Source organism: Malaya genurostris, chromosome 1 (genome assembly GCF_030247185.1).
Source record: "Malaya genurostris strain Urasoe2022 chromosome 1, Malgen_1.1, whole genome shotgun sequence".
Classification (NCBI taxonomy): domain Eukaryota; kingdom Metazoa; phylum Arthropoda; class Insecta; order Diptera; family Culicidae; genus Malaya; species Malaya genurostris.
Window position 1 is genome coordinate 62,652,548 of NC_080570.1, and position 144,179 is coordinate 62,796,726.

Below are 144,179 nucleotides of genomic sequence, written 5' to 3' on the forward strand. Positions count from 1 at the left end.
TGTCTATTTATGTGCCCAATTCTCGCCATTTGCGGGAAGTTTTACTTTTCTGTTACCATTCGAAAAAAAAAATGCAACTGAAGCGCATCGAATGCATCGAACTTACGGTGATGCTGCTCTGAGTAAAAGAACGTGTCGGGAGTGGTTTCAACATTCTAAAAATGGTGATTTCGATGTCGAAGACAAACATGGTGGTGGAAGAGAAAAAACCTTCAAAGATGAACAACTAGAAGCATTGCTTGATGAAAATTCGTGCCAAACCCAAGAAGAGCTTGCCGTATCGTTGGGAGTCAAGTCATTTCAAAACGTCTCAAGGCCCTGGGCATGATTCAGAAAGAAGGAAACTGGGTGCCGTACGAGTTGAAACCGAGAAACATTGAGCGCCGTCTAATCATAAACCGAATATTCACGGCGCCAAGGTTATGATTTGTATTTGGTGGGATCAGCTCGGTGTGATTTACTACCGGCTCTTAAAACCGGGTGAAACCATCACAGGAGATCGCTACCGCACGCAACTGATGCGCCTTAGTCGCGCGCTTAAAGAAAAACGGCCACAATATCAAGAGCGACATGACAAAGTCATCCTCCAACACGACAATTCTCGGCCTCACGTCGCAAAAGTGGTAAAAAAGTACGTGGAAACGCTGAAATGGGAAGTCTTGCCCCACCCGCCGTATTCTCCAGATGTCGCTCCTTCTGACTTCCACCTATTCCGTTCGATGGCAAACGACCTGGCAGATCAACATTTTCAATCCTTCGAAGAGTTGGAAAAATGGATTGCTTCATGGATAGCGCAAAAGAGAACTCCTTTTTTCGAACCGGGATCCGAAAATTACCGGAAAGATGGGAGAAAGTTGTCGCACGCGACAGACAATACTTTGAATAATACATCTGTAAGCACTTTTTCGCAATAAAGCTTTTAATTTTGGAAAAAACGGCAGAAGCAAAGCATTACTTCTCCGATAAAGTTGGGTTTTTATTTTTATTTTTGACATAGTTAGGTCAAGATGAATACAAACTTGATTATAGTGACGAATAATTCGATTGACTGAAATATTATTTGCATAACTTGTTCTATTTTGTTTTCCAAAAATAATCTCCGTGCTCGTGATGGACGGCAAGGTACATAAAAATTTAATTGCGATAGTAATGAAGTAATGTCATTAATAAAAAAAAACTTGTTTTTATCCACCTAGTGGTGTAATGATGCCTTTCTCATATCAATCATACTATCCTATATTCTTCAAAATAATTTTCTTCGATTATCAAAACAATAACCGAAATCGGTTTGTTCGACCGTCTACTGATACAAACTATCAATTGGAAAAGTTTTGAGGTCGATTTAGAAAACTTTTTATGGTTTTTCGCCCTTTTCAGTGATGGTATACAATTTTTAACACACTTTACCCTATATGAAATTCAGGAATTGCGTATGGGACCACAGGATCTTTCATTTGAACCTAAGTTTGTGAAAATCGGTAGCGCCATCTAAGAGAAAAGTTGGAACGCACAACATTTTTTTGCACATTTTACCCTATAACTCCGGAACCGGAAGTCGGATCCAGATAATATTCAGGAATTTTGTATGGGACTACAAGACCTTTCATTTAAATCTAAGTTTTTGAAAATCGGTTCAGCCATCTCCGAGAAAAGTTATTGCAAAAGTGCAAAAAAACAGCCGGTGTCAGTAGCATATTGTGGTGAAGAACTACACTTGTTACACGACCATACTTGGGGACTCGAATTTAGTGTTCGACCCCCTGAAGTAGAAGGTAAAATAGAATTCATTTCTTTCTTCTGATCATGCCTATATGAGCCTGCCTAGTTTAGCTTTTCCGTTCTAAATTTATAACTGATTCAATCTAGAATACCTATCCGTCTTTTCATTTCATATCTTTCGTCTCTCTCAGTTAATGCTTGCCGAAAAGAACCAATTAAAATCAATATATTACTTGTACACGTTTCGATAAATATTATTCGAGCCATTGAATTAGATTGTGTTCTATGCCATATCTGTACAGTTTGTATATTAAAGATGGTATGTCGATACGGTCGAAAGTTTTACTACAGTCAGTGTATAGAGTTTCTACGTGGTTGCCAGAATCCATGGCATCCAGAGTGAAAGTGATAAATATTCTAGAAAATTTGTTGTGGTTGACTAACCTTTAAAAAATCTATTGCTGTTTGGTTGTTATTGCATTTTTTAGTTGTTACAAGAAAAGATGATTTACATGTTTTAGAACAAATACATTTTGATGTGGAACACATCTTTATTTTTTATATAGGGGTGCAAATCAGAAAATCAAGGAAAAACACACGTAGAAATGTGGTCAGGTTTCAAACACTTACAGCTCAGTCTATTTTGTCAATTATTAATATTCTTTCATCATTTGATTGGAAATATTTCAAATCTCCGGCATATCGGATTTCCCTGCCATAGACGACGGTTTTGAAGAAGTAAGCAATATATCAAAGGGAAAGCATCGCTCTGATTATTCAATCGATGCAAAAGCGAAGCTGTTGGAAGCACGCGAATTGACAACTACCCCAGGGTAAATTTTGAGTACTTAAGATTAATTTCTAATTTATATAAGATGAACTCGATTGATAATGAGAAAAAGTTGATCGCTTCAACCGAAATCGCAGAATGGTAGAGAAACTTAACGCTATAAAAATAACCGCTTGCATTCAAAACTTGAACACAAGCTTGGCGAAGATAAGCTTAAATAGCGAAATTCGTCTCGCAAGTATGTAAAAAAATTATATTGCATACATTTGGGATATTGATGTAATTTTGTCGGCTACAAAACAAATACAAATTAAGACAAATAGAGTCTATATTCTGAGTTCACGTGTTCGATGTTAGTTCCTAATAAAGATCAATCTAAGCAGACTCTTTTGCAATTGCGGATTCAAAAGTGTGACGAGTGATTAAAAATGTCGATCATTAGAAATATTGGTTGCCTTGTTCCACATCAATGGCCCGAACAACCCTATGGGGCTGATCCTTGTAGTTTTTTAGTGATAAATTGAAAAGTTGTAGAAGTGGTTGTGAGTGGTTTTTTAGGAATAGAATTCAGGTTACCATTCCAGTAAGGAGTGTATCAAAAATAAGCTATCCACATACATTTGTATTGTACGCATGTATTTGTGATGGTTTTTTTATGATCAGATCACAGCATGCTGTGCGGTTTGACTGGCAGCTTTCGTTTGTTTACTTGTTTGTGCGGTTGAAATTCTGCGTTTTCAAAACGTCGCGTATTGAAAGGAGGTGAAAATTAAGGTTCTGGACACATGGCTAAGTGAGAAGGGTATTACTATGCGAAAATTGGTTTGGAATTCATCATGCCAGTGTTAATACCATTATTAATAAGTTTGGGGATCACTATTCTTTGGATGAGCTACCAGGAAGAGGCAGAAAACCCGGTTCTTCCAACCCGAAACTGGACCAGAAAGTGATATCTATTATCATGAAGAACAAATCAATGTCAACACGTGATTTGGCCAAAAAAGTAGGAACGAGTGTCTGAATGATCCAGCGTATCAAGAGGCGAAATCACCTGAAGACCTTCAAGAAGCAGAAAATCTCGAAACAAAGTGTAGAACAGAAGAAGTGAGCAGCAACAAGGGCCCGGACATTGTATTCGCGTCTTTTGTAGAGTCCGGATGCATGCGTTTTGATGGACGATGAGACTTATATAAAGAAGGACTCAAAAACCCTTCCAGGTCCACAATACTTTACTGTCGTTGTTGAGGAGGATGTGAGCGATGCGGACAGGTCGATTCAAGTGGAGAAATTCGGTCGAAAGGTACTGGTATGGCAAGTAATATGTTCCTGTGGTTTGAAGTGAGCCATTTTTATACTCTACCAGAACTATAGATGCAGAAATCTATCGAGTGTCTCCAGAAGAGATTGCTGCCTTTATAGAAGCATAGTACATCTCCACTGTTTTGGGCGGATTTAGCGTCGGCTCACTATGCCAAAACCACTCTCAATTGGCTTTCGGAAAAGGTTATAAATTTCGTTGAGAAAAATATCAAACCACCAAATTGCGCTCAGTTTCGACCCATCGAACGTTACTGGTCAATTGTAAAGAGGGTCTTCAAGAAGACCGGCAAGGCAGCTGGGAACATGCAGGAGTTCAAAAAAAAATGGGCTCAAGCGTCCAAGAAATGCGATGCAACACTTGTCCGGAACTTGATGAAGAGCGTTCGATCAAAAGTTCGAAAATTCGTGAAGGAATAACTTAAATTTCATCCGGTTTTCATTATGCTCAAGTTTAACCTCGTACAATAAAGGATCAATTTTTAGTTTGAATAAAATATCGTTTTTTATCATAATTTGAGAGAAAAAATTGTGGATAGCTTATTTTCGATACACTCCTTATGTTAAAAAATTATGATTATTATTTTTTAGGAATCAGTAATACGAAAATTCTGATATTCAATATAATGAAGTTTGCAAAAACACAGTAAGTGTATTTATTATCAGAAAGTTTCAACATTGTCCGATTTAAAATGAGTTTTTGGTGATCATTTTTGTCGGTTGCATTGTGGCATTTTCACCAGACAGACAGTATACTATTCAAAGAACTCGGAAGCTATTCATATCAATTGAATTTTAAATTAACAGAATTTGATACGGTAAAACTTCGCAAACTTTTAGTAAACTAATTTTCATCTGAAAAAAATGGTTGATTATCTAACGACAGTTTTCGTCAAAAAAATAATCGTACTAAGAAATCCGATCAGGCATCTGGCTTTTTTTTGGTTATGTCTGTGATGTGTTTTTCCCAAATCTTCAGAATAGTTTAGTAGTTCAGCTGTTCGAGTCCTGACTACGAGAGATACTTTTCTGTTGAACTCCGTTAACTATCTTTTTCAATTAGTTTCTTGTTATAAAGCATGTATGAACATAAAACGATTTTTTCTCTAGTATGCATTTAGTGAAACTTAAATTAACAAGATATTTTGTATTATATTATGATTATTTCATTATTCTATTTGAAACTATTCCAATTCAAAAAGTTTTAAATACGTTCCATTCACTCAGAGCATTCAAACAGCGAAACCTCATCTCATCAATCATCGAAGTAGACAGTTTCATCGTTTGAACTTCCACTTGTCTGCTTCCCTTCGGCAACAGATTTTCGCAGCTTATGTTCTCGTGTGTTGAGTAACCTCCAATAACTTGATCCAGCTTGTGTGCGATTTCCACCTGATTCAGTTGAAAAGGTAGGAAACCTTTCGTCAATCGCCTCGTGTCTGTTGGCGGCATTGTATCCACCAACCATTCCATCCGGTTTCAATAATGATACATCTTCAATATCCTTCCGACGGGTGGCTCCGGCTGTCATTACCATGACCTTTGAAAAACTGCACGTTGAAACAGGACTTACTTTAAACTAGTATCATAGTACAGAATACTTACAGTCGGATTCATAGTGTCCATATGTTCCTTTAGGCAATTTTGCAGCATGTTTAAAAAATACAAAAATGCAAGCAGAGTTAGTGCCGAAAGAGCAGCTCCTTTTCCTTTCTTCGCTTTCGGACGTGGAATGTGGAATGGCGGTGGTCGCGGATGAATTGGTGCAGGATGATGATGATGAATCTCGTAAGACGAGTCATGGCCGGTGCTGGCCCCACCATAACCGGATCCAGTTGGTAGTCCGAATTTGGAACTGTAACCCTGGGACATGTCGGCCGCCGGGTACAGTGAATACAACGGTCTTCCGGCCGCTCCCGGGTGCTGCGGACTGTAAGGCAGGTATGGATTGTATCCTGGGTTGTACATTTCGTAGAAAAATGGGTACGGCCGGATAAACGAATACTGACGATCTATAGAACCGGAATCAATTGGTTGATCGCCCGGCCTGTTTGCGGGTGCGCTACGGACTGAGTTGACTACCATTGTTGGTGAATTCTCCTGAAGATGAAGCTCGAGCTCTTGTACCGTTAGTAGGTCTCGATGAACTGATTACGGTGTTGGAAAAATTGCATCTTTACCGAAGGGTAATTATATTTGGCACAATGCGCCAACGACATGAAGTGCAGAGTAACGCAACTGTAACCGACATGAGCCATGACATTGAAATGCAAGCAGCGTGACTTTCTCGAATGGGAAGAAGAAAGTGCTCAGGGGTTTAGAACTGCCACTGTTTAAAGTAAGGAGATTTGAAATATCAAGTAAAGGTTTGAACGTTTGACGTTTGAGCAGATAACGATAAAATACATCCGGTACGAAATTGTCTTATATTTTATTTTTTGTCACGACGGAGACATTTTACGACCTAATTACAGATGAACCATTATCAGACGATAACTGTGATAAAATATGCCACTATATTTCTTTAGCAAGCATAACCAATCTCTACCGAAATTGTGAATCCGTACCGATGCCAAGGGTTCGCCACGAACATTCACACACATAATGAAGATAAATGTGATTTACTATTGTAGCGTGAGCAATGCTGTTTTAATATATCTTGAGTTTGTTTTATCATCCGGGTGTCGCCACCGGCGTGTTGTCAAGTCGCGCTCTGCTGATGTGCATTTGCAAAAGTTGATTTTGGGAAACACTCGCTCCACCACTATGATGACGACGACGACGATGACGACGATGGTGGGTGCCAAAAACGTGTCACGACTGTGGTGAAATTACCTCGCAAATCTATGAGCTGTACATGTTTCGAGCTAAGCAACCGATTAAAGTACGTCAATGAAGAAGACTTAACAAACTGCAATAATTGGAATAAAAATGACTCCACCGGATTCGGGTCCAGTTATTTCACTCGGCTAAGTAAGCTTCCACAGTGTTCGGCGGTTGCCATAAACGAGATGAATGACAACGAAAAAATAATGAAGGTATTATGGTAGTATTTGCATACGCCGTGACCGCCATCATGAGCATCGATAAGGAAGAATTCACACATTGATATGATGAGTGGGCTTAACGCTATCATTCACGACCACGACACGGCTTTGCTTTCTCAGTTCCAGTACGTTAGAGGAATTGAAGCGCTTTTATGGTGATAACTTTTATTACGTAGCAATTTCGTAAGCTATTTAGGAAGCAATTTGACAATAATTTAAAAGTCGGTCTGGACTTATTTTGGTGAAGTTTTGCCTGGCTATGCAAGCATGTGTTTCTTGAAGTAAAGGTTTTAAAATAAGCCAATTTCTTAAAATTAGCCTGTAAATTGTTTTTTATTACTGGTCTTGATAGTTGAAGATCACATAAACTTATTTTGGCTATACCAGCCTTCAATTTACGGTTACGGAAGTGGTGTTCAAAAAACACCGGAATAAAGCTTTCATCGTTTTCTCAGCGATAGTTGAACTGATTTTTGCAATATAAGATTCAAATAACAGGTCTTACACTGCTATTAAGTTTTTTTTTCGGATTTGGCTTTCGGTTCCGTAAATACAAAGTGGTAAATGTTAAACATTTTAATCCATCACATGAAAGACTGAATGCCAAAATCGGATAAGTGCAACGATGTTTCATTGTATTGAGATATTTTTTCCCGATTTTTCAAAGGTCGAGAACCCAAAATAAGCAATTGTTTATAAGAAATGTATGAAATCGTATACGAAAACCATCTCAGTTAGAGTGATTTCTGTTGTCTCTGTTCGATTTTAAGAGTAACATTAAAATAGGTGCATTAGCTTCGAGTTTTCGCGACGCTATAACAATTTTCGAACTATTCTTTTAGCAGGGTGGCAAGTGAATTGCCGATTTCAATTTCCCGGTTTTTGGAATCCATTATAAAAATCGCCACACGAAAATTTTTCAACTTCTTTGTATAGACGCCAAACAAAACTAATCGTACGATATGCGTCAAAATTTGACAGAATGTGTATAAAAGTGTTGCCAACGTTGAGAGAATAAAAGTTTACCGATTGGACAAGCGCGGAAATTTTAAAATGAAAATTCCGGTTCTTTTTTGATCATAAGGTATTCTACCAGTTTAGAACTAATCGACTAGAATACTATCGAAACCCTGAAATTGTTTTGGGAAATATAGATATAGCCGTAAATAATTTAAATCATTACTTCATTGAAGTTCCAAAAGCTCAAACTAAATTCAATTCACCTTCATCTACATCAATATCAACGTTCTTGTGATCCTACTATGGAATAGTTGAGGACCTTTAAAAAAAAAATTAAACATAGATTCTCTGAACAAATCAATTTATTTTCTAAATCTTTCTAAGATTCTATACTGGTTCTCAGAAATCAGTTTCAACTCTTCAAACTTTGCGAGTCCTTTTGACATCTCACAAAAATATAAGCATAACACAAGTTGTCTTAAGATAACCTTACTGAGACAAATTATTATGAAACAAGGGTAATTATCAGCAAACTTAAAAATTTTCCTTATGTTACCTTGAGATTATGCCATAAATTCTGCAGATGTTTTGAATACTTATTTGAAAGTTTAATAAAAATCCAACTGAAGCATCCAAATTATCCTTATTTTTCAAAATGAGCTTTCATTATGCTATTATTCATAACAAGTTAAAAAAACTCTGATGCTTCCTGTTTGATTTAAAACTACCTGCAAGCCTCTAAAAATCGATGGACGAGACATGGGGTGTTGGCCCAATTTCCAATAGACAATGAGTTATTTTATTGGGTATTGTCTCTTACTTTTCGATTGTTGAAAAAAATCATTATGCTAATAACTGTTACTCATAGGTGAGCTAGTAATATTTTTCCCGGGTGTTCACTAAAATTCCCGACTTTTTCCCGGTTTTTCCCGCTGAAATCAAATTCCCGACTTTTTCCCGGTTTTCCCGGTCACTTGCCACCCTGTTTTAGTGGTATTACCTCTTAGAGCCAAAGCAAATGTATATGAGAAAAATGTGCCTAATCCACCTAGTAGTGCGATGATACTTAAAATTATCTCACTCTTTACTATACGGGGCCGGGTGTCAATTAAAAGTTTCAAAAATAGCCGCGTTACCTTTTTCTGTCATAATTTTGAAAGTTAATAACTCAGGCATTTGTTGAGGGATTGAAATAATTTAATAACCAATCTATTCGGAAACTTTTAACTTAAACATGCATGGCAACATCGATTCAGTATTTCAATAGCATACTATTGAAAAAAAAAATGGCTAGAATCGACCAATGTTTTCTTCCACCAATCCCAGTTATCCAAAATGATGTCATTTTCTTGTTCGCCATAGGAGGCTTTGCGTCATGCATAAAAACACCGCATCGTTCTGCGTAGTATGAAGAGAAATCTATAAACATATTCTGCAAAATATTTGCCCTTATTCTGAATAACGTCATATCGATTTTACGATCGTATTTCATTCGTATTCCCAATAACGCTAGCAAAATCAAAGGTAGCTAGGACAAATACAAATAATAATACCCCTAAGTCCCATATAAACGATTCGCCTATGTTTGGTTCACAGCATGAACAAGTAAGCCTGGCAAATATCTCCCTTTCGCTGCGATAGTGTGAAAATGTGAAAGGAGATCGTTTCTGGCAACGCTTTATGCTAGTTGCTACGGTGCAAAACAAGCTTGTTTGTTTATCGTTGCTGTATTAAACTGCAACAATCTGTCTAAATATCGCCGGCTAATAAACCGAGAAGCTTTCGTAATGGTGAGAAGTTGCTTAGTAAAGGAATGTGACACACGAACAGGGTCGTCCGAAATTTCGCTCCATAGTTTTCCTAAGGATCAAAATATGTAAGTAATATGTTTACATATTTTTCACTATAATAAACAGTAACTATAGTGAACTTGTTCTTACCCTTCAGTGTTGCTAGTTTTATAGGAAATTCGTTAAAGTACATTGTCACTCTGACAGTGTATCATGACAATGTACCGCACGATGCAAAATGTGTCCTTGAAAATTTGTCGGAGTACTCCGTATTATAATTTGTATTTGGCTAGGATTCGACCGAACCATATTCGATCGAAAATCCAATACGCCGTTATTCAGAATAAGGGTGATTGCTTTGCCTAGTTGGTGCTTGCCTGTGAATGAAACAAGTAGCTCGTCCAGTGAGGTGATGACTGGATTGTATCGCTCGCTGGATTGTCGCTTTTGAAATTTCCTGCTGTCTGCGGCATACCGTGTTCGCTTGAGTATTTTATATATCATTCAGCTATTGAAGCACCGAATCAGCGTGGTTACCGGTTCTTTTGAAGTATCCCATGTATTTAGCAAATTTTTAGTCGATTTTTGGCATTAAAAATGCCTTACTCTTTGCAATACGAGGCTGGGTGTCAATTTAAAAAAAATAGTACGCTTATAACTCAATCTTATGTTGATGAATTTATATAGTTTAACAACCAATCGATTAGGACACTTTTAACTTAAACTTATGAGGTAACGTCGTTTAAGTATTTCAATTGCATGCCATTGAAAAATTGGTTTGAATTGACCTTTGTTTTCACGAGCCAAGTAGTAGTAACAGCGCGTGAATGATGTCATCCTCTCGTCCGATTTGCGAAGTATGAACCATCGCACAAAAGGGAATCTATGAATATATGCCCGAATACATTTCTGTATAAAATGTTCAAAACGACGAATGTAACAAAGAGAGATTCTCTTTGTGTACTTTCTCTTTCGATTATTGCGAAATGTTTCTGCTTTTTTCGGTAATTCCTTCAGTGCAGATTACAATATGATAGCTCTAGTTATTATTATCGGTAAATAATTGAAGAGAAGGATTGCTAAGAGTACCGAAATAATCGAAAGAGAAAGTAAACAAACCGAATCTCTAATTGTTACATTCGTCGTTTTGAACATTTTACACAAATTTCTGCTTTAGTTAACCCCTGCCTGTGAGCGAGTATTCCTCGTAGGCTGGTGAAGATGTTTGAGTAGTGAGTGGGTGAAAGTCTCATCCATTCGCTCGTTGAATAGTCGCTTTTGTATGCGTGCGGTGTGTTCAGTATAGTATAGAAAGATTTTATTTGGATTCTCCGGTAACTAGCAGGCCAATTTTCGGACCTAATTTGAGAACGTATCTTGGTGATTTGTTGATGGATTGCCTCATTTAACTTGATTCAAAAAAGTTTAATAATGTTTTAATTTATCAATGGGTAGTGTGCATACTGAAATCTCCATTTATATATGAACAACACTGTGGCGCGTGAATAAATTCAGTATGAAGTTGTGTTATGATGTTAATTATAGATTCTTTTTCATTAAATGTTACTAAACACAATGAACTATTATTGGTCCATCTAACAGAAGGCCTCCAAACCCTTGGTGGAACAAAGATTGCTCAGATGCTAAGCACGCGAAACAAAATGCCTTCAAGATGTTTTTAAAACGAGGAGGAGGAACTCCTCAGAATTTTGAAAAATTTTTGACTTCAGAAACCAAATACAAGAGCATACTTCGGGCCAAGAAATGTAGCTATTGAAGACATTTTGTCGAAGGTTTGTCAAGAGAAACCTCAATGAGCACTCTTTCGAATACGGTCAGACGAATGAGGAATCGTAACGTAGAAAATGAGAGTGAGGGATACTCGAACCGATGGATATTTAATTTTGCGAGGAAAGTTTGTCCATATTCTGTTCCAACGCATAGCATTATTAGGGAGTTCAAATAATAGTTTCATTAATAGCCCCTTTTCAATGATGGAATTTTCCATAGCAACCACGTCTTGTAACAATAACGCTCCTGGGTTGGACAGAATTTTAATTCAACTTGGTGCAGAATCTGCCCGACCTTGCAAAAAGAAGTTTGTTGGAATTGTTCAACAAGTTTCTTGAGCAAAATATTGTTCTACCTGACTGGAGGAGGCAAGTGAAAGTTATCGCCATTCAAAAGCCGGGGAAACCAGCTTCCAATCACAACTCATATAGACCAATTGCAATGTTGTCCTGCATCAGAAAATTGTTCGAACGGTTTGTTGTCAGGTATTCAGTTCGGCTTCCGTAGAAATGAAGGGTCGAATGATTGCCTTGCATTACTTTCGTCTGACATCCAAATTGCCTTCGCTCAAAAACAACAAATGGTATTTGTATTTCTAGACATTAAACGAGCATTTGATTCAGTTTCCATTGATGTTCTTTCAGACAAGCCATCAACATGGACTTTAAAGCGATTATATATAATTATTTGCACAACCTTTTGTCAGAGAAATGCATGTATTTTTGCGATTTGGCAACATTCAGAATTAGCTACATGGGTCTCCCGCAAGGCTCATGCCTCAGTCCGCTCCTGTATAAGTTCTATGTAAACGATATTGACAGCTGTCTAGTAACCCCATGTACGATAAGACAATTGGCAGATGATGGCGTGGTTTCAGTTACTGGAACCAAGCTATTGATCTGCAAAAACCATTGCAAGATACCTTAGATAAATTGTCCGTTTGGGCTGTTCATCTGGGTATCGAATTCTCTGCGGAGAAAACAGAACTGGACGTCTTTTCAAGAAAGCATGATCCTGCGCAGCTTCAGCTTCATATGATGGAAAAAATGATCCAACAGGTTTTGACTTTCAAATACCTTGGGGTGTGGTTTGATTCCAAATGCACGTGGGAAGGACACTTTAGGTATCTGATATCAATATGCCAACAAAGAGTAAATTTTCTTCGAACAATAACAGGATCTTGGTGGGGTGCTCATCCGGAAGATCTAATAAAGTTGTATCAGACAACGATACTTTCAGTGATGGAATATGGATGCGTTTGCTTTCGTTCCGCTGCAAACTCTCATATCATCAAACTTGAGCGAATTCAGTATCGTTGTTTGCGAGTTGCTTTTGGCAGCATGCACTCGACACATACAAGTCTTGAAGTTTTCCATTAATAGATCGTTTTTGGAATTTTTCATCGCGACTGCTAATAACTCACATCTTACTGAATCCTCTGGTTATGAATAACTTCGAAAGGCTAGTTGAGCTCCAATCTCAAACAAGATTTATGACAGTATATTTTAACCATATGTCACAGGAAATCAACCCTTCAAGATATATTCCTATCCGTGTCAGCTTCCTAAATGTCCCTGACCCAACTTGATTTTTCGACATATCCATGCAACGCGAAGTGCGTGGAATCCCGGATCACCTACGCTCGTTGGAAATCCCAAAAATATTTACAAGTAAGTTCAGGCATATTGACTTTGAGAAAATATTTTACACAGATGGATCACGAATTGAAGAGGCTACTGGGTTTGGTATATTCAACAATAATGTTTCGGTCTCATTTAGGATTCAAGAACCTGTATCTGTTTATATAGCCGAGTTAGCAGCAGTTCATTATAGCTTGAGTGTAATCGTCACATTATTTCCAAACCATTATTTTCTTTTCACAGATAGTCTGAGTGCAATTGAAGCCATTCACTCAAACGCTGCTGGCAAAAAGGAATCGTTTTTCTTGGACATAATCAAACAGTGCCAGAACGTCATATTGAATAATAATTATCAAATCACAATATATTGGGTCCCGGCTCATTGCTCCATTCCAGACAATGAAAGAGCCGATATTCTAGCCAAACGTGGTGCTTTTGAGGGTGGAATTTATGAGAGACCGATTGCTTTCAACGAATTCTATAGCGCGTCTCGCCAAAGAACACTGGCCAGCTGGCAAGCTTGGGGTAAAGATGATCTGGGTCGGTGGATGCACTCAATTATTCCTAAAATATCGACTAAGGCATGGTTCAGGGGACTGGATGTGAGTAGAGATTTCATTCGTGTGATGTCCAGACTCATGTCCAATCACTACACGTTAGACGCACATCTCCTTCGAATTGGGCTCTCCGAGACTAATCATTGTGCTTGTGGCGAAGGTTACCGCGATATTGATCATGTCGTTTGGACATGCGTGGAGTATTGTGATGTCAGATCTCAACTAATAAATTCTTTGCGTACCCAAGGTAGACTATCCAATGTCCCAGTTTGCGACATTCTTGCTTGTCGTGACCTTCCTTTCATGAAACTTCTTTATCATTTCATTAAGTCTATTGGAGTTCCAAATTAAATTTTATTTTATGTTAGACTGTTTTTTCTTCCATGAGTTCAACCAATAGCTATCTTATATTAAATAAAAATGATGAAGTGATACAAACAAACTTGAAATAGTTATAAGATCACGTACAAAATGAATGCAAATCGCTTGATTATAACAGCAAATCGCTTGATAAAAACTGTGTTTAGATTAACTAATGAATACCAACATCTTTGAATTGTCCGTACATTAATGGCAAAGAACACAAAACGATGGATGTTCAGTTGAAACAAAAATTTTCTCTAGTGAAAAAATGAATCCAGAGCGAAATCATATCGTGTTTGGTAATTTTTGTAAGTGATAATCCTGCCTTTTTTGTAAGCAATAGTCTGGTAGATTCAAAATAAAAATCTTCGCGCACTTTTCTTGTGTTTTCAATTGTGTATTCGTTCGAATGCGTTTTGGTGACTTCAGGATACGCAAGTGGTGCCAGATATTTCATTGTTCATCACACCATTCATTCATTAAATTGGAGGGTATTTTTCATATAACAGAGGAAATTATGTTAAAAACGTTTATAGGAAATTTTTCATACAATTCGCAAGAGGAACAGGCAGGTGCCTCCAACGAAACTCACAGAAGTCGAGCCAAATCGTCTTTTGAGATGAGTGCGTCAGGAAACAGTATTGTTCTACGGTAGCGAGTCGTTGAGTGTGGAAACGAGAATAATTTAATATCCGTTTTCGATTGGAAGCCGACCGAGTATGTTTGTACTGAATTTAAATCATATCTGTCATATTTTGACTACAGTTATTATGATTTAGAATGGTTCATCTACTGCGTACTTATCTTGAATATACTTCTGACGGTAATTTTGACGTGAACACGTCTTACTTTTATATGGGAAGCCTTTTAAAAAATGTTGCAGTACAAGAATGGGTAGAACTCAATCGTGATTATCTCTTGTTTTACTTTACATAACAATATAATTTTCGATCCATGTCATCGGAATTATGGTCAGTAATTTGTGATAAAATTTTCAGTAGTATGAAATAACCATAAATAACTCTATATTATATACAGGTTTGGTATCAACCAGTGTCATTTTCATATACTGGTTCAGTACTCACAAACTTAGTGGTGCAAAGTTCCAGAATCAGTGCAGCTTTTAGTTCCAGAATCCAGATCCAAAATTCTATTCCAGGTCCAGAACCCAGGCTCACAACCAATCAATTTATGAGAACGATTATCGATATTTGTTGGACATTCGGAAGTGTACATGAAACATGTCAGTTTTTTCTCGTATTCACGTCATCCAGGTATGCCTCTGACATTACCCACCCGTCTGTTTTAAAAGTCACTTTGTAAATATCGAACAAACATTTTTAATTGAACTGTATTACAATTTTTGGCGTTATAAATTGAATATTTATTATCAAATAATTGTGATAATATCATGCGATTCATGCTCGTCAAAATAAAATGAAATACTTTTCACCATGAATTTCGTTACAAGTTCGTTATTGTTATTATAGTTATCGTGCTTTAAAATAGCACAGTTTTAGTTTTAGATAGCCAATGTTATTCGTATTCTGGTTAATCCGGTTATATCTCTGACACTACTCATTCGTAACGCTCACATTCGTACTGTATTTAATAGTATTGTGCTGTATTTCTGATCCAAATACTGCGTACTGTTTACTACCTGCAAGGGCCTCGTCTGGCAGTTTTGGGTCTAGAAGTAGCCGGGCTAAAAAAAATCTTCCGGGCTGCAGAACGACCAGCGATTTTTAAAGATTCATATCGCTTTAACGATATGGATTTTCTGGAGCTGTTCTTTAAATTTTAGTATAATTGAACTAAAATACGGCATTTAAAATTGAGAACTTGATCCTCTTTATTTTATATTGCATCCAGGCTTATACTTGTTAGATTCGCATATTTTCTTCTGCCATTGATAGTTTTGGACAGTGTTGTTGATTGCCGAAAATTTGACAGAAGCTTCTATATTGCTATCTATATTGTACACAACATTTTCAATCCGGTAGAAGATGCTACAAGAACTCGAGTCTCTCAATGCATGAACCGTGAGAGAATTTTGCTACATTTCTTCGCTCCTCTTCATACTCTGAGTATTTCACGGTGCTGTGTGGAATTTCCCAAGAGAGAATCGCAAGTTGACAATTATCGCTGAAAATCGAATCAATGATTCAACTTGATGATTCTCGTACTAGGTTGCAATATTTCAAAACCCTTGTGTGGAGCATTCACAGACATTTTCATAGACACAACTTATACAAAGGTTATATGCACATAGTTAGAATAAGCGGCAATAGTAAAATGATTCTATCGCAATTATCAACTGCCTGTATAGAATCGCGAAACGAGAATAAGCGACTGTTTGTTGCTCCAGAGAGGATCCCCACAGCAGCGTGCTAACCATTGATTCTCAGAAATGTCAACGAGAGAAATTCGCTCTCACACTGGTGTCGATTCTATATTAAATGAGCTATGCCGGGTTTTTTTGCTGCGATGATATCCGTCTCTCCTTGATGGTACTGATTCAATCCTTGAAGAGTTGTCAGTGAGCGTTCTTTGATACGATAAAAGCCATCCTTGGTTTTTGGACAATGGTAAATATGCTTATCCAGAATTTTTTAACGATTTTTGATATATAATACGGTCTTGAGAAGGCATTTTCAAGCCTTTGAAATGATGTATTTGAGTCTATTTTTCAATCTATTCAGATGTGAATTTTCATCGAGTAAAACTACTGGAAGATTATCTATTTGTATATTTTAGTGATGAACAAATTGATTTATAGAAAAATTGCGGAAGTTCTGCTATTTTTCCGCACATGGTAAACATAGCCTAGCATGTGTATTAGGGTGATAATGAAAAAGGGTTTTCTCTAAATTGTGTCTAATTTAGCTCAAATTTTGCAATCTATAATTTTGATTTTAAACTTTATTAATGTTGCATTCGATTAAAATTTCATAAAATCAAATATTTCATGTTCACGTGCATGTACTTATTTCTTCTATTTTACTACACAGAAGCAACAATGTAAATTCGTCGTGATTTCAGTATATTTAGTGTGTAGTTATGCCGAAGCTTTTTGTACACTGTTATTAGTCGGTAATACATTATGCCCAGGGTCTTGCCAAATGGTCTTTTTGCCTATAATTTTAACAGCTGGTTGAATTGTTGGCCATAACTCACAAATTTTGGTTAACTTTCCTAAGCCGGATATAGAAATGAAATGGCTGAAGTTTAAAACGTCACCGAGTGGTTTAAATCAACTAAATTTCCCATTGCTATTGTAGTAAAGTCTCAAGGCGCTCGGAAACTGGCGGAAACCGATATATTTCGAGAATAGTCGAATATGATTCACATTTCACTACTAATCTTTTCAAAATAACGATGTTTCGCTGAGATTGACAATTCATGCTGAAAACGAGCCTTATTCTGAATATTATCAGCTCACATAGATAAAAAAATGCACATATCGTACACATTGTTAAATATCTAGTAATTAAATCTATAGATAGTTATATGCACACATACCAAAAAAAAGTATAATTACCACTCCAAAAAAATCTATTTCACAAAATAAAAACAATGTGAAGTTTTGTGCAAAAAATGTTTGATGATAAATTTGTTCTTTTTTTAGTTCTTGTTGAACTGTTGAGATTATCAAAATAAATCATCTGATAATTATTTGCTTTTGATTTTGAGCCACTCTTGTGAGAAAAAAGTCGTACTCTCTGTACAATTTTTCAAAGTCGATGTACTGTATTTTCTTTGTTTTTACGCAAAATGTACTGTTTTCCGTAAAAAAAACTAGCTTAATCCATCCGTAATGTTTTCGGATCGATACCCCTTTTCACATCAAGATTTTGGTAACTCTTTAAAATAACACTTGTCTTCAAACTTCTCTAAAGATTGAGAGGTATTTATTCTAACATTACCTGAATATATTAGTTGTACATCTGCAAATTGGGCTTATATATCGAAATATTTTAAATAAACTCAATGATCCTATTGGTCGAGATTGCCTGTAAGTAAGTTGCTGAAGCTACCGGTATACGAAAGTTCAAATGGTAAAGTGTTCTGACAATGTATACCATTTAAAACCATCAACTATGGCTTGCAGATGACAGGTTTGACGTATTGGAATCAGTGTTGCCATATATCAAAACTTATCCAGCAATCTTCGTATTCCAGGAATTATCTGGAATGTCGGAGAATTTGCTTTGGACACCTTAAGTAAACAAAAGTTTATGTCCAAGCAAAATATTTATTGAAATTGAAACGAGTTTCCAGAGCATCTTCATCAAAATGCAGTAAATAATCAACGACGGAATTGAATAATGGTCGATTAGAAATCGACGACCCGCCAGTTTCGGTGCGGAGGCCGAATCTGTCGTCATCTCGAGTTACGGATTAACTCTAAGCTAGCAGTTCCCGTCAACAAGGTGATAAATGCCAATCAGGAAACACTGACACCGCAAACGGACATCTCTGCCTCGGTTGCCGCGGGACACTGTTTTGACGATTTACCGCAAATAAAAAATGGCGTTTGCTTGTGTCGGTGTGTGTCTTTAATTTTCAAACCTGATAAGACTAGCTCCAGCTGAGGACGCTAAAACGACTGACTACTGGAGCCGGATCATTCGCATCTTGTTTCCCGTTTATAGTACTAACAAGATAATGCCCTAACTAAGACACAAGATCCATCACAAACTCTTTCACTCATCATACGGCACTAGTGCCGGTAGTTCAACGGCAGATACGGCCTAGCATCGGCACCGAACGGATGTTTTTCGCATCGGAACTGATCTCCAAGGTGGTCCAATCCGATCGAGATGATAGTAGTACCGTAGATGAGTCAATAGGCTGCGCAGTGAATAGTGTCTACTAAGTCTAGGTAGGTGGAAGTAACCCTTGTCGAATCTAACACTGCTAGTGAAGTGATTAGCCGGTTAACGGAAGGCGGTTAACCGTTTTGATGTGATTGCGTGATTGTGTTATTGTGGATTTGTGAATTGGATCGTAACGGGCAGAAAGAAAGAATAATGAATGGAGGCCCCCGGTGATAAGTCGTTCCTATTGCATTGATGATTGGATGCTGGAACTGTCAAAATTATCAAGAAAATATTGCACGTGCTACGACGCTACCAGATTACAGCTTACATGACTAACTCTTCAAGTTTAATTTCGTCTTTTGAAGATAATGTTTCCTTTTGAAATTCACGCTATAAAAACATTGAAAAGTTGCCAAAATAAAAATGAACAATGTGAGAGTGCGGTCTAGACTGTTATGAAATTATGCAGGAGAAATCATATTGAAAACCTATTGCATTTTCTAGTAACTGTACACACTTTGTAGTGAACGGTAGTGTTTATTGAAACTTGAAAAAAAACGTATCTTTATTTACGCGATTAACAAAAAAAAAACATCCGACTTTGGAATAATACCCGAATATCTCAACAGCTTCTTCGTCACATATGCGATATCTCAATCGTTCGTGTGTAAGTGTTGACTAACGAATTTTTGAATTTTTTGGTTTTGGGAAGTAAATAATTTACCGATATATAGCAAAGCCTTGGTATTACATTGACCTTCTGTTTCAACAGATTTCGCAGCCGATTCCACAGTGTACAGAACCATTGCATGGCTGGTGCTACGATTCTACTGACACTACGAATGCTTCCAGGTCAGGGCTCGAACATACGGCAACTAATTTGTAAGACCAGTGCCCTATGCATTGAACCGCCAACCCGGGACCGATACCGATATATGTGTTTCCTAAAACTATCAAAGTTCCACATCTGCAGTCGTTTTATTCGTGTTGAATAGAAAATCCGAGTTTATCAGACTAAAAACTTACAGAGTTGAACAGTCTCACGTGTAGCTTAACATTTTTTGTTTTCTTTAACAGTACAAATTGTTACAGCTGTCATGACTAATAAAAAATTTGAAAAAGTGCATTCTAACAGTTCGGCTGAAAAGTTCGTATTGTTTAATAGAAACACACATTTTTTTGCCAAAATTCGTTTTTATTATTCAACATAATTGCCATCAGAGGCGATACAGCGATTATAGCGATCTTCCAACTTTTCGATACCATTTTTGTAGTACGATTTGTCCTTTGCCTCAAAATAGGCCTCAGTTTCAGCGATGACCTCTCCATTGCTTCTAAATTTTTTACCAGCGAGCATTCTCTTGAGGTCTGAAAACAGGAAAAAGTCACTGGGGGCCAAATCTGGAGAATACGGTGGATGAGGGAGCAATTCGAAGCCCAATTTGTTCAATTTCAGCATGGTTTTTCGTTGTTGTTTTTGATCGATTGTGAGCTCACGCGGCACCCATTTTGCACAAAGCTTTCTCATATCCAAATATTAGTGAATAATATGTCCAACACGTTCCTTTGATATCTTTAGGGTGTCAACTATCTCGATCAACTTCACTTTACGGTCATTGAAAATCATTTTGTGGATTTTTTCACGTTTTCATTGGTAACAGCCTCTTTTGGACGTCCACTGCGTTCATCGTCTTCGGTGCTCATATGACCAGTACGAAATTTTGCAAACCACTTACGAATTGTTGCTTCGCCCAGTGCAGAGTCTGGATAACACTCATCAAGCCATTTTTTGGTATCGGCGGAACGTTTTTCATCAAAAAGTAGTGTATCATCTACACACGAAATTTTTTTCCATTTTTTTCACAATAACGAAAGTAGCTTCACTCAAAATGCAATATCTCACAAACTAATAATCAGACAGCTGTCAAATTTATACACGTATTTTTTGAAGGTTGGTTCTAACTGAAAATGGTATGGATTTAATTCTAGTGGCGCCCTCTCATAGAAACGATACTAACTTTTCAGCCGATCTGTTATGGAGTGAGATTATTTTGTGATTGTTGGGCCCAATTTAAACAACCTTTTGCTGATTATTATCTAATTTCGGCCAGAAGAATTAGGGACAGGAAGGTACTAAATCCAAAATATGTGTTTCACTATGTTCAGATACCTGTTCGGAGCACGGAATTTTTTCAAGTTTCTTAATTTTGCACAAATTTTTTCAAGTTTCTTAATTTTGCGATTTCTCTGCACAATCTGCGTCAGAAAAAAAACGTATGCGATTTTTCAAATCTTTGACTGTTTCACTCTGGTCTGGTTCAAATTGCGAACAAAACATCTGTGGTTCAAATAAATGCAATGGGAATGGCAGTGGTAGCCTGTTTAACCCGTTTTACCCCAATTTATTTCATAAGTCATATCATTGGTTTAATATTCTTTCCCAATCCGAAAAGAAGCTAATCGCGATTGATGAAAATCGATCGATATTATGAAGAAAGACCTAAAAATAAGATTATAAATGGATTCAATGACCGCACGAACCTTGTTATACCGTTTTACCCCAATTTATTCTATATCTGAGTCTTTTGATAAATATTATTCTGCAATCCAAAACCAGATCCAATACGAACTGTCAATATTGGTCAGCCTGTTTAACCTTTTTTTACCCTTCATTTTATAAATTGTATTGCTGGGTGAACTTTCTTTGGTTATTTTTAACCAGAAATACGAGTAATGAGTAACCTATCTGTGCTCTACTTTTTAGGTCTTCCTTCGTAACATCAATCGATTTTAATGAACTGCATTCAGCCTCCTTCCGGTATGCGAAAAAAAGTTTAACCAGAAATACGACTTATGAAATAAATTGGGGTAAAACGATATAACAATAGTCATTGAATCTATTTGTAATTGTATTTTCAGGTCTTTCTTTGTAACATCAATCGATTTTAATCAACCGCAATAAGTCTCCTATCGGAATGCGAAAGAAAGATACAACTTATAAAATAAATTGGGGTAAATGGGGTTCAACGGGCTAGTACTGTTATTCCCATTATGTGTGTTTGGATCACTGAAGTTTTCTACGTAATATAGACAAATATTGATAGGTCATATTTGATCTGCTTCAATATTGTAAATCTGAATTCAACATAAAATTATTTTCGTGAGAAAATTGCTGTAAAACGATTTAGCACGATTCAAACATCGATCAGTAGAACTATTTTTTCTATAAATTCATGGAAGAAGATGACTGGGGGTAAAACAGAATACAGTTTGTTTGCGGTCGTTCTGATTCTGGTGATGTCAGAAGTACCTTCCATTAATTTTTTCATAATAAATTTTCGAAGTGAAGTCAGGAAAAAGAGAAATTGGAGTAAAATGGGAATGGTAGTGCAAATCTCCTAACAATCATCAATCGATTCTACGGTAAATTAACATAAGAAATACTAACATTGAAAATATTCGCTTGGGTTTTTATAGAATTATTGAGCAGAGTCGCGTTTTTTCATCGTTCTTTCCCCCACCTGGCATTGTTTCACTACCATATTTAACAGTTCGCTAGGCAGTTAGTCTACTCCAGTACACTATAAGAAAAAATGAAACTTTCACTTGACGTAAATTCAAGCATGCCGTAATTTCTGGGTTGATGACAGAGTATTGCATCTTTTACCATCTAAAAATGAATATTTTGAAGTTCGTGATATGATTAATTTTTACTTACTCTGAGATGTAAGTTTACGTGAATTGCGACACTCCCTTTATGGGCATCTATAGAGACGTGAGTTTACACGATTTTTTCTAATTGTGCTAGATATATTATGAAATGAGCCATAGCTCGAAACTTGTGTTGATTTTAATTCAATTACTTTTTCGACAAACATTCAACACCAAATCGCCCAGAATTGGAAAAATTCTGGCACGAGCCCTTCTGATTTGCATGGAACTTTGCATGTGTGTCCGTTATAGCAAATGAAGTATTTTTCACTGGTCTAAGAATTTCTTTCACTCAGGACTAAACTTTTGAAAAGGGCGTATGTGTTTTAGCCACATTATTTTCGAACAATTATAACTAGACATCTATAACTTCTACAAAAAATATGTCTAAGAAAAAGTTGTAGCTAGTCAATCGCACTTTTTAAAAAAATATACATTGAAAAAATTTTGTCCAATCAAAGATAAAATTAATTTTTGAAATTCGCAAATCAATTTTCTCGATTTAGTTCCTCATATATCTCGAAAATGACTGTATTTAGGAAGAAGCTTCCTATGTGCTTTTTCATTGAACGTAGTTTGGAGAATGATACTTTCCTTGTAACTTGACGTTTTTTGTTATATAAAATTAAGAAAATCGTACGGTAAAATTGATGAGAATTTTGAAAATAAATTTATTTTTGATTTAACGAAAAATCTAAGTATATTTGTTTGAAAATAACGTAGCCAGAAACACATACGCTCTTTTCAAAAATTAGTGTTGAATGAAAAAAATCTCTAGACCAGTGAAAAATACTTCATTTGCTATAACGAACATACATGTAAAGTTTCATGAAAATCGAAGGGGGTCGTGCCAATTAGTCAGCCGATTGCGCATGGAATTGCTCCATAGCATTTAGTATTAGTATTAGAGACTGCCCGTGTGTTGCTACTTATTGATCAGAACCAATTAAGCTTGCAAAATGTTTTTTTTTCTGAACCAACTTGCTTGGGAATAGCACGTAGTTTCACATTATGTAAACTGCATTGATCCCTGCATGCTGATCAATACCGACACTGGCCACGTCCGAATGTAGATCTACTTGGGAAGGAAGGATTGTTAGTTCAATGCATGTTGCTACTAGAAACCGAGGAATCCTCTGCGTTTCCACATGCATCACAGGAAGGGGTTGTTCGATAGTAAATTTTCGAATAATATATGCTTATTGCTCTGGGTAACCGACTACCGAGAATACGTTGCAATTTTATCGTGTTTTGTTTTAATATGTGCTTCCTACTAAAATACACAATTTCTTTCGAAACTCGAGAAACTCCGGTCGGGAGGTTCGATATCAGTTCATACATTTATTCTGTTTTTTTTCAACAGCCGTAAAACTAGCAAGATGTCACTCGATTATCAATTATCAATCGAACGAAAAAATCTTACGCGATACGAAATAATGTCGCTCCCTAACCAAAATAATAAAATACCAAATAGATCCTTTTCGCAGTATAAACTACACGGAAAGACCGAATTCAGCATTTTGGCGAAAAAACTTGTTGATTTTCTGATTTTAGTTAGTTATTTTTTGAGACAACTAAAAAATCTTACTTTTGCTAATTTAGATTTTTTAATTCAAATTCTCTTAATAATAATAACATATTTGTTGAAATGGGTATTTTTTAGTTGAATCCACCAATTAAACGTGCTGTCATTTCTTAGCTAAGGCACACTTAATATCCATTAAACTAATTTTTTAGTTGAATTAGAGAAATAAAACGTTGTTTTCAATCAACATAAATGGTTGAATTGGTTGAATTGCAGCTATATGGCGTTCTGTCACCGAAAAAACGTTAACACCGTAATGACTACTAGCCACTAGATGGTACACTACTACCGAAAAAAATTTCAGTCGCGGTTATCTTTTCTATATTGGCAGGTATAAATACGATGTTGTATTGAAGAAAAAGCAATAAGCGAAACATAAACTTCTTTTTGAAAATTTTTCTTCTAAATCGCTTTTTTTTCATTCGACTTCGCGAAATCGACTCTCTAACTGATAAATTTGAGCACTCAGAAAACAAAAACCGAATATAAGTAGTACATTGGAAGGTTGGAAGATACAGGAATCATCATTTAGCATGTACAATTAGTGTGCAACATTCGATACTCACTTCGCTGTTCCGCGTAAAAACATTACTACACACAATCGCTTCAAATGCGCACAAATTCTGAATAAATACACTTTCCACTAAGAGTTTACGGCATTTTTGTACATCGGTTTAGAAATTTAAATATGGCTATATCGTAACACGTGCGTAAAACATCTAAACAATTTGCAAGCAGTTTCTACAAGACTGTCCTTTTTAGCTTTTTAAGGTGAAATGTAGCGTTATAAAATGCGCGCAAAATTTTATCCGCTTCAGTTGAACGAACCGTCGCACAAAGCATAACGAGAAAAACCGACACATAGAAACCAGAACTTTTCTCAGTGATTGAGCGCAGTGGGCTTATTTCTCGTTATGTTAACTTGTAAATAAGACTGGACGTAATGGATTTTTGAATCCTTCACACTTTGAATATATGCTAATTCAATCGTTATTGTTAGTGATTACTATTACACTAGAGCTATGAATCACGAGTAATTATGAATGACTAACATGAGGTTATATGTATATGTATTAACTAACTTGCTGTATATGCCTGAGTTTAGTAGCAAGCATGGATTCTTCTTCAAAAGAACGATTGAAGACAAGAGAACATTCAAGTATTCTTGATATTTTTGCCAGTAGTTCACAAACAGTAGTTATATAAAAGTTATATTTTCAAATATTCTACATGAACGATAATACTAGGCTTGTATGTATTCCATTCAGTAGCCTGTCAAAGTTAAAGTTTTAGTTTTGGTATAAAAATTGCTACAGTGTAAAATAATACCTATTCAATGATATTACACAGCCAAACATTATTGCTTCAGCAACATCAATGCATTGAGCTCAACAGAGTTGGACATTTTTAGCATTATAAATGACAGTTACTTAGAAAATAGACGACTTCTTACAATACCCATTTTATTGTATTCAACTCGTTTTCATTTCAACACAAAACCCAATGCTGCATAAATTCGCGTCATTATTTGATGTGTAATTTTTGCTCACGATATAATGCCACCTTGCCCACCGTGTATTTCTCACACCACCGCGATACGAAACAGCAGCGCGTAAGCAATAAAAAAATGCGGGAAAGTTGATGTAAACTTTTTCAAATTTCGGTTGTTTCAGCTAAAATTTTATAACAACGGAACGGAACAGTTACCGTTTATAGATTTCAAAAACCAATTACGGCTCGGCAAAGCAAAATTTCAAAATTATAGGAATACTTAGTTGTAATAAATTTGATTTCGAAAATTTAAGTGTTTTTGGTTTTTCGAAAATTAGTTTTTGAATAATTGATCAAAAACGCGATTCGCGCATTCCGCTACATTTCACCTTAGTGGATCGTTTGGTTTGACACTTCTCATGAGTTTTTGGCTAATAAACTTGTTAATAAAACCAATTTCATTTTTGTTTTCTTTGTGCTGTCCTTCAGTAATAATGGTGATAAATAAATAGAAACAAATTTTCTGATTTTAATAACAAAATTAGTTGTCAATGAGAATTTCGTGTTGGATTGAAATATTGCTGGTTTGTGTCCAGAATATTCGCCAACTAAACACATTCTCTAAATATATAAGTTTTTTCAGCAAAGTAAATTCTCAATTTTAACTAATTTTATAGATATTTTGAAAATATTGTTGTTAAAATCAACTAATTCATAAACAGTAATACGAATTAGGCGCAGAGCTAATTTCGGTCGTTCCGTGATATATTTACATACGCCCTAGTTAAGCGCGGTCGCAAAAAATATCTGCATGATCATAAACTTCACGCGCGCGTCTTTAACTTAGCATTTAATCCGAAGAAGAATAGATCAAACGTTCTCCAAAAATCGACGGAATTTAGTCTAGTCCGATTTTTAGTAGCGAGAAATATAATAAGATATTGTAAATTAGAAAAAATGTGAAATATCTCTAAGAAACGATCTCACCAGTATCCTGCTTCTCGCATTCGCATTGCTGTAAACAACGCGAGATGACACACCACTACTAAATAAACAAAATAAAATAAACACTCGCGGGTGGGTTTGCTGCAAAACAATATTAGATTTTCAGCTTAAATCACACGATTGACTTGTAAATTCTCACACATTCCATATTAATCTGATGACACCGACAGTGATATGCAGATGGCGCTTCGATTGGTTGTGGTAAATTCGCCTCGCTAGACGCCGTTTAATGTTGTGCGGTAAATTCGCAGTTTCCGTCGCTGGGACATTTTTCAGTTTCGCGAATCAGCAATATTCGATAAAAAACATTTTTCAATAATCAATCAACACTTGCCAAAGCTGCACTATCACTCAAGATAACTGTTTTGATCAAATACTTCACTATGCGTTGTTTGATACACATTGAAATTAGACTTTTATGGGGGCAACACTCTCCCAGTGATACAAACTCTCTATCCGAACTAGTTCATACTATACATACAATATTTGAAACAAAATTCAGATTTTAATTTACGTTAGGAAAGTGAAATGTGAAATCAGAAATAGTACACACATTATTTTACCGAAAAATTTCAATGACAGCAATGCTTGCTCTGCGTCGGCTTCCTTGGATTTGTTACAAGTCCTTCGCAATGTCAGCAAGGCTATTTATGTGGCAGATCTCCTCCAATCAAAAATAGACTGCTCCAAGCTTTTACAGCTTTTACAAATAGATATCCATCGCCGATATCTTAGAAACAATTCTTTTCTTAGGATTCCTTACGCTGGAACTAATTATGGGTATAACGATCCTTTTGCCAACATGTACCGAATATTCAACCACTGTTCCAATTCATCCGACTTTAATCTATCACGAAATTAGTTTTAGTTTTAGTTAGTTTAGAAATACTATGTTTAAGTGAAATGTATCATTTGGATGATTGTAATCTGTTGATTCAAAAGATGAGGAGGTTTTATGCCTGTTGGAGAGCAAGTTTGACAGAAACTAACTCCACCGGGCTTTTCCCTGCTCCAAATAAACAAATAAACAAATACTATGTATTGTGGATGCTAGGGTGAAGAAAAACATATGTAGATTGCCTTAATGCTGACGAATCGCCATTTAAAAAATTAACAATAAAGGACGGGGGCGAATTGAGCTTACCACCACCCACCTTGAATACCGAAATATACTTGCATCGATAAAAAGTCAAACATGTCGTTCATAAGCTATCACTAAGAAAAACAAACTTTTTAATGAGGCCCGGCATTCATTTTGGTTGCTAATAGATTTTATATGAATCCGTGTTCCGGTTCCAAAGCGATGGATTGATTAGCGTGGTTGCACAGAGTTCTGACACAGAACGGGGTAAAATAGAAACAATAGTTTGAAACTCAAACAGGCCAATTTACACCAGATTGAAATGAATCTGTGACATTTTTCCTGATATCATTTTCCCAATACCGACTATCGATTTCGGGATTACGGTTTTTGCAGTTTATTAAATTGAAAGATCCCTAACACTTGAAATCACATTAGGAATGAAAACACCTGAAATCATCTTCAGACTTTGACTTCAGTAGGAAAAGTTCGTCTAAATTGTATGAACATTTTTATTTGTGGGATTTTTAGTAGGGAGCGAGATTAATACAGTTAATTCAATGAATGAGTTAACAGCATAGAGTATCAAAATGGATAAATGATGGTCCGTCCTTTCGGTAGCTTTGTATGTTGAAATCAATATCACTGATATAACGTCGCTGTGCAGCTGAAGCTGGTTGAAAAAAGAAAAACTACAGATTAAAAGCTAGCAAAGCTTCGGAATGCTGCACATTTGCAAGACGTAGAAATTTGTTTCATGTCACTGTAGAATTTGTCATCAGACGAAGAGCACTCTACAGTAATACTTTTTGTGAAAGCAGAAAAATCTCAACTTAAGCTTTATTTACCCCCTCCCTCAACGGTGAATGATAATGTCCGCAATTCCGTAGCTCAGAAAAATAAACCAGAGAATCTCATTTCTTCATAAGTATTTCGCTTCCTTCGCTGTGCAACAGCTTTCAGTTTTCCTAAGATTTAAAAATAATTCAAATGGCTTACACTTTCATGACGACGGAATGCATTTCAATGGTTCTCTTTCGTGCCGCTGTAGAACACACCGCCCTCGGAACCAACTGACACCCGGTGAGACGGACTGACGTTCTTCGCGGTTCGCCAGAGCGTGAAATCCCCGTGCAAACCTGCAAGCTTACAACGTGCGACGGCCAGAAACCGCAAACCGGATCACGCGATGGCCGACGCAGACGCGGACGATGCCATTTTCGATGGAATTCTCGAGAAGGTCGGCAACGATGGCAAGTTCCAGCATCGGTTCAACCTAATCTTCAACGTGGGAGCCATCATGTTCGCGTCGATGTCCTACATGAGCATCATCCTGGCACTAAACAAACCCCCGCACAACTGCCACGTGCCCGGCATGGAGCAGTACAACATCTCCGACGTTGAGATCTGGAAGAACCTGACGTTGCCGAGGTGAGTTAATTTCGTTTTATGGTGGGGTATTGTTTATTTATTGTGGGTGTTAGTTCAGATGTTCATACATCCGTGGCTTTTATTTCGTTTGCACACTGCAACTGCCAAGCGGACTGAGATTTAGGCTGCCAGAAGACGTCGTTGTCGTGTGGTTGGGGTTGCAACACGGGACGTTTGCGATTCTGCTTGCCACACAAGAAATGTGCAAAAATTACTTCATCACAAAACATAATTTGTTTTTTTTTTGCAGGGAAGAGGACAACAAAGGTCTTCTCAGTTACAGCAAATGTCAGATGTATAACGTAACCGAGGAACACTTGCGGGTGCACTACAGCGAATGGCACTTTCAGGAGTCGGACATCATTAGTAAGTATGCTTTAAATTTGATCCATCAAACTTCTAACACTAGCGAAGGGTGCTTGGCCTCGTGTATTTCCGGCAACTATTATTATTATTATTATTATTATTGTTATCCTACATTTGATTTGCATACACATTGTTGAAGGCTCATCTTCAGGTTGAAACGACCAACCTCCGGAAGATCGTGTTTTCCTCAACGAGCATGTCTGAAGAACCAAGCCGTTATTTTTATTTCAAGTTTCCAGCAAGCAGAAACAGCAAAAAAAAAAGGCTCGACATCCGATGGTAGAACAGTTTTCATCTTGAGATTCAAGATAGAGCATTATGGGAAAGGATTTTCGCTCGATTACGAAATGTTCACTGTTTCCTCGCTTCCTTTGCTGCCGCCGCTGTTGATGATGATGATTGAGGAAAGGATTATCGTGAAACTACCATCCGGTTTGAGAGGCTTCGTGTGTGTGTGTTTTTGCTTCCGATTGTTTTGATTACGAATACGTTGATAATCACTTTATGGAACAATTTAAAGCAACACTTAAGCAAATTGAATCTATAAAAGTCGAACTCTCAAGCAATTCTGTGTATCTAATTTATTTTGATGCTTTTTGAGAGAAAAAAGTATCCATTTCATATTACTGCCTGCTACGAATTGGCGTAATTTCATTCAACAAACATTTCTGAATTGTTTTTAATGGAAGCACAGGGTGAAAGTTTCATTAGAAACAATAACCAAAATGGTTTGGTTCCTCATTCGCAAATCGCTGATGGGTGATTTGGACTCCTGTGGAAGTACATTTTCATAACATTTGCATAAACCTCGTTTAAGGTCGTTCATCGCTTACATTAGCCATTACCGTTCAACACATTAATAAATTTAAATACCATCTCCGTTCCTGATCACCATGATTTCGGTTGTAATCCGATACGTGTCTAATAATGCTTACTGTTTCAGATTGCGCCTACGGTTACGACTATGATCGGACATATTACGATCGTACGCCCATCACCGAACACGACTGGATCTGTGACAAGGGCTTTCGAGAGACGAACATTTTCGTGTACAATCGCTTCGGGGAGCTGGTCGGGACCTTCATATTTGGGCAGCTTGGTGACACGTAAGTATTTTCTGTATCACGGAAATTTTCCCATAGTAAAATTTATGAAATTGCTCACCGGGTTCCTAATGGCTGCTAGGCTTAAGTAGAGTCTGGTTCTTCGAATCCTGCCACAAAAAATGTGTGGGGTTTTCAGGTTTTAATGAAGAAAAATGCCCAAGTAACAGTTTCTAATTTGAATAAATACTTGTAGTAGTCTTTAGTAAAACTTCACAAATCTTGCATTGAAGCTATAAACTCAAGTAAAAAACGTGATTAATCCACCTAGCAGTGAGATGATACCTTTTTTTATCAATCCGCATGTGTTTTTTGCATGGATATTCTTAGGTGTTTTAGTTCACAGTACATTATTTTAATTATCGTCGTTTTAAACGGCAAATTGAGATTTTAATCACTCATTACCGTGTACGGTCAAAACTGCAAATCGTATAGAATTTAAATCTTAACGTGTGACAATCATTGAACATTCTATGAGATGTCGAAGTAAATTGCACTTTAAAGTTTTTCGTCATAATTTATGGTACTTCCAGAGCCGGTATTCAGGAAATAGCATAATCCAAAATGATTCTGGATGCCACGGCGAAGAAAAACTTATGTATATTGCCTATGAAATAAACGTATTTATGAAAAAAAAAAAAAAAAAAAATGATTCGAATGGCCATAAATTAATACGCCAAACAATTTACATTTTCTATACCGGTATGAATTTTAAAAACTCATCATCTGTAATTCCAGAATCGGATAAAATTCATCAATTTTGTATGGGACCTTAAGTCTTTTAATTTGATTTTTTGTTTTTGAAGTTCGATTTGGCCTTTTTGAGAAAATGATTGAGCTTTGAGAAACGATTCGATACTGGAACCGGAATTCTAAAATCAGTGTAGCCGAAATCAGTTAAATTCACCTGAGGAGCGTGCAGACATCTTTGAGAAATTGTAGTGCGTATTAAAATTTGGGGGTACATTCCGAATCTAAAAACACCGACCGGATTCGTAACGACACAATATATAATGAGTTAAGTGACCACTCTCTAACTTCAAATTATTTGTTGAGAGAGAACCAATGACCTTAACGAAAAAAATTGTTACACGGAACGACCGAAATTAGCTCTGCGCCTAATTCGTATTACTGTTTTTGAATTAGTTGATTTTAACAACAAAATATCCAAAATAACTATAAAATTAGTTAAAATTGAGAATTTACCTTGCTGAAAAAACTCTTATTTTTAGAGAATGTGTTTAGTTGGTGAATATCCTGGACACAAACCAGCAATATTTCAATCCAACACGAAATTCTCATTGACAACTAATTTTGATATTAAAATCAGAAAATTTGCTTCTATTTATCTATCACCATCATTACTGAAGGACAGCACAAAGAAAACAAAACTGAAATGGGTATTATTAACAAGTTTATTAGCCAAAAACTCATGAGAAGTGTCAAAGCAAAACAATCCATTAAAAAGCTAAAAAGGACAGTCTTATTGAAACTGCTTGAAAATTGTTTTGATGTTTTTCGCATGTGTTCGATATATCTTTATTTAAATTTCTAAACCGATATGTAAAAATGTCGTAAACTGTTAGTGGAAATCGTATTTATTCAGAATTTGTGCGCACTTGAAGCGATTGTGCGTAATAATGTTTTTACGCGGAACAGTGAAGTGAATTTCGAATGTTTCACTCTAACTGTGACGAAGTTTTTTTGTATCTTCAAACCTTCCGAGCTGCGCCGTCCGGTGTACTACTTGTATTCGGTTTTTGTTTTCCGAGTGCTCAAAGTTTTCAGTGAGAATGAAGAAAACAGTGATTTAGAAGAAAAAAAATTCAAAAAGATGTTTATGTTTCGTTTATGTCTTTTTCTCCAATACAACATCGTTTTTATACCTGCCAATATAGAAAAGACAACCGCGTCTGATTTTTTTTTCGGCAGTAGTGTGCCATCTAGTGGCTAGTAGTCATTACGGTGTTACCGTTTCGGTGACAGGGCGCCATATAGCTGCAGATTGCAGAAGCCAATTCAACCATTCATATTGGTTGAAAATAACATTTTATTTCTTTAATTCAACTAAAAAATTAGATGAATGGAAATGAAATGTGCCGCAGCTAAGAAATGACAGCACGTTTAATTTGGGAATTTAACTAAAAAAAATAGTCATTTCAACAAATATTTTGTTATTATCAAGGGAATGAGAATAAAAAATCTAAATTAGCAAAAGTAAGATTTTTGTAGTTGTCTCAAAAAATAACTAACGAAAATCAGCAAATCAACTAAATTTTTCGCGAAAATGCTGATTCCGGTCGTTCCGTGTAACAATCGTCAATTGAATCAAGAGTTCTTCAATTTCATTAATAGTATTGATGTCATAGACGACGTTGAAACTGTTCTACAAAATATAGTGCATGTGCTCCCTACTTGAAAAACATACAAGAATAATTTCAAAACAGTTAAAATGAAAGGCTCTCATTGTCCATGGATGAATTTGGGTCTATGGACACTGGTAAAAATTAAACGCAATTATCTCCATCGTGTTAAAGCAAACCCACAGGATCAGCACCTTGAACAAATGCTATTACATGTATCTAAAAAGGTCATTATCATGAAAAGGAATAGCAAGAAAGCATATTATGAAAACCTTCTTACAAAGACACCTCATTGAAAATTCTGGAGAATTATTAAAAATATATTCGGAATAACAAAAAAAAAAGTGACAAGATTCACAATGGTAAAAAAATTAATGTAAACTCTAAAGTTTGTGAGATATTCAACAAATTTTTCTCCAATGTCGGCCAAGAATTAGCTGAAAATATTCGTATAAACCCAACTGTTTGTCCCACTGATAATGTTCGTCGTGTTAGTGAATCTATATTCCTACGTCCGTCATTTTCTAGCGAAGTCATTCTACTGATACAAAATTTGGACAAAAGAAAGAGCAGTGGCCCCGACAACATCTCTGCAAGTGTGCTAAAAAGTAACCCTGTTATATTTTCTAGAATTCTCTCTCAATGTTTCAATGTAATTGTTCAGACTGGTTATTACCCTGACTGCCTCAAAGTGGCTAAAGTTATTCCTATTTACAAGTCTGGTGATTGTTGTGATTGTAATAATTATCGTCCTATATCGACTCTGTCTGTCTTCAACAAAATCTTCGGAAAACTATTGGTTAATAGTGGTCTCGATTTTTTAAACAAACATAGTGTCCTTTATAAATTTCAGTATGGCTTCAGGCAATGTTCTAGAACACATACCGCTATCATAGAATTAGTAGACAATATAATGAACAAGATTGACTAAAAAAACATGAATGGTGCATTATTGTTAGATCTCAAAAATGCATTTGACACTTTGGATCACAGTATTCTCTTAGACAAACTTCAGTGCTACGGCATCAGGGGCATCGCGAACTCTATTATCAGTAGCTACTTGACAAACAGAAAACAATTCGTGTCCATCGCCCTGATTGTAGCAATCTTACTGCCATAAACATTGGAGTGCCACAGGGTAGCAATATAGGACCACTATTATTACTTTTGTATATTAATGATGTAGGTAACCTGCAACTCACAGGGATTCCGCGGATATTTGTCGACGACACAGCTCTATTTTATGACATCAATGCAATTATAAACTCAATGGAGAGCGATTTAAGTATTTTAGATCAATATTTTAGTGCAAATTTATTGTCCTTATATCTTATAAAAACTAAATATATGATTTTCCGGTCCATAAGGAAAATAATACCAATCCATCGTCATCCTAAATTGGGACATTATATTATTGAAAAAGTGGACTGTTTCAAATATTTGAGTGGTTTTTTACCCCACGTTAACCTGGACTCACCATATTAAATCTAGTGAAAAACATGTGGCATCCTACTGCGGAATTTTGTGGAGGGTCAAGTCATTCACAGCTCATTTATTTGGTATCGGTGTTGGGTCGCGCCGCTAGCTCCCATCTAAAACAAATTCAAACTCTACAAAACAGGTGTTTCAAAATCATCTTCAATAAACCCCTACTGTTTCCAAGCTTATTGTTATACTCCGATAATACCCATAACATCTTACCTCTAGCATACTTATGTGATGTTCAAACATTACTGTTCGTTCATGATATCCTACACAACACCTCAACTCATCATAATTTACAGTTTCCAACTTTAACTCACTCTCGAACTACACGTCGTAGTAACAACCTGCTTCGCGTTCGAACAATCACAAACATTGGCCAAAGAAGAATTCTTTTTGTTGGTCCAATAAAATATAACGCACTTCCATCTGACATTCAAAGAACATCCAGCCGTGCCTTATTCGGGGCTAGACTGAAGTATCATTTTAAGCATAGACTGAACGAGATATTTAATTAATGTAGTTCCTTAATGTATTGATGTATTCCTTGTTTTACAAACTGTCAACAGTAATTCATTCTTGTATAATTTTTTTAGTTAGCCTGTATCATTGTGGATCCCTTAAAAGGAAATCAATTCCACTGGGATTCCGCAATATTCAATAATAATGTTAAATTGCATATCATGAATCACGAATACCGCTTAAACTGAAATAAATTTATTTGGTAATCGACTATACAAATCTGCCAACCCGATAAACCTGATTAATTTATGTGAAATGGTCATTTTTATACTAATCACCCTGTATCTCCTAAACCAGAAGTCGGATCTGACTAAAAATTAAGATGTTTTATAGGATTTTAAGACCTCTCATTTGAATCATAAATGGTTTTTAGATTTCATTTGAATCTTAGATCGGCTCAGCCATCTACGAGAAAAATTAATTGCATTATTTTAATTTCGTTTCACATATCATCCAGTGGTTCCGCAATCAGAATCCGGATCCAAACGTAATTGTTTGGGAGTATACTACTTTTCATATGAATCTGAGTTTGTAGAAAACGGTTTAACCATCTCCGAGGAAATTGAGTGAAATTATTTATCACACACGTATTTGCTGATCTCGACGAACTGAGTTGTATGGTATATGGAAGTTATGTTCTTCCAGCATTTATTGCTGTAAGTAGTGTAAATAGTGTTTATCAATATAATTATGGAATTGCTTTCAACTCGAAAATGCTGATATCATCTGGTTTACATATGCCATATTCGAATGATTATGTTGCCAAAAACGAACCGTGCTAAAATCGGTCCGAGGCAAATTGTCATGAAAAAGGATGCTGTATACAGTCTATTTGGTACTTAGAAACAATTGTATGTATCAGTAAGAAAATCGTGTTTCACGTTGCTCCCAAGCATTGCTTTGTCATACAGCGCCCAAAACGCCTACTGCTGGAATAGGAGGAAAAGTCGCTTATACAAAAATGTCGATATCTCCGTTGAAAATGGACGGATTTTAACAATCTATGGCTTGTTGGATAGCTATTACCGTGTGAAATTATGTTATGGATGTTTACTTTTTGAGTTATACGAGGTTTTATGTCAAAATTTTCAGTTTTTTGACAGTATCTGTCACACTTGACCTTGAAAACAGAATATGTTTCCAGACTTAAATTCCGCACGGTAAAAGTTATCCAACAAGCCATAGATTGTTAAAATCCGTCCATTTTTAACGGAGATATCGATATTTTTGTGTAAACGATTTTTTCTCCTATTCCAGCTGTAGGAATTTTGAGCGCAATATGATAATGCAATGCTTGGAAGCAACGTGAAACACGAATTTTTATAAAAAAAAATAAGAAACATACGATTGTTTCTAAGTACCACTAAGACTGTGTACAATATCCTTTTTCATGACAATTTGCCCCGGACCGATTTTAGCACGGTTCGTTTTTGGCAACATAATCGTTCGAATATGACATATGAAAATCAGATGATGGCCAAGATGGCAGCATTTTCGAGTTAAAAACAATTGCTTAATCATATTGATTTAAACTATTGACAGTAATGAATGCTGGAAGAACATGACACCAATATACCATTCGTCATTCAGTAATAGCCGTTCAACCGAGAAGGTTGTGTATAGAAGCGTACAGTTTAATAACGCTGGTTAGTTTACACGCGTTAAATACGACAACGGTTGAACTACAGGTAGAGACCTGTTGGCAGCAGCCGTTAAAACGTATAGTCGTGCTGCATAAGAGAGCCCTAGTGCTGGGCCAAGCTGGTGAAGGAAACAACAAAGGGCGTTTCCCAAACTCTACCCAGGCCGCAATATACAGCCACAAGTGCTGAGCAGGAGAGTGCAAAGGCACATCGAAGAGGAAGAGTGCAAAGGCACATAGAAGCAGGAGAGTGCAAAGGCACACCGGTGCGAAGGCACTTCGGTGCAGAAGCATATCGGTGCGGAGCACTAGGAAGAAGGAGACAAGACAACTCGGTCTTTCCACTGCCATACAACACGCAGGTATACACCGGTGACCTGCGCTGGTTACAGCTGGCGAAGACGAAAGCAAATCGGAATTCGAGTGGTGCTGGATGTCAGGTAGCAGTAGCATCACATCCAACAATCAGCATCCAACAAGAACATCTAGAGCAACGAGGATCTACACGGCAGTGCAACGGAGATAGACAACAATTTCAAGGTAGAAGTTTTTTCTTTTCCTTTTGATTGAGTACTGTGTAGTGTTGGTTTCATTTTTTATTTTAAAGTTTGATTAAAAATTTTAATGGGATGGATGAATCCATGGACGTAAATCCTAGCATGAATCCTATACCCCCACGAGCGAAAAAATATCAGGAGAGCTCTTCTGGGCCTTGGATAGTCTTTTTTAGACGTATATCAAAGCCATTAAACATTTACCAAATTTCTAAAGGTTTGACATCACGATACTCTTCAATCAAAGAGATCATAAAAGTAAATAACGATAAAATTCGTGTTGTGGTAAATAATTTGAAACACGCGAATGATATTGTCTCTTCGGAACATTTCATTAAAGAGTATAAAGTTTACATACCCTCCAAAGATGTCGAAATTGACGGTGTTGTTACCGAAGCGAGTCTTTCGGTAGATGATTTACTCAAGCATGGTGTTGGTCGTTTCAAGAACTCTATGCTTGAGGGTGTGAAAATACTTGAGTGCAAACAACTGTACTCAGTAGTTCATGAAGAGGAAAAAAAAGTTTATCGCCCATCAGACTCGTTTCGAGTGACATTTGCCGGGTCTGCGTTGCCGTCCCATGTCTATGTCGATAAAATTCGCCTCCCTGTTCGGCTTTTTGTTCCAAATGTAATGAATTGTACGAACTGCAAAAAATTCGGACACACAGCTACTTACTGTAGCAATAAACCAAAATGTATTAAGTGTGAAGGACCTCATAAAGATAATGATTGCAACAAGGAAATTGAAAAATGTATTTATTGTGGGGAAAGTCCTCATGAGGATATTTCAGTATGCACTGCATTTAAAGTGCACAAAGACAAAATTAAGCTTTCTTTAAAAGCACGGTCTAAGCGCACATATGCAGAAATGCTTAAAACGGTCATTGATGTCCCCCCTTTGGAAACCGAAAACGGGTTTTCAAATCTAGAGGAAACAGAGGACTCTGACTCTGACGAAAATAGTGAAGGTAATTCGTTTATCACTACCCAAGGGTCAGTTAAGAGAAAGAAGTCTTCTCCCAAATTACCAAAAAAGACACCTAAAGTTTCATCTTCAAAAAAAGATCCCCGTGTTAAACAAAAAAAGTCAAAACCAAAGACTGTGCCTCCTGGTTTGTCAAATTCACAAACCAATCCAGGATCTAGCACAGAAAAAGGTAATAATCCTGTGGGCTCCATTTCACAGCCACCAACAGGATTACTGAAGTTTTCGGAAATTGTTGAATGGATTTTCTCAGCATTCAATATATCTGAACCCTTAAAGACCCTCATAATGGCATTCCTTCCAATAGCTAGAAATTTTTTGAAGCAGTTATCAGCTCAATGGCCAATTGTCTCAGGTTTTGTATCTTTTGATGGATAATTTATCACCCGCCGCAAATGATACAATCACTGTCCTGCAGTGGAATTGTCGAAGCATCATGCCAAAACTTGATTCATTTAAAATTTTATTGCATAGTCAAAAATGTGATTTTTTTTTTATTCAATAATATAATTATTTTTAAGGCACACTGCTTTAGCTCTAAGGTGCCAAGGACTTTTTCTAATTTTATTAACGACTAACTTAAAACTAGGATAGTATGATTGGATAATGTTGTATTGGGGTCGCAGTGGTCGACTTTGGCTGATCCAACCTTCAGCTGGCGATCGGCACCGGCCGGTGGATGGAATATGTCATGAGTCTTCCAGATGACGTTGGCCGCATCCCTCAGTCCGTGTGGGTCCGCGGGAAACACCCCCAGGCTACGAATACCCGGCGGGTGGCCCGCATGACTAGAGCGACCTTCCGTGGGCGATGATGGTGATGTAAATATAACGAAAAAATATAGAGAAGTAAATATTGCGGAAAACGAAGTAAAATGGGGATATGGGAACGAAATGACTAAGAACGACAGAGATCTAATTAGTTGACATCGAGATGGAGAAGAGACGGGGAGGGGGGAAGCGAAAAGGTTAGTGACAGCAAAAAGATCTTGTTAGTTCCGATGAAGATGGTGGACAGATGAGGAATCGGGATAATCGGCGGAAGTTAGTGTCGAACCTGCAGGTGAAAATAATTCTTAGCCACAGTTGAAATAACGTCGATAAATAGGAGGAACTTTCTAAGCAAGATGTAACAGATTACACTTGTATATTAATGTGTTTGAGGAACTGGTATATCAGAAGCATATATGAACTATCCCGACTCGCCAACACATCCCGAACCGGAACCTCAGTCGGTCTACCTCGGGCCCTGAGGGATTCCAATAGCTCCGATCTGGCGTCGCGATACTCTACGCACGACCACATGACATGCTCGATGTCCTGATAACCGTCGCCACAGGTGCAGAGCCCGTTCTCCACGATCCCGATACGCCGGAGATGTGCGTTGAATGTATAGTGATTTGACATGAGTCGTGACATAACGCGAATGAAATCACGACTCACGTTCATCCCCTTGAACCAAGGTTTCGTCGATACCTTAGGGATAATGGAGTGTAGCCATCGTCCCAGTTCGTCATTCGTCCATGAAGTTTGCCAACTTTCGAGAGTTTTCTGACGAGAAATACTGAAAAATTCATTGAAGCAGATTGGTCTTTCATAAATGTCACCTTGTAGTGCGCCCACCTTAGCCAATGAGTCTGCCTTTTCATTGCCCGGAATGGAACAATGCGAAGGGACCCAGACTAACGATATTGAATAAGACCGTTCAGATAAAGTTCGCAAGTGTTCCCGTATTTTCCCCAGAAAATAAGGGGGGTACTTTCCTGGCTTCATTGCCCGGAGAGCTTCTATTGAGCTTAGACTGTCCGTGACAATGAAGTAATGGTCTTTGGGCAAGGTTTCAATGATCTCGAGGGTGTACTGAATAGCAGCTAATTCTGCGACGTAAACTGAAGCCGGATCACTGAGTTTGTAAGAAGCGGTGATGTTTTGATTGAAGATGCCGAAGCCTGTGGACCTGTCGATGTTTGATCCATCAGTGTGAAACACCTTTTCACAGTTGACTGTTCTAAATTTATTATAAAATATATTAGGGGTTACTCGAGGGCGTACGTGTTCCGGAATTCCACGAATCTCTTCTCTCATGGATGTGTCGAAAAACACAGTAGAATCAGAAGTATCCAAGAAATGAGCACGGTTGGAAGCAAACGAAGAAGGATTAATATTCTGAGCCATGTAATCAAAATACAAGGACATAAAACGGGTTTGAGAATTAAGCTCAACTAACCTTTCGAAGTTTTCAATCACCAGAGGATTCAAAATGTCACATCGAATGAGCAAACGATATGAGAGATCCCAGAACCGGTTTTTCAACGGTAAGACGCCCGCCAACACGCCAACAAGACTCATCGTATGAGTTGATTGCATGCAACCCAAGGCAATACGCAAACAACGATACTGAATTCTTTCCAGCTTAATGAAATGGGTGTTCGCGGCGGATCGGAAGCAGAAGCATCCATATTCCATAACGGACAATATCGTTGTTTGGTACAACCTGATCAGGTCTCCTGGGTGGACACCCCACCAAGTTCCGGTTATTGTACGAAGAAAATTGATTCTCTGCTGGCATTTTTGTTTCAGATACCTAATGTGACATCCCCAGGTGCCTTTGGAGTCGAACCAGACCCCGAGATATTTGAATGTGAAGACCTGAGCTATGTTTCCACCCCCTAGTTGAAGCTGTAGTTGTGCTGGTTCTCGCTTCCTTGAAAATACAACCAGCTCAGTTTTCTCCGTAGAGAACTCGATACCCATTTGAAGAGCCCATGTGGATAAGTTGGCAAGAGTATCTTGTAACGGCCCTTGCAGATCGCCAGCTTTGGGTTCTATAATGGACACAACGCTGTCGTCGGCAAGTTGTCTCAGCGTGCAAGATGTGTTGATACATTTATCGATGTCGTTTACGTAAAAATTGTATAAAAGGGGGCTTAAGCATGAGCCCTGAGGAAGACCCATGCAACTGAATCGTATTGTCGACAAATCACCATGCGCGAAATACATGTATTTCTCGGACAATAGATTGTACAAAAAGTTATTCAAAATTGGTGAAAGACCATGCTGATGCAACTTCTCAGATAGGATATTTATAGAAACTGAGTCAAAAGCCCCCTTGATGTCTAGGAAAACTGACGCCATTTGTTCCTTACGAGCAAATGCCATTTGAATTTCTGTTGAGAGCAACGCAAGACAATCGTTCGTTCCTTTGCCCCTGCGGAAACCAAATTGTGTATCTGAAAGTAAGCCATTAGTCTCGACCCAATTGTCTAGACGAAACAGAATCATTTTTTCGAACAATTTCCGGATACAGGAAAGCATAGCAATCGGCCGATACGAATTGTGATCGGAGGCTGGTTTTCCTGGTTTTTGAATGGATATCACTTTCACTTGTCTCCAGTCATGTGGAACAATGTTGTCCTCAAGAAACTTATTGAATAAACTCAGCAAGCGCCTTTTGGCGGGGTCAGGCAGATTTTTCAACAAGTTGAATTTTATTCTGTCTAATCCCGGGGCTTTATTGTTACATGACAAGAGCGCAAGTGAGAGCTCTACCATCGAAAACGGTGTTTCGTTTGTATTTGGTGTCGCGGCGCGGGTGATCTTCTGTTCCGGAACAGAGTCTGGACATACTTTTTTAGCGAAATCGAATATCCAGCGGTTAGAATATTCCTCGCTTTCATTCGTTGTGTTATGATTGCGCATTCGTCGGGCTGTGTTCCAAAGAGTGCTCATAGATGTTTCTTTTGTTAGGCCGTCTACGAACCGACGCCAGTAACCGCGTTTCTTAGCTCTAATCAAGTTCTTAATTTTAACGTCTAACGCCGCGTAATTCCGGTAATTATCAGGTGTTCCATTTTTTCTGAATATTTTATACGCGGAGGCTCTCTCCGCGTTTAAATTTGTGCACTCTTTGTCCCACCACGGGTTGGGAGGACGGATGTTAGTTTTCGCGCCGGGTACACGTTTCGTCTGAGCTTGAGTCGCGGTGTCGAGAATCAAGCCAGCCAAAAACGTGTACTCTTCCTCCGGAGGAAGTTGTTGAGTTCTTTCAAGTTTCTCAGATATCGCGGTCGCATAGCTATTCCAATCAATATTTCGTGTGAGGTCATACGAAACATTGATTGTCTTCGATGGTTTTGAGCCGCTGGTGATTGATATTACGATCGGTAGATGATCGCTACCGTGGGGATCAGGAATTACCTCCCACGTGCAATCCAACCGTAGCGATGTCGAGCAAAGTGATAAATCCAGCGCACTTGGTCTTGCTGGTGGTGCAGGAATCCGTGTCATTTCTCCCGTATTCAAGATTGTCATATTGAAGTTGTCGCAGATATCATGGATCATAGCTGATCTGTTATCGTCGTGAAGACAGCCCCATCCCGTACCGTGTGAGTTAAAGTCTCCTAAAACCAACGTCGGTGCGGGAAGGAGCTCAATGATATCACTGAGCCACCGATGCCCAACCGAGGCTCTTGGGGGAATATAGATTGAAGCAATGCAAAGATCCTTGCCTTTGATTGTAACATGACATGCGACAGTTTCAATACCTGATATCGAGGGGAGGTTAATTCGATAAAAAGAATAGCACTTTTTGATCCCCAAAAGTACTCCTCCGTAGGGATCATCTCGATCCAGGCGAATAATGTTAAAATCGTGGAAGTTTAAGGATATTTCAGAAGTTAGCCAAGTTTCGCACAATGCAAATGCGTCACATTTCAGATTATTTACTAAAAATTTAAAAGAATCTATTTTTGGAATGATACTTCTGCAATTCCACTGTAAAACAGTGATTAGATCCGTGACCTCGATGGATGATTTAGCCATCGAAGGATACAATCGCTGAGAGGAGGGGCCAATTTGCAGTCAACTGCTTTAAATATGTTTTTACTGTTGGCATGAAAGCAATTAAAATGCTTTTAAGAGGGTCAGAAATATTAAAAGTTGTAAAAATCCAGTCCACAACATCAGAGAACTTGATAAGTCCAGCACCTAGTTGTTTCTCTGGTAGATTTTCAGGGACGTTTGGGGATTTTGTTGTCCCGGGAAGTGGTGGGAATTCCATCTCGGAACTGAGTTTTCCGAGACCAGGAGCCTTTTGCTTCGGTGGTTTGTCCCGATTCCCGTTAGCTGTAACTTTTCGAAGCCCTTCAGAAGACACCTTCGAACCCTTACTAGGTAGCTTATGAGAGGATTTATTCATTCTTTTCCTACAGATATGAGGGACCGCCGATGATGGACCTTCCAAAGGGTCGTCAGAATCGCTCTCGTCAGTTGACAAGCAGGCATATGGGTTCGTTGTCAGTTTAGGAGGGGTGGCACTCTTAAGCATCTCGGCAAAGGAACGCTTGGAGTGTGCCTTCAGGGAACGCTTCATCCGATCTCCTCGCAGTTTGTAAGCGGGACAATCAGAGAGGTCATGCGGACCCTCCTTACAGTAGAGACACTTTTCAGCATCCTTACCGCAAGAGCCATCCGCATGAGCCTCCCCACAGTTAGCACACCGGGGCTTATTGCAGCAATGAGAAGCTGTATGCCCCAATTGTTTGCAATTGGTACAATTCATTACTCGAGGTACAAAAAGACGAACAGGCAGACGAACCCGGTCCAAGAGGATGTAGTTGGGCAAAGCAGAGCCGGCGAAGGTCACACGATAAGAGTCGGATTGGGGATAAGACTTTGTTCCATCCCCGGCGATCGATACTGAATGCAATCGCTTGCAGTCCAGTATCTTGACGTTCCTAAGTGAGGGGTCCTTAAAACAGCCCTCTCCGTACTTAAGAACGTCCTCGCAAGTCAAACTCGAATCGGTGACCACACCGTCGATTTCTACTTCGCGAGCTGGCACGTAGACGCGGTACTCCCGCGTAAAATGATCATTTTGAACGAGCTCATTAGCCTGCTTTGAGCTGGTGAGCAGAACCCTGAGCTTATCTGGGCGTATTTTATCAATACTTTTTATAGTATTGTATCGCGAGGTCCGGAAATAAACCGAGTAAGGCCCGGCCGAGAGTGCAAGCCCATCGGGATAACTCTTTATGCGAGACTTATTGCTGCCAACAGAAGTCTCCATCTGATCATCGATAACGGAGGGGTCGGGATTCAAATTTAACATGTCGCGGAGCTACCTCCGCGCAGAAATAAATGATTCGGGGGGGGGGGGGGGGTATTGAACGGTCGAATGAAGAAGAAAAAAAAATATACAAAATAATAAAAACAAAAAATGCAGACGATAAACTACTCGTACGGAGTTTGGAACTGCAATTTGAATCATTGAACGCATCGTGTTTTCGGTTGTACGTTTCTCGGATGGAGACATATTTGAAGGACGACCCGAAGCAATTTTGGTCTTATTTGCGGACTAAAACGTCCTCCCGTGGAATTCCAGTTAATGTCCACTATCGCGACCAATCTTCATCGACAGTTCCAGGTTCTGCTAACCTATTCTCGTCATTCTTTCAAAGTGTGCTAAGTAATAACTCACCGCCTTTGTCAGAATCGTACCTGAGTAGTCTACCGATGTATTTACTGAACTTACCTGCTACGGCTTTCACTGAACGCGAAGTACACAATAATCTACGACAAGTCGATGGATCCAAAGGGCCAGGATCGGACGGGCTACCACCTTCTTTCGTGATGGAGTGTTCTTCTGCTTTGGCTTTACCTGTATCTCTGCTTTTCAACCGCTCTCTTGGTGAACAATATTTCCCAGCGAAGTGGAAAAAAGCTTTGATAGTTCCAGTTCACAAAACCGCCAACGTACACGACGTCACAAACTACAGAGTCATCTCAATTCTGAGCTGCTTACCTAAAGTATTCGAGCTTATGCTGTTAGATCTTATTTACCCCTCAGTAAAACATATCATATCCACTGATCAGCACGGGTTTGTCAGAAAGCGGTCTACTACTACAAACCTAATGAGCTACGTTTCAATATTGATCGACAAACTTGAAAAACGGCAACAAGTCGACGCGATTTACTTTGATTTTTCAAAAGCTTTCGATCGTGTTCCTCATCAGCTCGCAGTGGAAAAATTGAGACGAAACGGATTTCCTGATTGGATAACTAATTGGTTTATGTTGTATCTCACTGATCGAAGTGCTACCGTACGAGTCGGAACCGTACTCTCTGAATCCTTCAATGTTACATCGGGTGTTCCACAAGGGAGTCATCTCGGCCCACTCCTCTTCGTTCTATTCGTTAACGATCTTTGCTGTGTATTGTCGTCATTCAGAATTTTGTATGCTGATGATCTCAAACTCTATCGCATCATCACAAGTCTTTTAGATTGCTGTGCTCTACAAATGGACATTAAGAGGGTTTTAGGCTGGTGTGATAGAAACGGCATGACAGTGAACATCAAGAAATGTAATTCAACAACCTTCTCACGAGCACATTCACCGATTTTATTCGATTACTCCATAATGGCGGCTACAATTAGGCGAGTTTCATCTGTTAAAGACTTAGGCATCATTCTCGATCGCAAGCTCCGCTTCATCGAACAGTTTGCCTTTGTTACTGCGAAAGCCTTTGCAGTTTTGGGACTCATTAAACGCAACACGCAAGATTTCAACGATGTGTATTGTCTAAAAACAATTTACATCGCCTTAGTACGAAGTATTTTGGAATATGGAGTTATAATTTGGGCTCCGCATCATGATGTTCACATCGACCGGATCGAAAGGGTCCAAAAGTGTTTCGTCCGATTTGCTCTTCGACGACTACCTTGGCAGAATCATCTTCAATTGCCACGTTACGAGAATCGCTGTGCTCTCATGAACCTACCGACTCTGCAAAATAGACGAGTACATCTACAAAGGATCTTCGTTTTTGATCTACTGACTGATAACATCGATTGCCCCGTGCTACTCGAAAGAATTCACTTTAACGTTCCAGGAAGATCATTGCGAAGAACGGATTTTCTTAGACGCTCATTTCATCGCACACAGTATGGTCAGAATAATCCAATGGATGTTTGTTGCCATCGTTTCAACAGCGTGTATCATCTGTTTGATTTTAATATTAGCAAAGACATGTTTAAATCAAAAATATTATTAAGTTACCATTAGTGTTAAGTTATACAGCCAAAGTCTGTGCGAAAGGTTAACTCTAATCGAAGACAATAAAGACAATAATAGTACTTAACTTTTAATCCAACGGGGGCCACCAAGGCCGAGCCCTCGTCGATCGGCGTATCGCCGCTTCGAGGGTGTGCAAAAAACCTCCGAGAGGAAAAAGCACACTCACTTATAATACGCACAGTATAATCACAATGGCCACTGAAATCTGGCCTTGATCGATCAAACAATCACCGGCTAACGGTACTGTTTCGATCGTCCGCTCACAACAATGCACTGCTTCAGTGTATAATGTACAAAAAACCTCTCACAGAAAAAAGCACTATTGTCTATTACACAATAGCGATATAATCTAGTTTTGATCGTCCGGTCACGTTATCACACACGGCACTGGTTTTTTTCGCAGTAAACACAAAGCACGTCCGTTCGCTCGGAAGGTTGAAACGGCAATCGAGTCAAAAATGTGATGTATTTGCTTTATGCGAAACATGGCTTACTTCAAACATAGCTTTAAATTTTAATGATTTTAACATTATACGTCTCGATAGAGACTCTCCGTATGGTGGAGTGCTTTTGGGAATTAAGAAATGCTGTTCCTTTTATAGATTAAACATCCCTTCAACTTCTAGTATAGAAGTTGTTGCTTGCCAAATAAACATTAAAGGCAAAGATATTTGCATAGCTTCGGTTTATATTCCTCCAAAAGCACAAGTTGGACAGCGACAGCTTAATGAAATGGTTGAAGCCCTTCCTGCTCCACGATTGATTCTGGGGGATTTAAATTCGCACGGAATGATTTGGGGTTCCGTTTACAATGATAGCAGATCATCTTTAATACAAAACATTTGTGACAATTTTAGCATGACGGTATTAAATATGGGTAGCATGACACGGATCCCAAGACCTCCTGCACGCCCAAGTGCATTAGATCTATCTCTTTGCTCAACATCAATTCGACTAGATTGCACCTGGAAAATATTGCCTGATTTACACGGTAGCGATCATTTACCAATCATCATCTCAATTAGCTGTAACAAATGTATTGCTAATTAAGCTAGTATTCCATATGATTTGACAAAAAATATCGACTGGATTAAATACCAAAGTAGAATCTCTAGTATTTTCAATTCAATGGAAGAGCTCCCTCCACTTGAAGAATATGACTTCCTCATTTGTTCGATTCTGGAGGCAGCAGAACAATCCCAAACTAAACGCTTTCCTGGGCCAACGACTAACAGAAGGCCTCCCAACCCCTGGTGGGACAAAGAGTGCTCAGAGGCTAAACTCGCAAAACAAAATGCTTGCAAGACGTTTCTAAAACGGGGAGGAGGAACTCCTCAGAATTTTGAAAAACTTATGGTTTTAGAAACCAAGTACAAGAGCATACTTCGAGCCAAAAAGTGTAGCTATTGGAGACATTTTGTCGAAGGTTTGTCAAGAGAAACCTCAATGAGCACTCTTTGGAATACGGCCAGACGAATGAGGAATCGTAACGTGGGCAATGAGAGTGATGAATACTCGAACCGATGGATATTTGACTTTGCTAGGAAAGTTTGCCCAGATTCTGTTCCTACGCAAAGCATTATACGGGAATCTCCTCCAAATAATGGTTTTATTAATAACCCATTTTCAATGATGGAATTTTCTATAGCACTCTTGTCTTGTAACAATAACGCCCCTGGGTTGGACAGAATTAAATTCAACTTGGTGAAGAATCTGCCCGACCTCGCAAAAAGACGTTTGTTGGAATTGTTCAACAAGTTTCTTGAGCAAAATATTGTTCCGCCTGACTGGAGACAAGTGAAAGTTATCGCCATTCAAAAGCCGGGGAAACCAGCTTCCAATCACAACTCATATAGACCCATTGCGATGTTGTCCTGCATCAGAAAATTGTTCGAAAAAATTATTCTACGACGTCTCGACACTTGGGTCGAGACGAACGGTTTGTTGTCAGATACTCAGTTTGGCTTCCGTAGAAATAAAGGGACGAATGATTGCCTTGCATTACTTTCGTCTGACATCCAAATTGCCTTCGCTCAAAAGCAACAAATGGCATCTGTATTTTTAGACATTAAAGGAGCATTTGATTCAGTTTCCATTGATGTTCTTTCAGACAAGCTCCACCAACATGGACTTCCAGCGGTTATAAATAATTATTTGCACAACCTTTTGTCAAAGAAGTGCATGTATTTTACACATGGCGATTTGGCAACATTCAGAATTAGCTACATGGGTCTCCCGCAAGGCTCATGCCTCAGTCCGCTCCTCTATAATTTTTACGTGAATGACATTGACAGCTGTCTAGTAACCCCATGTACACTAAGGCAATTGGCAGATGATGGCGTGGTTTCAGTTACTGGGCCCAAAGCTATTGATCTGCATAAACCATTGCAAGATACCTTAGATAACTTGTCCGTTTGGGCTGTTCATCTTGGTATCGAATTCTCTGCGGAGAAAACAGAGTTAGTCGTCTTTTCAAGAAAGCATGATCCCGCGCAGCTTCAGCTCCATATGATGGGAAGAATGATCCAACAGGTTTTAACTTTTAAATACCTAGGGGTGTGGTTCGATTCCAAATGCACGTGGGGAGGACACATTAGGTATCTGATAACGAAATGCCAACAAAGAGTAAATTTTCTTCGAACAATAACAGGATCTTGGTGGGGTTCTCATCCGCAAGATCTAATAAAATTGTATCAAACAACGATACTTCAGTGATGGAATATGGATGCGTTTGTTTTCGTTCCGCTGCAAACTCTCATTTTATCAAACTTGAGCGAATTCAGTACCGTTGTTTGCGAATTGCCTTAGGCTGCATGCATTCGACACATACAATGAGTCTTGAAGTTCTGGCGGGAGTTCTTCCATTAAAAGATCGATTTTGGGAGCTTTCATCACGCCTGCTAATAAGATGTGAGGTGCTGAATCCCATGGTAATTAATAATTTCGAACGACTAGTCGAGCTTCGATCTCAAACAAAATTTATGACAGTATATTTTAACCATATGTCACAGGAAATCAACCCTTCAAGATATATTCCTATCCGTGTCAGCATCCTAAGTGCCCCTGACTCAACTTTATTTTTCGATACATCCATGCAGCGTGAAGTGCGTGGAATCCCGGATCATCTACGCTCGACGGAAATCCCAAAAATATTTTCAAGTAAGTTCAGGCATATTGACTCTGAGAAAATGTTTTACACGGACGGATCGCGAATTGAAGAAGCGACAGGGTTTGGTATGTTCAACAATAATGTTTCGGCCTCATTTAGGCTTCAAGAACCTGCATCTGTTTATATAGCAGAGCTAGCAGCAGTTCATTATAGTTTGAGTGTAATCGTCACATTATCTCCAAACCATTATTTCCTCTTCACAGATAGTCTGAGTGCAATTGAAGCCATTCGCTCAAACATGACTGGCAAGACTGAACCGTTTTTCTTGGGTAAAATAAAACAGTGTCTGAACGACATATTGAATAATAATTATCTAATCACTATAGTGTGGGTCCCGGCTCATTGCTCCATTCCAGGCAATGAAAGAGCCGATAATTTAGCCAAACGTGGTGCTATTGAGGGTGAAATTTATGAGCGACCGATTGCTTTCAACGAATTCTATAGCTCGTCTCGCCAAAGAACACTTGCCAGCTGGCAAGCATCTTGGGATAGAGATGATCTGGGTCGGTGGATGCACTCAATTATTCCGAAAATATCGACAAAGGCATGGTTCAGGGGACTGAATGTGAGTAGGGATTTCATTCGTGTGATGTCCAGACTCATGTCCAATCACTACACGTTAGATGCACATCTCCTTCGAATTGGGCTCTCCGAGACTAATCATTGTGCTTGCGGAGAAGGTTATCGCGATATTGATCATGTCGTTTGGACATGCGTGGAGTATCGTGATGTCAGATCTCAACTAATAAATTCTTTGCGTACCCAAGGTAAACTATCCAATATCCCAGTTCGAGACATTCTTGCTTGTCGTGACCTTTCATACATGAAACTTATTTATCATTTCATAAAGAAAATTGGAGTTTCAATTTAATAAAGGCCCCTTTTAAGACTTAGTTCTGATCCCAGCTGCGTCCATGAGTTCAACCAATACCTAATTTAGAATAGAAATTATGTAATGATACAAACAAACTCGAAACAGTTTATGAAATTATCAACAAAATGTCTGAAAATAACAGCTTATTTTATAATTTATAGAAGTTAATCGTTTGGTTCAAATAATATTTCCGAGTAGATTTCATAATTAATGACGAGTTACCTAAGATGATATTTAAGCTCTAAGAGAATATGTTTTAATAAATTCAAAACGTTGTGACTATGTTAGAATTAAATTAGGATAAGAATATTATGTAAAAGTGATGCTACGGCGAAGAAAAACTTATGTAAACTGCCTTAAGAAATAAACGTATTTATGGAAAAAAAAAATATACCATTCGAATCAGTTCGTCGAGATCAGCAATTGCTTGTGTGGGAAATAATTTCACTAAATTTTCTTGGAGATGACTCAACCATTTTCTACAAACTCAGATTCATACGAAAAGTGCTTCCAAACAAGGTTCCTGAATTACGTCTGGATTCGTCTTCTGGTTCCTGAACTATAGGATGATATGTCGAACGAAATTAAAATAGTGTAACTCATGTTTCTCATAGATGGCTGAACCGATCTAAGATTCAAATGAAATCTAAGAACCATCTAAGATTCAAATGAAGGGTCTTAAGATTCTATGAAACAACTTGCTTTTTAGTCAGTCTTCACTGATTTTTGAACATTTTGAATCAAATGTAAACTATACTACTCCTCAGGTGAATTGAACTGACTTCGGCTACACTGATTTTGAATTTCGGTTGCAGTATCCAATCGTTTTCTAAAAAAATTGAATTTCAAAAACAAAAATTCAACTTAAAGGATTTATGGTCCCATGCAAAATTTATGAATTTTATCCGATTGTGATTTCCGATTCTGGAATTACAGGGTGATAAGGTTTTAAAATTTAAGCCGATATAGAAGATGACAATTCTAAAAAGCTTCAAAGTTGGACTGAAAACTATTGCAATTTCGTCATATTTATTTTTTGGCCATACGAATCGATTGTCACACGTTTAGATTCAGATTCGATCCGATTTGCAGCTTCGACATTACAGGATATTGAGTGATTAAAATCACAAATTGCCGCTTAAAACGACGGTCATTAAAATAATGTCATGAGAACTAAAACACCGAAGAATATTCATGCAAAAAACTCATGCGGATTGATGAAAAAAGGTATCATCTCACTGCTAGGTGGATTAAGCACATTTTATATATAAAAACGGGAAATTTTTATTTTTATAATGATCAGGGTCATTTCGCCGAAAGCCGTTTCACTGAAGGCCGTTTCGCCGAAAGGATCATTTCGTCGAATTTGGGGAAAAAGGGGGGGGGGGGGGGGAGGGGATAGGGTCTAAATGATGAAAAAAACATCATTTTTAAGAATTTTATCGTGCAACCAAATAAATTCAATTTTTTTGCATGATAAGAGCCATCATTCGAACAACATTTTGTAATTTTTTCGTGGAAAAATGTTGAGAAATAAATCGGTGAAGAGGTATTTTTGAGAACGCTTCTTGAAAATCATGATTTGCGGTATCCACTGTATTTCAACGCAGACTGATAAGAAGTCAACAAATCAAAGCAGTATAGATAGAGTAGATGTTTTTTCTAGACCCCAACGTTTCTGTTAGATTTTTTTTAATTTTTTGAATTTTTGGTGGTTGTTCAAAATGAAAAGTACGATTTTTCACGAAAAAATTCGCCATTTTGTAGCTGTAACACCTCCCCAAAGTAACAAACAAGGAAAAGGAAAACGTTGGTGTCTGGTTTTTTATATGTATAAAGTGTGTGCAAAATTTGAAAAAAAAAATGGTTCACTAGTTTTTGAATGACGATGGACACGGACTTTCAAAACCTGCTTTCGAGAAAATTGCGTTTAATTTTTTTTGTCTATAAAATCAATGGAAACAATTTACTACTCAAGGGAGCCCGTAGGGTCTAACATTTTCATAAAATCATACTTTTTTGTATTCTTTTATAATGAAACATTTCGAGAATGTTTTGTCAAGTTTTCAAGTCGATCGAAGCAGAAATCTTGGACCTGTGTGCCGAGCTCTTATCTCTTCGCAGTATGAGATAAGCAAAGATAAAGGCCCATAACTTGCCGAGTTTTTCCTCAATTGGTCGAAGTTGTGGGCAATTTGGTGGATTCATGTCTTTTGGGACGAAAGTGACATTTTTGGTAGTATACCATTCTACCGTTTATTTCAAGTAGTGGAAAAAAGCAAGATCTAGCCAGAAAACAACAGGATCCTTGTGGCTTCGAATCATGGGTAGAAGTCGTTTTTTGTAAACTTGTTTTTTCTTACCCATTTTTTCGACTTCAATCGATGTCTCGGACTGGTTTAACACTTGCCCTACTCGCACCGTATAATATTGTGGTCCCGGCAAGGATTTGTAATCGAGTTTCACGTTGGTTTCGTCGTCCATGATTATGCAGTTCAAATTTCCAGCATGAATCGTATTGTACAGCTTTCGAACCCTCGGTCTGATCGATGCTTCTTGTTTCGGACTACGTTTTGGTTGTTTCTGCTTCTTATAGGTTCGAAGATTGAAACGTTCTTTAGCAAGAAGAACATTTGACTTCGAAGTGCCCACTTTTTTGGCCACATCCCGAACTGAACATTCCTTCTTTCGCTCGAACGCCTTCAGTATACGTTTATCCAACTGAGGGTTAGCAAGACCTTTTGTTCGACCCGTTTTCGGTTTATCCTGAAGGGTGTTATCCTCACCGAACTTCCTGATTGCATTTCGCACGGCTTCCATTTTTGCTATCTTTCTCAGTGACAGTCCGCGTTCTGTGCACCATTAGTACACAATTTTTCGACGTTGTTCTGCTGAAAGTCCACGCATTTCGAAACAAACTAATGAAAACGAATAAACAACTGCACAAGTGGTTAGAGAAGAGTGTAAACAACAGGACGCGGCCATAAAAATTGACAGATTCTGAACCATTGCGAAATGGCAGCGGTTTTTGGTTGCGTCCATACTTTCTGGGACAGTCTTTATAATTATCAAAAAAAATTGCAGAAGACACCAAATCGATCGGACCCACCTTTTCTGAAAAATATATGATTGAAAATTTTCAATTAATTTTTGCTTAGTCGCTTCTTAAAGTAAAGCTGTAGTAAAAATGCCAAACCTATGATGCAAATTGTTTCGTTCGGGCATGAATAACGCTTATGCAAAATTTGGGCCAAATCAAAAAATAATCAATAAAATTTGTCATTTGCGGAGGAATTATTTTAATTTTCATGCATAAGGTGCTATGAACTCAATTTAACTTTTAATAAATATAAGTGAGAAAATACCGTACAAACTAAACCCGTATCTTTCTTTTATTCGTGGAAATCTTATTGTCAATTGAACTACCCTGGATACGATAAACACATTTCAGAAATCAATCAAATTGATCTGACTTTGCATGGTTCACTAATCACGTCCTTTTCCATTGGTTCGACGGTGCTTTAACCTTCATTGTGTTAGATCAATCGCCAAAAAGCTTAAGTTTAAATTTTTTTTTTGTAATTAAGTAGTGTAGTTTATCACTATGTTAAATAAGTTAAATAACCTTTCTGATTCTATGTGTGTGGTTTGGAATCGAACCCAGGAAGGGTGCGTAAATGTCATCGACTTACTCACCACGCTGTATCGATCCCCCAAAGAAAATCAGTTGTTAGTTGAGGAAGTGATTCAATCATCAGATTTAGTATCGCACACTCGAGAGTGTTATATTTTAATAGATATTATGTGCGTTATTAACAAAATTTAATACTATAATATTTAACTGATGAAGATTTCACTCTAAATTTATTAAAACTTGATTCACTTACTCACTCTTCCAACACAGCCTCGGACGCAAACCGGTGTTCTACTTCAGTGTCCTGATAATCACCGCCGGTCGCCTTATCTCCATGTTCACGGCTTCAATCTACATCGTGTTCTGCATTGCGGCGGTGTTGGGATCGCTCACGGCTAATTCTATTTTCCAGGCTCCTTTGATTATAGCGATGGAAATGTCCAAAAGGTAAACGCGCCAATGATGCTAACGAGTTTGCTCTCTGCCGAGTGATAACTGAATTGTTTTGCTTATCCTTCCTTCAGCGAACGTCGAGGTTACATCTCTATGATGCAGTGCATCGGCTGGACGACGGGACTCTGCATACTACCGATGGTGTTCTGGGCGACACGGGACTGGTTTTGGGCGCTTATGATCACGACCGTTCCTATCTTTCTGTTCATTTTAATACCCCAGTAAGTAAGTTTGTTCTGGTCAAAGAAGTTATTTTTTTTCTAGAAAATTTAGAATGGCTAACGTGCATCTAAACCGATCAATAGGTTTCACCTTCTTCAAACAAACGAAACTATGTTGCCCTTCCAAACGGTCGGAAGTGGTAATTTATGCATATTAGTTTCAATTCCCGCGCACTCCCGCCAACGGCAACAAATTTCCACCGGAGTGCAACGAAAACAGCAACACCCAATAAATAATCCCATTCACAACAACATTCATTCATACAAGAAGAAAAAAAATGAGCTGAAAACATGCACATCGTTTCGCCGGATGCAGATCCCGGGAGCCCGAAAAGAACCATGCAAACACAGATACAAGGCACCCGCAATAACATGGTGGAAAGTAATTTTGCAGCTGCGCTTTTTTTTGCCTATTGGCACGCAGCTTAGGTGGGAAACGGTACAATATGGCTCCTGAACCCGGCAGTTGCGAACCGTTTTTCCCGACCACAGAAAGACCCGCTCTATGCTCAATTTTGTTTGTCCTGTTTCCATAACATATTTTTTTTCCTTCTTCGTTTATTTCCCATTTTACCGTGTGCCATATCCAGATACCTGATTGAGTCCCCCCGGTGGCTGGCTGCCCGAGGCAAGTACGGTCGGTCGATGCGAGAACTGCGGAAGATTGCCACCAGCAACGGTATCCGCCGGCTGTCGTTCGACGAACGGACGCTGGAAAAACTCTTCGCCCAACGGAAAATCGAAACCGTGTACGGCATGGCGTCCCTGTTCAGCGGCTGGCGGATGGCGAAGAACACCGTGCTGTGTGTGGTTTGCTGGTAAGTTTAGTTCGAACGCTAGCTTAATTCTTTGTTATCACTAAGCGGGAACTTGTTTAGAAAGTAGAGCCATTTTTCCTCAGACTAAATCATCCTGTCAATTTATTATGGACGAGTGAAAATCATCGCGTAGTTTGCATCGTGCATGAAGTATTGGAAAGGTTTTTGAAAATTTGCTCAGTCGATTGTTACAATATGCAAGTGTCGGTAAATTAATGTGTTCATGGTGTTTTTTTTCTACAGATGTCTTTCGTAGCAACATATTACAAACATACAAATGATGCATGTGTGACTAATACTAAATTAGATACATCAAATAAAACATTACTACTCATGAATTAATATTGGTTCTACAGTGAGGGGTAATAAGAGTTTCAGTGATAGAAAATAATCGAAATCAGAATAATTATTGAATATACGACCTATGAAAGTGAACGGATTATAATAGCCCTAATAGGTTCTAGTCGAAACCAGAGCAGTTTAGGTTTCGTTTTAAACATTCAACTACTCATCAACTTGTTAGAATAACGAATATGATAAAAGCCAATAAATCTTTTGGGAAATCACTATTCTGCGACAGTACAAGTCTATTAGCCACAGGTACAAACCTAAAAGTGATCTACAAAAATGCTGAAATATTTTCAATGTTTATCTGTTAAAAAAAAAATTGCACCAAATGCAGTAAAAACGCAACTAATTATATTTCCCCATAACTCAAGAGCTTCTTTTCTTAAGCCAAACAACAATCACAATATCAAATAGAATGGCTTGGAATTGACATGGTCTGATCAAGCAAAATACTTAAAGTATGACAAAAAACTTACTTTCAAGGATCACATCGGAGGAATCCAGGCAAAGTGTAATAAATATATTAAATGTCTATATCCTCTTATAAACAAAAATTCTAAGCTCTGTCGAAAGAAGAAATTATCAATTTATGAAAAATTTTCAGATCAACCATGCTTTATGCAGTACCAATTTAGTCAAGTTGTTGGAAGAAAACGCTTCAAAGGATTCAGAATAAAACTCTGAAAATGATTTTGAAGCGTCCTCCCTGGTTTAGTACAAATGAGTTACACAGACTCACAAATATAGAACCATTAGATGTAATGTCACATAATATTATAAGCAAATTCCGACAAAAATCGATGCAATCTTCAATTGAATCGATTCGCTCTCTGTATTAGTTAGTAAGTTAGTATATAAGTTCCTTTTCCCCATTACACAATACAAGTAGGTTTAGAAGTTTTTGATGTCTTAACTGTAGTTAACCAAACCATGTATATGACAGGGCTGAAAAATCATCACTTGTGGCTGAACACCCATCTTAAATTCTCAACAATTTAAATTTAACTCATATTGCAATAAGTAATACATTAAAAAAAGTTCTAGTCTGAAATGATCTGATATCAGTATTTACTTTTCATCAGTGCCAACAAGAAGCAGGCCGGGAGGTAAAATAGGTGAATGAAATAGCGAAAATATGGTACTTTCCATCGCTTTCAAAAACTCTTTTCGAGAAATTTCCTTATCCCCTTTTCAAAAAATGTAGGTAATTTCGAGTCAATCCATAAATCTTCACACTTTGAAAATATCACGTGAAGGGTGTAGCATGGTTTGCATATAAAAACTGCCCTCAAAAAGAAATTAAATTGATATAAGCTGTTTGAAAGGGTTTGTATTGGAAATGATTTTCCCAAAATTTTAATCTTAACCTTCATTTTTGTGGAAATTTTCAAAAACCTCTCCAGCAAAAAAAATTGAAAAAATCATTTATTGTAATTTTAGCAGTTATGGGAAACATTCCTGATTTTTTTCAGAAATTTTCAATTTTCGCACTTACAATATCAAGCTTTTGAAAAAACTAAATCATTCGAAAAACCATGCGTCTCCATTAAATTATCATCTAATGGAGACGCTTGGTATTTAGTTCTAAAATCATATATCACATGCCCTTAGAACTAAATATCATGCGTTTCCATCTACAACTTGAGTTCAGGACTTAAGAAAGAATTTCATTCCTAATGTTATTTACAAACGCCCGCTCGGGACTTGTTGCAGGCGCTTCAACATAACTTCTATCAGGTTTTATAGTATATCTTAGGACTGGTAATAGCTAACCTCGAAACCTCCAGCCTTTCCGCAAGATGTTAAAGTGAGAAAGTGTCATAATTTTCTCGTCGATTTTCACGAGGTTTCCTACACCACCTCATGAAAAACTGCACCAGACCATCTAATTTTCTTCCTCATATTTCACTGTGCGTCTTCAGCGGCTTAAGCCGTTTGATTTTAATTGTCTTGAAGTGCAATTTCAGGCAACTTGGCTATACATACCATGTGATACAGGACGTCGACGAACAGTTTGCTCTCAAACTGATAGCTGAAGAGTTTTTTTATTTCGCTTGGTTTTCGATTCTTATTGACTTCGCACATGGTCATGGTGTCTGGTAAAAACTTTGGTCGGCAAATGAACTGTATTTTTAATATTCCTTAGAGCTTTCACTAATTATATCAAAAATAAATTATTAAAGTTAACTACTGTGTACTTACATTGATTTGAAAACAATAAATGTTAGAAAAATTACCTATATTAAAATCCAAATATTTATCAATTCATTAGTTCTGATTCATGTTTCCCTCACAGTCCGCTGGCTCACATGTTCATTAATGCATTCCCTACATCATTGCTTGGTAAATCGAGCCATGCGTGCGGGCGTGTGTAAATAACGTATGGAATGAAATTCTTTTATCATTATTAATAACGTCAATACTTAGGCCCTGAACTCAAGTTGTAGATGAAAACGCATGGTATTTAGTTCTGAAGGTGACTGGTGTATGATTTTAGAACTAAATACCAGGTGTCTCTAGCGGATGATAATTTAATGGAGACGCATGGGTTTTCGAATGTTTTTTCAAAGTCTGATATTCTACCCGTCCACATTTTCAAAAAAATTCTGAAAAAATACTTATAAATGATTCATTTTTGATGTAAAATCCAGAGTGGTACCAAAGTTGTAAGCGTGAATAAAAAAATTTGAACATTTTTTTCACATAAAATGCATTTTAAAAAATTCTGATTTTTCCCATAACTCCTAAAATATTTCTTTTCTTCAATTAGATTTTACATAAAAAATAAATCATTTATGAGTACATTACGCGTTTTTTAAAATAAAAAATAAAATAAAATAGTTTTAATACTCATATAACGAACATTTAAAAACATACCCAAAAGTCATGCGTCTCCTTCAAATTATCATCAGATGGAGACGCATGGTATTTAGTTGTGAAATTATTCACCACTCACCTTCAGAACTAAATACGATGACAGTTTTGCAATGACTGAGCGGAAACATATATTGGAGAAGCCGAGTGAATGAAAAACTAACAGAAAAGATGATTTATTGGAAAAAGATACGCTCAGAGACAGGACGACTCGAACCTGCGTTCTTATGGATTCCGTGCATACGCGCTACCATTTCGCCACTCTGAATCTTGTTTTAGTCACTCTAAAACGCCAGTCAGACACAGTAGCACGGCACCATTAAAGAAGGTGACAAGCGATTATAAATACACTCTCCTACTCAATGCTTGATCGGAGAAATAGGTATAAAGCGAGAGGACTAGTGTTTGATGGACAGAGAAGATGTTTGGATATATAAGGTATCGGTCGGGTGACGGCCAGGATGTAGACCATGTTCGATGTACGTGCTACTGTGTCTGACTGGCGTTTTAGAGTGACTAGAACAAGATCATCTTTTCTGTTAGTTTTTCATTCACTCGGCTTCTCCAATATATGTTTCCGCTCAGTCATTGCAAAACTGAACTTAGTTATGGGGGCTTTACGTCAAACCAACTAAAAATTAATAAATCGTTAAATACGATGAGTTTTCATTTACACCTTGAAGTCAGGTCTTGAGTATTGAAGTAATCAATAATGATAAAGGAAATTCATTTCTAATGTTATTTACACACGTCTGCACGCCTGACTCGATTTACCTAGCAATAATGTAGGAAATGCACTAGTGAACATGTGTGCCAGCTGACGGTTGTAATTAATGAGGAATTAGTGAGGAATTGTATCAGAAATAATGAATTGACAAATATTAAGTTTTTTATGTACGGTTTAAAATTTTCATCTATAAACTGATGTCATTTTATAGATATTGTATTCCAATTAAATAAATCAACAAATACACCGTCGTCAATTTTCATCTCACAGATTGATTGAGTAGAAGCTCTAAAGATTGTTAAAAATATAGTTCTTATGCTAAATAAATAAATAAATAAATAAATAAATAAAAGCAATAAATAAATATATATAAAAATTAACATATAAATATATGAATAAATAAACCGATAAAAAATTAATAATTAATAAGAATATATAAGTTAACATATAAAGAAAGGGAAAATAAACAAAAAAAAATCAATATTAAAAAGAATGATTAAATGATAAGACATATAATTAAATAAACAATTTATTAAATGAATATTAAGTAAATGAATAGATAAATAATAAAATTAGTTTATAATCAAATACAATAATGAATATATAAGTAAATGAACAAATGAATAAATAAATAAATAGGAAACATTGAAAATGTTATGGATAATGTTAGTATTTTTTCATTTTCAAAGAGACATTAACCAAATTTACGTCAAATGTTTGTTCATATAACTTATCGGAAATAAAACTATTGCAAAAATATTTGAAGATGCAGATTTGTCCGGTCAATCTAGTCAATGAAAAAATATCCATTTTTTCTTCAGTGCATGATCTTTTTGAGTGCCTAATTTATTTCCAACAACTTCTTTGTGAACTCTATTTTTGTACAAGTAACAGTTTCCGAGTTAAAACGATTTGAAAAACTTACATGCAAAAAATGCATCTACCCTTGTCAAAATTAATGTAATTGTTAGTCTTACTGAAGATGTGATACAAAGTTTCATCCAGCTTGGAAAAAATAAAAAGTATTCTTAATTAATCATGTTATCTGCTGTTCATTTCTGGAATTGCTCATTAGTTTGAGTGAGATCGGCTTTCTCTATTCAAAGTACATAGATAAAGGTTGATGAGAAGCGAAGATATTGGGCCGTATGAATAAAATGTAGTGATGTCTGTTGTTTGTAGTATCTTCTCAAAAACATAGTACACCGAGTAAAACACGTTTGGTATGAATAAGGAAACAAATTCGAACATGTAGTTAATGCTACCTTCGAATTTGAGCATTTATTGTATGCCGTATCGACTCGGAGCATTCACTACCGAAATTCAAGCATGCTACGTTTTATTCATACGGCCCATTGGTTTCAAAACCTTTTCAATACGTTAATTGTTTACCGAGTGATTTGCAGATAAATATGGTGGCAATATTAAAGAGAATACTTTACATACATTGAAAATTACATGACAGATTGAAAGATGACAAGGTGCTCGCTGTGGATCTGAATACAAAACTCAAACAGTTTTCGTTTCTTGTGCAAAGAAACTACATACAAATAAAACTACATTTTATCTAGATTAAGCTCATTTCATGGTAATCTTCGTTTTCTAAGCATGTGATTTCGCCTACTTGTTCAAAAGCATGTTGCTGACCGGAATGAACGGCATCAATTGGCACACCACATTGGATTCGGAATAACGTTTGCCGTAATGACAATTCTTTTGAATACTTACTGTATGAAAGCATCTCTTTATTCCAGGATCGTCGCCAGTATCACCTATTTCACCTTGGTTCTACTCAGCTCCCGAATGGAAGGCAATCCATTCCTAAACTTTCTTTGGCAGAGTGCGGTCGAACTACCGGCGTACAAAATTGGACAGATTCTGTCGGATAGTTTGGGACGGCGCGCCTCCAACTCGGTTGCGTTCTTGGTCGCGGCATTGATTTCCATACCGATCCTGATGATCATCCGAAACGCGGACTATGAAGTGGCCGTCATTGTGCTCACGGTAGCGATTAAGCTTTGCGTCAGTATTAACTTCTTCGCCGTTAATTTACAATCCATCGAAATCTATCCGACCTGTCTGCGGCAGACCGGTCTTGCATTCGCCGCCATTATGGCCAACCTTTTCGGTATTGTTGGTCCCTACGTAATACATCTGGGTACGGAATACGATGTCCGGTATCCGTTTTTGGTGATTGGGCTTCTGTCCGCGCTGGGAGCAGTGTGCGCTGCATTTTTGCCGGAGACCTTACATCAATCACTTCCAGAATCGATCGAGCAGGCTCAGAAGTTCGGGAAGCATCAGGGTTTCTGGTCTCTGCCGAAGAAACCAAAGCTGCACCCGCAGCTTGAAGTGGGTCGAGAATTGGACGAATCCAGCAGACTCAAGCAAGACGAAGTTATCGAGAACGAAGAATCGATCAGAACGACGGGGTCGTAGCAGGAGGACAATAAAATATCGGTTGATGGTTCATATATAGAAGCGTTGATTTGGGATGACAATACCTCGTAGTTCTGGGATAAATTCATAACAATTGTGATGTGAACTCTGCGGAGGAGTCCGATATTATTATTATTATTGGCTGTATTTCATGTAAAACTTGATTTTATGAAGTCTCAAATTTTTTGCAGGATGTTCACCTACGTAACCTACTTCACGCTGGTGCTGTGTAGCTCTAGGCTAGAAGGAAACCCGTTTCTAAACTTTCTGTGGCAGAGCGCAATCGAGTTGCCGGCGTATAAAATTGCTCAGCTGCTGTCGGACAGTTTGGGCCGTCGATGGACCAACTCCATGGCGTACATGTGCGCTTGCTCCCTGTGCGTTCCGATATTGTTGATCATCCGAAACTCGGAGTACGCAACTGCCACCAGTGTTCTTACGATTGCAGTGAAATTTTGCTGCAGTATCAACTTCTTTGCCGTGAACTTGCAATCCATCGAGATCTACCCAACTTGTTTGCGTCAATCAGGGCTGGCCTTCGCCGTGATAATGTCCAATCTGTTTGGCATCTTGGGACCATACGTGGTACATTTGGGCATGGAGTATGACGTCCGGTGGCCGTTCATCCTTATTGGCCTAATGACCACCGTGGGAGCTGTTTGTTCATCGTTCCTACCCGAGACCCTACATCAAGCATTGCCAGAATCTATCGAGCAGGCTCAGAAGTTTGGCAAGAATCAACGGTTTTGGTCACTGCCGAAGAAACCGAAGTCATTGCCGAGTAAAGTACTTCAGCATAGGTTAGAAGAAAGTAAAATGCTTAGTTCCAGTGATGAGTGAATAGACTTACGTGGTGGTGCGGTGTCTACTTAATTAATGATTTCAACATGTTTTTTGTTTAACAATATACCTCAGATTTCATGTCAGTATTTCAATTCTATTGAAATTAACAAAAGAAAACATAAATATGACCAATAAATTTCCATTCAGCGACAGTTCTTGGTTACCCAAGTTCAATGGTTGGAAATTTGCACGCTTCGTCTGATTCATTTGATATTTCCCCGTCAAGGCCCCGTTACTACCCGTTGGTACCAAGTGAGGTAAAACTGCAGCAGTGTCAACCAACTTGTCGGCAAACATGCTTACAGAATTTATGAGTTTTTATGTCATTATTTTCGACCGGAAGTATAGCGAAATCGCATTAGACTTCGTTCATTCGAGTGCCACTAGTTGGTCACAAAGCAGTCCTTCTGTGCTGATAACGATACTCATCGTCAATCATCCCCCCCTAAGCTGTGCTAAATCGATAGCAATTGTCGGGAAAGGTTGATACATACTATTGATTCCGATTGCTGGCATTCGGGGGATTTTGTAGAGTGCATTTCGGAGCAGATGCATTATTAATGCTGATCGGAAGGTCATTCTATGAGCTTTTCGTGTACTGTTGATGTGATGAAAGAGCCTCTATTCGAAACCTTGTGATAGTGTAAATTATTTCACCAACCGATTGACCCATGTCACGTTTACTGTGTGAAATTTTTTACCTGTGCTCGAATAAAAAACATTCAGTACAGTTTATAATTGAGTTTCACTATTAACAGTATCAAGCTGTTGTGTTTATATAAACTGTTGCAACTGAAATGCAATCGTACAAGTGCATTATTTGGTAAGTAATGTGCCTGATCACAACATAGTACATAGCTTTTAGTTTTCGTGTAAACTTGAATAAGATTAGAAACTTTCTTTGGGAATAAACTAACATAATCTGTTCAATTTGTGAACGGTTACGTAAAATTAATATGAATTTTTCTTTAATTTGCTTCGTCGCACTAAATGGTTTGAAATTTGAAACACAATTTTTCCTACAGCTCCGTAACCGGTAGTCGGATCCGGATGAAATTCAACAGGAACCTATGAGACTATAGGACCTTTCATTCGAGCCTACACAGCAAAAAAAATCGTAACAATCTCGATGTGATTATCAATTGATATGAAAAAATATAGACATACTGACCATTAAATGCAATAATTTTCTGTTTTCGGGTAGTACTGCACATAAATTACCCGTTATTACATCGAAACAACGTATTGAGTAAATTACATCAACTTGACTGAATACTTCATACGGTTCTGATAGGACATTATGCATCTTTTCGTGTAATATTACCACCTTTAGAATGCCACCAACACATTTGTGATGTTACTATCACTATTATTACTACAGATGTGCAGCTATTACAATATAATTTCACAACAATTTGAAAAGATGCATAATTTCATATCAGAATCATATATAGTGTACAGTTACGTTGATGTAATGCACTCAATACGTGGTTTGGATGTAATTCTTTTTTTGCTGTGTAAGTTTGTGAAAATCGATCAAATCAAAAAACTGATTAAATTTCGTTTTAGAGTTTTTGATCATTATTTCCGGTACTTCCGGAACTGGAAAATGAGAACTGGTATAGTTGGTTCGTTTTGAGCCAAATTTAGAAGAATTTTACTCTTTTTTTGCATCGCCGCTCTAAATGACGATGTGCAGCTTTCAATTCTATGAAAGCGTAATAAAATTCAACCAATGGAACTGATAAAAATTAGGCACATACTCACACACACACACACACACACACACACACACACACACACACACACACACACACACACACACACACACACACACACACACACACACACACACACACACACACACACACACACACACACACACACATATATATAAAGGGTGATTTTTTAAGAGCTTGAGAACTTTTTTAAACAATAAAACGCATAAAATTTGCAAAATCTCATCGGTTCTACATTTTAAACGTTAGATTGGTACATGACATTTACTTTTTGAAGATAATTTGATCTGCCACAACGTCGAATTTTCAGTGAATGGGCCCTAGAAAAGTTGGCAGAAAATCCGCTTTTTTATCGACAAATTTTGTTCAGCGATGAGGCTCATTTCTGGTTGAATGGCTACGTAAATAAGCAAAATTGCCGCATTTGGAGTGAAGAGCAACCAGAAGCCGTTCAAGAACTGCCCATGCATCCCGAAAAATGCACTGTTTGGTATATATATATATATATATATATATATATATATATATATATATATATATATATATATATATATATATATATATATATATATATATATATATATATATATATATATATATATATATATATATATATATATATATATATATATATATATATATATATATATATATATATATATATATATATATATATATATATATATATATATATATATATATATATATATATATATATATATATATATATATATATATATATATATATATATATATATATATATATATATATATATATATATATATATATTAGCTTAGCTCGATGAACTGTGTCGAATGGTATAGGTCACGTAGCCCTCCGGGCCAATTTGCACTAGTCAATTTTTCAAGTGATTGCATAAACTTTCTATTCTTTCATACACTAGAATCGTTATTATGATTTTGTGATAATACTAACAAGTGTTTTTTTTTTAACATTCCGAATACCAAGGGGGTAAAAAGTTACGCGGACTACCAAGGGTACAATAAAAAGTGTGAACGCTATTTTTGACTGACTTTGAGTTATATCTTAGCCATTCTTGGACCAATTTTAAAACTTTTTTTGCTATTAGAAAGATAAATTCATTCGGAATAAAATCCATTTGAAACGATGGAAAACTGAAAATTCTATTCAAAGTTATTATAAAAAGTTTCAACTAAAGTCTGTTTAAAAAAAAGTGTGAACGCTTACTTTGCCTGGCTATATCTCAGCTGTTAGAAGTACGTCTATCGCAACATAAATCGAATAGAAAATATTTCAATCACACTTCGTTAATGAAAGTTATGATCAAAAACGTAATCAAAAGTCCAAGTATAAATTATCGAAAACTTCGTATTTTCGACATATCTTTAAATTCAAAGCGACGATTTATGCATTTTTATATATCAATAGATTGCATTTGATATCAGCTATATGTTTTAGAAGAAATCAATTTCAACTTTACTGAAAATGTCTCAAAAAATGTGATATTTTCACAGAAATTTTAGAATATTAGAAGAGAGACGGATATCATCCCAACAAACCCGGCATGGTTCATTTAACATAGAATAGACCAGTACGAGAGCGAATTTCTCTCGATGACATTTCCGAGAATCAAAGCTTAGCACGCTGCTGTGGGGATCCTCTCTGGAGCAACAAACGGTCGCTTATTCTCATTTCGCGATCCGATTCTATACAGGCAGTTGATAATTTTCGGTTGATTTTTCAATAGGGCGTATAAGCAAGTGACAGTTTCTCTTCGTTTACTTTCTCTTCTATTAATTACCAAGGGGTACCCACGTTTATCACTCAACTCTTTGCATGAAATGATACCCGAAACTTTCGACTTTCAAACAGAATAGTGATATCAAAGAAAATCTTTTTAATCACATCAAAATAATCAAAAGAGCCACTTGCTTATACGCCCTATTGAAAAATCAACCGAGAATTGTGATAGAATTATTTTACTATTGCCGCTTATTCTAACTATGTGCATATAACCCCTCTTAGAAAAAAAACGGTGGTCCTTCATTGGTCCAATATGTTGGATCATTGGTCCAATGAAAGTCCAATCAATCGTTCAACGGGAGGCCAACACGGGACCTTCGTTTGCCGATTTTGAAACAGACCGTTGAACCGAATGCCATTTTTTTCGTTCAACAAACCCGGCAGACAGAGGTCCATTGTTGGAGCCCCATTGAACTAGTTTTACTGCAGAATTTCTGAAGTTTTTTCCAGTTATTTTTTTAAACTAACACTACATACCTGCACAATACTTCTACTTCACGTAGAATAACAATAAATTTTCTTTCTATGTAAAGGTAACACTTAATTTTCACACTATTTTTGCAAGAGAAAAAACAACAACAAACCATTCCAGCAAATTGAACGAATATTTCGTGCAATATGTCGTTCAATAAGCGCTCAAAGACCAACAAAATAGAACGGCCTGCTGAGAGGGTAGCTTCAAACAAACGGTTTGACAGCAGTTAGGGTGGAAACTGGGCATCACGTGAAAACGACATTAGTGGCCCTTATTACGTGAAAGTGGGCATCACGTGAAAACGACATTATTGTGCCCTCATTCTGTCTGGAGATGATTGAAGTGGCGCAGATAAACCTTCAGCACAAGCGCACCGCGACAATGAACCTCTCTCGTCTATTACAGGAAGGTAAGGTTAAAATAGTTTTGGTTCAGGAACCTTACTTCAAAAAAGAACATTTTTATGTTGGAAAACTAATTAATCCTGCTTTTGCAATCTATAGCAAGGTTGGTCTGGACAATCCCCAGCAAATGCCACGTGCATGCATTCTTGTTAATGATTCAATTCCAGCGTATCTCTTACCCGAGCTAACCACTCGTGATATCTGTACAATTGCAGTTGACTTAAAAATAGGAAATATTGAAAAGAAATATATATATACTGTTCGGCTTATTTGCCCCACAATGAGCCGTCTCCCTCGGAAGATTTTAAGAAAGTAGTGCTGTACTGTGAAAGAACTGGTCTTCCACTAATTACTGGAAGTGATGCAAATGCTCATCACATCATCTGGGGTAGCACAGATATAAATCCCAGGGGATCTGAACTAATGGAGTACATAAGTAGTACGAATCTATACATTCTCAATGAAGGAAGTCGCCCAACTTTTGTTAGGTCTGATAGGGAAGAGGTCTTGGATATAACACTTTGTTCTGAAGAAGTTCAGCACGAACTGGGAAACTGGAAGGTGTCAGATGAAACTGAACCTTCGCCCTCAGACCACAAATTTATATTTTTTGATCACTTAGGTGTTTCAGGAATCAGGAATCAGAACAAATTGGCTCAAATGGCACGTTCCCCTTGATATTTGGAGATTTGTGCCTTGCCATCAATTTGTTTTTAGCATCATTTTCCCGATATATAAGAGGGAAGGATTGAAAGGAAATGGTAAGGGTTGGACTAGGAGGATGGGAAAAATTGACGACACAAAAACACATAAAAGCAGAAATAAATTCTGCACCCCTAAGGGATGCCGAACAATCTGCTGAGGATCACATTTAGTGGAAGCAGAAGTAAATTCTGAACCTCTACGAGGTCCCGAACAGTCTGCTGTTAATAAAACCTCCAACCCCCGAGAGGATTTAGAGATCTTACAAAAGCGACACCATTCTGAACTCCCGGAAGAATGCAGAACGATTCGCAGTATGTACGAGCAGAAGTAAATTCGGCACCCCCTAAAGAATGCCAAACAATCTGCTAAACCCTATTTAAGGTGAATACAGAAGGGATTCATTCACTCCAGGGAGAACGATGAACCCTTCTGCCTATAGCTCCTTACCACATTGGGTGAGAAACGAGAGAATATCCTTCAATTTTAGCTCCGCATACACAGACTCAACCATGTATGGAGAACCAAAAACCCGGATACGTAGCTGCGTCAATGCGGGACAGTTACATATCAGATGATATGAAGTACCATAATCGCATTCACACAAATCACACGAATAATACTCAGCACGTTGAATAGTAGCCATGTGATAATTGAGTTTGCAATGTCCAGTCAGAGCTCTGACCAGAATACTGCAATGTTGCTTGGAGAAATGCAGTAGACACTTTGACATTTTCAGATTTAAATCTGGTAGAAATGCTTTTGTCTGAGCGCAAGTTTGCAAGCTGCGCCAGTAGCTGGCATGTTTGGATGCAGCCCAAGAACGAATCTTGTGCTTCATCCAACTAGTTGAAAGTGGTAAAGCTGGTTCAGGACCAACGAAATCATTCGTTGCACCAGCTCTAGCCAACTCATCAGCCCATTCATTTCCAGTAATACCAGAATGGCCGGGTACCCATAAGAAGTAAACAGCATTTGAAATGCTGAGGTCTTCAATTTGAGTTCGACATGCGATCACTAGATTCGACCGTGAGTCATTCGAACTGAGTGCTTTTAAGGCTGCCTGACTGTCGGAACAAAAATAAATTCGTTTACCACAGATCCTCTGCTGAAGTGCCGATTGTACTCCACACAGAATCGCGTAGATTTCTGCCTGGAACACAGTACAGTATCTACCAAGTGAATGAGACTGCTCCAGCCTCATTTCACGACAGTAGACACCAGCACCAGCACGACCATTCAACAGAGAACCGTCCGTATAACAAACTATGTGTTCATCAAGTTGTCGTTCCAGACAACCAGACAACCATTCCTCACGAAGAGGATAGCTCACATTGAATGTTTTGAAAGGAAAACTGCATGTGAGAGTTAGGTCACTAGGAGCGAGTAAATACTCATCCCACGTAACCATTTGAGACCACAAGCGAGTGTGGCTGGTAGCATAATCTAATGGGTTACTGTTCCAAAGCCCTGTAACCTTAAGACGGTATGCACAAGATAATGCTTCTTGTTTTAGGAACACATGTAGTGGTTTAATGCACAGTAGCGCCTCTAGAGCAGCAGTAGGAGTTGTCGTGAATGCTCCTGTCATCGCCATTAGGACCATCCTTTGGAGATGATTTAGCTTTGACTGAACTGTCGCGACTTCTCCTTTCTGCCACCATACAAGACAACCATATGCTAAAATTGGTCTAACAATAGTTGTGTAGATCCAATGAATATATCTGGGTTTGAGTCCCCATGATTTTCCAAAAGCTCGTCTGCATTGGCCGAAAGCCATACAAGCTCTCTTAATCCTGAAATCAATGTGAGCAGACCAATTCAGTTTTGAGTCAAGAATAACCCCGACGTATTTAACTTGATCGACCACAGTGACCTCTGAACCAAAGAACTGCAACGGACGAGCTCATGTGATTATCCTACGATGAGTGAAAAGCACCATTGATGTTTTCCCCGGATTTACAGACAATCCAACCTGACACCATTGTTCAACAGATCGGAGGGCTTGCTGCATTAAATCAAAGAGAGTGTTAATGCTTATACCGGTCATCAATATATGATAATCGTCGGCAAAACCATAAGTCGGAAATCCAAGGTTATTAAGTTTCCTCAACAAACCATCAGCGACTAGGTTCCATAAAAGTGGGGATAGTACACCACCTTGAGAACACCCACAGACACTCAGCTTTCTAATCTCTGCTTGCCGAAGCGATGAACAAAGAAGTCGATTGCTAAGCATTGCGTGTATCCAATGACCACAAATTTATATTTTTTGATCACTTAGGTGTTACCTTAACTGTCACAACACATCGGAACCCGAAATCTACCGATTGGGATCTTTATACTGAAACTTTGGCAACAAAATTTCATGGCTATTTTCCCACCATCGAATGTCACGACGATTTGGACTTAAGCTGTAAACACTTTGAACTCATTCATAGTGTCATCATATGAAGAGGCTTGTCCGCCCAGATCCGTAAAAACTACAAGGGGTACTCCATGGTGGAGGGCTGAGCTTGAGAAACTGAAAAAGGACATGCGAAGAGCTTGGAACCGGCGTGGGCATGACAACTCGAGAGCTTTTAAAACTGCTCGAACTGCGTATAAAAAATGCCTTAGATCTGCCGAACGAATTGGGTGGAAAAATCTTTGCACAAATATCTCTAGTCTAAATGAAACGAGCAGGCTAAACAAGATACTCTCGAAATCAAAAGTTTTCCAGGCTAACTGTCTAAAAAACATGGATGGTGAACTGGTTTCAAACGAAGAGGACGTTCTTAACTGTCTCTTCGAGACACACTTTCCAGGTAGCAAGGTTGTTGATCCTGATTTTCTAAATGCTCACGAACCGTGCACAGACAATCTTGATTCGTGGGCAATAGCAAGATCGCTGATCACTTTTGAATCGATAAAGTGGGCAATTGACAGTTTTGCACCATACAAATCACCTGGAAAAGATGGCATCTATCCTATTCTATTGCAGAAAGGTTTTGATATTACGAAACATGTCCTGAGAAAGATTCTACTTAACAGCCTTGCTCTTGGGTACATCCCGAAAGCATGGCGAGAAATAATCATCAAATTTATTCCAAAAGGCGGACGTCAGAGTTACGAGGAAGCCAAGAGCTTTAGACCCATTAGCTTAAGCTCTTTTTGCTTAAAATCCTTGGAACGAATTGTCGATCATCACATCAGAGATAAGTGCCTAATTGAACGACCGCTTCATACTAAACAACATGCTTATCAACGTGGAAAATCCACGATCACACTACTTCACGATGTTGTATATAATATCGAAAAAGCCTTTTCGCTCAAACAATCCAGCTTGGGAACTTTTCTAGATATAGAAGGTGCTTTTGACAATGTATCTTTCCAATCCATTGTGCAAGCGATGAGCAGACATGGAGTATCATCAAGTATCTCAGGCTGGATAAGCGCAGCGCTTAGCAATCGCATCCTCTGCTCATCATTAAGACAGGCAGAGATGAGGAAGTTGAGTGTTCGAGGCTGTCCACAAGGAGGTGTCTTGTCACCATTACTCTGGAACCTTGTTGCTGATGGTCTACTGCAAAAACTCAATGAACTTGGGTTTCCGACGTACGGATTCGCAGATGATTATCTAATACAAAACACTGGACTATGCATTGCAACGCTATTTGATCTGATGCAACAGGCTTTAAGGGTTGTGGAACAATGGTGTCAACAGGTTGGATTGTCGGTGAATCCAAACAAAACCTCAATGGTTCTTTTCACAAAGAAGCGAACAACAACCGGGGCCCGTCCTTTGCAGTTTTTTGGGAGCGTGCTGTTGTGTACCGACCAGGTCAATTACGTTGGAGTAATCCTGGATTCCAAACTTAACTGGACTGCTCACATTGAGTCTAGAATCAAAAGAGCATGCATGGCCTTTGGCCAATGTAGACGCACTTTTGGTAAAACGTGGGGTTTGAAACCAAAATATATCTATTGGATTTATACTACAATTATACGTCCAATACTGGCATATGGATGCCTCGTATGGTGGCAGAGAAGGCAAGTAGTTACAATTCAGTCGAAGCTCAATCATTTGCAAAGAGTGGCGCTCATGGCAATGACTGCAGCTTTTACAACGACTCCGACCGCTGCTCTGGAAGCTCTTCTCAATATAAGACCACTTCATGTGCATCTAAAGCAAGAAGCACTCGCTTGTGCCTATAGACTTCAAGCTACCGGTCTATGGAAGGATAAATCAATAAATTCAGAAATAGGTCATACACGTCTGTGGTCCCAATTGGTTGCATGGGATGATGTTTTTCTTGCCCCTAGCGACTTAACACTCACGTGTAGTTTCCCGTATAGAACTTTTCAAATAAAAATTCCATCTAGACAGGAGTGGCTGTCTGGATTTATGGAAACACTACAGCAAGAGCACGTAGTCTGTTACACTGATGGTTCACTGATGGAGGGCCGAGCTGGTGCGGGTGTTTACTGTCGTGAATTGGGGTTGGAGCAATCGTACTCACTTGGTAGATATTGCACCGTTTTCCAGGCTGAGATCTTTGCAATCATGTGTGGAGTACAGTGTACCCTCCGGCAAGGCATATCTGGTAAAATAATAGATTTTTGCTCCGACAGTCAGGCTGCAATTAAAGCGCTTAGCTCGGGTGACTCACGTTCAAAACTTGTAATCGATTGCCGTACTCAGATCGAAGAACTCAGCATTTTCAATGCTGTAAATCTAGTCTGGGTACCTGGTCATTCCAACATAATTGGAAATGAATGGGCGGATGAACTGGCCAGAGTGGGAGCAGAAAACGACCTTGTAGGTCCTGAACCAGCACTACCAATTTCCAAATGCTGGATAAAACAAAAAACTCTGTCTTGGACTTCGTCTGAGCATGCAAACTACTGGCGAAGTTCTGACACTTGTCGTCAAACAAAAGTATTCTTGGAAAATCCATGCCCTGGAGTTTCGAAGAATCTTTTACATTTCTCGAAGCGCCATTGTGGTGTTCTGGTGAGGGCTCTGACTGGCCACTGTAAACTTAATTATCACATGGCTACCATACATCTTGCTGAATCATTTTCATGTGATCACTGTGAATCCGATTACGGAACTTCATATCACCTAATATGTAACTGCCCTGCAGTATCTCAACTACGGTATCGGGTTTTTGGTTGCTTTTACATTGAAGAACCTATGTTCAAGCAACTGAAACTCAGAGATATTCTTGGGTTTTTAACCCAATGTGGAAAAGAGCTCTAATTACTCTCGCAAGCGGTTTCTACGTCTCGTAAGTTGCGACTGGTTTCTGTACAAATTTATGTTGTGTGTGTGTTTCATTCCGTATTCCTCCCGTTCCTTTATTTTCCATCCTCTTCTATTTCCCACCATCATTCAGGTAAATGATGAAAAGTCACGGCAAGGCACAAATCCCCGAAAATATGGGGAACGTGCCGTTATGAGCCAATTTATTCTGATACCTGATAGGGTGGAAACTGGGCATCACGTGAAAACGACATTAGTGGCCCTTATTACCGTTTTCACTTCCACTTTCACATTCACTTCACTTACATGTCACTTTACTTGATTTTCCCTATTACCAGTATCACGCATAGTGAAGTGATCACTGTAGTGGAAAAAACTCATTTTTTCAACGAAATGTTGATGGCGTGATGTTCATAATGACATCAAGTTCATACAAATAATTACTTTTATCTTTGAAGCGACTTCCGTACTAAGGACCTAAATTCACTTCACTCGATTTTCACCGTGAAGTGAAACCGATAATAAGGGTCACAATCACTTCACTTGGTTTTCACCGTGTAGTGATACCAGTAATAAGGGCCAGTATGAGAATCATCAAGTTGAATCTTCGATTCGATTTTCTGCGATAATTGTCATCTTGCGATTCTCTCTTGGGAAGTTCCACACAGCGACGATCATTATCAGACTGTAAATTTTTTTAAGGGCGTCAAATATTCAGAGTATGAAGTGGAGCGAAAAAATATAGAAAAATTCTCTCGCGGTTCATGCATTGACTGACTCGAGTTCTTGTAGCATCTTCTACCGGATTGAAAATGTTGTTTATAATATAGATAGCAATATAGCAGCTTCTGTAAAATTTTCGGCAATCACCAACACTGATACTAAATACAGCCAAGCAATTTTGTACACCAATCGTTTGAATTTGATACCAGATATAATGTACGGGGAAAAATAGTTTCAAATTTACTAAAGAAAATCCAAAAGTTATATATTTCATAGAAATTTCTTCAAAATAAAATAAAATTAAACCTGTTTGACACTTAGCATGAAATTCATATGGAACATTTAGGCATTGTTGATCACCAATCGATTGAATATTGTTTCAATTAAAATGTTTAACAGGAAATTTTATCATATTTACTAAAAACATTAGGAAATTTTGTATTTTCACAGAAAATGGTTTGTGAAAATCGGTTAAGAAATTTCCGAGAAAATTGAGTGCTCATTTTCTCATTCTCATTCTCAACCTTGTAATTCCGGAACCGGAAGTCTGATAATGATAATGATGATATGAAATTCAATAGCAAGCTTTGGGATCATAAGACCTTTCGTATGGATCTAAGTTTGTGAAAACCGGTTCAGTCATCTGTGAGAAATGTTAGTGACCTTATTTTTCCTTTTTTTTATGGATATCACCCTGTAATTCCGGAACTGGAAGTCGGATCGTGAAAAAGTTCTATAGCAGTCTATGGGACCGTAAGACCGTAAATTCATTTGAATCTGAGTTTGTGAAATGCACCAAATGAGTTTATAGGTTTTTCAAACTGTTAAGATGTATCAGATGGTGATAATGCATATTCTTCTAAATAATCCGAATGCGTTTTTTCTAATCGGTCACGCTTCCGTTGAGATTGTTTGATTTTCTGTTGAATGGTTTTTAAAAACTTTCAAATTCAAACGAAGGAAACCAAATTTCGACTGCTGTTTTCATTTTTCATGTTCCATGTGAATATTTTCGAAGATAACTTAAGTCAATAAATGAAATTGATTTGGAACGTATTTATAAAATGAATATATGCAGTGATTCTAGCAATATCTTTTCGCCACTACTGTTACTACACTTGAATGAACAATGAAAGTTTAGTTGGGAAAAAAGCGTTGATCATCGATTTTCTCAGAGACCGCTCATCCAATTTTTCACACACTTAGGTTCAAAAGAAAGGTCTTACAATCCCATATAACCTAACCTAATTTCATTCAGATACAGACACAGAATTCATTTTCAGGAGCGTGTTTTTCTCCATGGCACGGAAAAATCAAGCTAATTTCATTCAAAAAGTCGTATAAATTTAGAGTGTTATATTTCTATAAGTTGATGCAGAGTTTCTTCCGTTTGCGGATATACACGGTAGTGTGTATGAAATTGCTACCTGTCATAAGCAGCCCTTACACGAGACAATATTATTGTCAATACAAGGAGTATTGACAATACTTTTGATCGTGTAATGGAAACTTCATTGGATTGACGATAATATTGTCAAAAAATCAAAACTGCCCATCAATCCGACAATACTTTCTCTCCAGAAAGAAACTGTTAAATATGTGCAATGGCCTCTTCTCTCAATATTTTAATATTCATTTGGAATATTTAAAGCACCAAATACTTGAATTTCTCGAAAAACTCGGACTCAAGTTATCAAACCAATTGGATTGATGGTATTGACAATACTTTGGATTGACAATAATATTGTCACGTGTAAGGGCAGCTATATAGAGCAATAATGCAAAAAACGTAAATATTCTTCGTAAATAACGTAAATTTGGTTCAAAACTGTTTCAATTTATACATTATGCTAGTTGCTGGCCGAACGAACCGATTTCAGCTATTAAAAAATTTAAAAGGTTGTGATAGTTTATGCCCAAGCAAACTTTTTTATTCTAATTCAATATTCAAAAAAAAGTTTCTGATGAATCCCTTAGTAAGATTTATGAAATATTCAATTATCCCAGTGGATTTTGTCGAGCCCTATCGGCTCGATCTGCACCATTTGCATCAACCGCGTCAACGTAATGAAGCTTAACGGTTTCATTATGTATCGCTAGAGCAACAGAGCGAAGAGATATCAAACAAAGCATTTTCGAGCCGATGCACAGTGGTTCGAATCAATAAAAACGTGGACATAAATCAGTAGCTGCCAAACCGTTCTTTTAATGCATATAGTTGCTTTGAAGAAATTATTTATAAATATATACCGCGTAATTTGATCCTACCAATAATTGTTCATGGCCTACTTTGACAAAAAATGTAACCATAACTTTTTTTTCTGAAGAGATAGAAATTTTTTTTCTTCTACAAAGTTTTAGAACTATTAAAAATAATTTACTTTGTCAAATATACCAAAAGTCTAAGCCGCACCGTTTCGGATATACAAAGCGTTTTTATGGCAACCCCCTTAAAATCAGTTTTTTATTTATAACTCGTTTCGAGTTAGTTTTTTATGCATACTTTCTTTGGAATAATTGAAGAAAATGAAAAATCCCATATTTTTGTAGAAGGTAGTGCATAGGTTTCTTGTTTCCTGGCAAAGTTATACAACATTTTACCTTTTTTTTACCTATCATAAAACCTTACAAAGAAGCGAAATATGCAACTTTATGCAGCTGATTTTTACAAAATTTGTAGGAAAAGATGTGCCCAATATCATAAAAAAAAATCTAAGTGGAACTCGGAGGAACTTTTTTTTTAGGTCTTTTCAAAGTTAGTTTTAATTACTGAATTATGGCAACCCCCTTAAAACTAGTTTTCTAGTCATAACTTGTTTCGTGTTATTTTTTTATGCATACTTCGTTTGGAATAATTGTAGAAAATATAAAATTTCATAATTTTGTAGAAACTAATGCATAAGTTTATTCTTTTCTGGAAAATTTATGCATAATTTTACTTCTTACCTAGAAAACCTTGTGCCGAAGCGAAATATGCAACTTAATACAGCAAACTTTTATAATACTTATAGGAGAACATGTACCTTATCAAATTTATTTTCCAATGAGAATATTTGAGTACTCTTCGAGTCACACGATGGCCATGCTGAAACCATGAATGGTTAAGAAACAGAGGGCGTCACGCGTCTGCTATTTCTGTAACTCACTTTTGCAGTCGCCCGATCAACATCTCGTCTTAAAAATCGTGTTGCTTTGCGATAACTCAATTTATTTACACGTTTAAACATGAAATCTCTTCGTAAAGGTTTGTACTTTAACAATACTTTATCATATTTTGTCTAGAAAACATTTTTCCATTTTTGAAATATGTGTTGAAGTTTTGATAATTTATCGGATTTTCAATAATTAAAACTAAATTTGACAAGGCCTAAAATTGCATCTAGTTCCACTTAGATTTATTCTAATATTGTCAATTGTAAAAAGTAACAAAAAATTCAATTGTAAAAAGTAACAAAGTAATAATCCATGGGGTATTTCGCACAAAGCCTTTTTTCAACAGCCTGTAAAATATAACAAAGATACAAAAATTCGTCCAAGGCATGAATGTACGGTTTTTTCTTAGGTTTCAAATAAGCCATTCCATAAAACAACCTTTATAGTTTATTGAATGAAAAAAGGTAAAAATTAATAAACAAATAAAAAAAATCCAAACTTGGGCACGAGGAAAAACAGCCGTGAAAAAACGATGACAAATTTTTTTTCGACTCCTAGTAGCGTCTGACCCATTGATTTCGAATATTTATTACAAACCTATCAAAACTGGAAAGAAATTGTCACTGAAAGCAATTGATATGCTAGAACTTACAACAGAACAAGAAATTAGCGATACGGAAAACTCGGACGATAGCGTGACTGACACTGATTGATCGGTAATGATTTATTAGGTAACATTAACTACCTAGTTGATTGATTAGGTTGTGAAAAGTATTGGGAAAACTTAAATGAGTAACTTTGCTAACTTTGAAGTAGATACTTAGGTAATAGAGATAAATTCTACGTAGGTAAATCCAAAAAAACTGTTTTTGAAATAAAGCGAATATCTCAAAAAATATTTTTTTTTACATTATTCATATCTTCAGCAAAAATACTTGAAATGTTTTTTTCTTTGAAATGAGATAGAAAAAAAAATTTTTTCGTCAAAAACAAAATTATTTTTTTTCGTAATCGGTACTACCCCCTTAACAAAAATTAAGGTGCTACTTTCAAAAGAAGCGTTATATAATTTTGTAAAACTTCTTCGAAGACACGTTAGCTCTTAAAAATCAGTGAAAGGTACAGACTTGTGACCGCTTTTTCCAGTTTTGCACCACTGTGCGCCCTCTGTTTCTTAACCATTTATGGTTTCAGCATGGCCATAGTGTAAATGAGTCACACGAATATTACTCTAGAAATTCTCATTGGAAAATAAATTTGATAAGGTACATGTTCTCCTATAAGTATTATAAAAGTTTGCTGTATTAAGTTGCATATTTCGCTTCGGCACAAGGTTTTCTAGGTAAGAAGTAAAATTATGCATAAATTTTCCAGAAAAGAATAAACTTATGCATTAGTTTCTACAAAATTATGAAATTTTATATTTTCTACAATTATTCCAGACGAAGTATGCATAAAAAAATAACACGAAACAAGTTATGACTAGAAAACTAGTTTTAAGGGGGTTGCCATAATTCAGTAATTAAAGCTAACTTTGAAAAGACCTAAAAAAAAGTTCCACCGAGTTCCACTTAGATTTTTTTTTATGGTATTGGGCACATCTTTTCCTACAAATTTTGTAAAAATCAGCTGCATAAAGTTGCATATTTCGCTTCTGTGTAAGGTTTTATGATAGGTAAAAAAAAGGTAAAATGTTGTATAACTTTGCCAGGAAACAAGAAACCTATGCACTACCTTCTACAAAAATATGGGATTTTTCATTTTCTTCAATTATTCCAAAGAAAGTATTCATAAAAAACTAACTCGAAACAAGTTATAAATAAAAAACTGATTTTAAGGGGGTTGCCATAAAAACGCTTTGTATATCCGAAACGGTGCGACTTAGACTTTTGGTATATTTGACAAAGTAAATTATTTTTAATAGTTCTAAAACTTTGTGGAAGAAAAAAAATTTCTATCTCTTCAGAAAAAAAAGTTATGGTTACATTTTTTGTCAAAGTAGGCCATGAACAATTATTGATAGGATCAAATTACGCGGTATATATTTGTAAATAATTTCTTCAAAGCAACTATATGCATTAAAAGAACGGTTTGGCAGCTACTGATTTATGTCCACGTTTTTATTGATTCGAACCACTGTGCGATGTCTCGATGTCTCCCCGATAGAACAAAAGAGTGTAGATATAACAGAGCAAGAAGCACGACGAATTCCTGATACTCAGGGGAGGGGATATATCGGGGTTAGATCTCCAACTCTGAACATAGGGCTAGAGTTTTTCTGGCCCTAAAAGGCGAATGATGAACTTTCAAGTCTCTTTGATCGAAAGATAATAAAAGTCCGATACTACGATAAGTATCGAATCGGTTTCCCGTTGGATAAATTATTGGACATTCATCGGACCAACGGAGCCCAAATGCATACAATTAAATTTCCAGCATTAAGTGTTGCCTACCAACGTCAGACCCTGTCAGCTTAGACAGAAATCAGTCTTCAGTTCAGCAACGCCATCGCACGGCATCACATTGCTCCTATCCTAATTTGACATTTCGCTCCCCTACTTGTATGTACGAGATTCGATGCAGACTCGTCTGAGGGTGCCATGCTCGCAAAAAAGTAGGTCGCTTACACTTTTTCGTGAAACGGATATCTTGATAATAAAATATATTTGCCAACGTTTAGCGCAGTAACGCTATGCTTTCAACAGTCTGTGATTCTCATTTTTCTGAAAGTGATTAAATTTCTCTCATTATGGAGTAAGTTCTTTTAATCTGAATTTTGGATGAATTCATAACTTGGCGTCGAAGATACTGGGTCATTGTCAGCATTGCACTGGTGCTTCTGGTGGAATGCTTCTTTATAAATTTGGCCGTTTATGGTGCCGGTTGTTATGCTGAATTTACCACACCCACAGTCATCAAATTTTTTATGATTCTGTCGAATTTCTTCTTCCAAAACTTCTTCTGATCATCCACAAAAGAAAATTGGTACGTTGGTATGAAAATATGAGGTGATTGTGATCCCTTTTCAGTGAGAATTCAATGGCGATTATATGAAGATACCGTAACTATTGCAAAAACTTTTTTTTTCGACAGAACATACGTTCCGTCAAGATAGCTGGTACGACATGCGATGCTTTCGTGACGTTCGATGGATTTTTTTGAATTCAATATTATGATATAATTTTAAGGCACACTGCTTAAGCTCTAAGATGCGACTCACGTTCATCCCCCTGAACCAAGGTTACGTCGATACCCTAGGGATAATGGAATGCAGCCATTGTCCCAGTTCGTCATTGCTCCATGGAGTTTGCCAACTTTCGAGAGTTTTCTGACGAGAGATACTGAAAAATTCATTGAAGTAGATTGGTCTTTCACAAATATCACCTTCCAATGCGCCCACTTTACCCAATGAGTCGGCTTTTTCATTGCCCGGAATGGAACAATGCGAAGGGACCCAGACTAACGATATTAAATAAGACCGTTCAGATAAAGTTCTCAAATGTTCCCGTATTTTCCCCAGGAAATATGGGGGATACTTTCCTGGCTTCATTGCCCGGAGAGCTTCTATTGAACTTAGACTGTCCGTGACAATGAAGTAATGGTCTTTGGGCAAGGTTTCAATGATCTCGAGGGTGTACTGAATAGCAGCTAATTCTGCGACGTAAACTGAAGCCGGATCACTGAGTTTGTACGAAGCGGTGATGTTTTGATTGAAGATGCCGAAGCCTGTGGAAATGTTGATGTTTGATCCGTCAGTGTAAAACACATTTTCACAGTTGACTGTTCTAAATTTATTATGAAAGATATTAGGGGCCACTCGAGGGCGTACGTGATCCGGAATTCCACGAATCTCTTCTCTCATGGATGTGTCGAAAAACACAGTAGAACCAGAAGCATCCAAGAAATTAGCACGGTCGGAAACAAACGAAGAAGGATTAATATTCTGAGCCATGTAATCAAAATACAAGGAAATAAAACGAGTCTGAGAATTGAGCTCGACAAGCCTTTCAAAGTTTTCAATTAGCATCGGATTCAAGATATCGCATCGGATAAGCAATCGATATGAGAGATCCAGCATCGATTTTTCAATGGTAAGACGCCCGCGAGCACTTCGAGACTCATCGTATGAGTCGACTGCATGCAACCTAAGGTAATACGCAAACAACGATACTGAATTCTTTCCAGTTTAATGAAATGGGTGTTCGCGGCGGATCGGAAGCAGAAGCATCCATATTCCATTACGGACAATATCGTTGTTCGATGGATCTTCTTCGACAGCAGGCCGACACGCTTTCAAGATCCGGCATGCAGAGAAACGGAACCATCAGCAATAAATATCTCACATGTTCCTTAGTTTTGCGGACAACATTGATATTATTGGTGTGGATCGTAGAACTGTGGAAGAGGCTTTTGTTCCCTTCAAGAAAGAAACTGCAAGAATAGGGTTGACGATAAATTCTACTAAAACTACATATATGGTAGCTGGTAGAGAACGGAGCAGTGCAAGTGGTACTAGATCCAAAGTGGAGATTGATGGGGTAGAATACGAGGTTGTTGACGAGTTGTTGTCATGAAACATGACCGTTGAAGGAAACAGATATTCGAGTACTCATTGTCCAAAAATCCTAAAGAGAATGTAGAATGGCACAGACGCATTAATCTCCGCTGAGCTGCACCAAGCTGTTGTATACATGCGGACATTGGAAGACTTATAAAACGCGGCAGACTACATGTAGCAGACGGCAGACTACATGCCGGAAGTGAGAATACGTGATACTCAGCAGAATACCATCGAGAGGTCGTCGATTGCGGGATAGACCACGCAATCGCTGGGTGTACGCGATCGAAGAAGATGCGCGAGTAGTGGGAGTACAGAACGACTGGAGAACGGCGGCTCAATATCAAGTATCCAACAACTCAATCAATTTTGTATCAATTATTAATATCATGTCACCATTTGATTAGAAATATTTCTACGTATTGATTTGAATGTTCATGTATTGTTAATTGTATATCATTGAAATGTTGGTTAATAGCTAGCAGTGTCCTATTTTGTCTGCAAAAAATCTCCGGCATACCGGATTTCCCTGCCATAGTCGACGGTTTTGAAGGAGTAAGCGATATATCAAAGGGAAAGCAGTGCTCTGATTGGTCAAACGATGCAAAAGCGAAGCTGTTTAAAGTACGCGAAGCTATAAATAGAAGCAAAATTATAGCTAACGTTTCAGTTGCTAGAGGTAGGTTGATGCTAGACAGCAAGACAGAGAGTGCCATAAAACGATTTGAAGCTTTAATTGCTATGCCCTGGACTTGTGTCATGAAAGATTGGATGAAATCCCATGTTATGTCGTTTCGCGTGAGAAATTGACTACCCCAGGGTAAATTTTGAGTGCATAAGACTAATTTCTTATTTATATAAGATGAACTCGATTGATAATGAGAAAAAGTTTATCGCTTCAACCGAAATCGCAGAATGGTAGTAATGGCAGAGAAACGCTATAAAAATAACTACTTGCATACAAAACGTGAACACAAGCTTGTCGAAAAGAAGCTTAAATATCGATATCTGTATCGCAATCTTCTACAAACATATAATTGCATACATTTGGGCTATTGATGTAATTTCGTCGGCTAAAAAAAATACAAATCATGACAAATATAGTCTATATTCTGGGTTCGCGTGTTCGGTGTTGGTTCATAATAAAGACAGCAGACTCCTCGTGCATTTGCGGATTCAAGTGTGACGATTAATTGAAAATGTCGATCATTAGAAATTTTGGTTGCCTTGTTCCACATCAATGGCTCGAACAACCCCTTGGGGCTGATCCTTGTAGTTTTTCCGATTTTTTAAATATTATACAAGAATTACACATCGTTTCGAAAATCCGTGAAACAAATTGGTTTCTGATTTGCACAAATTCTAGTAATATTTCTTGATAATGAATTCTGTATTACAGTTCTCTCAACCAATTAAAAAAATCATTGGCACAGCATGCGAGAAGAAATTAGATGCTTCTTCGAGTTGGCTGTAAAGAGCAGCAATTAACGTCTGTTGATTTTTCAGTGTCTGACACGAAGTTCCCCAGTAATTCGATTCTGTCGTTCGTCCCAGCATGGTCACTCTAAGGGGTTGGTCTGAAAGTTATTGGAGATAAAATTCCCATCAATCACAGCGTGAAACCGGCGGTGACGATTCCTTCTCTCGTCCCGGTTTTCCATTTGTCTCCAGAGCAATGGAAATCCAGCACAGTTGTAGCAATTCTGGTGCACAACTTCTCCGTACCGATCTCAACTGGTATTCAATGCAAATGAGGCTCAATAAATATTAATCAAATTGACCTCTCCGCAAGTGGCAAATAGCGTTCCATAAATTAATGAATCCCAGAGTGCGAATATGTGGAGTGTTTGTTAAATTATGATTAGCATAGTTTTGTGATTGGTTCTGCAGGAGCGGAGGCATGGTTGTGCATGGCAAGGATGGTCCCGTGCTGATTTCGAATTAGGTACCATTGATCTCGATTGCTGGAGGGTATTGATTGTGTCAGCAGCCATTATCTATGTAATTGGATTGAGCTGTGAGAGGTTGATTTATATCTATTCATGTAAAAACTATGAGTTCTGGTATTGCGGAAATAGCAAATTTCAGAACACACTCGTGAAAAGTGATGCATCTAAAGAGCAAAGTTGTTTAGGTAGATTACCTGCTATATTAATGTGATTTTAGCATAAGCACTGTCGCCATTCAAAGAGTTTTTTACAGCACTGATTACGTCAGGCATTTAATTATAATAGACTGCGGTAGTTCATCAAAATATCGACATAATAGTTGAATACTCTTTATCGCCTACATATAATCTGAAGCCGCCATTGTTCTATAACAACCCTAATGATCTGAGCAAGGTGATTTCGAGTTGACAAATTTTATGATACCTCATTTTCAGCATTATGAATGAAGCAGTTTAACAGTTTAATTACAAAAAAATAGATTTACTGTTATGACGACGTCACTTCCAGCCAATCAGAAGAAATATTGGCATGAAAATTTTTCCTTTGTGATTTACACTCAAACGTTGAGCCACCCCTTGCGTAAGACAAAATCTGGCAACTGGTGAATTAAAGTGTAACCAAAAAAAGATTTCTTAAATTAGTGTTGATTCGAAAGTGAGTTTACTTTTATGAGAAGAATGAAGTGTTGTGTTGTATACTGCATCTAAGCATCCTATCCAAATTTGGCTTTTTCCGGTTTCCAAAAGATCCGGTAATACGTCAACAGTGCGTTCAACGTGAGAAAGATATTTCGTGTTTTATCATCAAAACAGGAATGAGAATTTGTGGCGTAAGTCAAACTGTAGGAATGTAAAAGAAAAATAACTAATTTTTTTAAATGTTACATTTTACAAACGAAAAAAAGTCAAATTGTTTTACTTAAGTTCCATCGATAAAAGTGTCATATGGCGATGAATAAGTTGAGGTGGAAAAAAGTTACAATAATTTATTAACATCTCCTTGTGTGAACAATGAAATTTACTTTGAAAATCAAATTTAAAATTGAAACATTCTTTAATAGAACGATTTGTAGCGGAGAGGATAAAAACAATGTTAAAAAAATTCAACAGTAGGAGTGTGCTCAATTAAGTGTTTTTGAACGTTAATAGATAATAAACAAAAATGCATTCATCAAAACATTTTTCATGATTATTTCGAATAAAAGTCAGGCCGAAACATTCACATTAGATTAATATTTTGTTCATTATATAAAGTAATTAAAAAATCTGTAAATATGGCAACACTGTAGCCGATACTTAAACAGACAGTTGGTATTAATTCCACAATTGATGGTTACACGCTCTTAGAACCTAACTCATCGTTTGAGTTGCGATTACTCAAATTCATAAACTGGAACAATATGTCAAAATTTGAGTATGGGATTGAGTAAAATAAACTCGTTGCCATGAGTTCTCTCGCATTTATTCATATATTAGATTAAGCGTTGAGTTTTTAAACATTTGAGTGAAAAAAATACTTCTTGCAGTTCAGTGCGTTTTCATTCTCGGAATATTCTTATCGAAATAAAGAATGCAAAAATACGTCGTTTTCCATTGCCATTTCTAGATCTAGTTTTAAAAACATAAATCAACGTCAATCATAGATGTTTTGTGGTTTCAATTATGCTTAGTGAAAAGCGCATCATAAGGATATCAAAAGAATTCAATTTTTACTCCAAACCGTTCAAAAGGAAATGGTTTTGAATCACTATTTTGCGCATTCAAAAGTAAGAAGAATATATTTGTATATGAAAATTAACGAAGAAAAATTTCTTCATTTTGAGAGCTCAAATTTTGAGTTGAACTTACTCAAATTTTGAACAAAATATTTTTTCTTATTTTGAGTAAAAATTACTCAAGTTTTGACAATTTCACCCCTTAACGCTAAAATGAGTAGATAGGTGGTAACTCAAGTTTAGAGTACGTGCACTTTTTATGAATTTGAGTGATGTGTCACTAAATTTTGAGTTATGTTCAATGAGAGTGTATGACAAGGATGTTTCGAAAGGAAAAATAAGAAGCCAGTTGTCAGGTTTTGTCTTACACGCTTAAAAATAGTTACTCAAAAATGAGTAAGATCCCACTAATCTACAGAAAAAGTGGAACAACTCTAATTTAGAGTAACTCCTTAATTACTCAAATTTGAGTTCTTCCACAGAAAACAAAAATGACAAAAATAGAGTAATTAGCACTCAAATTCGGAGTAAAATTTTATTTCAAATTGATGAAATTTATTTTAATTAATTGTAGCATTTACGCTAAATATAAGTACAGTATGTATAACTCAAGGCGAACCGCAAATTGTGTTATTGCTAATAAAAATTTACTTTTTTATCTCAGGAAGCATTTTTTAACTTCTACCTCTGGAAGTGAGACATCCCTCCGTAAATTTGCTGCGAATTCACTTTTTAAATGATTCCTGTCAAGAAAAGTTATGATTTATAAAAATATTGGATTTGTTATTTTCGATAAGTAGTGATCTTCATTAATGTTTTCCGGAATTGGTTCTTCATTATTATCAACCATCATTGGTTCGTGACTTGTATCTTTCACGAATAATAGATGGGCATTTCCTATGTGACGTTTCGGTTTAGTGAACCACACTCGGAGGACACGAAAGGTTGGTCTGATTTCGAGCTGGTATTCAAATTATGACTCTTTCAATTCTTTCGCGTGTTCATAAATTATCATGCCACGACTTTTTTAATATATTGATATATTTACCTCGCAATTTCCTCACCGTTTTAGCGTCAATTTCATCAAATATTTTCAGCATTCGTTTGTTGCAGCCATATAAATTTCCACAAAATTACCGACAAAGTCAACCACAGATACGTTATTAAGAGCAATAAAAAATAAAAAAAAGTATCACAAAATTTTTCGTTCGATTTTTCGACGGTTCACTGAAATAGTAATCCTAAAATGATTCGATACGTAAAACTCAAATTTGGAGTAAAAATTATTCATAATAATTACGGGTAACTACTCAAATTTTGACATTTCCATGTATCATTTGAAAAAGAGTAACTAGTACTCAAAATCTGAGTAACTTTTTCTAAGCGTGTAGTCCCTTGCGAATGACAAAAATAATCATTTCGAGCAACACGGCTTTCTGTAGATACACTGATAAAAATCGACACGTTGTACATAATTGTTTTACACTTAATTTCGCCGCATATGACGCGACACATTGCTTTTAAGTGTAACTCACATCAAATATCTTTCAAAAGAAATAGTATTGAAACATGACTTCTTTTAATTTCATCTACTCTGCTAATTTCGAATGTTTGCACTAAACATTCCGATGGCTTACATTGCACATTTAGTGTAAAATAAGTGCGTTGTAAATAGCAATGACTTCACGTCTGCTTAGCGGATTATGTTGATCCGCGAGGTGGCATTAGTAGATCAACATAATCTGCTAATGCACTGACGAGCTGAATGCGAAACGTAAATAATTGAATATTAATTATTTATTTATTTACTTACCTCAGCCTACCTCACCAGACAAAAAAAATGTTTTTGCACCTCGACCACGTACTATCGTAATTTCAATCGCCAGCGGATTAAGACCATCGGAGACAATCAATGTTTCGTATAACCTCACACGAAATATTTATTGGAAATGCGACGCAAATTCGATGTCTGAAAAACAAGAAACAACACAATAAGAGTATACGTTTTTAGCTAGATTGATTCTCGACACCGCGATTCAAGCTCAGACAAAACATGTACCCGGCGCAAAAACTAACACCCGTCCGCCCAACCCGTGGTAGGACAAACAGTGCTCAGAATTAAACGCTAAAACAGTTTCATCATTTGTCGAGTTTAGGATAATTGGAACATGTATTATAGAAACTTCGCGGCACTAAAGACTGTCCTAGAAAGTATGGACGCAACCAAAAACCGCTGCCATTTCGCAATGGTTCAGAATCTGTCAACTTTTATGGCTGCGTCCTGTTGTTTACACTCTTCTCTAACCACTTGTGCAGTTGTTTATTCGTTTTCATTAGTTTATTTCGAAATGCGTGGACTTTCAGCAGAACAACGTCGAAAAATTGTGATGGTGCACAGAACGCGGACTGTCACTGAGAAAGATAGCAAAAATGGAAGGAGTAAGTGAAAAAGCCGTGCGAAATGCAATCAGGAAGTTCGGTGAGGATAACACCTTTGAGGATAAACCAAAAACGGGTCGAAAAAAGGTCCTGCTAACCCTCAGTTGGATAAACGTATACTGAAGGCGTTCGAGAAAAGAAGGAGGTTTCAGTTCGGGATGTGGCCAAAAACGTGGGCACTTCGAAATCAAATGTTCTTCGTGCTAAAGAACGTTTAAATCTTCGACCTATAAGAAGCAGAAACAACCAAAACGTAGTCCGAAACAAGAAGCATCGATCAGGCCGAGGATTCAAAAGCTGTACAATACGATTCTTGCTGGGAATTTGAAACTCGATTACAAATCGTTGCCGGGACCACAATATTATTCGGTGCGAGCAGGGCAAGTGTTAAATCAGTCCGAGACATCGATTGAAGTCGAAAAATTTAGTAAGAAAGCTATGGTCTGGCAAGTAATTTGTAGTTGCGGTAAGATTTCGAAACCCTTCATCACCACTGCTTCAATGAACAGCGAAATATACATCAAGAAATGTTTACAAAAACGACTTCTACCCATGATTCGAAGCCACAAGGATCCTGTTCTGTCTTCTGGCAAGATCTTGCTTCTTGTCACTACTCGAAATCAACGGTAGAATGGTATACTACCAAAAATGTCACTTTCGTCCCAAAAGACATGAATCCACCAAATTGCCCACAACTTCGACCAATTGAGGAATTTTGGGCATTAACGAAGACACATCTTAGGAAACATGTCTCGGCAGCCGAAACCATTCAACAGTTCGAAAAAGATTGGAAAAAAGTGTCAAAACTTGTCGCCAAGAAGTCTGTACGAAATTGAATGAGGAACGTTCGCAAGAAGGTGCACCAGCTAGTCTACAATGGCTAAGTAGCAAATGTTGAGAATAATATTCTGTTGTTGTAGTCTAATATTATCAGTATATCGAATAAAATTTGAATATCTAACACTTGTGAATTACTAACAGCGAAATCAAAGGGCGTCCATACTTTCTGGGACAGTCTTTAGACGTTAAAATGAAAAGCTTGATCAAAGCGAAGAAACGCAGTTATTGGCGTCGATTCGTGGACGGAATCATAGCACCACGAATTAAAGCGGGGAATGTTCCATTATTATTTGATTTCGCTAAAAAAGTATTCCTCGACTCTGTTTCAAAATAGAAGATCACCCGCTCCGCGATATCAAATACGAACATAACACCATTTTCGATGGTATAGTTCTCACTTGCACTCTTGTCGTGTAACAATAAAGCCCCGTGGTTAGACCGAATCAAATTCAACTTGTTGAAGATTCTGCTCGACCCCGCCAAAAGGCGCTTGCTGAATTTATTGAACAAACTTCTTGAGGGTAATATTGTCCCACCCAAATGGAGACAAGTGAAAGTGATCGCCATTCAAAAACCAGGAAAACCAGCATCCGATCACAATTCGTATCGGTCGATTGCTATGCTTTCCTGTATCAGGAAATTGTTCGAAAAAATGATTCTTTTCCGTCTAGACAATTTTATCGAGACTAATGGCTTGCTTTCAGATGCACAATTTGGTTTTCCCAGAGGCAAAGAAATGAACGACTGTCTTGCGCTGCTCTTAACAGAAATTCAAATGGCATTTGCTCGTAAAGAACAAATTTTTTGTTTGATGATGATGATGATGGTCCCGCCTCATACCCCTACAAAGGTGTGAGCTGGACGATTTATCTAAATGATAATAAATATTTAACCAGTTAACTAAATATAAAACGACCTGGTTAATCCAGCAGGTATAGATTCTCCTTCTAAAGTACAACTGAGAACAAGAAAACATTCAAATATTTCCGATTTACTATCCAGGGTTATTCAAGAAAATTTCCAACCCGGGAAGATCCTTGAACAAATCAGGAATCGAACCCGATATCTTTGTCAGTACAGACAGTAATTCACCTGGCCCTTCCCGCCGGACCAGTTCATCGCTACACACATCAGCTACGATGGAGTAACGAGACTGCGGTTGAGCAGAGCCAAGCCCAATTCCATCAACAACTTCCGATCCCGATTATTTCCGAAATATAATCAATAAATCATTAATCGAATCTTAGAAAGTCAAGATTCGAACTCGACACGTAGAATGCTAAAGCTCTCAAAAATAAAAGAGAACATATCCAGTTCCAGTCATATTCAATTTCCAGATTACCTCAACCTGCTTTGCGCGCGCGAGGCTCATACTTTTGTAGACAACTCATTTTTTTTTAACTAAACAAATTATTAAAAATCCATCATCATCATACAGAACATAACAACCTAATGCGTCTTACTTGAAAAAAAAAAACAAAAATAAAATAAATACAATCTTCGTCATTTTACACAGTTTTCGATCAAATTGCACTAATTTATTAAAGATCTAATTATAAAATAGATTTTATGTGTGAAATACACAATGTTTTGAACTCCCCCAATGTTGCAGCCCGCTTGATTCGTCCTGGCATCGAATTGAAAAAAATAATCCCTTTGTACAATAACGAGTTTTGCGATCTGGCTGACAAAAAGCTTGGTGTTCTCGCATCAGACGCATTTCTAGTATTGTACCTATGTAAGTCACTTCCTCTTTCAATCCGATCACACAAATATCGAGGCAGCATTCCATTTAAGATTTTGAAAATGAACACCATTGTTAAATAATATACTCTCTGTTTCACTGAAAGCCATTGTAATGCGTTCAATAGAATATTAGAGGAAGTATATCTATTACATTTCAAAATCAATCGCATGACCTTATTTTGCAATTGCTGGAGTCTCAATATTTGCGTGTTGTTTAGCAAGGAACAGAATCGATGAGCAGAAGTCAATGTGAGGAGAGATTATTGATTTATACAGGAGAATTTTACTACTGGTCGTTAAATCATTTTTCAGACGGCATAATACACCGTACTTTTTGGCAACCTTCTTGATGATGTTGTTAACGTGAGATTTGAATGTTAGCTTTTCATCAATTATGACTCCAAGATACTTCAACTCTCTAACGCGATCAATAATCTCTCCATCAATTTCAATGTTGGCTTCACGTCCAGTGCTTAAACAAGAAATAACCATATATTTGGTTTTTGCGACATTCAGTTTTAATTGCTTAAATTTCATCCACTGAGCCAGAGAATATAAGTCTTCGTTCAAATGTGCAACCACTTCGTCCAAATCCTTAGCTGTAATGAACAGAACAGTATCGTCAGCAAACAAATTTATTTCACAAAACTGTAAAACTCGTTTCATGTCATTTATGTACATAATGAAACTAGACACAACATCGTTGAAAACAGTTCTCTGAGTTTTATCAAATAAATAGCTTTCAAACCAATTATATGCTACTCCTTCGATACCAAAGCGTTGTAGTGTTTGTAACAGTATAGGTCTAGAAATTGTTTCGAAAGCGCGCTTGAGATCCAAGAACACTGCAAAAATAGTCTCTTTAATCTCGATTTTCTCCTTCCATTTTGCTTTTTTTTTTTGTATCCCGTTTGTTCGTTAATCAGCTGATCTTTAACAACAAGTTCCAAAATTTTTTCCAACGTGTGCAACATGTTAATGGGACGGTACTCCTCGGCTTTATCCGTTCCAGTAACCTTGGGAATAGGAACCACCAGAGATTCTTTCCACACTTTTGGCACGTGCCCCGTGTTCAACGATTCATTTACCAAATCCAGTAGATCGTGTCCGATAACATGAAAGCAATCTTGTATCACTTTTGAGTTAACATTGTCGATACCAGCCGATTTTCCTAAATTAAAACAAATATCTTTCAATTGTTCAAAAGTGATTGGGTGAAATTCAAGAAATCTACAATAATTACTAATCGGCTGTGTTATTTCAACAGGTTCACCAACCAAATCAATACTTTGATTGATCTGCTGTACACTATTTATGAAATAACTGTTTAATTTTTCTGGTATCACTTGCTCTGAGTGCTCTTCTCTGCCATTAAATGTTAAAGTTTTTGCTGAGCAATGTGTAGGTTTTAGTAATTGTTTAAGAATTTTTCATAACTCCTTGCTGTTTTTCTGATTTTGATCGATCTTCCCCTGAACATATTCACATCTAGTCTTCTTCAGGGCCCGTGAATAAATGTTCCGTGCATTGATATAAGCACGCCAGTGACATTCATTATTAGTTCTACAGAACCTCTTGTACTGTTTATCCCTCTCTCGTTTTAATCGTAAGAGGTCCATTGAGTACCAGCTACTTGAGCTGTTCAAACTAACGTACTTTTCAGTGACTAATTTATTAGTACACTTTTTTAATACGTCCGTAAGAATAGATGCCCTGCGATCCAAATTTCCAGTCAACTGCGTACAATACAAGCTTCTTGACACAAGTCGAGACATGGCTTGCTTTGAATATTTTTTCCAACATTTAATTTTCACTGTGTTTTTCCCATCTCTAGGGGTACTCGCTATGGAAATTGCAATTGTCTCATGATCTGAAATCTTGCAATCGGTCTCCACACACGAATAAACTCCGTCAGAATTGGAATATACGTGATCTATCAAAGTTCTGCTATGTCTCGAAATTCTTGTAAATTCATTCACAGTTTGTCTGAAACTGAAGAATTCTGCTAACTGTTTCAAGTGATTCGAACTCTGATCACGAACGCAATAATATTAAGTTCACTAAAATCTACAAAATTTTCCCACCAGTTTTCTAGAATTTCCAGAAACTGGCGATCGCTTGAACTAGGGGAATGATATAAAGGGTGATTTTTTAAGAGCTTGAGAACTTTTTTAAACAATAAAACGCATAAAATTTGCAAAATCTCATCGGTTCTTTATTTTAAACGTTAGATTGGTACATGACATTTACTTTTTGAAGATAATTTCATTTAAATGTTGACCGCGGCTGCGTCTTAGGTGGTCCATTCGGAAAATCCGCTTTTTTATCGACAAATTTTGTTCAGCGATGAGGCTCATTTCTGGTTGAATGGCTACGTAAATAAGCAAAATTGCCGCATTTGGAGTGAAGAGCAACCAGAAGCCGTTCAAGAACTGCCCATGCATCCCGAAAAATGCACTGTTTGGTGTGGTTTGTACGCTGGTGGAATCATTGGACCGTATTTTTTCAAAGATGCTGTTGGACGCAACGTTACAGTGAATGGCGATCGCTATCGTTCGATGCTAACAAACTTTTTGTTGCCAAAAATGGAAGAACTGAACTTGGTTGACATGTGGTTTCAACAAGATGGCGCTACATGCCACACAGCTCGCGATTCTATGGCCATTTTGAGGGAAAACTTCGGAGAACAATTCATCTCAAGAAATGGACCGGTAAGTTGGCCACCAAGATCATGCGATTTGACGCCTTTAGACTATTTTTTGTGGGGCTACGTCAAGTCTAAAGTCTACAGAAATAAGCCAGTAACTATTCCAGCTTTGGAAGACAACATTTCCGAAGAAATTCGGGCTATTCCGGCCGAAATGCTCGAAAAAGTTGCCCAAAATTGGACTTTCCGAATGGACCACCTAAGACGCAGCCGCGGTCAACATTTAAATGAAATTATCTTCAAAAAGTAAATGTCATGTACCAATCTAACGTTTAAAATAAAGAACCGATGAGATTTTGCAAATTTTATGCGTTTTATTGTTTAAAAAAGTTCTCAAGCTCTTAAAAAATCACCCTTTACAACTCCATCGTTTCCCATCTGCATGCCTCTCTCAACTGATATACCCAAGAACCAATTATTTCCAACTACTTCGTTTGATAGAATGCTGAACTTAATCGATTCTCTGGCGTAAATGGCCACTCCACCCGTGTGTCTGGAATGTGACAAGCAAAAAGCAATAGTATAACCCGGAACACTGAACTGATCGAAAGCATCAGAATCAACTATATGTGTTTCTGAGAGCAAAACTAACAAAGGACAGTTATTCTCCACAAGATGCCGCAATGCGATAAAGTTAGTAGATAAACCGGCAATATTTAAGTACAATATTTCCGATAATCTCCCCTTCGTTAGTTGCTATTCACTTATGTTGTTCTTTCTCGATTCAAGCAGTCTCAAATACACCGGACACTGCTTGCTAAATGCTGGATGGTTGATGTCCAAATTCATTTTACGTACAGTGTTCATTTTCAGGCAATTAACGCATTTAAAATCAGTTGAAGTACATTCAGATGTTCTATGTGCAGCATTGCATTTGGAACAATTTGCTTTATTCGAACATTAGGTGCTCTTGTGACCAAACTCACCACACCTGAAACAGCGCAATACGTAGAACGACTCGAAAACCGAACACCTATCCCAGCCGACGCACACCTTGCCAGCGGCCATCAAGCTAGAATAAGTGGCATCAGTATTCCTAGACATCAAGAAGGCTTCTGACTCAGTTTCTATAAATATCCTATTTGAGAAGCTGCAGTTTCTATAAATATCCTATTTGAGAGGGCTTCTGACTCAGTTTCTATAAATATCCTATTTGAGAAGCTGCATCAGCATAGTCTTTCGTTAGTTTTGAATAACTTTCTATATAATCTATTGTCCGAGAAACCGAGAAACAAATGTATTTCGCGCATGGTGATTTGTCGACAATACGATTCAGCTACATGGGTCTTCCGCAGGGCTCATGTCTAAGCCCCCTTTTAAACAATGTTTACGTAAATGATATCGATGAATGTATCAACTCATCTTGCACGTTAAGACAACTTGTCGACGACAGCGTTGTGTCTATTATAGGAACCAAAGCTGCCGATCGCCAAGGACTATTACAAGATACCCTTGACAACTTGTCAATATGGGCTCTTCAAATAAGTACGGAGAAAACTGAGCTGGTTGTATCCATTCCGGGCAATGAAAAGGCAGACTCGTTGGCTAAGGTGGGCGCACTAGAAGGTGATATATAAAGACCAATCTGCTTCAATGAATTTTTCAGTATCTCTCTTCAAGAAACTTCGAAAGTTGGCAAACTTCATGAAGCAATGGCGAACTGGGACAATGGCTACATTCCATTATCCCTAGGGTATCGACGAAACCTTGGTTCAGGGGGATGAACGTGAGTCGCGATTTCATTCGTGTTATGTCACGGCTCATGTTAAATCACTACACTTTCAACACAAATCTCCGCCGTGTTGAGCCCTTCAGACCGATTCTAACATCCGCTCGATCCTCCTCATCCCCTGGCTGTTCACCATCTTCATCGGAATTAATTTGATCTTTATGACGTCACTAACCGTTTCGTCCCTACCCTTCCCGTTTCTTCGTCATCTCTGCTGTCAACTAATAAGATCTTTTTGCCAGCTCTAGCTTCCCTCGTTTTCCTTCCCCTTTGTTCTCTCTTTCTCGTCTACGTGGCTCGCCGATGCGATGGCCGCCTTCGACGATGATTAGAATGCGGGTCACTCACCTGGTCATTTGATCCGGGGACCCAGAACGAATGATAATCGGGAAAATTTCTTTGCGACGTTCAGATTATTGAGGTAGAGTAATAATATGAACGGTCCCAAATGACTTCCTGATGGTACTCGGGATCTACCAGTAAAACGAGATATAGTGCAGTTACCTAATTCTATCGGCGATTTTAGTAGGCTGTTCAAGTAACCTTCCGGAGAGAAAAATATCCCCTATCTCATTTTCATGTTTTACTATCCTTCTGATAAACTTTAAACAGTAAGTTGTAGCATTTACTATCTAAATTACCGTAAACTCCAGTTAACTACATTTATTTCATACGATCCATTGCTGCAAACGGCAGCATTTTTATCTATCTGAATTGAACAGTATCATTTCACAGGACACACACACACACACACACACACACGCAAAGTTTGAATTGATTTCGATTCAAAATATCGCTTTATTTAATTTAATTTAGTATTCCTATTCATTCGCACGTCAATTCAACCCACTCCGGAGCAGCGTGTTTGTGGAAAATTTAAAAAGCCACAGTAAATAAACAATTCGAAATTATTTCAAACGAAAACTATTTAACGAAAGCGCAAACATCACAGATAACGCATTTATTTTTTCAGCCTCCGGGGCCGCAGATACACAAACAAACCGAAAACCTCGTCTCTATTTCATTTATAATCACTGCTCCGTGGTTTGGACAGGCCGGCAAACATTCCAGGAACCAAAATAAAAAAATTCGATGCGAGTAGCAGGAGTGGAACCACCCCCCCAATGGGGAAGATTTTCGAACAAATGCTGTATTATGTTTATTCATCCTCACACGGGTGCGCTAGCGAATAGAGAGAGAGAAAGATTTTTTATCCTGTTCGTTTGTGGCGAGCTTTTGTTTGTATCGAACCTCTGAAATTCTGACCAAAGCCATTTTTTTGCTTCTGGTGATTTTTTTGGATCTCGGGATACTTAGGGAAGGCGAAACCACTGCACCAGTGTGCCAGTGACCACAGCCAACCAGAAAATAGGCAAATATGATGTAGGGCAAAAAAGCAGTCTGCAGCAAACCGGCAAAGCAATTTAATTAAGTATCTGATTATGGCTTACCGAAAACTCGGTCAGTGTGGGCTGTGTGTGGTTGTTCATTGAATGTTCCAGAACAGCATCGAGCTTCGGTGGTGTAAACATCGATGGAGCGTTTTTATTTTTGCATGCAGTAAGTTAACAGTTAAGCACAAGCGGGGAACTGGATTTTACTACTGAATGGACGCAAACATTTTTTAGGCTGTACTTTAATCATGCAAAGAGTACTAATATTTGATTTCTTCCAATAGATGTTCCGGTCTTGGTAAAACATAAGAGCGATTTCCTTTCGATGTTTTGATATTCGAAACGGTGTTGACGTTTTTAAAGAAAAGATCTTTCAATCAGTCTTCATACATTGCAAGCATTTTCTAAACGCCTACAAGAAAAAGGAGTTTTGATCCATGACAAAGCACCATCGCACTAGGCGTCGAAAGCCGTTCACGGTTCAATGTGCAGTCTCCATTGAGAAGTGCTTGACCATGCAGTTTACTAACCAGACCTGTCCCAATCCGACTACCATCTTTTTGTCTCGTTGTTTGCCACGTACTTGATGGCGCTGCATGCTTCGATTCGTACGAAAGTTCACGAAAGTGACTCCATTAGTGCACAGTGGGGAAAAAACGATCAAAAACGTGACTTTGCTCAATAATTTTATAAAAACATGAGCAAATATTTTCAAAATTAGTATTTCTTATGCAAATTTTTCTGTAGAATCGATTTATGATAATTAGAAGATCCTCAAATCATGCCCGTTTTGTTTCTATACCTCTTTTTTCTGACTTTACTTTGAAAACTAACTGTGAAACTCAGGAAAAATTCAATTCCACCAATTGGAAGGTATTCCTGACATGCTCATAAGTTAGATAAATGGATTGTTTTTAATAAGATTGACCGCAAACAACTGTATTCTGTTTTACCCCCAGTCATCTTCTTCCCTGAATTTACAGAAAAAAAGTTCTGCTTATCGGTGTTTGGACCAATTTTGGTTAAACAAGAGAGTTCTATGTTTCGCATATAACCTCAAATAATAATTTACAAATAGTGTTCATGATCACATGCTTCGTGCTACATCGTTAGGTCTTTCTTTGTCATACCAATCGATTTTCATCAACCACAATCAGCCTGCTTTCTGTATGCGAAAGAAAGTTTAACCATAAATACGACTTTTGATATGAATTGGGGTAAAACGGGTTAAACAGGCTAGTACTGGAATCAGAACAAATTGACGATTTTACTGACCATTTTACACCAAAAAAGTGCTTTGTGGTCAGCTGTATCATGCCTCCAAAAAAATCGTCGCGTTTTTGGTCCATTTTCCCCATTGTGCAGTGGTTTAACATTGAAGATAGCCACATCTACTGTCAATTTATCCACATATTATTAGCAACAGTGTTGGGAAAATCATGATCAGATTTCATTTCATTATCACTCGTGAAAATATTACGTTTACAGTACGGATAATGAAATGAACTACATCTCTTCTAGAGGAAATAGGTTCTATATTGAAAATGTATTAGTAAATTTAAAATCAATCTTTACTATTTCGCCACTAATGTCACAAAACAGTAACAGACACAGATACTAGTATTTCGGTATGCTAGTTGCAACCTTCATCAGTGTATCAGTTCTAAATCGGTAACAACCTATGGCCATTCGAACCGACTTCGACCATACAGATTTCGGGATTCTGGTTCCGGAAGTACCTGCAATAGTAAAACTTACTTCGTTTTCTCTGAGATGGTCTGACCGATCTGAGAACTGTTTCATTTTGTAGGAAGTAACGATGCCATAAACGCAATAAAGCCTGCTTAGCTGTATTCAAAATCAGTCTAATTTGTTTATCATTTTTTTAAAGGTCAAACAAACAAATTTCGATATGCCTTTTTGCAATTTCCGGTTCCGGACGCACCGGAGGTTGTGTCTAAAATACTCAAAATGAGAATTACAATTAATTTCTTATGAGTTGATGAGGTTCCACTACAAGGTGGAATAAAACAGTTTATTTTTCTTACGCCCTTTAGATTAAAGGGCGAGTAGGGTCAAAAATTTTTGATAAATCATTTATTGTTTTCTTTGTATTTTCTTATGGTAAAACATTTCAAGAATTTTCTGTGAAATTTTCTAACCTATCGAAACAAAACTCAGCAAGTCTTTGCTTTTCTCATACTGCGCAGAAGCATGAGCTTGGCGCATGAACTCAAGATTCTTGTTACGATTGACTTAAAAACTTGATAAAACATTCTTGACAAGTTTCTTTTTAGCAAAATACACAAGAAAATATATGTTTTTTTTTACAAGTTGAACCCTACGGGCTCCCTAGAGTTATAATTTTTTTCTTTTAATTTTATATACAAAAAATTTTAAACGCGTTTTTCTCGATAGCAGGTTTTGAAAGTCCGTGTCCATCGTCATTCAAAAACTACTGCATCAATTTTTTTTAAATTTTGAACACACTTTCTACATGTAAAATACCAACGTTTTCCTTTCCGTAGTTTGTTACTTTGTAAACCTCAAGCGACGCCAGTGACATGAGTATGGCGGTGGTGAGTTTAGTAACCAAATATTGACTTACACGGCTACTTTTCTGAAACATTGGATAGATCGCGAGACTGAGCCGAATGGTTTAAGTCCGACAAAAACTAACCAATCAGGGCAGGACACGTCCGGAACTTTATGAGATCACGCGATAACTACCGAACCAGAAAGGGGTTCTCGGATTCGTGAGAGCAAAGTCAAAATCACTTGATCGTTATATCACTCGATAGTGCAGACGGTGATAAAAGAATAAATGTGGCAAACGTAGGCAATCCAGTAAAGTGACCAGAAAAGGGCAAACGATAATTTATTCAGAAAAGTGAGTTTTATTACATAGCAAGCCTTATGTAACATACATAATATAATTGTATACGTTTAGGACAATTGCCACTAGATAAAATAGCGTGAACCAGAATTGTACTAGGCGACATAGTTCGAATACAGGTAAATGATTAGTTGAATCTCGCTCATGAAAAGTGCTAAAGGAATGTCTATTTCCGCCTGACCCTTTTCCAGGGTCCACGATACCGCCTCGCTCCGAAACGGCAGCCATAACGCTATCGATCGTTTCGCCATCGTGTATTGATATCATTCTAGTCACATCGTTCTCGTTCAGCATCCCGTAAGTCCAGTCTACACGGCTGATCCGATAGTCACGCCGTTTCATCTCACCGTCCGAGAACATCATCTGCACGTGCACCACTCATACCAACTGGTATCTTCGTTTCCTATGCAAGCTTCCTCGGTGACGACCGAGTCGAGGCTCTGAAACGCTCCGGAAGGCGCCGCGACATCGAAGCAGAAAGCAGTCAGTGATATCGACACCGGAATATAAAGGTCAGATCATTCAGTTCACCTCTTAGAATAAGATACCTGTAGAGCAGAGTTAAGCTAATGAATATAAATTGTAAACTGCCGATATAGTTTTCACTTACCGTACAGTTGTTTTGGTGGAGGTTCAAGAGCTTTTGGATTCGTTTCTAGATTTCTTTTCCTTTAGTTGGAGTTGGTTCAGGTAGTTCGTACCTGACCTGCCCTGAGAAAGTTAGCCGGGCCGGTAAAACACGCTCCTTCGTCGTGCAGGATCCCCTGTACTGGCGCTTAAGCGAAGGAGTTCAGAAGGGTAGTTTACAGGAGGGCATATCGTTGTGTGGAAAAAGTTGAAGTATCAGGTGTCTAGTATAGTTGGAGATATTCTCTGCCATGTCCGAAGCCACCTCTCCTGGCAACTAAACTTTACTGTTACAACTTTGGGGAGGTTTTACAGCTGCAAAATGGTGGATTTTTTCCTGAAAATCGAATGTTTGACTTTAAACAACCACCAATAATTAAAGAAAATTAAAAAAAATCAAACAGAATCGTTACTGCTTCGAATTGTTGACTTCTGCTTAGTCTGCGCTGAGATACAGTGGACACCGCAAATCATGATTTTTAAGAAGCGTTCACAAAAATATTTTTTCATCGACTTTTTCCTCAATATTTTTCCACGAAAAAAATACAAAACGTTGTTCAAATGATTCTTTGTATTATGGAAAACGTTTGAGTTTGTTTTGTTGAACGATAGTTCTGAAATGGATTTTCATCCGTGTACAGCTTTACATTGAACATGTTATGTCAATTGTACGTTATCGGCTCCATAGTAGGGCTGCAATGGGACCGTCATCGAATAATCCTACACAATTTGAATCAACTGTGTCAATCTAAAAAAGCTTTGCGTTTCAAAATTCATATTTAAACTAAAATAAACTTATGGTCCCACACAAAATAGGTTAGTTTTATCCGATTCCGACTTTCAATTTTGAAATTACAGAATAATGAAGTTTTAAAATTTAAAGAATAGTCATAGAATATGATGAATCAAAAAAATCTTCTTTGAATAAATAATGAAAAAAACTTCAAAGAGGAACTCACTTCTACATCTCATGGAATGCTCTACTGTCACACGTTTAGATTAAAAGGAAAGATTTCATGCAATTTCTAACTCTAATTCGTCTTGCAGCTCCAAAAATACAAAGTAATGAGTGATTTAAATTTCAAACTGTTAATTAAAATGACGGCCATTAAAATAATTTCATGACAACTAACAACATCGAAAAACACATGCGGATTGATAAAAAAACGTGCTTAATCCACCTAGCAGTGAGATGATACCTTTTTTTCATCAATCCGCATGTGTTTTTTTGCATGAATATTCTTCGGTGTTTCAGTGTTCATGACATTATTCTAATGTCCGTTGTTTTAAGCGGCAATTGGAGATTTTAATCACTCATTACTCTGTAATGTCGAAACTGCAAATCGGATCGAATTTGAATCTAAAAGTGGGACAATCGATTAAACATTCCAGGATATGTCGAAGTAATTTCCACTTTAGAGTTTATGGTAATTTAAGGTACTTCCAGAACCGGTATTCAGAAACCAGCATAACCCAAATCGATTCGTATGGTCATATGACGAATAAATTGCAATATTTTTGAGTCCAACTTTAAAGCTTTTCGGGATTGTCATCTTCTATATCGCTTTGAATTTTAAAAATTCATCATCATGTAATTCGAGAACCGGAAGTCATAATTGGATAAAATTAATTAATTTTTGTATGTATGTATAATATCAATTCATTTTGTATATAAGTTAATTTTAATTTGAATTTTTGTTTCTGAAATTTGATTAGGCTTTTTTTGAGAAAACGATTGAGCTTTGAGAAACGATTTTATACTGGAACCGGAATTCTAAAATCGGTATGGCCGAAGTCAGATAAATTCACCTGAGTAGCTGTATAGTTTACATTTGTTTCAAAATATTTGAAAATCAGTGAAGACATCCTTGAGAAATCATAGCACGAATTAAATTTTTAGGTGCGACTTTGCGACTAGTTTGATCAAAATCGGTCCATCTCTGAGATCTCGACCTCTTAGTTGACAACACACATACAAACACACATACACACACACGGACATTTGCTCAGTTCGTCGAGCTGAATCGACTGGTATATGACAATCGGGCCTCCGGGCCTCGGAAAATTTTTCTAAAGTTTGAGCAAATTCTATACCTATTTTATATATTTATAAAAAAAGTAAAACTACAAGGATCAGCCCTATGTTCGAGTTGTTCGAGCCATTGATGTGGAACAAGGCAATCAAAATTTCTAATGATCGACATTTTCAATTAATCGTCACACTTTTGAATCCGAAAATGCACGAGAGTTTGCTTAGATTGATCTTTATTAGGAACCATCACCGAACACGCGAACCCAGAATATAGACTCTGTTTGTCGTGATTTTTATTTGTTTTCTAGCCGACGAAATTATATCAATAGACCAAATGTATGCAACTATATGTTTGTACATACTTGCGATACGGATATCGATATTTAAGCTTCTCTTCGCCAAACTTGTATTCAAGTTTTGTATGCAAGCAGTTATTTTTATAGCGTTTCTCTACCATTACTACCATTCTGCGATGTCGGTTGAAGCGATAAACTTTTTCTCATTATTAATCGTGTTCATCTTATATAAATTAGAAATTAATCTTAAGCACTCAAAATTTACCCTGGGATAGTTGCAAATTTCTCAGGTGAAAACGACATAATATGGAATTTCATCCGAACTCGCTTCAAATCGTTTTATGGCACTTTTTGCCTTGCTGTCTAGCAACAACCTACTTCTAGCATGCTACGCGGAGGTAATAATGTCGTAATATCGATCGATTAATCGAGTAATCGATTAATAACCTAGATAATCGAGTAGTATTTAATCGATTAGCCCAAAACTAATATTCGATTATTGAGCTAATCGAATAATTAAAAAAATCCCATAGTAATAATCGAATGAATAATCGAGTATTCGATTAATAACCCAGATAATCGATTAAATTTCAATCGATTAGTTTCAAAACTATACTCGATTACTAAATTCGAGTAATTCGAAACTTCCGACATCCCTACGCGTAAGACTGAACCTTACCTTGTTACCTAACAGCTATAGGCCTGGGGTGTCCTTTGCTGTATCAAGTATACGTCTCCACTAAACCCGGTCCATGGCTTCGTGCCACTCAAGGCACGGATGCTTCTGAGATCACCCTCCACTTGATCGATCCACCTTGCTCGCTGCGCTCCTCTTCTTCTTGTACCAGTCGGATTGGATTCAAGAACCATTTTCACTGGGCTGTCGTCCGACATCCTTATGACATGCCCAGCCCATCGTAGACGTCCGATTTTAGCTATCCGTACGATAGGTGATTCTCCTAGCAGCTGTTGAAATCTTCCATCTCTCATCTGCACTTCGCCATAGATGGTCCTCAGTACCTTTCTTTCGAAAACACTGAGGACGCGTTGGTCCTCTGCCAACATAGTCCAGGTCTCATGGCCATAGAGAACAACCGGTCTAATGAGCGTTTTGTAGATGTTCAATTTAGAGGCGTGCAAAACAGCTCATTATGGTGAACAGCTCCGAACCGATCAGCTCACCAAAGTGAATCGATTCGATGTATCAGCTCATCAGCTCTTTTAGTTTGAACTTACGGTTCATTTTGTGCGCTGTTTTTCTTATGCACTGGTTTTCTTTCATATGCATGATCGAAATTAAATCATTGGTTTGCAATGATGCAATGAATGCAATGCGAATTAATTTATCTTTAATTGATGTCGACTAAATTGAATCTCTTAAAGAGCCGAAGATCCGATCAGCTCGTAGCGTGTTCCCTTCGTCATAATGCAGTGAACTGGGTAGCAAATGAGTAAGCTAGAGAGCTGAGGTTCTTTTGAAAAGAGCTGTGAGCTGTCAGCTCACTTCAAAGATTCGATTCACTGGAACAGCTCAGGAGCGAATTGCCCATCTCTAGTTCAATTTCGTGCGGTTTCGGCGTAGTGTTTCTTCTCTAGAGCCTCTTCCTCTCATGTATTATGTTTTCAACGCATTTATGGCCAGTCCGATACGCCTAGCTTCAGCTTTCAGTCCGATGTAGGTTTCCATCATCTTCTCAAGGTTACGTGTCACAATATCAATATCGTCAGCGAAGCCAAAAAGTTGTACGGACTTTCGGAAGATCGTGCCACTCGTGTCGATCCTCGCTCTTCGAATCACACCTTCCAGGGCAATATTGAACAAGCGTAAGACTGAAACGTTAGCTATAACTTTGCTTATATTTATAGCTTCGCGTGCTTCCAACAGTTTCGTTTTTGTATCGATTGACCAATCAGAGCGATTTGATATATCGCTTACTCCTTCAAAACCGTCATCTATGGCAGGGAAATCCGGTAGGCCGGGGATTTTAGCAGACAAAATAGGACACTACTCGCTACAAATCAAAATTTCAATAATTTATAATTGAAAATACGTGTCTTGATGCATTCAAATCAAAACTTAGAAATATTTCCAATCAAATGGTGACACAATATTAATAATTAATACAAAATTGACTGGGCTGTAATTGTTCAAAAGCTGACCACATTTCTACGAGTATTTTTCTTGAGTTTCTAATTAGCACCCCTATATAGAAAACAAAAATATGTTCCACATTAACAGATATCATCTCACTGCTAGGTGGATTAAGCACGTTTTCGGTTGTTGTTCATATTTTTAGAGCAATATATTGCTTACTTGTCTGTTTTCATCTGTTCCCAGAACATTCCCAGTCCTCCCAGAACTTCGGTAAAAACAGGTCTTAAGATATACACGAGCATTCAGCAGTTTATGAACAATTCTTCTATGCTGTTCATAGTCGTAAACCTACATACTGTTTACTTGTGTATTTTTGATCTGTTTCCTGTGTCATCGGTTACGCTGGTTCTTCATGAGGTCTAAACTCTAGGTAGTTTTTGGATTGCCTAAAACTTGTACAATAAGACAATTAATATTATGGCGTATCACTAGCATGAACCTTGATCAATAAGTTCGTTATTGTACTTTGTTATACTGGTAAATCCTGAATTTCAGAAAGTTTTTGAATGACCTAGAACATTCGCAATAAGTCAATAGATGATCAAGTTTTTCTACAGATCTTACCACAGCATGTCAATTTTTTTATATTGTTACCTTGATCAAAACGTTCCCGGATTCACCACCGTGTGGTGCTCTCAGTCACTCGATTAGATTCTTTTTTAGGTTGCCACATCTATCATTGATAGACTACCAATACTCCGTGAACATTTGGCTAAAAACGAAACAAATACCATTCACCAACCACCGAATTCAGCTAATTTGGCTCCCTGCGACTTTTTTCTATTCAGTGTTTCAGCACCCGAGATGAGATTATGGAAAAATCGCAGATGGCTCTGATGGCCATACCGAAAACTAAATATAAGAAATGTTTCGAAGATTGGATCAAACGCTGGAATAAGTGTATTGCAGTCGATGGGGAGTACTTTGAAGGGGACAATACCGATTTTGATGAATAATCTTGTATTTTGAATTTTCTGAATAAATTCCGAGAACTTTTCGATCTAGATACTAGTACTATGAGTACATACCGCACTCAATAGTCATACAAAAGTCGCCTGTTAAGTGATTATATACTGTATCTGTTCTCCAGACAATTCTTGGATGCCCACGATCTTATTAAGATTCTTTGAAACCAAGAAATTCAGTAATGTACATTTCACAATATTCAATTCTCTGAAGCATGTTGGATTGATTTATATATGTACATAAATTGAAATTTTCTTCATTATGCAGACACATTTCTTTCGCGATCATCGCGTAAATAAAATAAACAATAAATTCAAATTATAAGCGTAAAAAAGTCGCGTAAATTAAGATTTTAGTGTACTTGTATGTACGAGATTCGATGCGGACTCGCTACAAGACGACATGCTTACAAAATAGTATGTCGCTTTCGATTTATTCGTAAAATGTGACAGCTGGATCTTGATAGCTCTAATGAAGAGATAATCGAAACTAGCTTTGTCTCTAGCCGTCAATCAATTCATGGTATGTGTCTTCTTTGTATTCACTCACTTTGTGTTGCACAAAGTCAGTAGTGAATAAAAATTACACGCCACACTTCTTAATCCTGCGAGGGAGCATAACCACGAGCTACGAAATTCATCTCAAAGGACTCGCGGTAGTGCCGACTAATGAATTCACACCTTCAGAAACGCTCGCAATTTCTCGTTTCATCGCTTCAGCTTGACAACCAGACAAAGGGTCGCGTCTGGTCCCGGAAAAGTTGACGATGTTGCCGTCGTAAAAGGTTTGCTCCGGCCTGTGCCGACGTGTGGACGGAAGCAAAAATCCTTCTCCACCATCCCGAGGCGATTCATTGCCGTCGCATACGCACTGCTCCGAGTCTCTCCGAGTGCCCCCGGTACAGACGATGCAGTTAGAATATATACTGGTTTAATGAAAAATTCTCGTTACCTACACTTTACGATACACCGGTGGCATAAATTTTTCATCTGCCTGTATGTGCCGGGGTCCGGGTTGGAGGCGCAATGCCATTAAAAAGCATAATGGATGAAGTATTGAGCGGAGTGGTCGTGGTCGTGGTCGGTCTATGTCTTGGTTGTAAGTGAGAAACACTCGAAGACACGTCGCTTTGTGTGTACGTCAAGTGGTGAGATATGACAGTAATCATTCATACGGTCGTTGGATACACGCGGAACCAGTGGTGGAACTTTTCGCCCCCTCCCTCTCTGCACTGGCAGGCCCGCAAGTTAATATCCGTGCTTGAAGTCGAGACGCGGCAATGTGTTAAGTAAGTGCCACACGTAAATGGGGACGCGTGAGGTGAGCGGGAAAACATCAAGAGAGAAACATGATTAAATACTGAGCTAATAATTCTACAGAATACAGAAATAAAGATGGAAGTGGAGTTTTATGGAAATATTTGTGCAGTGATAAATCGAGGGAGCGAATGACTAACTTACTTTTTATATGATCTTCATTATGCTCTCATTATGTATTCCAAACGCCAACTCTTATCCAGAACTTTTGTTTGATCTATTCATTTGTGTTCATCTTCAGTCACGTAAATTTTGTTACATATCTTCCGAACTCTATATTTTTTTGATTTGTCCTAGAGAACTATTCAAGTTCTCTGGAAAATATGGAAAAAGAAATCATCTCAATTCCTCGCTGCGTTCCATGCTTCCATTGACGATAAATACTTCACAATTGTATGCGATAGCCGCAAACCTTTTCCATAGAATTAGTCCCCGTGAAATCCGGGTACCGTTCGCTCTCCGTTTTCGAATTCTATTGACCAGAAAAACTGTTTCCCCTTCACTCGTTCGGAAATCACTTCGTAGCCCGCTTTACTTCTCTTAAACGGTTACAAAGATTAAGTCCGGCGGAGTGGTGCTCTGCCACAAATCATTTACCGTGAAGTGAGCAGTGAATTTGTGGAGTTTTCTCGGTTTGGTTGAACACGGTGGATTCTGAGGTGGGGTGGAAGCGGGGGAAGGGTGGTGAAAACGAAAACCTTTCCCAAAGCACGCCGAATTCCCGCCTCCCGGTCGGGATAGAATATGAAAGGGCAGCGGGAACGGAACAGATGCAACAATTTTCTTGTTTCCTCCATCCCGATTTCCCCGTCAGCTCGGTCCACACGATCCCCGAGATCGTGACTTTATCCATCGGAAGAGATCCTTTAACTTGCTTTTTCCTCTTTCTTACCGAGCCGAGCCAGCATCACATCGCCAGTGCAGTCTCTGCAGTCAGCATCGGGCGGAAAATCATCGCATAATGAAGAGGAGGAACATATTTTCCGCTACACTAACCCCTTGGAGGCGAAAGCGAAAGATGTTGCGAGCGGGAAGAAAAAAAAAAACGAATTCAAACGAATGAATGACTGAATGAACGAACGAAGAAAAGCATCAGTGGAGAGATAAAAGAATTGGTGCTTTCTTAGTTGCATTTATACGAGTTATAAACGTGCTGCTCGAGAATGGAGGGCAGCAAAAAAAAAAACGAGATCTGCTGACTGACGTAAAATGTAACAGCTTTTACTCGGGCTGCATTGAAAGATGAAATTCTACGATAAATGCTTTCTCAGCTGTGAGAAAAGACACCAAAGGATGGCAGGATGGCAGTTTATGATAGCAGACGGAAGTGAAACCCGAGATTTGAGGTTGAGCGAAGATGAAACATCTGCAACTGGAGACGGAAAATTTATGCATCGTTTTGCATTTTCATGGAATGTATATTTCTGATTTCGCAATAGTGAATAAAAAAGAAACAAAACCAACTTCAACTTTCAGCTCAATTGGTTGGGCTGCGTTATATTATTAGTAGATAGAATATGAAAAGGTGAATATATTATGTGCAAAACATATGGATTATGGAAGGAAAGTATTTTATTTTAAGAGAACTGTTTTTTTTTCTAAACGCATTGACACATTGGTCGAAAATCGTAAAAACTGAAGTCCGAAGCGAAAATGCTGACTTCGATTAAATCGCATGTCGTAGATTTTACACCTTTTTCAAATAAAATGTTATTGATTGTTAAATTTGTCATGATCATTTTGATTTAAAAAATTGTTGTTTCCGAATGCTGTTGGCTGAAAACGAAGACGACAAAACGCAAAAGAGCAATTCCAGAAATGAGTAGACGAAAAAGTGACAAAATCAGAATCGACCTTCTCCGATTTAAATGAAACTTTGCAACCCAGTCCCAGTCCCAGAAAGTTGATTCTTTCAAAAAAAAATTTTTTTTGAGATGACACTAAATTTCGATGTTTCATGAAGTTTTAAGAGTTTCGGAATCAAAAAAAAAATTTTCGATTTTGGAAATTTCATGTACTCCCCTTTATGGTGCTTTTTCAAGATCGAAAATTGTCAAACCTTTACCACCGGGCAGCACCCCTTACGCATGTCCGATTTAGCTCAAATTTTACATTTACAGACTTTTTTCGAGGTGCTTAAACTTTTGAGCACTGGAGCTTAACGAAAAAAGAGGTGATCCCAAAATTGTGGCACCCTTATATATAAGTGCGGTAAAAATCAACGTGTTTTGTCGGTTACGTCACATATACCATAATATGTCTGGAACCAAAAGTCTCAATCATTTGATCTTCGAACTTGATCAATGGCCCATTAGTAGCTTTCAAATGAGCCCAACTTTGTTAAAATCGGTTCAGCCATCTCTGAGAAAATTGAACGCGTTCAAATATCTTCTAAAAGTGCACACACACATACACACACAGACATTTTCCGATCTCGTCGAACTGAATCGAATGGTATATAACACTATGGGTCTCCGAGGCTCCGTTCGAAAGTCGGTTTTTCCAGCAATTCTAATACCTTTCTATAGAGAAAGGCAAAAAAGCATGGTTTTAATTTTTTTGGATAATTTTTATTTTAAGGCTGTCATTAAAACCTACAGATTGATGGCTATCCAATCCGTGCCTTTTGAAAAATGAAAAAGTTACAGCTAAAACAGTTTACGGGACTGACGTGTTATAATTTAATATCCAAGTATCTCAAGAACAGCTACTTTTAGAAGAAAGGATATCACAAATTTATTGTCCTTAACCTGTAGAATAATATTCTACTTTTTAAATGATTATCTTTCAACGAGAACTTGAAATTTCGAATATATCTGTAAATTGTATTAGCTGTAACTTCTTCATTTTTCAAAAGGCACGGATGGGATAGCCATCAATCTGTAGGTTTTAATAAGAGCTTTAAAATAAAAATTATCAAAAAAAATTAAAACTTTGATTTGTTTTTTTTTTAACTTTTTCGGATTATTTGGTAATTATTGAGAAAAAAATCAAAAGCTTTTTCAGTGTATGTTTTTTAGAGTGCTCAATCGATTCCCTACACCTTCTTCATGAACCACCTCGAACATCGTTTTTCCAAAATACCTCAAACATTGTTACACGGAATCTACTCTTTAAACCCGTTCCAAAACTATCCATATTGTAGTAGTTTCCATGGAATATAAATGAGTCGGAAATCGTTTTCATTGTATGTCAAAACCTCTTTTTACGAAGTAGGTTTGTGAAAAAAGTTTACGTTTTTTGGGATTTGGTTCGTAAAAAGAGTTACGTAAAAAGAGGTGATGTAAAAAAACTATTCGTAAATGGAGGTTTGGGTGTATATTGGAGTAGTTGCTGGGTATCAGTTGATGTGCAGATTTTTAGCCGAAAAATGTTGAAATTAAAGTATTCAGTTTATCAATAAACATCAACTCATGAATTGCAGGGTTGTTACGAATAATTTTAAAATCAAAACGCCGTTAATCCACGCTTTGCGTTTTAGTCTTTGTTAAGACGTAGAGCCGTCTAGTGCTAGTTTTAATTATGATCAGTATCTAACGAGGAAAACAGATTGGAAAATTGACATGCGAACGCAATTATGTAATGGAAACTGCGAAAATGTTACCGCAGAGACGGGACTCGCACCCGCAGCTAACTACTAATCGGGGATATTATTTTACCAATTAAACTACCCTGCTTATGAAAACACATGAAAGTCTAATTGACTAGACGGAACCCTAGCATGCTTCGCTGTACTTGCTTACTACGGCATTCATATAACAGTCCAATATCAACAGAACACACATACTACAACTGATTGCAGAATTCTACAAACAATTCACAACTACTTAATTTTTCAAATGACGTATTATTACACGCTCCGAGTGTAATTAGCGCTCGGCTAGCCAGGCTGTATGGATTTATATGTATCAATTGTTCAATGAACAGATATGAGCACTGTGGTTCAGTCGTGTAACCGGTGTACTTGTGATCTAATGTTTCTCGGTTCAAGTCGCGCTGTTGCTATTGATCTTTTGTTTTTTTTTTCATTCGAATCAAGCCATGTAATTTTCAAATCAAACAATTTTACATGTTCTTGAATATAAATTTGAGTGAAATATGACGCTCTATTTATGTGCATCTTATAAGATGTAAAATCACAAGATTTTTTCGAACTGTGTACTTTGCCGCCGACACTGATTCGCGACTTTTATTTTCGTGGCTTTCATTACATAATTGCATTCACATGTCAATTTTCCAATCTGTTTTCCCCGTTAGATACTGATCATATTTAAAATCCACTTAAATATAATTAAAAAATTGGCATAAGTTTGTCATATAAACACAATAAAAAAGTCCGCATACAACACGTCAATTTGAGAAACCCCATGAAAACTATTTCATTTTTACTCTCCATCTTTTTCGATGTCCTTAGTACAAATAAAATTGCTTACAATTGTGATTTTGAAAGAAGTTAAACAGATTTCAGCGAAGAAACGATTTTTTTTTGCTTTAACATCGGCTCTGTAAGCTTTCCTTCTCGGTAAGAAGAATTTTTATATAGACATTATCAGGATGATCTGATTTACTCTTTTTAATTTCAGTTTCGATTACTTATCGTATCCTGTTAAGCTTTTGTTTTCTAATACAGCGCCTTCTCCTGTTGTTGAATTTTACTCTGAATTCCTTTGCTCCTCATCTTTTATTCTTTTATTCTTTTATTTCTTCATAACAAATAACGAAGACATTTAAAAACAAGGAAGCAGTTGGTAGGATGACAAAATATCGATACGATACAGACCAATACCCAATGATTGACTGAGAACCGGGTGCTGCACATTTCCTGCTCAGGTTGTCAAATTATCTGGTGGACTTGCAATAGAAGATACTCGTATCTTTTGTTGCAAATTGGTTACCATAAAGGAATCTGTCGCTTGGATTACCAGCTATTCTATCATTTCGATAGAAGGAAACTTATCATTTCTTTGATTCCTACAGTGTTACTAGTGTTCATTTGGGCACCATATCCTAGTTCGTTCGGTATGGAAAGTGTGGATCATTGTAGCCCTCACCCTCGGTTAGAGTAGCCCTTAAGGTGAAATGTAGTTTCAAAAACCTGTTTTAATCCACCTAGTGGTGTAATAATACCTTTCTCATATTCCTCATAACATCATAAATATTACCGAAATTTTCAAAAACAACTGTTCATTGAATAGAAATTGGAAAATTTGTTCGGACTTAATCTAACAAACTCTACAAATCCTGTTTACCCTGTAGTTCCGGAACCGGAAGTAGTATCCACAACAAATTTAAGAATTCCGTATGAAACTGTAAGACTTTTCCTTTGAACCTATAAGTTTGTGAAAATCGATTTGACCATTTTGAAGAAAGTTTGGTGAACTGCTGGTTTTTAATTACCATTTCAAATTCTTTCGATACCGGATTCAGATGAACGGAATAACCGAAGTTGGTTCATTTGCCAACAAACAATATGATCTCCAAATTGGAACAGTTTTGAACCTAGTTTAGCCTAGACTTACTAGATCATGCACTATTTAGATTAAACCAATTAAAGGAAATATAACAAATGAAACGAACCTGTGTTTCTGTTACTTCTGCATAAGCTAAACAACATGAATCAGCAGCATAAAACATGTAGTAGGATTATTATTTTTATTAATATTATTATTATTATTATTATTATTATTATTATTATTATTATTGTTATTATTATTATTATTATTATTATTATTATTATTATTATTATTGTTATTATTATTATTATTATTATTATTATTATTATTATTATTATTATTATTATTATTATTATTATTATCATTATTATTATTATAGCAAAATTTTTTATCAACCGCACCCCCGTCTTTTATCGATGTCACACACTAGTAGCAGACATCCGTAGCAGATTCGTTTTGTTTATAGCGTGTACGAAAAAGAACAAAGCACGCATTGTTCGTTTTGAGTTTTTTTCTTCCACCATATCACCACGTACTGGTGCTGTTCATATTGTCATTCTACATGTTGATTTGACATTAATCGCCCTGTAACTGGGGGACCGGAAGTCGGATCCATGAAATTTAACAGTAGCCTTAAGAATAATAGGAGCTTTAATTCAAATCAAGATTTGTGAAAATCGGTTCAAGCATCGCAGAGAAATCGGAGTGAATTTTATTGATGGAGTTTTTCTTCACCACTTTCGGTGCTACCGGAAGTGCTTCCGGAACAGGAAAAGGGTGGACCAATAGTGCCGAATTAAGCTAGAATAATTTATGAGACAGTTTTATGGGTCTGTACCTGTTTTTGACCATCTTTCGTAAAAAAATACTAATGAAAAAAATACTAATGAAATTGATAATTTTCCACTTATGATGCTTTAGTTCCGGAACCGGAAATCGGATCTAGATAAAATCTTTTACAAATTTTAAGGAAACTATAAGACCTTTCATTTGAAAATTAAGTACACAATTTTTCTCTAATTTTCACATATTGCCATGTAACTCCGGAACTGTAATACGGGTCGGGATGAAATTCAATAGCAGGCTGTGAAAAACAGTTCAGCCATCTCTGAGAAAAGTGAGTGCATATTTTTGTTACATCCATACACACATAGACACGGACGGACACACACACACACACACAGAGAATTTTCTCAGTTCGTCAGCTAAGTCGAATGGTGTATGACATTCAGCCTTCCGGGCCTTGGTTAAAAAGTCGGGTTTCACAGTGATTGCATAGCCTTTTCAAATGAGAAAGGCAAAAATGCGCGCAAAATTTTATCCGCTTGAGTTTACCGAATCGTCGCACAAAACATAACAAGAAAAACCCTTCTTAATCCACCTAGTGGTGTGATAATGCCTTTCTCTTCTTTCATAACAGTCTCATGAAAATATGTTTCATACTTTTATTAAATAAATTTGGATACTAATTTTGACACCAATTGATTCAGATAGATTCGTAGTTCACAAAAGCATGCTTATGTCACACAGTCAGCATCATTTTTCCAAACTAGTGCTTGACATTTGCATTGCCTATTTGTAATCAGTGATGCTAATCTAAAAAAGCCTTCTTAGTCCACTTAATGGAATTTTCATATATCTTGAAAAATCACCATAGGGAAGAGTACATGAAATTTTCGAAATCGAAATAAAATTTTTGATGCCAAAAGGCTTAGAATTGCATGAAACGTCGAGATTTAGTGTCATCTCGAAAAAAAATTTTTTGAAAAAGTCGACTTTTTGGGACTTAGAAAAAATATGAAAATTTTTGAAAGTCCCAGAAAGTTGATTTTTTCAAAAAAAATTTTTTTTGAGGGGACACTAAATTTCGATGTTTTATGCAGTTTTAAAAGTTTCGGCATCAAAAAAAATTTTCGATTATGGAAATTTCATGTACTCCCCCCTATGGTGCTTTTTCAAGATCGAAAATTGTCAAACCTTTACCACCGGGCAGCACCCCTTAAGCATGTCCGATTTAGGTCAAATTTTGCATGAAGGCTTTTTTCGAGGTGCTTAAACTTTTAAGCACTAGAACTTAACGAAAATAGAGTTGATCCCAAAATTTTGGCACCCTTATATATATAAGAGCGGTAAAAATCAACGTGTTTTGTCGGTTACGTCACTTATACCATCATATATCTGGAACCAAAAGTCACAACCATTTGATCTTCGAACTTGATCAACGGCCCGACAGTAGCTTTCAAACGAGACCAAGTTTGTTAAAATCGGATCAGCCATCTCTGAGAAAATTGAGCGCGTTCAAATACAACGCATTTTGTCGGTTACGTCACTTATACAATTATATCTCCGGAACCAAAGTCACAGCCATTTGATCTTCGAACTTGATCAATGGTCCGATAGTAGCTTTCAAACGAGCCCAAGTTTGTTGAAATCGGATCAGCCATCTCTGAGAAAATTGAGCGCGTTCAAATACAACGCTTTTTGTCGGTTACGTCACTTATAGAATCATATCTCCGGAACCAAAAATCACAGCCATTTGATCTTCGAACTTGATCAATGGCCCGATAGTAGCTTTCAAACGAGCCCAAGTTTGTTCAAATCGGTTCAGCCATCTCTGAGAAAATTGAGCGCGTTCAAATATCTTCTAAAAGTGCACACACACACATACACACACACACACACACACACATACACACACACACACACACACACACACACACACACACACACACACACATACAAACAGACATTTTCCGATCTCGTCGAACTGAGTCGAATGGTATATAACACTATGGGTCTCCGAGGCTCCGTTCGAAAGTCGGTTTTTCCAGCAATTCTAATAAAGGGTGATTTTTTAAGAGCTTGAGAACTTTTTTAAACAATAAAACGCATAAAATTTGCAAAATCTCATCGGTTCTTTATTTTAAACGTTAGATTGGTACATGACATTTACTTTTTGAAGATAATTTCATTTAAATGTTGACCGCGGCTGCGTCTTAGGTGGTCCATTCGGAAAGTCCAATTTTGGGCAACTTTTTCGAGCATTTCGGCCGGAATAGCCCGAATTTCTTCGGAAATGTTGTCTTCCAAAGCTGGAATAGTTACTAGCTTATTTCTGTAGACTTTAGACTTGACGTAGCCCCACAAAAAATAGTCTAAAGGCGTCAAATCGCATGATCTTGGTGGCCAACTTACCGGTCCATTTCTTGAGATGAATTGTTCTCCGAAGTTTTCCCTCAAAATGGCCATAGAATCGCGAGCTGTGTGGCATGTAGCGCCATCTTGTTGAAACCACATGTCAACCAAGTTCAGTTCTTCCATTTTTGGCAACAAAAAGTTTGTTAGCATCGAACGATAGCGATCGCCATTCACTGTAACGTTGCGTCCAACAGCATCTTTGAAAAAATACGGTCCAATGATTCCACCAGCGTACAAACCACACCAAACAGTGCATTTTTCGGGATGCATGGGCAGTTCTTGAACGGCTTCTGGTTGCTCTTCACTCCAAATGCGGCAATTTTGCTTATTTACGTAGCCATTCAACCAGAAATGAGCCTCATCGCTGAACAAAATTTGTCGATAAAAAAGCGGATTTTCCGAATGGACCACCTAAGACGCAGCCGCGGTCAACATTTAAATGAAATTATCTTCAAAAAGTAAATGTCATGTACCAATCTAACGTTTAAAATAAAGAACCGATGAGATTTTGCAAATTTTATGCGTTTTATTGTTTAAAAAAGTTCTCAAGCTCTTAAAAAATCACCCTGTACCTTTCTATAGAGAAAGGCAAAACCGAATAGAAACCAGGAATATTTTCAGTGATTGAGCGCAGTGGGCTACCACTAGTTCTGTTGGCTTGCTCAAAAGACTCATTGATTCGTAATGGATTTTTAAATCTTTCACACTTTGAATATATCCTAATTCAATCGTTATTGTTAGTGATTACTATTACACTTGAACTATGAATCATAGGTAATTATGATTGACTAGCATGAGGTTATATGCATTTGTGTTGACTAACTTGTTTACCATGTAAATGCCTGAGTTTAGTAGCAACCAAGGATTCTCCTTCAAAAGAACGATTAAAGACAAGAAAACATTCAAGTATTTTCGGTATCTTTGACAGCAGTTCACCAGACCCTTCACGCCGAAGAGATAAAATTTATGTAAAAGCATGGATGGCTTTTATCGTATCAAAGAACGTTCGCTGGCAACTCTTCACCGATTGAATCAGTGCCATCAAAGAGAGTTGGAAATCATCGCAACAACAAAAAACCCGGCATGGCTCATTTAACATAGAATCGACACCAGTGCGAGAGCGAATTCCTCTCGATGACATTTCTGAGAATCAAAGGTTAGCACGCTGCTGTGGGGATCCTCTCTGAAGCAACAAACGGTCGTTTATTCTCGTTTCGCGATCCGATTCTATACAGGCGGTTGATAATTGCGATAGAATCATTTTACTATTGCCGCTTATTCTAACTATATCCATATAACCTTTGTGTCTCTGAAAATGTATGTGAATGCTCCACACAAGGGTTTGGAAATATTGCAACCTAGTATGAGAATAATCAAGTTGAATCATCGATTCGATTTTCTGCGATAATTGTCAACTTGCGATTCTCTCTTGGGAAATTCCACACAGCAACGATCATTATCAGACTATAAATTTCTTTAAGGGCCGTGAAATACTCAGAGTATGAAGTGGAGCGAAGAAATTTAGAAAAATTCTCTCGCGGTTCATGCATTGAGAGACTCGGGTTTTTGTAGCATCTTCTACCGGATTGAAAATGTTGTATACAATATAGATAGCAATATAGCAGCTTCTGTCAAATTTTCGGCAATCACCAGCACTGTGTAAAAGTATTCACTTGACACGCATGATAGAGCGCGGTCGAATTTCCTTATCGAATAAAACACGATAAAATAAATTACTGGACTGGAATCACTGCCAATATACCCATTCTCATTGACTTTGATTGTCATCTTCAACTAAGTAGAAAGTAATTATATTATTATTTTTCTTTGTGTCAATAGGATCGTAGCACCAGTTATGTAAAAGAAGCTATATTATGAATCGGCTGCGAAGTCTTTTGAAACAGACAGGCCAAATTCTAAAATAAACGTAATACCAAGACTTTGTTTTACTTGACGATGTTTATTCGAGTTTTTTTATTATCTAATACAATTATATGGAGATTGTGCCAAATAAATTATGTTCTGATTCTCTATTCAGTGTAATGAATAGAATTTTTACTAGTATTGTAAAAGACAGTTACTTAGAAAATAAACGATTTCTTACAATAACCATTTTCATGAATTCAACTCGTTTTAATTTCAACACAAAATCCAATGCTGCATGCATTCGCATCATTATTTGATATGTAATTTTTGCTCACGATAAAATGCCACCGTGCCCACCGTGCATTTCTCACACCATCTCAATACGAAATAGCAGTACGCAAACAATGAAAAAATGCGGAAAGGTTTATTTGAACTTTTTCAAATTTCGGTTGTTTTATAATTTGTGAATTTCTGCTACAAATACTACGTTTCAGTTCTAAAATCATCCCCGTGGCACAGAACAGTTACCGTTTATAGATTTCAAAAACCAATTACGGCTCGGCAAAGCAAAATTTCCAAAGTCCAAGACAACTTAGTTGTGATAAATTTAATTGCGAAAATTGAAGTGTTTTTAGTTTTTCGAAAATCGGTCTAGTTTTTGAATAATTGATCAAAAACGCGACTCGCGCATTCCGGGACGTCAATATTTTTTCGTGTTCAGTTTTCTCGAAATAAAATTATTTTTATGAATTGCAGAAATTATTAGGATAGAAGTGAAATCTGTGATCAAAATTATCTAGTGAAAATGACTAAAACTGAATTAGTCAAGATAAACTTTAAACGTGCAAGATCCCGGACGAATGGAAGGTTCTAGTATAAAGTGCAAGGCTTTTTGTGTCAAACAGAAAAGAAATATTTGGTTTGAAATTCAAAAGACTTGGTATGGTACAAGTTTTGAACTGTTCTTGATGAACAATTTTATCCGGAACCAAACAGTCAGCTTTACTTGACATTTTCGTCGATGTGGATATCAAAGCCATTTGTGATGTACAAAATGCCTGAGACTCTTCAATACGAGGAAACCGGTGAGATTGTTTCATGCTTTCTATGTTCTGTGTTTTAATTTGAATACAGGTCAACACAACCAATTATCCCTTTTTGATCGTGATAATAGAAGTAGTCACATATATACAGTATATAACATTCGGCTTTCCGGGTCTCGTTTCAGGGGTCGGTTTCCACAGTGACTGCACATCCTTTTTATATAAGATATTTTTATATTTCCTTTACTTCAAGGAAATACATAGTAGTAGCAGGAAGTGGTGTGTAGATTCTTTGCTTGCGATGTAGTTTTAATTTCTTTTATTACCGAATCAACAGACACAAAATGACTACTGGTGCACCCTAGGACAGGACCAAGCAACCATGTATCTGCTTTTAGGGCCAGCTTGGGATCAGCTTATGATTGGTATTTGCATAAGCAAGTATTCGACCTTGAAATTGATGTTACTGCGGGGTGAAATAAAAAGCGTTGCCAGCATCACCGTTTTCAATGTGGGAGAATTTCCGTGTTTCCAGTTGATTACGGTTCGCTATAATCTGCAAATGAAGTGAATATAAAGTGCGAATCATCGATTTTCTACCGAAACGGTTTGAAAATTCCAAAACTGAAGTTTTATAGATTATAACTTTCATATGAATTGTATTTGAAATTTCATTGAATATTTATCATCGTTCCTTCTGCGATGGCTGCATTTTCAAATTTTCAACAGAGATCTACAAAAATTAGATGCTATTCTACTTGGAAAAATGGCAGTTGTCTGGTCCTGTCCTAGAGGGTGCCTAATCTATTTCTGGTTTCTTACAATAGCTGGCTTCCTTATATTTGACTTCTTTTTACTTGATATTGAGTTGTTTTGAATCTTCTTTTTTTATTTTCAATCTCCATTGTTGTCATATCCCAAAGAGCAAAACCAGTCAACAGTGAGGTTTTTGTTCAGTAAACTAAAATTAAGTAAACCGTATTCAACCTAAAATTAAGTAAATTAACTCAACTCAATTATCTCTTCATTCAACCTATCTATTTCCGTCTAGCGTGCGCAAATCCGTTGGTATTACAAAGCTTATAACAGATAACATATATCGGTATATTGAATACATAGTAAAAAATACTTGATATTAATATTTCAAACAATAAATTATTATTTTCTCGGTAGCCGGCTGCCCAGATCAAGCAGTATAACCAATTAATAATTCTAATAAATAATTAAAATAATAAAGCGGAAATACTAAAGAATCAAGACGCGCGTGAAATCTGTTGACCTTTATTGGGTGATTTAAAATGATTAGATAACAACTGTTTAGAATATATCAATGCAATGAATCAACTATTTTGTCTCAATCCTATTCACTCGTTTATTTTGTATCACGTATTTCATATATAAAAAATAGTAAAGTTTTTATTCTTTACGCGATAGTATTGCAAATTTTGTCGTGAATACGACTTACTTAACTATGGGGTGCCTATTCAAAATTTACCCTCTGAGAGAGTGATAAGTTTTTGATCGTGAGTATCTCATGTGGTATCTAACGAATCAACATAATTTTTGCTACATGCCATCGGAAATATGATCACAATTTTATGATAAAATTTTCAGTTGTGTGACATAATCTCAAATAATTCAAAATTAAACTTTTCTGAAATGTTTGGTATAAGCGAGTATCAAATAGGATAATTCATAAGGCGCGTTTGCCTTTCTCGTATTTTTAAAGCTCATAGCTCAGTGATCTGTGAAAGGATTTATATAGTCTTACTACCAATAGAATCCAAATTTTTTCAACCTAAACGTGAATAGCAAAAGCATTGAAGTATTTCAATAGTACATTATTGAAAAACCTGTCTCATTTGACCCATGTCAACACCAGCCAATCAGAACGCGTTCTGAGGAAGAGAACAAAATATCTGCTGCTGTACAACAAATCGTTCGAGGAAAATGTTCCGAACAGCGTTTAATATCGTAGTGAGTTCCACAATTTGGTCCTTCTGAAAAGCAGGAATGAATCCCGTACAGCACCCTGATAGTTTCTTTCAATGAAATGCAAATCCGAAATGAAATAATCGACATTAAAATTCTGTATGCGGCTATTTTTAAGCCGTTAGGACCGCCCATTAGTGAAAAAGCTACAAACGAAACCACATAAAAAGAAACTTCTTAACAAAAATTGAATCAGTTTGGATTCTATCGCCACTGCGAGCAGATGTGTTTTGTGCCGTCTGCACAACTAGTTTCGCTTTCGACAAAAGCGATTACGTCACAGCTGCCAGTCATTAGCATTGTGCAAATCTAGAACAATTTGGTTAGATTTGTGCACTTTTCGCTGTGTGAAATTCACAGTAATCGAGATCAAGTGAAGCCTTCTTTGATTTTGCGAAAAATGTGAAAAAGGGGAATGCTTGCATAATTCATACCATTGTTCAACTAGTTGATATTCGGAAGTGTTATGGAACATGTCAGTTGTTTTCGTATTCACGACATCCAGTTATGTTTCTGACATTACCCACCTGCCTTTTTCTTCGGTTTCCTCGAAAAAGAGCTGTGAATCAAGACTTCCCGGGACTTCCATATAGAATATTGTTGAAACGTTCACTCGGAAAGTCAGTGAGTTTAGTGGTGCGTCCGAGCATCTTGAAACCGGAACATACTGAGTCGCGTGCGAATACTACCAATACTGAAATTTTTACTAACAAATATCCTTCTCCCGTGACACTTGTGGAGTGCGCAGTAGTATATACGGCCTCTAGTAACAACAAGTGTTGGACTAACATCCCTTCCCATCCCTTAGACGATCTACGTTCGGGCCTGGCCGGCGCCGGTACTGATCAATGAATTCTGGGGTTACCAGAAGATGTACATTGAAGGATGATTTACCAGTCCCAGGTCGGATCATCTAGAAATTCCCTGTACAATTTCAGCTAATCCTGATCAGTAACGGAGTAGCAACCAGGGATGGTCGCTCAAGCTCAAGCTCAAGCTCAAAAACGCGACTCGCGCATTCCGCTATATTTCACCTATATATCCTCAATCAATTTTTTTGGCGACTTACTAACAAGACGTACACAACATAAGTTTCATAAGGCTAGTTCATAGGATTTTATTCGGTTTCACATTGTCATGCATTGAAACACGCTCTTGCAATTAAAATCATTCTGCTCATCAACATATAATTCCGGAACTGGAAACCATATCCAGATGAAATTTAATAGGTTACGTAAAACCTTTCACTTGAGTCTAAGTTTGTGAAAATCGATTCAGCCATCTCTCAGAAAATGTAGTGTAGCATAATTTTTTTCAAAGGCATATTCCGGAACCGATAAATAAGATGTTTTCATTAGCTGAACCCGTCATCAAATCTCGCTTATCTTAGGATATTTGAACGAAACACAGAATAACAAGTTGTTAACATAGTAACATTTATACTTGAGAAAAATTGTTTAAAAAAGTTTGTTTAAATTAATAGCGATAAAATATGGATTTGTATCATGTAGCGAAAACACTTAGTGTATGTCGGAGCCATAGTCATTATGATTATGAAGTTGGGGATGGGATTATGTTTCATATCCTTTCTAATTACATACGCACACTGGCTGAACGTAGGCACATCCGATCTGCCTGAACTGCTTTTTTTGTTGTTGTTTGAAACACATTTTCACGGTGGAGCACGCATTTACTTGCTTTCATTATTAATGCCAGCTTGTCGTGTTTTGCTCCCGCGGTACAGATTACTGATAACAAACATTCGACATATGGCAGCATCCGTGTGATAGCCGGGTTGGGTAGTCGTTTTTCCAATTAGTTATGATAATATTTTACGGCTCTGTTTGCAGAAGGATGATTAGAACTGATTTGCGTGGAGCCGCGGTAATCCTGCATTTCAAACACACAGCGGCTGGCACTCGAAGGTTATGGAAAAACTGTTAACTGTAGCTAATGTCGGTGTAAATTACGAGTGGTGTGGAATCTGTTTGGGAGAATTTACGACAGTACATGGATCTTGGATGAGAAAATGCAATCTAGTTAAAACCAGTGACAGTTTTGTCACTACATGAAGTCACAGAGGCTTTTCTATGCATGCGTCCGTTAAAGTTTGTAACTTTAAATTTTTTGAATTATTTTACTTTTTTATTGTGACATGAAGCCATGTGACGAATTACTACGAAACTCGACCATTAATCGTTCAACACTCTTGACATTTACACTCGAATGAGTGTTTAATTTTTTTATTTTTGACCTGCCCAGTAAATAGTTCTCGTATAGACCTATTACAGACATCCAGGCAATAGCTCATCGGTTTGAACTTTTCTCTGCTTCGCAATTCCGGTCAGTTAAATTGAGTTGAATTGATTCGGTGAATAATGTAAATACCATTAAAACCCTATTCTGACGTAAACATTGTGGGCTATTCCTCCTCCTCCTCCCTACGTGTGACAGAGAAATGGAACTCGGAAACTCCTCCATGGTGTCAATAACCGCTAAGTGTCCTACGGGGTGGTTCCAAATTTTCATACTATAATTTTAAATTTTCGATTTTGTAATCGACATTGATTGAATAAATTGGCGAATATTAATATGAGAAGAATGAGAAAAATGTATTTCCAAAAATATAAGCATTTTAAGACCACTCTAGTGTCACCTTTCTTCACGAGCCAACAACCTTGCCGAAAAACGACATGTCTCCGAACCATTTGTAATTATTACCCTTTCCTGCAACCTGCCATACGACCAAGGAACTACAAGACTTAAAAGATTCAAGGGCGGCCCCCAAATCAGCAAAACCCAAAACGGTAGCAGGATGCAGCAAAGTGCCTGCGGTGGGACGGCAACTGGAGGTAACCCGAATGAAACAACTTTCTTATCGTCTCCGGTGCAGAACTGCGGAAGCAACATTCGACAAATCGGAATCAAGAAAGAAGCAAAGTTCTCTCGTAAGCTTCACGAGCTCAGGTTGAAACATTGCTTCCCAGTGGAACAGTGGAACAGAAACAGGAACAGGAACAGAAACAGGGGAGTGTGTAGCCACCCGTACTTCTCATGTCGGTTGGCAAAGTCTTCTTTGGATTGCTTCATGTACAGTTGCTACAAACTGCCACATCTTTTCGACAAGTAGCTCCAATAATTAACAACCGTTTCCTCGCTTCCAGACTGTCGAGTAGGGTCAGAGCCAAGTGGCCCCCGAACATGAAGAACACTAATTGTTTTCATTTGTTCCCTGGAAAAGGGGAGGGACATTTCTCTTCTCCATCTGTTCCTGGTGTTCTTTGGTTCGGGGCTTCTCGGTCGGACGGAACCTTCTAGCTACTAGCTCCCGGTCTAGCAGGTCGATGCCGTTTACATACTCGACACCGAAAGTAAGAAAATGTCCTTTTATTTCCCACAATGGTGATAGTCTTGGCCGGTCTCGTTTGTACGCAAGCCAGGAAAATAACTTCTGCAGGTAGAGTTACAATGCAATATTACAAAAGGAACTGAAAATTGCTTCGCAAACATGTCCCGAGAGTTGGTACTGGTCATATTAATACCGACAGAGCGGAAATGGCACAGTATGGGTGTGATTACCATCCGAGCATGTGAAGTTTGCTACTGACAAAAGAACGTGAATCCGGTTGAATAAAAACTGGTGCAATTTTTATGAAACTTTAAGAAGATACTTTCCTGAGACATTTCTTGAACACTTTCACAAAAAATCAATATCTTTCGACAGAGGAAATATGACACTTGGAGAAAATTATCTACTTATTCAACATTTCATTGAACCTCACTCCCAAAAACGATTCGGTAGCTATAATTAGCTTCCACAAATAATAGCGTCAGTTGAGTTTGAGTCTTTTTCGTATGAATGTGTGTAGATGTGTCACCATCCTATCCAGAGTTTTGCTCTTGCAGACGGTTCTCCCTAACAGGAACAGGAACAGATTTCATTACCAGCCCAAATTCAACATACCAAATCTAACCAGAATTGTGGTGGAGGGCCCGCAGGCAGAGCAGCTACCAAAAGAAATTCACGACGAGGTTTGAGAATCTTCTTCTTCCATCAGTATTATCCTACCGAACTGAATAATGAAATTTGTTTCATTTGTCAAGTTTCACACAAGATGGTTTGTTTGAAGAAGGTCGCGACAAAAGGCCCCTCCCGAAATCAAGAACAGATATATAATTATTTAGAAGGTTTCAGAGATGTGTTACAGAAATAACAAGACAGTAACCGTATAGAAATGTAATACAATAACAGTTCCAGTGGAAAAGTTTAAAGTGTTCAAAACACCGGTAACAGGCACACCGAGAATTAGGTACAAAAGTAATCTTCAGTAATATTATTTTTTATCTTTGGGCCCCTTCCGAAATGAAATCCTGGGTACGGGCCTGGCGGCAAACATTTTAGAACTGTAGCAGATATGTAACTGATATTACAAGCGATGCACACTTTTTTCTTCCTACTTCTCCGATTTACTCTCCAGCTCATTTTCTAACTGTAACATCAATGATTTAACACACCCTGCATGGGCATGGCACTGTCGGGACTAAAATATACAAGAAAGTTTCAGTATTTAGTAAATGATGTAGGGTAAGGGCTCCCTATTTCATCTCATTTGTAAGGACGTCGCCTTCAAACTAGGGATGGTACTCGGAAGGCAAAGTATCGATACCTAGGGTATCGGGATACCGAATTTTGGGTATCGATACAAGGTATCATAAGGCAATAAAGTATCGATACCTGTAAGTATTAATTGATACTTGCGCAGCAATCATTTCGAAATAAAATAAAATGGTCGATTGTGGCGTTATTCTATGATTTACAGGAAGGTTTTTCTACAAATTTGTTGTGACTTTTGGTCCACGTCAAAGAATTTCCAAGGGGTTTCGTTGGTTTGAGCAATAAGTACATATTTTCATTCTATTTCTTCGCGTTCCGCCTTCGGCTCATCAGTGCTAAGCTAGAGGTTTAAATTGAACTATTAGGCGTGAAATGGTAGCTCATTTTGAGCTTTTTTATGCACTGATGAGACGAAGGCATAACGCGAAGATGGGACCGGGGACGAACGGAACGGAAGCACCAAGCTCGGGCATGTATTGGTATGACGTGGACTAACCATCGTTGAAAATCATCCTCGATAATCTCGCGTCTATGCACGACACTGGCGCTTCATTGGAGTCGAAGAAAAATAATGTTCCTTTTGGGGCGGATTTAGCGTGATGGGTTAGTCACCTTTCACCTGGGTTCGATTCCCAACCCCGCATATAGGCTTAGCATTTTTTTCTGGTCCGTAGAGGCGAATGACCTTAAGGTTAAAGCCTCTATAATTGAAACAAAAAAATGCTCCGTCGTAATGGGAATTGACTTTAATCCGTTGCGATATTGTAAGTATCGAGACCAAAAGTATCGATACTAACAGCAAATACAAATAATAATACCCCTAAGTCCCATACAAACGAACCGCCAATGTTTGGTTCACAACCTGAACAAGTAAACCTAGTAAATTACTCCCTTTCATTGCGATAGTTTGAAAATGTGGAAGGAGATCGTTTCTGGCAACGCTTTATGCTAGTTGCTACGGTGCAAAACAAACTTGTTTGTTTATGTTTATCGTTGCTGTATTAAACTGCAACAATCAGTCTAAATATCACCGGCACTAGCACAAAAGATGAAAAATGAACACCAACACCCACGAATCTACAAATATCAATACAGCTAGTAGTAGATTCATGGTGGCTTAACCATTCTAGATTATTGTTTAACTTACATTTCGCTTGTGATCTTGATTGTCAGATAAAAACTGTTTGTTTATTTATTTTTCACTATAATAAACAGTAACTATGGTGAATTTGTTCTTACCCTTCAGTGTTGCTAGTTGTATAGAAAACTCGTTAAAGTACATTGTCACTCTGACAGTGTATCATGACAGTGTACTGCACGATGCAAAATGTGTTCTTGAAAATTTGTCGAAGTATTCCGTATTATAATTTGTATTTGCTAACAGTATCGCTCAGATGTGATATCGATACCAAAAAAAGAAAAGTATCGAAAGAAAGTATCGATACCTCAAAGTATCGACTCGGTATCGGACATCCCTACTTCAAACCCCGATTTAGCCACTAAAATCACTATAATTAATTCATATTACTGCTTCATTCGCCTTGCTCTAATGCAAACTATGAAACAACATGCGATATGTTTAGAACCGGTTTGAAATCATTTCAACGTTTAAAAATTTTTCTGTCGTTTCCGTTACCTTTCGCTTAAAATTTAAAATTTTACTGTAAAGTTGATTTGGTGAACTTTAAATAAAAAACCAAAAAAGTAATTATTACTATTTAATGCCTCCTTCTTAAAACAAAATGCAGAGCCAGAGATGCCATTTATACAGATTTATCTGCATTGTATAGATTTTTGATTTAAATCACAGTACAGATCAGATTTTATACAGATTTCCTAAATTTAATACAGATTTGTACAGGTTCATAAAAAGTGAGAAGTAAAAAATTAGACTTTTCTCTCTGAGTGATTCTTTAAAAGTTTATTAATCAACGGACCAATCACATGTTAAAGTGATAATCTTTTATGCAACATTTTTATTAAAATTTTGAAGCGATTTGAACTGATATATATATATATATATATATATATATATATATATATATATATATATATATATATATATATATATATATATATATATATATATATATATATATATATATATATATATATATATCTTTTAATATATATTTATTGATTAAAGTTAGTGGGGCAATGACTTACGGAGATATAAAGAACTATCGTTTAAAATCATTTTATTAGTGAAAACAGATAGAGCAGATATAGACTTTCTATACAAAGCGATACATATTTTCTATGAAAAAATCTGGCATCTCTGTGCACAGCCGATGAAACACACACACTTCACAGTGTTATGGTGACGTATAGCGAAATAAAACCAGTGCTACTAGATTTACCACAATGGTTATTTCATTAGGGTATAGTGATTTTCACTGTCGACTAGAAAAGATTGTGATGCGATAAGATAGCGACAGAATGCCGCAAAGATAGCGAAACTGTCATTCGCATCGATTCAACCGGTTCGAGACCACAAGCCAGAAAAAAATATTTTTTAAATTGACCGTTACAATGACTAATTTTTTATTTATTATTAAGAAAACTTCAGTCATAATGAATTTATATTGATAACGCGTATGTGGCAGATTACGGCTACCACTTGCACGGATTTTTTAAGCGTGTGCTATTTATTTGACTTAATGTACGATTCAGACGATCCGCCTCCTTCCGTCACCGTCACCGGAACGTCAGCTTCCGTCAAAATTAGTTTAATACTTTATTTACCGGAACGTTCAAGACGTTCCGTGACGGTGACGTTACGTGTGAATAGCTCCATAAGAATGCATGTAATTAATGTTGACGGTGCCGGTGACGGAGATTGACTGTGACAAAAGAAGATGGATCGTCTGAATCGTACATAATGGTTATTTTGTGCTTAGTATGTTCTCTTTTCATTCATATTTTGTATTAATCAACGCCTTGGTTTTCAAAACCTCGTGCTTTATTCGATTGTGCTATTTGTCTACTCTAAAAAGTTGATCGTCTTTGACAGATATACATTTGTTGATGCTTTCGATGAACAATGAAATAACAATTGTCGCTAAGGAATTTTACCAGTTGAAAATGCAATTGGCCTCAATCCAACAGCCGATTAATTTTTCTTTTGGCTCTAATGATAGTTAATTTCAATACAACAGACAGCGAAGGGGTTAAAACAACTGTCCAATTTTCTGGCAGCGATGCCAAATGAAATTTTAGGCGTCTGCGTATTAGAAATGGTCCCACAATATTTAGAGGTTTGGGTGTACTATATTTGTCATGATTTGTATTTGTTTTTTAGCCGACGAAATTACATCAATAGCCGAAATGTATGCAATTATATGCTTGCGATACAGATAACGATATTTAAGCTTCTTTTCGCCAAGCTTGTGTTCAAATTTTGTATGCAAGTAGTTACTTTTATAGCGTTTCTCTACCATCCATTACTACCATTCTGCGATTTCGGTTGAAGAGATAAACTTTTTCTCATTATCAATCGAGTTCATCTTATACAGGGTGATTTTTTAAGAGCTTGAGAACTTTTTTAAACAATAAAACGCATAAAATTTGCAAAATCACATCGGTTCTTTATTTTAAACGTTAGATTGGTACATGACATTTACTTTTTGAAGATAATTTCATTTAAATGTTGACCGCGGCTGCGTCTTAGGTGGTCCATTCGGAAAATCCGCTTTTTTATCGACAAATTTTGTTCAGCGATGAGGCTCATTTCTGGTTGAATGGCTACGTAAATAAGCAAAATTGCCGCATTTGGAGTGAAGAGCAACCAGAAGCCGTTCAAGAACTGCCCATGCATCCCGAAAAATGCACTGTTTGGTGTGGTTTGTACGCTGGTGGAATCATTGGACCGTATTTTTTCAAAGATGCTGTTGGACGCAACGTTACAGTGAATGGCGATCGCTATCGTTCGATGCTAACAAACTTTTTGTTGCCAAAAATGGAAGAACTGAACTTGGTTGACATGTGGTTTCAACAAGATGGCGCTACATGCCACACAGCTCGCGATTCTATGGCCATTTTGAGGGAAAACTTCGGAGAACAATTCATCTCAAGAAATGGACCGGTAAGTTGGCCACCAAGATCATGCGATTTGACGCCTTTAGACTATTTTTTGTGGGGCTACGTCAAGTCTAAAGTCTACAGAAATAAGCCAGTAACTATTCCAGCTTTGGAAGACAACATTTCCGAAGAAATTCGGGCTATTCCGGCCGAAATGCTCGAAAAAGTTGCCCAAAATTGGACTTTCCGAATGGACCACCTAAGACGCAGCCGCGGTCAACATTTAAATGAAATTATCTTCAAAAAGTAAATGTCATGTACCAATCTAACGTTTAAAATAAAGAACCGATGAGATTTTGCAAATTTTATGCGTTTTATTGTTTAAAAAAGTTCTCAAGCTCTTAAAAAATCACCCTTTATAAATAGGAAATTAATCTTATGCACTCAAAATTTACCCTGGGGTAGTTGTCAATTTCTCAGGCGAAACGACATAACATGGGTTTTCATCCAATCTTTCATGACACAAGATCAGGGCATACCAATTAAAGCTTCAAATCGTTTTATGGCACTTCTTGTCTTGCTGTGTAGCAACAACCTACCTCTAGCAAGCTACGTGTAAGACTGAAACGTTAGCTATAATTTTGCTTATATTTATAGCTTCGTGTGCTTCCAACAGCTTCGCTTTTGCATCGATTGACCAATCAGAGCGCTGCTTTCCCTTTGATATATCGCTTACTCCTTCAAAACCGTCGACTATGGCAGGGAAATCCGGTATGCCGGAGATTTTTTGCATGCATTAATCAACATTTCAATGATATACTATTAAAAATACATGGCTATGAACATTCAAATCAATGCGTAGAAATATTTCCAATCAAATGGTGACATGATATTAATAATTGATACAAAATTGACTGAGCTGTAATTGTTCAAAACCTGACCACATTTCTACATGTATTTTTCTTGAGTTTCTAGTTTGCACCCCTATATAGAAAACAAAAATGTGTTCCACATTAAAAAATCTGGTCCGTTCCCGGTACCTTCTAAAATGACCGCACTCACCGCTTGGTGGAGCGCGAGATTAATTGCATTGTTATCATTTCGACCAAAGTGTGCCATGAAATCTCAATATATACAAATGAGCTAACGTATCGAAAGGGTTCTCACGGTTTGACATTTGCATTATGAATGCGATGATGGGAACTCAGCAGTGCAACCAATTTATCACCATTGGTGCCAGTTTCACGGAGGACCGTAGATGTGCGCCAAAAAGAGATCGTGACTGTCATGTCTGGAAATTCGTTTGTGTGCATACTTTATGTCAGTTACAAAATTCAAATCTGAATTTTATGACAAGAGAAACTGGCAGCCCCAGCAGTGTTTTACTCGTGTTTCAAATACACAAAAAAAATAGAACGGCATCGTGTACCAGTTTTAAATTTGACAGAAGAACTGGTCGAATAAATGAAACTAGAATGGCTTGCTGGAGATACATTTGTTCCAGTTTCTGCTTTATTATAGATCTTCCATATAGAACTTCTAGCTGCTCAATTTGATCTTAGTATTTAACACGCTCTTTCTGGTAATATTCGAAGCTGAAACAGTTTTATTGAAATATTAATATCAATAATATAATTAAACTAATGTCACGGATACCAAAAACATAATTTTTGATGATAATTTGAAGAAGAAAAACAATTTATTTTTTGTAACAATATGAGATAACTAATATGAGATAACTTGGCAACTTTGCGAAACCAAATGAGATGTAAACAAAGCGCAATCAACCGCCACTACCCTAATGATAATACCCTAGTTTTAAGTTAGTTTTAATTTAAAATAAGAAAATGCCCTTGGCATCTAAGAGCTTAAGCAGTGTGCCTTCAAATATGTTACTATTGAATAAAAAAAAAAAAGCGCAATCAAGTGAACTAAGTGAAAAACTTTCATCTTATATTTTTAAAGACATTTATTGTTTGTCGGGTAATTTTTGAAATTTTAAATCGTTAATTAAACAAGTGGCAAGTGAACATTACTAATTATGAAGCCATCCAGCATTCAATGATAGTGTAATTATGCGAAATAGTGACCATGTTTTGGGACGAATCGGTTAGTAGATATTCAGAAACATGACGAACTGTAAATCTTGAGACGAAAATGTGTCCTAAATTGAAAAGTGAGTTTATTTTAAATGAAAAAAACGATCACCGAAGAATTTAAAACCATTTCTTTCAAAAGAAAAGTGTGACAATAGTTTTTATAATCATTTTAAAACATTTCACAGTTTGCTTCAGGTAGGTTGTAAAATATTATTCATGTTCAAAGTAATGAGGTGACGGGATGAGATGGAAATAGGAGCTCAGATGAAATAGGAAGCAGTTACTATATGACGATCCGTGCTTAAAAATTTAGAAACGAGATTCATTCTAAAAACTTCAAGGATCAGCCCTATGTCGAGTTGTTCGAGCCATTGATGTGGAACAAGGGAACCAAAATTTCTAATGATCGACATTTTCAATTAATCGTCACACAGAGTCTGCTTAGATTGATCTTTATTAGGAACCATCACCGAACACGCGAACCCAGAATATAGACTCTGTTTGTCGTGATTTTTATTTGTTTTGTAGCCGACGAGCTTACATCAATAGCCCAAATGTATGCAACTATATGTTTGTACATACTTGCGATACAATTTTGATATTTAGGCTACTTTTCGCCAAGCTTGTGTTCAAGTTTTGTATGCAAGCAGTTATTTTAATAGCGTTTCTCTACCATTACTACCATTCTGCGATTTCGGTTGAAGCGATAAACTTTTTCTCATTATTAATCGTGTTCATCTTATATAAATTAGAAATTAATCTTAAAATTCAAAATTTACCCTGGGATAGTTGCAAATTTCTCAGATGAAAAATACATAGTATGGAATTTCATCCGAACTCGCTTCAAATCGTTTTATGGCACTTTTTGCCTTGCTGTCAAGCAACAACCTACTTCTAGCATGCTACGCGCAGGTAATAATGTCGTAATATCGATCGATTAATCGAGTAATCGATTAATAACTTAGATAATCGAGTAATATTTAATCGGTTAGCTTAAAAATTATATTCGATTATTGAGCTAATCGAATTATTGAGCTAATTAGTTTCAAAACTATACTCGATTATTAGATAATCGAGTAATTCGAAATTTCCGACATCCCTACATCCAATATCGGAGCGTAGGAATAAACGTTAGCTATAATTTTGCTTGTATGAACATTCAAATCAATACGTAGAAATATTTCCAATCAAATGGTGATATAATATTAATAATTGATACAAAATTGACTGAGCTGTAATTGTTCAAAACCTGACCACATTTCTACGTGTATTTTTCTTGGGTTTCTAGTTTGTACCCCTATATAGAAAACAAAAATGTGTTCCACATTAAAAAAGAATTGTTTTTTCACATAGAACATACTTACTTATTTTAATCGTGCACATCCCGTCTCCAGAACATGACTGAACAAATAGTAGATTTCTAGGATACTTGATATTGAGCCGCCGTTCTCCAGTCGCTCTGTACTCCCACTACTCGCGCATCTTCTTCGATCGCGTACACCCAGCGAGTGCGTGGTCTACTCCGCAATCGACGACCTCTCGCTGGTACTCTACTGAGCATCACGTAGACCATTCTCACCCGGCATTCTTGCTACATGTAGTCTACCGTGTTTTATAAGCCTTCCAATGTCCGCATGTATACAAACAGCTTGATGCAGCTCGGGATTTTTAGCAGACAAAATAGAACACTACTCGCTACTAATCAAAATTTCATCCTTCATCATCACAGGAAGAAGTTGTTTGTTAGTTAATTCTCGAATAATATTATCATGTGTTCATTGCTCTGGGTAGCCGACTACCGGGGATACGCTGCAATTTTATCGCGTTTTGTTTTAAAATGTGCTTCCTACTTAAATACAAAATTTCTTCCGAAACGTTGGCCTCACGCGATGCGAAATAATGTCGATATCTACTCCCTAACCCAAATAATAAAATACCAAATGGATCCAATTTTAACACACTTATGCTCGTTTGAAAACTGCTGTCGGGCCATTGATCAAGTTCGAAGACCAAATGGTTGTGACTTTTGGTTCCAGAGATATAATGGTATAAGTGACGTAACCGACAAAACACGGTGATTTTTACCGCTCTTATATATATATATATATATATATATATATATATATATATATATATATATATATATATATATATATATATATATATATATATATATATATATATATATATATATATATATATATATATATATATATATATATATATATATATATATATATATATATATATATATATATATATATATATATATATATATATATATATATATATATATATATATATATATATATATATATATATATATATATATATATATATATATATATATATATATATATATATATATATATATATATATATATATATATATATAAGGGTGCCAATATTTTGGGATCACCTCTATTTTCGTTAAGTTCGTTCTAGTGCTCAAAAGTTTAAGCACCTCGAAAAAAGCCTTCATGCAAAATTTGACAGGCCTTCATGCAAAAACCCGACAGTAGCTTTCAAACGAGCCCAAGTTTGTTAAAATCGGTTCAACCATCTCTGAGAAAATTAAGCGCGTTCAAATATCTTTTAAAAGTGCACACACACACAGACATTTTCCAATCTCATCGAAATGAGTCGAATGGTATATAACACTATGGGTCTCCGAGGCTCCGTTCTAAAGTCGGTTTTTCCAGCGATTCTAATACCTTTCTATAGAGAAAGGCAAAAAGGGTTGCTGAAACTTAAATTTATATGTAATTGTTATTGTATATTAACGACTGCTGCAGTGTAAATTTTTGGTAAAATTATCGCATTGTTTCAGAGATATGGTTGCTCAAAGTATGACCAACTGTCAATCGGGTGTGCACGATAACTAAAGAACAACTCGACAGATCTATTTTTTTTTGCATCGGATTAAAACGTATTAAGGTTTAAATGGTACTCCGTTGAGAAAACCCCATCGAAAATTTAGGCCCCATTTTTTAAACAAATTTGACGAAAAAAATGATAATTTGTTTGAAGTCCTTGTAAAAAAAAAAATAACGGCGTTTCATCTATTACGCATCGTATCTTCCGGTAAATAGATCATTGGTTGCATCTCTCACAAAATGCGAAAATTATGGTTTAATAATTACATCATTGCATCATTTATTTGCCGGATTATCGAGGAAAGTTGAAAAATGCAGTTCTGTTGTTTAACAGAATCTTGGAGTCTTCGTTAAGATTCAAGTTGCCTAAATCATAAATTTGAAATTTTACTACATTTATCGGCTTACAGCCAGTAGTCGTTGGGAGCCAAATCTGGTAAATACGGCGAATGAGTTTTGCTATTGTATGGATTGACTTGTGACAAAATTTTTTGTCGTGAATACGACTTACTTTACTATGGGGCGCCTTTATAGAATTTACCCTCTGAGAGAATGATAAGTTTTTGATCGTGAATATCTTTTGTTGTATCTAACGAATCAACATAATTTTTGCTACATGCCATCGGAAAAATGATCACATTTTTATGTTAAAATTTTCAGTTGTGTGACATAATCTCAAATAATTTAAAATTAAACTTTTCTGAAATGTTTGGTATAAACGAGTATCAAAGAGAATTCATAAGGCGCGTTCGCCTTTCTCGTATTTTTAAAGCTAATAGCTCAGAGATCTGTGAAAGGATTTATATAATCTAACTACCAATAGAATCGAAATTTTTCAACTTAAACGTGTATAGCAACAGCATTGAAGTATTTCAATAGTACACTATTAAAAACATGTCTCATTCGACCCATGTCAACAACAGCCAATCAGAACGCGAAGAGAACAAAATGTCTACTGCTGTAAAACAAATCGTTCGAGAAAAATGTTCCGAAAAATGCTTAATATCGTAGTGAGTTCCACAATTTGGTCCTTCTGAAAGGCAGGAATGAATCCTGCACAGCATCCTGATAGTTGCTTTCAATGAAATGCAAATCCGAAATGAGATAATCGACGTCAAAATTCTATATGTGTGGCCATTGGAACCGCCCATTAGTGAAAAAGCTACCAACGAAATCACGTAGAAAGAAACCTCTTAACAAAAATTGGATCAGTTTGGATTCTATCGACACTGCGAGCAGATGTATTGTGTGTCGTTTGCAAAGCTAGTTTCGCTTCCGACAAGAGCGATTACGTCACAGCTGCTAGTCGTTTGCATTGGTGAAAAAACAACGAAAAGGGGACAACTGTGGAGAGAATCACAAAAAACAGCCGTCCTAATGGCTCTAAAAGTTTTCTAAAGAACTATTAGGATTTCTTCTTCCCATATCGAAGGTAAATATCCTCAGTTTGGTGCAATCTAGAACAGTTTGATTAGGTTTGTGCACTTTTCGCTGTGTGAAATTCACAGTAATCGAGATCAAGTGTTGTTTCTTTGTTTTTGCGAAAAATGTGAAAAAGGGGAATGCTTGCATAATTCATACAATTGATCAACTAATTGATATTCGGAAGTGTTACGGAACATGTCAGTTGTTTTCGTATTCACGACATCCAGTTATGTCTCTGGCATTACTCATCCGCCTTTTTCTTTGCCATATGCGGTCGTTTCTTCGCAGTTTCAGCCTTCAAACGCTATATAATATTCACTTTTAATGGTATTTCCTTTTTCAAGATAGTTGATAAATATTACACCACGCACACCACCCAAAATATCGAAGCCATTACTTTTCCAGCTGATTATTGTGCTTTCGAGCGCTTTGGACGAGGTTCATCAGTTGCTGTCCACTCAGATGACGATCGTTTTGATTCCGGAGTCAAGTGATGAATCCATGTTTCATCCATTGTCACATATCGACGCAAAAATTCCGGTTTCTTAAGTTCAAACATGACCAAACACTGCTCAGAATCATCAACTCGTTCTCGTTTTTTGTCAACAGTGAGCAAACGCGGCTCCCAATTTGAATAGAGCTTTCTCATAGTCAAATGCTCATGCAATATCAAACCAACACGTTCTTATGTTATATTTCCGATGTCAGCTAACTCACGCAACTTTACTTTTCGGTTATTCAAAACAATTTTGTGGATTTTTTAAATATTTTCTTGGATTATCATTTCATTTGGACGTCCACTGCGTTCTGCATCATCGGTGTCTCTTCGACCACGCTTGAAGTTAGCAAACCAACGTTTTATTGTTGTTTCTGATGAAGCGAAGTCTCCATAAAACTTTTCTAGCATTTGCTCCGCATGAACGGTATTTTTTCCCATCAAGAATCAGTGTAAAATTGAAACACGAAATTATTTTTGATACATGGTTATGAAAATAACAAAAGTTGCGTCGGTTTTAGCGCAACAACTCTCAAACTAATGAATAGAATTCAAGTAATTTTAACAGCTGCTCTTCGAAAAACAAGATAATTTTTTTAAGAAAAATGTTTAAATAACAGGTTTCTCAATTTTTTGTTAAATACAAATGATTTAAAAACAGAAATATAAATTAGGCGCAAAGCTGAATTCCATATTTCCGTGTATAGCTGTAGTAATCATCGGCATCGGCTCGCCACCTGCATCTCGAATGGCACTTACTTGAAGTAAAAACCCGCACCTGTGGCAGGTGGCATTTGAACTATAATGATTAATTATGGAAAGCAAACTATCCAAGCCAATCTTACCGCAGTGGTGACGACCTGGTACACTACATCCTCGCTATCTGGTTGCGGGAATCAAAAATGAAAAATGCACGTTCTTCCTAAACTTGTCGATTTTCTCATTTCCAAGACTCTTGAATATGATCAATCATCTGATAAGCTATACTTGTGTACTCGTTTCTGCACTTTGTCTCGTAAAACTTGAACTACGGTGCTGCTTCCGGAAAAACCGGGTCACACTGGAACTATAGCTAGGTGGAAAAGGAAACAACCGCCGAGATGCTTGAGACGTTAAAGCTAAAGAAGTTTTAATTTAAATTTCGAGCTGTTCTCAAAACTATGAATTATAAGTGCCAGTCGTGCAGTCTGTAGGATAAATCGTTCCCATTCAGCGCTCAGACAAACCCAAAGCCGGTACGTGAAACTCCTCGTACGAAGAAAGAAAACTACTTAACAGGATTTTTATCACGATCTTCCGGCTGTATTATGTCGACTAGTACACGGTACTAGTTTCCACAAAGAAACGAACAGAAGCGGGTCAAGTTGAACGAAGAATCTTGCACATGTTTTCCGTATAGTCTCGGATTGGATGGGTTCAGAAAACTTGTAGTGCTACTGCCGTCGTTTTTTTTTATTTTGGCACGGTTTCCCGATTGATGGCTTGCTCCTGACAGCAGCTGGTTATCCATCTAGATGGTTGCCAGCAAACGGGCATCCGAGAGCCTGCGATGCCAAGCTTATAGCTTACTGATAAGGTATCGTCTTGTGTTCTTTTTTTTTATCTGTTCGAAAACATTCATCAGATGAGATGAGATGAGAACACAGAATTCAATTTGTTAATTGTAGCTTTATGCAACTGAGTTCTTGAAATTCCAATAAATAAGATAACCGTTAACGAATTCCAATTGAAAACTGAAATTAACAATGATTCGTAATGGCAAATTTCATTTTCCTAGTTTGCTTTTATCAACGTAGTTCTATTGACTGGCATACTCCAGAAGAGAGGGTAAATTCGGTCAGAACGGAACTTCCCAGTAGACTGCTTTAATCAAACACTTGTTTTACCCTCAGTTCCTCTACCCATTTCTGCACATGAGTTATTATCACGGTATTTTATTTCGAGACAAAGACGCGACTCCTTTTCTCTGCTCCAACGTCGTTTTTCTTCGTTTTCTCCCTCGTAGGAAAAGTGAAAGTGTTTCCTTTTTTTTGTCGCCACCCAACCCAAGCTCATCACCCGGATCGTGTCTTATTTGTTATACCTTTGAATTCTTTTTTTTTTTCTTTGCTCGCCCATCATCCGAGAGCAACGTGATGCAAGAAAATCATAACGAGCACAAGTTGATACCGAAGTCGTTGTCCTCTCGAGGGCGATGATTTCGAAATGTCCCTGCTCGGTTTCGCTTGAAGGTGCGTTCAGACTGCGACAGTTCTGCGGTGCCACGTTGAATGTTTCCTTACAACGGATCTTCTCGACTGGTGTGAATACGTCTTTCTTACATCGCTCTACTGGCTCATGGTAACGAGTCGGATGAGTTTAAAGACCCACAGCATAACCAACACATACGAGTAGGACGTGGAAAAAAAAACTAGTTTATACCTTCAGTGTGCGTCTAAACGTTTTTCATCTTATTAAAACTGTCTAGCAGAACTGGCTACGTACTTGGGAATTGCAGCATCAGACTGGCAATGCAAAACCACCATTCCCATTCAGGGCAGAAACTTGCAAAAAATATCCGGTCTTCCTCTCATCTGGTTCACCGGGACAGGCGTAACAGACAGCTGAAATTCTGTTCTGTTCTGTGTTTGTGTAATGGGTTCTACCACTGCCACTGCCAAGTTGGCAAGGATTCAAATCTCTCCATGGAAACCCAGGCCCAGAACTGCCTAAGTACCGGAGACGCCGTAGACTTCTGTTTTGGCCGACTTTTTTGTTTTGACATCTTCCTTTCAACGACTGCGACTAGGACTGACTGATGATGACTTCTTTTCGAGTCTCTTTAGACTTTTATATTTAGCATATATTCCGGAAATTCCCCGTAATGAAAAGCCGCCATCAAACCGACAGGAGACGAGCGAAAAACAAAATCTGAAAGAAACACATTTTCACGTTCGTCAGTGCGGTTGCTACATATTCGTACATCCGTCCCACGAAACCGGGCCCGACTGGTGCTGGTCCCTTGGTTTCCCCCTTTCGGTTCAGTGCGTCGGTTGAATGCGGTTGATGCTGAGTTGACGGGGGCTATCGTGCCACCGACTTTTATGGGTTCCGTAATTAAGCGGCATACCTGAAGGACCTGAGACCGGTCGGTGGGTGGGCTTAGAGTAATTAAAATTACGACAATGTTTGTGAGTAGATGCGGCTGCATTTCTCTCATTCCTCGGGGTTTGGGGTCGGTCGAAATTTTTTTTTCAGCTTCAATAAAATTTTAGTTTCTGCAGGTACCTTCGGTCACCTAACTGTCATTAGAATTTGCGCAGGGCTTTTGATTACAACACTTAGATACCTGTGAATTAATGACGTCGCCTAAAATCGAAGAACAGTTTCATGGCAAAGGAGAACATTACATAAGTTATCAATCATTCGAGTACGGTCAAATGCTACAATAGCTTAGGTTTTCAATCGAAATCGGAAGGGTCGAATATTTTACCAGGTGCAGAAATGATTGAACCGCCCTCTAGGTTCAAATAGTTAAAACAGAAAATGTATGTACTGTCCAACACTACCAACTGTCACAACTGAAAACTATTTAGTTTACATGATTAAAAATTTATAAAACAATAAACTTTTCTACTGTGCCTACAAACTACGATCTGCGGATATCATTGCTTTTCTGATACCAATTGAGGAAAACGGCTGAGAATCACATCGAATGCTTGTGGACGCTTATTTAGAAGTGGAAATTTTGACGTGTGAAATATAGAGCGTGACAGACCATCGTAAAAGTTTGAATACACCGAATTTCCAGCGTTGTTGGACGAATATGATGCTCAAACGCAACAGAATGTGTATGTACAGGGTCCGGCACTCGAAGTGTAACCAATTAAAAAGGCCATAAATTCAGTTTGGAAAATTACTTTTACTTAATTCAAAGTACAAAATGTGTAAAAATAATACAAAATTCAGAATCAATTCACTTTTGCTCGATATGACCACCTTTTGTCTTGACTATGGCCTTGAGACGGTCAAAAAACGAATCGCAAGTTGCCCGAATGTGACTTGCAGGTATTTTGGCCCACTCGCGGACGATAACTTTTTTCAGCGCCTCGAGACTGGTGTATCTTTTAGTTCGGACTTTGCTCTCCAAAATGGCCCAAAGAGAATAATCCATTGGATTCGCATCTGGTGAATTCGAGAGCCATTGTGTGGACGTGATGAAGTTCGGAACGTTGTTTTTCAGCCATTCTTGGTTCACTCGAGCTTTGTGAGACGGTGCCGAGTCCTGCTGAAACGTCCATGGTCTGCCACCGAAATGTTTGTCTGCCCACGGCTGCAAAGCAACCTCCAGAATACTTTCCCGATAATATCTCGCATTTACCTTGACGCCAGGCTCGATGAAAACGATTGGAGAGCGCCCATCTGCGGTTACAGCGGCCCAAACCATTATCTGTTGCGGGTGCTGCCTCCTGGTGGCCAATCGATGACTCAAATTCTCGTATGAACGGTCGGTCAAGTAAACCCTATCGTTTTGAGAGTTTACGAATTGCTCAATTGGAAAAATTTTCTCGTCAGAAAATACAATGTTCGGAAATTGACCGCTTTCGGCCAAACGAAGCAACTCCTTCGCTCTCTCAAGTCATCAAGTCAAGGCAAAAGGTGGTCATATCGAGCAAAAGTGAATTGATTCTGAATTTTGTATTATTTTTACACATTTTGTGCTATGAATTAAGTAAAAGTAATTTTCCAAACTGAATTTATGGCCTTTTTAATTGGTTACACTTCGAGTGCCGGACCCTGTATGTATGTAATATTTTTTGTACTCACTTATCTCGGAGATGGTTGAACCAATTTTCATGAATTTAGATTTAAATGAAATATATTTGAGTTTATATGAAGCTAACGAAGCACTCCTCTCAGAAAAGATGGAAAACTAATTGAAGCCTTAATAATAATTCGTTGCTAATTAGTTACGGTGGTTTTGAATTTAATGCTCAATTTTTCTTTCTAGCACCTCATTAACTTCTTATAAGTTTATAAGCGAAGTACTCAATTTTTTTAATAAATAGAGCAGCAAACGTAACTAATTAGAAACAACTGTCAATTGGGTTTCGATTTGCTTGGGAGAGGTGCTTCGTTGACTTTATATAATCTTAGTGCAGTACTTGAAACAATTAAACACTAATGAGCAACAAATTCAAAACTACCGTAATTAATTAGCAACTAATGAGCAACAAATTATCTACTGGGTGTCGATATGTTTTCAAGCATATTTAGGACGGGTGCTTCGTGAACTTCATATGAACTTACTCAGAATATAAAGAAAAATTGAACATCAAATTCAATATTATCGTAACTAATTAGCAACTTGTTAGCAACAAACTATCCACTGGGTTTTGATTTGTTTACAAGCTTATTTAGGGTGCTTCGTTAGCTTTATATGAACTTAGCGAAGCACTTAAAATATAAAAAAAATGTACAACAAATTCAAAACTACCGTTACTAATTATTAACTAAGTTTTCTTTCGCCTCGAACAGTCATCGGGCGCGGTTCGCTTTTTCGAACGCTCCGCAAGTAATAATTTATTCATTTTATTTTTCGCACGCGTAGTCAAACATCGTGCGCGGGCTTTTTATAGCCTAAGTATGTAGTGCAATCAAATTTAGTGGAATTTAAGAAAAATGAAGTGTGGAGTAAAATCTTGTTCTAACATTGACGACCGCTTTCTATAGAAGTGCGAACATTGCGACAAGGCTTATCACGCCGCTTGCATTGGAGTACAACGACATCAGGAACATTTAATCTTGGCATTTATGGTGGCAGTGTGTGCTGACTGCCAGCTTTTAATAAGAACAGGAGCAGAGACCCTGAAGCTGCTACACAAATAGGAGCAGCTTCTAAAGTATACTAAATCACAAACGGAGGCGTTCCACCGGACCGCATCTGACGTCAAAAGTCACTACTTTGAAATTTTCGATAGTGTCGAGCGCTTAGTGATTGACGTAAAGCAGTTATTACTTAATATCAGCAAAAATGACAATAGCATTTGCGGCAATCTAGGTCAGCGTATATAGTCATGCAAGGCCTCTCTGCATACAGCCATAAGCGACGTCTGCAAATCGAACAAATCCAGCAACAAAATTATGAATGAAATGAGTGAGCGTCTTTCTCGCCTCGAAAAAGAATTTATGCTTCCTTCGAAAATTATCGAAACCCCCACCGCTGCATCCAATCCAATCTTGGAAGAATTAAGAGATGAAGTCAAATCAATCTCGACGTCAATCTCGAATATCGTCGCTAAAGACGTGGAAAACACTCAGTCTAAAACTCTAGCTGAAGAATTGGAAGCAAACAAAGCACTACAACCAATAGAAAAAAGCTAGCTTCTGAATTTTATTTGAATTCGACTTCTGGTTCCGGAATTACAGGGTGAGATGTGCAAAAAAATGAAAATAAGTGTACTTACTGTTCTCAGAGACGGCTGAACCGGTTCTTACAAACTTAGATTCAAATGAAAGGTACAATGGTCCTTCCGACTTCCGGAACCGAAGTTACAGTGTGATTAATGGAAAAATTCTTATTTTGCTCACTTTTCTCAGTGATGGTGTGACCGATTTCAACAAACTTAGATTCAAATGAAAGGTCGTATGGTCCTACCAAAAATTACTGCATATTTTAGAGAAAGGCACCATTACACCACTAGGTGGATTAAAACAGGTTTTCTCATTGGATCTCGTTGTCATCCTTTTTTTAGAGGTAGATGACCTTTGATTTCTATCCTGCAAGAATTGAGAAACACTTTGTTCGTGGATCGTCTAGTCATCCATTGCCGCATCGGTTGTATTGTTATTGGTTGCCGTTTTCGCTTCGTTTTCCTTGTAACTCGCAGTCTTGGGCTCGTTGCTAGTTGATGTAGATGCACCTTGTTGTACATTGATTGCGGTTGCTGGTTGGTTTAATGGTGAAACAGAAGTACTTTTCGCAGTTTCAGTGCAAGGTTTGCCGTAGTGTGCAGGTTGTTCATAAAACTGACATGCAATCAGATGATTTTCATAGGTAATCAGCGTTTTGCACGGATGTATTCCACCTTGATCACAAATGATGTAAGATGGAATTGCCTTACGTAGTTGCATACGTACCACCCGCACGCCATTCCGTATACCGGGGAAAAATCCGCCATACTTCCCTTTCGATGGAAAGAACTTCACCGTACTGCGATATATTTTCCCGAACGCACTGATCGCTGGTCTGCGGGGGAAGGTCATGCACGCGTACTTCTATGGCATTGTCCATTACGTACATAGGGATTTTATATTTAACATTGTCATGATCAACACTGTGCACCTCGTTGTTAACCGAAGCGAATGAAATCGCATCTCTTTCACGATTGAACATAATGTACACAAAGTTAGACGCCTTCTTGAACTGAACCTCACTAACATGTATTCGTTTCTTAAGGGGGGGGACCAATTTTGTTCAAATTTTGCACACACTTCCTACATATAAAAAATCAGATTCCAACGTTTTCCTGTTCGTTGTTTGTTACTTTGGGGAGATTTTACAGCTTCAAATCGGCGGATTTTGTTGTGAAAAATTGTATTTTTCACTTTGAATAACAACCAAAAATACACAAAATTAAAAAAAAAATAAACAGAAACGTTGGGGTTTAGAAAATCTTCTACTAAAACTATGCTGCTTTGATTTGTTTGGATTTTTTGGGAACGGGTATAGCGTGATGGGTAAGTCGATGCTTTTCAGGCAGCTAACCTGCACTGAGCTAAATTTTCTTTTTCACATTATATGATATTCTAATGATTTTGCACTATTAGCATTTCCAATAACAGTTACAAGATGTGTTCAACATCATGTCAAATATATGAGATAATCTTATGAAACATAAAACTCTTCTTAACGTTATTTTTACAGGATTTCCATATAACGAATGAAATTTCCAGTCTGAGTCAAATTGATTGGCGCGTCTTATAACCATTACTAGATATCCGCACAACAAACATTGGAACAATTTATGAAGCGCATATAATATTCACTTCGATTTTATTTAGATAGGTTCATATATACCATAGGACTAGTTTAAAAAAAAATTATATATATATATATATATATATATATATATATATATATATATATATATATATATATATATATATATATATATATATATATATATATATATATATATATATAACTTTCAATAGAGCTCATACGAATAGCAGATAATCGCCAACTACTACTTTTCTTTGAGGATTCAAGCTTTACTAGTATTCTGTTCGGTAAGGGAGCACCTCATGATTTTTGCGAAAAAGAAGTGAGATCCCGAGACTGAAAATAAAAATGAATCTTACTAGACAGATAGAGTAATGCAATGTACCGGATATATATTTCATGGTCCGTTAACGCATATCCTTGAACGAAGTTGGATGAGCTGTCTTGTCAGCGATTTAAAATTACATTGAGATGCGGAACTTCCTGAAAAAAATGGTCTGGAGCAGTTGATGAATATCGGAGGCACAACTATTTCTTCAGCTTCAAGCAGTACGATTCACGACTTCCATCGGATTTCCATATAAATTATATGGGATATTTTTATAACTTTCATTATGATAACGTCCATTTAGATTTGACGTACACATTAAATAAAGATTATAAGTTTCTATATAATTTCTATGAATTATATTCTGCATATGATTCATATGACAAATCTAATGAATATAAATAAGATTTTCATTTCAGTGTGGGGTCGGATCCCAACTAGAGATGGTCGGGTATCGGGTATTTTACCCGAAACCCGACCCGTACTCTTACCCGACGGGTTTTTGGTCGGGTACGGGTAAAAATTTTTATTTTCAATCGGGTACGGGTCGGTTACGGGTAAAAATTTTTACTGCTCACTCGGGTACGGGTCGGGT

At 37.3% G+C, this 144,179-nt stretch overlaps 2 protein-coding genes across 3 annotated transcripts; one reads left to right on the forward strand and one right to left on the reverse strand.

Moving 5' to 3' along the window:
- Nucleotides 1–4,387: 4,387 nt before the first annotated feature.
- On the reverse strand, nucleotides 4,388–6,257 carry LOC131437052 (uncharacterized). Its single transcript, XM_058606142.1, has 2 exons — nucleotides 5,432–6,257; nucleotides 4,388–5,366 (listed from the first exon to the last, which is right to left on the reverse strand). The coding sequence occupies exons 1-2, from the start codon at nucleotides 5,909–5,911 to the stop codon at nucleotides 5,082–5,084; spliced, it is 765 nt and encodes a 254-aa protein (XP_058462125.1). The 5' UTR covers nucleotides 5,912–6,257; the 3' UTR covers nucleotides 4,388–5,081.
- Nucleotides 6,258–18,650: 12,393 nt separating this feature from the next.
- LOC131440263 (beta-alanine transporter) lies at nucleotides 18,651–62,681 on the forward strand. Of its 2 annotated transcripts, none has more exons than XM_058611382.1 (8): nucleotides 18,651–18,859; nucleotides 28,722–29,101; nucleotides 29,352–29,467; nucleotides 30,411–30,573; nucleotides 54,143–54,319; nucleotides 54,397–54,546; nucleotides 55,137–55,364; nucleotides 61,944–62,681. In XM_058611382.1, exons 2-8 carry the CDS (start codon nucleotides 28,860–28,862, stop codon nucleotides 62,590–62,592), a joined length of 1,725 nt encoding a protein of 574 aa, XP_058467365.1. In that variant the 5' UTR covers nucleotides 18,651–18,859; nucleotides 28,722–28,859; the 3' UTR covers nucleotides 62,593–62,681. The 2 variants fall into 2 exon arrangements, with proteins under 2 accessions (XP_058467365.1, XP_058467364.1); XM_058611381.1 differs by lacking the exon at nucleotides 61,944–62,681 and adding an exon at nucleotides 61,068–61,785 and having other exon boundaries at nucleotides 18,664–18,859.
- Nucleotides 62,682–144,179: the final 81,498 nt, after the last annotated feature.

What these genes read in the sequence shown, in the direction of transcription:
- LOC131437052 (XM_058606142.1), bottom strand. Translation starts at nt 5,911, where the DNA reads ATGGTAGTCAACTCAGTCCGTAGCGCACCCGCAAACAGGCCGGGCGAT. An exon ending in TGGACACTATGAATCCGACT is followed by an intron (nt 5,367 to 5,431) that starts GTAAGTATTCTG and finishes AGTTTTTCAAAG; the next exon opens with GTCATGGTAATGACAGCCGG.
- LOC131440263 (XM_058611381.1), top strand. Translation starts at nt 28,860, where the DNA reads ATGGCCGACGCAGACGCGGACGATGCCATTTTCGATGGAATTCTCGAG. An exon ending in TTTGGGCAGCTTGGTGACAC is followed by an intron (nt 30,574 to 54,142) that starts GTAAGTATTTTC and finishes CTTCCAACACAG; the next exon opens with CCTCGGACGCAAACCGGTGT. An exon ending in GTGCTGTGTGTGGTTTGCTG is followed by an intron (nt 55,365 to 61,067) that starts GTAAGTTTAGTT and finishes TCTTTATTCCAG; the next exon opens with GATCGTCGCCAGTATCACCT.